Source organism: Leucoraja erinacea, chromosome 4 (genome assembly GCF_028641065.1).
Source record: "Leucoraja erinacea ecotype New England chromosome 4, Leri_hhj_1, whole genome shotgun sequence".
Taxonomy (NCBI): Eukaryota; Metazoa; Chordata; class Chondrichthyes; order Rajiformes; family Rajidae; genus Leucoraja; species Leucoraja erinaceus.
In genome coordinates, this window is record NC_073380.1 from 55,117,076 (window position 1) to 55,260,792 (window position 143,717).

General features: G+C 45.5%; 6 protein-coding genes and 1 non-coding gene across 12 annotated transcripts in view; 4 read left to right on the plus strand and 3 right to left on the minus strand.

Annotated features, from left to right (window-relative positions):
• Nucleotides 1–7,030: 7,030 nt before the first annotated feature.
• laptm4b (lysosomal protein transmembrane 4 beta) lies at nt 7,031–35,994 on the plus strand. The gene is made up of 7 exons (XM_055634317.1): nt 7,031–7,446; nt 15,059–15,170; nt 25,584–25,657; nt 27,742–27,864; nt 29,154–29,252; nt 31,195–31,287; nt 32,447–35,994. The coding sequence occupies exons 1-7, from the start codon at nt 7,351–7,353 to the stop codon at nt 32,519–32,521; spliced, it is 672 nt and encodes a 223-aa protein (XP_055490292.1). The 5' UTR covers nt 7,031–7,350; the 3' UTR covers nt 32,522–35,994.
• A 14,077-nt stretch (nt 35,995–50,071) lies between these two features.
• On the plus strand, nt 50,072–79,716 carry LOC129696436 (matrilin-2-like). Of its 2 annotated transcripts, none has more exons than XM_055634320.1 (10): nt 50,072–50,939; nt 61,294–61,522; nt 61,956–62,525; nt 64,351–64,473; nt 68,220–68,342; nt 72,708–72,830; nt 73,958–74,371; nt 76,694–76,846; nt 78,448–78,540; nt 79,297–79,716. In XM_055634320.1, the coding sequence occupies exons 2-10, from the start codon at nt 61,393–61,395 to the stop codon at nt 79,350–79,352; spliced, it is 1,785 nt and encodes a 594-aa protein (XP_055490295.1). In that variant the 5' UTR covers nt 50,072–50,939; nt 61,294–61,392; the 3' UTR covers nt 79,353–79,716. The 2 variants fall into 2 exon arrangements, with proteins under 2 accessions (XP_055490295.1, XP_055490293.1); XM_055634318.1 differs by having other exon boundaries at nt 50,073–50,939; nt 61,385–61,522.
• A 3,270-nt stretch (nt 79,717–82,986) lies between these two features.
• Nucleotides 82,987–90,093, minus strand: rpl30 (ribosomal protein L30). Its single transcript, XM_055634321.1, has 4 exons — nt 89,928–90,093; nt 85,886–86,031; nt 83,517–83,647; nt 82,987–83,085 (listed from the first exon to the last, which is right to left on the minus strand). The coding sequence occupies exons 1-4, from the start codon at nt 89,946–89,948 to the stop codon at nt 83,036–83,038; spliced, it is 348 nt and encodes a 115-aa protein (XP_055490296.1). The 5' UTR covers nt 89,949–90,093; the 3' UTR covers nt 82,987–83,035.
• Nucleotides 83,239–83,371, minus strand: LOC129696779 (small nucleolar RNA SNORA72). The gene has a single exon (XR_008723405.1). It is a non-coding gene; the product is annotated as a small nucleolar RNA SNORA72 (small nucleolar RNA).
• A 10,778-nt stretch (nt 90,094–100,871) lies between the features above and the next one.
• On the plus strand, nt 100,872–124,818 carry si:dkey-284p5.3 (uncharacterized protein LOC557830 homolog). Its single transcript, XM_055634322.1, has 4 exons — nt 100,872–103,706; nt 112,624–112,908; nt 115,964–116,077; nt 122,415–124,818. Exons 1-4 carry the CDS (start codon nt 103,616–103,618, stop codon nt 122,435–122,437), a joined length of 513 nt encoding a protein of 170 aa, XP_055490297.1. The 5' UTR covers nt 100,872–103,615; the 3' UTR covers nt 122,438–124,818.
• Nucleotides 124,819–124,944: 126 nt separating this feature from the next.
• rida (reactive intermediate imine deaminase A homolog) lies at nt 124,945–136,740 on the minus strand. 2 transcript variants are annotated; one of them, XM_055634324.1, is made up of 7 exons: nt 136,563–136,707; nt 135,087–135,175; nt 132,270–132,375; nt 129,913–129,967; nt 128,353–128,421; nt 127,100–127,155; nt 124,945–125,136 (listed from the first exon to the last, which is right to left on the minus strand). In XM_055634324.1, the coding sequence occupies exons 2-7, from the start codon at nt 135,146–135,148 to the stop codon at nt 125,062–125,064; spliced, it is 423 nt and encodes a 140-aa protein (XP_055490299.1). In that variant the 5' UTR covers nt 135,149–135,175; nt 136,563–136,707; the 3' UTR covers nt 124,945–125,061. The 2 variants fall into 2 exon arrangements, with proteins under 2 accessions (XP_055490299.1, XP_055490298.1); XM_055634323.1 differs by lacking the exon at nt 135,087–135,175 and having other exon boundaries at nt 136,563–136,740.
• Nucleotides 136,741–137,440: 700 nt separating this feature from the next.
• pop1 (POP1 homolog, ribonuclease P/MRP subunit) overlaps nt 137,441–143,717 on the plus strand; it is a 42,588-nt gene continuing 36,311 nt past the window's right edge. For 2 of the 4 annotated variants that reach the window (XM_055634325.1, XM_055634329.1), the window contains exons 1-4: nt 137,441–137,545; nt 139,389–139,463; nt 141,000–141,122; nt 143,634–143,717. The exon at nt 143,634–143,717 is cut by the window's right edge and continues 21 nt beyond it. In XM_055634325.1, coding sequence (XP_055490300.1) covers nt 139,403–139,463; nt 141,000–141,122; nt 143,634–143,717 — 268 coding nt within the window. In that variant the 5' untranslated portion in view covers nt 137,441–137,545; nt 139,389–139,402. Of the gene's footprint in view, nt 137,546–137,571; nt 137,729–139,388; nt 139,464–140,999; nt 141,123–143,633 lie in introns of those variants that run through there. The other 2 variants (XM_055634327.1, XM_055634326.1) reach the window with 2 other exon arrangements.

Below are 143,717 nucleotides of genomic sequence, written 5' to 3' on the forward strand. Positions count from 1 at the left end.
GCAGATGGCAGCAGGCAGTGAAGAAAGCGAATGGTATGTTAGCTTTCATAGCAAAAGGATTTGAGTATAGGAGCAGGGAGGGTCTACTGCAGTTGTACAGGGTCTTGGTGAGACCACACCTGGAGTATTGCGTACAGTTTTGGTCTCCAAATCTGAGGAAGGACATTCTTGCCATAGAGGGAGTGCAGAGACGGTTCACCAGACTGATTCCTGGGATGTCAGGACTGTCTTATGAAGAAAGACTGGATACACTTGGTTTATACTCTCTAGAATTTAGGAGACTGAGAGGGGATCTTATAGAAACTTACAAAATTCTTAAGGGGTTGGACAGGCTAGATGCAGGAAGATTGTTCCCGATGTTGGGGAAGTCCAGGACAAGGGGTCACAGCTTAAGGATAAGGGGGAAATCCTTTAAAAACGAGATGAGAAGAACTTTTTTCACACAGAGAGTGGTGAATCTCTGGAACTCTCTGCCGCAGAGGGTAGTCGAGGCCAGTTCATTGGCTATATTTAAGAGGGAGTTAGATGTGGCCCTTGTGGCTAAGGGGATCAGAGGGTATGGAGAGAAGGCAGGTACGGGATATTGAGTTGGATGATCAGCCATGATCATATTGAATGGCGGTGCAGGCTCGATGGGTCGAATGGCCTACTCCTGCACCTAATTTCTATGTTTCTATGTTGATTTACACCAAAGATAGGCACAAAACGATGGAGTGACTCCGGGTCAGGCAGCATCTCTGGAGCGAAAGAATGGGTGATGAAGAAGGGTCTCGGCCCGAAACATCACCCATTGCTTCCCTCCAGAGATGCTGCCTGACTTGCTGAGTTACTCCAACATTTTGTATCTGTCTTAAAAGCAGAAGTGTGTAGGAAGGAAATGCAGATGCTGGTTTAAGCCGTAGATAGATACAAAAAGCTGAAGTAACTCAGCAGGACAGACAGCATCTCTGGAGAGAAGGAATGGGTGACGTTTCGGGGCGAGTCCCTCCTTCAGGCTGAAAGTCGTGGGAAAGGGAAAGGAGAGATAGAGACAGTGATGTAGAGAGATAAAGAACATAGAAACATAGAAACATAGAAATTAGGTGCAGTAGTAGGCCATTCGGCTCTTCGAGACTGCACCGCCGTTCAACATTATCATGGCTGATCATCCAACTCAGTATCCCGTACCTGCCTTCTCTCCATACCCTCTGATCCCCATAGCCACAAGGGCCACATCTAACTCCCTCTTAAATATAGCCAAGGAACTGGCCTCAACTACCATATAACCATATAACATATAACCATTGTGGAGAGTACAGAGGAGATTTACTAGAATGTTGCCTGGGTTTCAACAACTAAGTTACAGAGATAGGTTGAATTAGTTAGGTCTTTATTCTCTGGAGCGCAGAAGGTTAAGGGGGGACCTGATAGAGGTCTTTAAAATGATGAGAGGGATAGACAGAGTTGATGTGAACAAACTTTTCCCTTTGAGAATAGGGAAGATTCAAACAAGAGGACATGACTTCAGAATTAAGGGACAGAAGTTTAGGGGTAATATGAGGGGGAACTTCTTTACTCAGAGAATGGTAGCGGTGTGGAATGAGCTTCCAGTGGAAGTGGTGGAGGCAGGTTCATTGGTATCATTTAAAAATAAATTGGATAGGCATATGGATGAGAAGGGAATGGAGGGTTATGGTATGAGTGCAGGCAGGTGGGACTAAGGGGAAAAAAAAATTGTTCGGCATGGACTTGTAGGGCCGAGATGGCCTGATTCCGTGCTGTAATTGTTATATGGTTATATGGTTATATAACCATATAACAATTTACAGCACGAAAAAAAGTCCATCTCGACCCTTCTAGTCCGTGCCGAACACGTATTCTCCCCATGTCCCATATACCTACGCTCAGACCATAACCCTCCATTCCCTTCCCATCCATATAACTATCCAATTTATTTTTAAATGATAAAAACGAATCTGCCTCCACCACCTTCACTGGAAGCTCATTCCACACAGCCACCACTCTCTGAGTAAAGAAGTTCCCCCTCATGTTATCCCTAAGCTTCTGTCCCTTAATTCTCGTCATGTCCCCTTGTTTGAATCTTCCCTACTCTCAGTGGGAAAAGCTTATCCACGTCAACTCTGTCTATCCCTCTCATCATTTTAAAGACCTCTATCAAGTCCCCCCTTAACCTTCTGCGCTCCAAAGAATAAAGGCCTAACTTGTTCAACCTTTCTCTGTAACTTAGTTGCTGAAACCCAGGCAACATTCTAGTAAATCTCCTCTGTACTCTCTCTATTTTGTTGACATGCTTCCTATAATTAGGCGACCAAAATTGTACACCATACTCCAGAATTGGCCTCACCAATGCCTTGTACAATTTTAACATTACATCCCAACTTTTATACTCAATGCTCTGATTTATAAAGGCCAGCACACCAAAAGCTTTCTTTACCACCCTATCTACATGAGATTCCACTTTCAGGGAACTGTGCACAGTTATTCCCAGATCCCTCTGTTCACCTACATTCTTCAATTCCCTACCATTTATCATGTACGTCCTATTTTCATTTGTCCTGCCAAGATGTAGCACCTCACACTTATCAGCATTAAACTCCATCTGCCATCTTTCAGCCCACTCTTCCAACTGGCATAAATCTCTCTGTAGACTTTGAAAATCTACTTCATTATCCGCAACCTCACCTATCTTAGTATCATCTGCATACTTACTAATCCAATTTACCACACCATCATCCAGATCATTGATGTACATGACAAACAACAGTGGACCCAACACAGATCCCTGAGGCACCCCACTTGTCACCGGCCTCCAACCTAACAAACAACCATCCACCATTACTCTCTGGCATCTCCCATTCAGCCATTGTTGAATCCATCTTGCTACTCCACCATTAATACCCAACCATTGAACCTTCTTAACCAACCTTCCATGAGGAACCTTGTCAAAGGCCTTACTGAAGTCCATATATACAACATCCACTGCTTTACCCTCATCAATTTCCCGAGTAACCTCTTCAAAAAATTCAAGAAGATTAGTCAAACATGACCTTCCAGGCACAAATCCATGTTGACTGTTCCTAATCAGACCCTGTTTATCCAGATGCTTATATATATTATCTCTAAGTATCCTTTCCATTAATTTGCCCACCACTGACGTCAAACTAACAGGTCTATAATTGCTAGGTTTACTCTTAGACCCCTTTTTAAACAATGGAACAATATGCGCAGTACGCCAATCCTCCGGTACTATTCTCGTTTCTAATGACATTTGAAATATTTCTATCATAGCCCCTGCTATTTCTACACTAACTTCCCTCAATGTCCTAGGGAATATCCTGTCCGGACCTGGAGACTTATCCACTTTTATATTTCTCAAAAGTGTCAGTACTTCATATTCTTTGAATCTCATAGTATCCATAGCTACTCTACTTGTTTCCCTTACCTCACGTAATTCAATATCCTTCTCCTTGGTGAATACCGAAGAAAAGAAATTGTTCAATATCTCCCCCATCTCTTTTGGCTCTGCAGATAGCTGTCCACTCTGACTCTCTAATCGACCAATTTTATCCCTCGTTATCCTTTTGCTATTAATATAGCTGTAGAAACCCTTTGGATTTACTTTCACCTTACTTGCCAAAGCAACCTAATATCTTCTTTTAGCTTTTCTAATTTCTTTCTTAAGATTCTTTTTACATTCTTTATACTCCTCAGGCACTTCATTTACTTCATGCTGCCTATAATTATTGTAGATCTCCCTCTTTTTCCGAACCAAGTGTCCAATTTCCCTTGAAAACCATGGCTCTTTCCAATTTTTACTATTTCCTTTCAACCGAACAGGGACATAAAGATTCTGTCCTCTTAAAATTTCACCTTTAAATGTACTCCATTTCTCTTCCACATCTTTCCCATAAAACAAACTGTCCCAATTTACTCCTTTTAAATCCTTTCGCATCTCCTCAAAGTTAGCCTTTCTCCAATCAAAAATCTCAACCCTAGGTCCAGTTCTGACCCTCTCCATAATTATATTGAAACTAATGGTATTGTGATCACTGGTCCCGAACTGTTCCCCAACGCATACCTCCGCCACCTGACCCGTCTCATTTCCTAACAGGAGGTCCAGCACCACCCCTTCTCTAGTAGGAACTTCTATGTATTGCTGCAAAAAACTATCCTGCACACATTTTACAAACTCCAACCCATCCAGCCCATTTACAGAATGTGTTTCCCAGTCTATGTGTGGAAAATTGAAATCTCCCACAATCACCACCTTGTGCTTACTACTAATATCTGCAATCTCCTTACATATTTGCTCTTCCAATTCTCGCTCCCCATTTGGCGGTCTATAATACACCCCTATAAGTGTTGCTACCCCTTTCCCATTTCTCAGTTCCACCCAAATAGCCTCCCTAGACGAGCCCCCTAATCTATCCTGCCAAAGCACTGCTGTAATATCTTCCCTGATAAGCAATGCAACACCTCTACCTCTTGCCCCTCCAATTCTATCACACCTGAAGCAACGAAATCCTGGAATATTTAGTTTCCAATCACAGCCCTCATGCAACCATGTTTCACTGATCGCCACAACATCATACTTCCAGGTGTCAATCCAGGCTCTAAGTTCATCCACCTTTCTTACAATGCTTACAAAAGTGGGGTTACGTTTGCTACCCGCCAATCCTCAGGAACTACTCCAGAATCTAAAGAGTTTTGAAAGATTATTACTAATGCATCCACTATTTCTGGATCTACTTCCTTAAGTATTCTGGGATGCAGCCTATCTGGTCCTGGGGATTTATCGGCCTTTAATCCATTCAATTTACCCAACACCACTTCCCAACTAACCTGGATTTCACTCAATTCCTCCAACTATATAACCATATAACCATATAACAATTACAGCACGGAAACAGGCCATCTCGACCCTTCTAGTCCGTGCCGAACACATAATCTCCCCTAGTCCCATATACCTGCGCTCAGACCATAACCCTCCATTCCCTTCCCATCCATATAACTATCCAATTTATTTTTAAATGATAAAAACGAACCTGCCTCCACCACCTTCACTGGAAGCTCATTCCACACAGCTACCACTCTCTGAGTAAAGAAGTTCCCCCTCATGTTACCCCTAAACTTCAGTCCCTTAATTCTCAAGTCATGTCCCCTTGTTTGAATCTTCCCTACTCTCAGTGGGAAAAGCTTTTCCACGTCAACTCTGTCTATCCCTCTCATCATTTTTAAAAACCTCTATCAAGTCCCCCCTTAACCTTCTGCGCTCCAAAGAATAAAGCCCTAACTTGTTCAACCTTTCTCTGTAACTTAGTTGCTGAAACCCAGGCAACATTCTAGTAAATCTCCTCTGTACTCTCTCTATTTTGTTGACATCCTTCCTATAATTAGGCGACCAAAATTGTACACCATACTCCAGAATTGGCCTCACCAATGCCTTGTACAATTTTAACATTACATCCCAACTCCTTTGACCCGCGGTCCCCTGCTATTTCCGGCAGATTATTTATGTCTTCCTTAATGAAAACGGAACCAAAGTAGTTATTCAATTGGTCCGCCATATCCTTGTTCCCCATGATCAACTCACCTGTTTCTGACTGCAAGGGACCTACATTTGTTTTAACTAATCTCTTTCTTTTCACATATCTATAAAAACGTTTGCAGTCAGTTTTTATGTTCCCTGCCAGTTTTCTTTCATAATCTATTTTTCCTTTCCTAATTAAGCCCTTTGTCCTCCTCTGCTGGTCTCTGAATTTCTCCCAGTCCTCTGGTATGCTGCTTTTTCTGGCTAATTTGTACGCATCATCCTTCACTTTGATACTATCCCTGATTTCCCTTGTTATCCACGGATGCACTACCTTCCCTAATTTATTCTTTTGCCAAACTGGGATGAACAATTTTTGTAGTTCATCCATTCAGTCTTTAAATGTCTTCCATTGCATATCCACCGTGAACCCTTTTAGAATTAATTGCCAGTCAATCTTGGCCAATTCATGTCTCATACCCTCAAAGTTACCTTTCTTTAAGTTCAGAACCATTGTTTCTGAATTAACAATCTCACTCTCCATCCTAATGAAGAACTCAACCATATTATGGTCACTCTTGCCCAAGGGGGCACGTACAACAAGACTGCTAACTAACCCTTCCTCATTACTCAATACCCAGTCTAAAATAGCCTGCTCTCTCGTTGGTTCCTCTACATGTTGATTTAGATAACTATCCCGCATACATTCCAAGAAATCCTTTTCCTCAGCACCCCTGCCAATTTGATTCACCCAATCTATTTGTAGAATGAAGTCACCCATTATAACTGTTTTGCCTTTGTCGCACGCATTTCTAATTTCCTGTTTGATACCATCTCCAACTTCACTACTACTGTTAGGTGGCCTGCACACCACACCCACCAGCGTTTTCTGCCCCTTAGTGTTTCGCAGCTCTACCCATACCGATTCCACATCCTCCAAACTAATGTCCTTCCTTTCCATTGCGTTAATCTCCTCTCTAACCAGTAACGCTACCCCATCTCCTTTTCCTTTCTCTCTATCCCTCCTGAATATTGAATATCCCTGGATGTTCAGCTCCCAGCCTTGGTCACCCTGGAGCCATGTCTCCGTGATCCCAACTATATCATAATCACTAATGGCTATCTGCACGTTCAACTCATCCACTTTATTACGAATACTCCTTGCCTTCAGGCTTGTCTTTACAACGGTCTTACCCCTTATACAATTATGTTGAAAAGTGGCCCTTTTTGATTTTTGCCCTGGTTTTGTCTGCCTGCCACTTTTACTTTTCACCTTTCTCCTATTGCTTCTACCCTCATTTTACACCCCCCTGCCTCTCTGCTCTTGTACCCATCCCCCTGTCACATTAGTTTAAATCCTCCCCGACAGCACTAGCAAACACCCCCCCAAGGACATTGGTTCCATTCCAGCCCAGGTGCAGACCGTCCTGTTTGTCCTGTTTGTACTGGTTTGTAGAGTGGATGGAGTGCGAGAAGGAAGGGGTAGAGTGACCAATGAATGAAAGATATGTAACAGGCCATTGTTAGCTGTTTGTTGGGTGAAAACGAGAAGCAGGAGTCACAAGGCACCGGTGAGGAGGGGGTTAAAAGCTGCATCTCCTCCCCCGCTCCCCATCAGCCAGCGAGCAACGTGGGCTGCATTGAGTGACGGGGAGAGAGCCAGAGAAGAGGATCAGTGATAGGATAATGGTACAGTGAGAGGGACAGAGAGAGGGGGAGAGAGACGGAGGCATTTCACTCTCTGCTCTCTGCAACAGAGCAGATATTTTTTTTAATTTCCTTTTTTTTCGTGGCTGGCTCAATTTTTGTTTGTTGGGGCCATGAGGACGTTTGCACCCCTGGATCGTTGCTACTCCAGCAGCTGCTGTTGCTGCCATGTCCGCACTGGCACCATCATCTTGGGGGTCTGGTACATGGTGAGTGGGATGCCTGAGCAAGGGGGGAGAGGAGGGGGTGGTGGAGGGACAAAGGGCAGTGGGTGGGGGAGAGGGGAGGGAAGAGGGGGAGGGAGAAGGGGTAGGGGAGAGGCAGGAGGAAGGAAGTGGGGAGGGAGGATGGGGGGGGGAGGGGTGAAGGAGGGGAGAGGAGGGGGAGAGAGGCCAGTGGAAAGAGGGGAGGGAGGAGGAAGGGAAAAGGGTAGGGGAGAGAGAGGGGGGGGAAGTGAGGGAGAGAGAAGGGATGGAGGGCAGGGGAGAGGGACAGGGGAAGGGAGAGGTGGGGGGGAGAGAGGAGGGAGGGAGAGAGGGGACAGGGAGAGGGACCAGGGAGAGGAAAAAGGGAGGGAGCGAGAGGGGGCAGGGGAGAGGATCAAGGGAGGGGAGAATGGGATGGAATGGATCAGGGAAGAAGGGAGTGAGTGTAGGGCAGAGTAATGAGTACGGGGAGAATGGGGGAGGGAGCAGGGGTTTCAAGAACCAATTTAAGTTGAGAATGGAAATATTTAATAGGAACGTAAGGGGCAGCTTTTTCACGCAGAGGGTGATGGGTGTATGGAACAAGCTGCCAGAGGAGGTAGTTAAGGTAGGTACAATAACAACATTTAAAATACATTTGGACAGATACATGGATAGCACAGGTTTAGAGCGATATAGGCCAAACATGGACAGGTGGGGCTAATGTAGATGGCGGGGGCAAGTTGGGACAAAGGGCCTGTTGACAAAGATGGGGAGAGTTGGGGAAGGAAGGAGGAAGTGGGAAGGGAGAAATGGAACAGGATGAGGGTGGAGACTTAGGGAGTGAGAGGCCAATGGGCAATATGGACCAAACACAGGCAGGTGGGACAAGTGTAGGTGGGACATGTTGATCGGCGTGGGCAAGTTGGGCCGAAGGGCCTGTTCCCATGCTGTATGACTAGGAGTGAGGGAGATGAGGGGGGGGAGGGGGGGAAGGGAGAGAGTGTAGGAGGGGGGGGAAGGGGGAGGGCAGAAGGAAGTAGAGTGGATGGAGTGCGAGAAGGAAGGGGTAAAGCAAGGAAGAGAGGAAACATGAGAGGAGAGGGAGCAAGTGAGGGAATGAGACAGGGAGTGAGGAGTAGGACAATGAGGAGATGAGAAGAGGTGACTGAGATGGAGTGAATGTGGAGAGGATGCTTCCACTAGTGGGAGCATCTAGGACCAAAGGGCACAGCCACAGAATAAAAGGATGTACCTTTAGAATGGAGATGAGGAAGAATTTCTTTAGCCAGAGGGTGATGAATCTGAGCAATTCATTGCCACAGATGGCTGAGGAAGCCAAGTCAATTGATAGTTTTAAGGCAGAGATTGACAAACAAAAAGGGTGTCATAGACTTATGGGGAGAATGCAGGACAATGGGGTTGAGAGGGAGAAATAGTTCAAACATGATCGAATGGCAGAGCAGATACGATGGGCCGAATGGCCTCATTCTGCTCCTAAAGGGTGGCACAGTAGCACAGCGGTAGTTGCTGCCTCACATCGCCAGAGACCCAGGTTTGATCATGACCTCAGGTGCTGTCTGTACAGAGTTTGAACGTTCACCCTGTGACCATGTGGGTTTTCTCCAGGTGCTCTGGTTTCCTCCCACACTCAAAAAAACGTACAGGTTTGTAGGTTAATTGACTGGTAAAGATTGTAAATTGTCCCTGGTGTGTGGGATAGTGCTGGTATACGGGGTTATCGCTGGTCGGTGCGGACTCGGTGGGAGGTCTTGTTTCCGCGCTGTATGTCTATAGCGTGAAGTGTTGATAGGCTAAGCCCATGTACTGTACACCTGGCCTTGGGAGGTTATGTCTGAGGCTGTATAACCTTCAGGCAGCTTTGCATTGTGAGCGTAATTAAGTTAATACATTAGGCGGCAGGCTCTTTGTAAGCCGTTTGCTAAGAATATCCTGCAGAGGACTGCAATCATTTGGATTAGCACACCTGAGCACAAAAAGATGCAATCATCAAATTCTTGGGACTAAACCCAGAGAGAGAATAATTTCATCAACTATCTGTGGGCTCAGAGGATCATTGTCTGCATTCCTAAGCAACTCTCCATTGTTTAAACAAGATCGAGGAGACGCATGTTAAAAATAGTGGAGTTTAATTTTCCATGGTGTCTGGGAACTATTTTGAGCCAATCTATTTCCAGCTTTGCTCTATTTTGCTGCAGATTTTTCCTGCTGGTGTATAACCCATTTTGTGATGGAATTATAAATTAGAATCCTGGAATTGTTGTATGGAAAAAAAGGGGGAAACACTTCAGCCCTTTACAACGTAGAACATTGAACAGTACAGTTTAGGTTCAGTGGTAATCAAATCAAACCATCTTATCTTCCTCCACTAACAGTTTAGTTTAGGTTAGAGATACAGCGTGGAAATAGGCCCTTTCCCCTACAGAGTCCGCGCCGGCCGACCAGCGATCAAACATACAGTAGTTCTATCCTACATGCTTAGGGGCAATATACACAAGGCACAAACCTACAAACAGGAGCATATGGTAAAAACCCACGGGGTCACAGGAGAATGTACAAACTCTGTACAGATAGCACCTGTGGTCTGGATCGAACCCGGGTCTCTGGCGTTGTAAGACATTGTGACGCTACTGTGCCAGCCCTGGTCTTCCAGGAAAACAATCCAAGTCTGCCCAACCTCTCCTTATAGCTAGTACCCGCTCATCCAGACAGCATCCTGGTAAACCTCGTCTGCACCCTCTCCAAGGCCTCCACATCCTTTCTGTAATGGGGCCAACGAACTGCATGCAATACTCCAAATGTAGCCTAACCAAAGACTATTCCAAAGCTGCATCAAGTTTACTTTCGTTTATAATTGTCACGTGTACCACGGTGCAGTGAAAAGCTTTTTTATTGCCTTGCTATCCGGTCAGACTATACATGATTACAATCGAGCCATCCACAGTGTACAGGTAAAGGATATAATGTTTAGTGCAAGATCAGTAAAGTCCGATTAACAATAGTTCAAAGGTCTCCAATGAGGTAGATGGTAGTTTAGGACCGCTCTCTAGTTGTTGATGAGACGATTCAGTTTCCCGATAACAGCTGGGAAGAAAGAATCTGGAGGTGTACGTTTTCACACTTCTGTACCTCTTGCTTGATGGGAGAGGGGGGAAGAGGGAGTGTGAGGCTGCTCCTTGATTGTGCTGGTGGCCTTGCCGAGGCAGCGTGAAGTGTAGATGGAGTCAATGGAAGAGAGGTTGGTTTACGTGATGGTCTGCGCTGTGTCCACGACCCTCTGCATCATGAGTTCCTGATTCTTGTACACAATGCCTCAACCGATGAAGGCAAGCATACCATATGCGTTCTTTACCACTCTGTCTCCTTGACTATGCTGGCTACAAGAGGAGCAATCCCATTCTTTTGCTTCTGTCCCCACTGCCCCAGTATGGTTGCCTCTTCAGTGCCGATCCAATTCCTTGTTTGAAAGTTCTAGTAGACTCTGTTTTCACTGTCCCTATGAGTTTGTACCATTTGGAAATTGTCCCTGGACTGTAGGATAGAATTAGTGCACAGGTGATCACTGGTCAGCGTGGACTCGGTGGGCCGAAGGGCCTGTTTCCACCCTGCATCGTTAAAAAAAATCTAAAATTGAAAGATCTGAACCCAACAGCTAAATCGCACCCTACCTTCCTCAGTAAAACAGGTGGTCTTGGCAACTTACTGTCCAAGCACATCCAGCTTCTACAGTCCCTACTGCCCATATAACCATATAACAATTACAGCACGGAAACTGGCCATCTTGTCCCTTCTAGTCCGTGCTGAACACTTATTCTCCCTTAGTCCCATCTACCTGCACTCAGACCATAACCCTCCTTTCCTTTCCCATCCATATGCCTATCCAATTTATTTTTAAATCGAACCTGCCTCCACCACTTCCACTGGAAGCTCATTCCACACCGCCACCACTCTCTGAGTAAAGAAGTTCCCCCTCATGTTACCCCTAAACTTCTGTCCCTTAATTCTCAAATCATGTCCTCTTGTTTGAATCATCCCTACTCTCAATGGAAAAAGCTTATCCACGTCAACTCTGTCTATCCCTCTCATCATTTTAAAGACCTCTATCAAGTCCCCCCTTAACCTTCTGCGCTCCAAAGAATAAAGGCCTAACTTGTTCAACCTTTCTCTGTAACTTAGTTGCTGAAACCCAGGCAACATTCTAGTAAATCTCCTCTGTACTCTCTCTATTTTGTTGATATCTTTCCTATAATTTGGCGACCAAAATTGTACACCATACGCCAGACATGGCCTCACCAATGCCTTGTACAATTTTAACATTACATCCCAACTTCTATACTCAATGCTCTGATTTATAAAGGCCAGCACACCAAAAGCTTTCTTTACCACCCCATAACATCTACTCCAATCAGACCCAACACATCGTCTTTCCATTCCCTCTACAGATGCTGCCTGATCTGCTGAGTTCCTCCTGCACTTTATCTTGAGCTCAGGTTCCAGTAATTGCAGCCTCTTGTGCCTTAAACCATGATACATAGGAGCAGAATTAGGCCACTCGGCGCATCGAGTCTACTCCGCCATTCAATCATGGCTGATCTACCTTTCCTTCTCTACCCCATTCTCCTGCCTTATCCCCCTTAACCTTTGACACACTTTTGCCTCTGTCCCACTTAGGAAACATGAACGGAAACCTCTGGAGACTTTGCGCCCCACCCAAGGTTTCCGTGTGGTTCCCGGAGGTTTTTGTCAGTCTCCCTAATGGTCGAAAGTGGTTTCTGCTTCTTCTATGTTCCGGCGATTATTTCAAAAAACTCAAAACCGGCCGCGACTAAAAATAGGTTGCCGTTTTAAAAATCGGTAATTTTTTAGTTGAAGCCGGTTGCGATGCTAATTGAAGGTGGTTGCTGGAGGTTGCAGGTGGTTGCCGGAGGTTGCAGGTGGTTGCCGGAAGTTGCAGGTAGTGGAAGGTAAGACCTTTTTTTCCACCCAGTTTTATTCCACCAGGGAGGTCTTAGGGGCGACCAGAACTGCACGCAATACACTGAATGCAAACTAACCAAAGTTTTATAAAGCTGCAAAGTGACCTTGATTCTTACATTCGAAGAAAGTAGATTTTATTCCTCGGAGGATATTAGCGAATTAGATGGATTTTTTATGACAATCATCAAACTATTTAGAAGAAAAAAGGTGCATTTATTATCTAATTCCTTGGTGGGATTTGAAGTTGTGACTCGGGACTTTGGAAACCAGGCTGGAAACTTAACAACCACACACTCATACCGAAATTCCTGTAGCTTCATGAGTCTATTACTCAAATAATTTGTTATTGCATGTTTATTTAATTGAAGTGCCACAAATACTGTGCTGGGATTCAGAATCGATTTTAGATTAAAAATGTCCAGGGTATTCTTGAGCAAACGTTGATTTTAAACACTGGTTCTATGTTATCCCACTTTCACACCCGCTCCCTACACATCAGGGGCAATTTTACAGCTGCACCACTGACCCACCCTTTGATTATGTTTGCTGCTTTTCTGAGGCAGCATGGTGTAGATGGAGTCGATGGTGGGGAGTCTGATCTGTGCGATGGACTGGGCTACATCTACAACTCTCTGATCACCTGCAGGCAGAGGAGATTAACTTGACTTCATGCCCGGCACAGACAGTGCGGGCCAAAGGGCCTGTTCCCACGCTGTACAGTTCTATGTTCTATGCACTCTTTCCCCTCTCGTGTGTTACCTGCTTGACTGGCTGCAGATAGCGATACCTAACATTGCCATCATTTTTCACCTCACCTTCCACTTCCCCACGCCAGTTGCTTTATTTTATTTCTCTGGGTCCCCAGTAAATGATGGACAACAGCCCAATGGTTCAATGGTTCTTCAATGTCACAAAAACAAACGCACAGTGAAATTATTTTCATTTCACACAGTCCAGTACAGTATCGCCATACCTGAGCACAAACCCCGATTAGCAAAGTGTACAGAAATAGTCCAAATCTCCAAAGTCCCCAATCGATCATCGCCCGTATGACCTGCCTAAACATCATAGTTGTACTCAACTTTACAGCAGTTTCTGGCTGTTCATTCCACATAGTCACCAATCTCTGTGTGAAAAGGTTGCCCCTTTGTTCGTTTTAAAATCTGACCCCTCTCACCTGACAATGTACCAGTTTGCACTTAGTCTGAATTAAACTGCATCTGCCATCCCCTTGCCCAGTTGACCCGTATAGAGTGGCATAGAGTACAGAAGAATGGAGCACATTCTATCTATCTAGGAACCGTCAAGCCGCCCCCCCCACCCCCCATCTCCCGAAGACCAGAAAGTGGGATGATGGAGTCAGTGAGGAGCGAGGGAACCAGGAGGATGGAGTCGGCGACGACGGACACAACCGGCGAGGAGTAAGGCGGATGGGAAAGGAGTGGGAACCGGGATCTGGCCCATCGCACCCTCGAGGTCAGCTGCGGGAGGCTCCCACGGGACACAAAGATGGACGGGGCACAAACCTCGTCGCTCATCCAAGGCCTTTACACCACGCAGTTCACTCCAGTTTAATTGACGGGTCATTAAACGTCAACTGAGCTGCAACGTGATCCAGGGTTGTATTGGAATGGAGAGGAACGGGAATTTGATCACCTGCTTTCCATTACATAAAACCGTTTCAAGTACCTGTACAAGAGAATTCTTCAGTGATCAAGGTAGTTGTCTAGTACTTTAGCAAAGACAAGTTAATTTTGCCTGAAATGAGTAAGTGGTAATGTATATCATGGCAATGCAAGTCACATGGGATCGTCATCATTGTAACTGAAGCAGTCACATCATTAAATTTTCAATGATCCCTGAAGCTGATACATAATAAACAAAGGGGTAGACTGTTGTATTTTCATTGAATCCAAGTCCTGAATTCGTAAGGGTAGAACCGTCCTTAGAAACACAATTCCACATGGACCTTTAGAAAAGACACAAATTGCTGGAGCTACTCAGCCGGTTAGGCAGCATCTCTGGAGAACATGGATAAGTGACGTTTCGGGTCAGGACCTTACTTCAGACTGATTGTGGGAGTGGGGAAGCTGGAAAAGTGGAGAGGCTGTGACCAGGCAATAGGCCGACACCGGCTTGCAGGCTTGACAGGCAGATAGATGGTTGGAACAAAGGCCAGAGATAATAGGTCTGCAACGGGGCGGGGGGCAGTGTGGGTGTAGAGGGGAGAAATGGGCGAAAAACCAGGATGGGTGGGGTGATGTGAATGAGAAAACATGCGGTGTGGGTTAGGTTAGAGGTGAACTAAAATAGAAGAATTCAATTATTCATACTGTTGGGTTGTAAACCAGCCAAGTGGAATATGAGGTGCTGTTCCTCCAGGTGGGCCCAAAGTGTGTGTAGGATAGTGTGCAGGGATCGCTGGTCAGTGCGAACTTGGCGGGCTAGATTGGAAGGGCCTGTTTCCACGCTGTATCTCTAACGTCTGTCATAGAACACTACAGCACAGGAACAGGCTCTTCAGCCTACAATATCTGAGCCCAACCCAACCGATGCCAAGTCCAACCCTTAAACTAAAAAACAAAACAAATCAGCTTTCAAAGTGAGTGGTTAATGCTTTGACTTTCTCTCCCGTTAGTTAATCAACGGCGTGGTGCTGCTGATTCTACTGTCTGCTCTCGGCGACCCTGACCATTACAAGTTGGCCCACGCTGAGTTTGGCACTGACTGTGACTTCACCGATGATACCAGTAAGTCCGTCAACATAAACATCGCCGGTGAATCACTGCGACAGCAAGCATGCCTTTAAACCAGACAGAACACATTGAAGATTAATGAGGATGTTGCCAGAACTCAAGTGCCTGAGCTATAGGGAGAGGTTGGCCAGGCTGGGACTCTATTCCTTGGAGAGCAGGGGGATGAGGGGGTGATCCAATAGAGTTGTACAAAATCATGAAGGGAATTGATAGGGTGAATAGACGGTCTTTTACCCTGAATAGGGGAATCAAAAACCAGAGGACATAGAAACATAGAAAATAGGTGCAGGAGTAGGCCATTCGGCACTTCGAGCCTGCACCGCCATTCAATATGATCATGGCTGATCATCCAATTCAGTATCCCGTACCTTCCTTCTCTCCATACCCCCTGATCCCTATAGCCACAAGGGCCACATCTAACTCCCTCTTAAATATAGCCAATGAACTGGCCTCAACTACCTTGTGTGGCAGAGAATTCCACCACTGTGTGCAAAATGTGTTTCTCATCTCGGTCCTAAAATAATTCCCCCTTATCCTTAAACTGTGACCCCTTGTTCTGGACTTCCCCAAAATCGGGAACAATCTTCCTGCATCTAGCCTGTCCAACCCGTTAAGAATTTTGTAAGTTTCTATAAGATCCCCCCTCAATCTTCTAAATTCTAGCGAGTACAAGCCGAGTCTATCCAGTCTTTCTTCATATGAAAGTCCTGACATCCCAGGAATCAGTCTGGTGAACCTTCTCTGTACTCCCTCTATGACAAGAATATCATTCCTCAGATTAGGAGACCAAAACTGTACGCAATACTCCAGGTGTGGTCTCACCAAGACCCTGTACAACTGCAGTAGAACCTCCCTGCTCCTATACTCAAATCCTTTTGCTATGAAACCTTTTACATAGGTTTGTGAGGGGGGGAAAGATTTTTAATAGGAACATAAGGGGTAACATTGTATGCAATGAACTGCCAGAGGAGGTAGTTGAGGCAGGTACTATCACAAAGTTTTGACAGGTACATGGATAGTATAGGCTTAGAGGGATATGGGCCAAATGCAGGCAGGTGGGAATAGCAGAGATGGGGCATCTTGGTCAGCATGGATGAATTGGACCAAAGGGCCTGTTTCCGTGCCGTATGATTCTGTGAGGTCCATACGTTCATGACCTTTGATTTTCTTCCTTACCCTCCCTATTTTTCTTTCTTTCCTTTCCTTCCTGCAGTATCATGTGGATAAATGTGAGGTTATCCATTTTGGTGGCAAAAACAGGAAAGCAGACTATTATCTAAATGGTGGCCGACTAGGAAAAGGGGAGATGCAGCGAGACCTGGGTGTCATGGTACACCAGTCATTGAAAGTAGGCATGCAGGTGCAGCAGGCAGTGAAGAAAGCGAATGGTATGTTAGCATTCATAGCAAAAGGATTTGAGTATAGGAGCAGGGAGGTTCTACTGCAGTTGTACAGGGTCTTGGTGAGACCACACCTGGAGTATTGCGTACAGTTTTGGTCTCCAAATCTGAGGAAGGACATTAATTATTGCCATAGAGGGAGCGCAGCAGAGAAGGTTCACCAGACTGATTCCTGGGATGTCAGGACTGTCTTATGAAGAAAGACTGGATAGACTTGGTTTATACTCTCTAGAATTTAGGAGATTGAGAGGGGATCTTATAGAAACTTACAACATTCTTAAGGGGTTGGACAGGCTCGATGCAGGAAGATTGCTCCCGATGTTGGGGAAGTCCAGGACAAGGGGTCACAGCTTAAGGATAAGGGGGAAATCCTTTAAAACCGAGATGAGAAGAACTTTTTTTCACACAGAGAGTGGTGAATCTCTGGAACTCTCTGCCACAGAGGGTAGTCAAGGCCAGTTCATTGGCTATATTTAAGAGGGAGTTAGATGTGGCCCTTGTGGCTAAGGGGATCAGAGGGTATGGAGAGAAGGCAGGTACGGGATACTGAGTTGGATGATCAGCCATGATCATATTGAATGGCGGTGCAGGCTCGAAGGGCCGAATGGCCTACTCCTGCACCTAATTTCTATGTTTCTATCCTTTTGAGTTTTAGAGTTTTGTAGGTGGAGCCTGGAAACAGCGAGCCAGCGCCAAACATCGATCACATGTTCACACCAGTTCTATGTTATCGCACTTTCTCATCCACTCCCTACAAACTAGGAACAATTTACAGAAGCCAATTAACCTACAAATCCGCACGTCTTTGGGATGTGGAAGAAACCGTAGCAAACGGGGGAAACCCTTGCAGACGTTTATATAAGTGTGAGAGTCATAGATAGGGTTGATATTCAGAACCTTTTCCCCAGGGTGGAAATGTCAACATCTATAGCGTGGGAGGTGGGAGCGGGAAAGTTTAAAGGAGGTCTGTGGGGCAAGTTTCTTTACACAGGGGTAGTGGGTGCTTGGAACGCGCTGCCAGGGGTGGTGGTGGAGGCAGATACATTAATGGCATATACAAGGTTTTAGATAGGCACATGGATACTGTACACTGTGGATGGCTCGATTGTAATCATGTATTGTCTTTTTGCTGACTGGTTAGCATGCAACAAAAGCTTTTCACTGTACCTCGGTACCCGTGACAATAAACTAAACTAAACTAAACTCTATGCAGGGAATGGAGAGATATGGATCACTGCAGGCAGAGGAGATTAGTTTATCTTGGCATCATGTTTGGCACGGACATTGTGGACCAAAGGGCCCGTTCCTGTGCGGGCATGTGACAATAAAATAAACTGAACTGGGTCTGAGATGGTGTTGAATACCTACCTGACCTCCCGGTGGCTCAGCACTTCAACTCTCCCTCCCATTCCCAGTCCGACCTCTCTGCCCTGGGTCTCCTCCATTGCCAGAGTGAGCAACACCGGAAATTGGAGGAACAGCACCTCATATTCCGCCTGGGGAGTCTGCATCCTGCGGGCATGAACATTGAATTCTCCCAATTTTGTTAGCCCTTGCTGTCTCCTCCCCTTCCTCAGCCCTCGGGCTCCTCCTCCCCAGCTCTCGGGCTCCTCCTCCTCCTTTTTTCTTCCTTCTCCCCGCCACCCCCTATCAGTCTGAAGAAGGGTTTCGGCCCGAAACGTTACCTATTTCCTTCGCTCCATAGATGCTGCTGCACCCGCTGAGTTTCTCGAGCATTTTTGTGTACCTTGGGTCTGAGACGGGCTGGGGCTCAAGCTGTGCTACACTGCCATCTGGTGACTCCACCTAGATGAGCGAGAATGAGTTTGCTCAAATGTGGCGGCATCAACAGGGATCATTAGGTGACTGAGTCCACATCACACTGAGACAACCAAATACAGCACTGCCAAAGTGTGGAAACATCAAAATTATGCTGTTAAAATTAGATTATCACTTCTGAAAGCCAATAACCATATAACCATATAACAATTACAGCACGGAAACAGGCCATCTCGGCCCTACAAGTCCATGCCGAACAAATTTTTTCCCCTTAGTCCCACCTGCCTGCATTCGTACCATAACCCTCCATTCCCTTCTCATCCATATGCCTATCCAATTTATTTTTAAATGATACTAATGAACCTGCCTCCACCACTTCCACTGGGAGCTCATTCCACACCGCCACCACTCTCTGCGTAAAGAAGTTCCCCCTCATATTACCCCTAAACTTCTGTCCCTTAATTCTGAAGTCATGTCCTCTTGTTTGAATCTTCCCTATTCTCAAAGGGAAAAGCTTGACATTTTTGACATGACAATCATGACATTTTTAGTCCTTATTAAATTCAGTATCCCCATCGTATCTCATCTAACTCAAGAAACAGGAGTTGCGTGGAGTTCAAGAGCCTGATGTTTGATGGGAAGAAGTTTGCCTTGAACCTGGTTTTCACACCCCTGTACCTGCTTCCTGATAGTAGGAATGAACCATTTTTGGTTAAGCCTCGTTTGCAGTATTGCTTGCAATCTGATCACCCCATTACAGGAAGGTTGAGTTAACTTTGGAGAGGGAGCAGAGGAGGTTTACCAGGATGCTGCCTGCATTAGAGGGTATCATAAGGTCATAAAGAATAGTAGAATTAGGTCATTTGGCCCATCAAGTCTACTCCACCATTCAATCATGGCTGATCTATCTCCCTCCTAACCCCATTCTCCTGCCTTCTCCCCATAACCTCTGACACCTGTACTAATCAAGAATCTATCTATCTCTGCCATAAATATCCACTGACTTGGCCTTCACACCCATCTGTTTCAAATAATTCCACAGATTCACCACCCTCTGACTAAAGAAATTTCTCCTCATCTCCTTCCTAAAAGAACGTCCTTTAATTCTGAGACTTTGACTTCTAGTCCTAGACTCTCCCACTAATGGAAACATCCTCTCTACATCCACCCTATCCAAGCCTTTCACTATTGAGCAGAATGAGCACAAAGGAGAGGTTGAACACACTTGGATTGTTTTTCTCAGGAGAGCGTCAGAGTTTGAGGAGAGACCTGCTAGAAGTTTATAAAATTATGTGAGAAATAGGCTGTCAGAACTTTTTCCCAGGATGGAAAATTCCAGGGTGGAAAGTCAAAGACTTTAGGGCATAGCTTTAAGGTCAGAGGGGAAAGTTTAAATAAGATTTACAAGGCAAGTTAATGCTCTATTCATGGATCGGTCCAAATGTTTAGTTTAGTTTGGTTTGGAGATACAGCACGGAAACAGGCCCTTCAGTCCACCGGGTCTGCGCCGACCAGCGTTCCCCACATTAACACTATTCTACACACACTAGGGACAATTTTTACATTTACCAAGCCAATTAACCTACAAACCTGTACGTCTTTGGAATGTGGGAGGAAACCGAAGATCTCGGAGAAAACCTACGCAGGTCACGAGGAGAACGTAGAAACTCCGTACAGACAGCGCCCATATTTGCTGTAAGGCAGCAACTCTACCGCTGCGCCACCGTAACTGCCCTCCCACATTCCAAATGTCTTTTAAACATTGCGATTACACCCTGGAGCATCAGAGTTTGAGGGGAGATTTGATAGAGGTTTATTAAATTCTGAGAGGCATGGATATGCTAGACAGTCAGAAGCTTTTTCCCTGGTGGAGATGTTAAAGACTAGATGACATTTCTTTAAGGTGAGAGGGAAGAGTTTAAAAGAGATGTCGGGGGCAGTTTGTTTTATCTAGAGGGTGGTGGAGGCTTGGAACACACCACCACGGATGGTGGTGGAGTCAGATACGAAAGTGGCATTTAAGAGAATTTTGGATACGTGCATGGATATGCCGGGAATGGAGGGGTATGTCAGAGGAGATTAGTATAACTTGGCATCATGTTTGGCACGGACATTGTGGGCCAAAGGGCCTGTTCCAGTGCAGTACTGTTCTATAACTCCTGAGACAGATCAGCCTTTAGACTATAGAGATACAGCATGGAAACAGGCCCCTTGACCCACCCAGTCCTCACTGACCTGCGATTGCTCCCTACACTAGCACTATCCTACACACTAGGGACAGTTTTCACAATTTTACAGAAGCCAATTAACCTACGAATCTGCACGTCTTTGGGCGTGGGAAGAGGGAAGAAACTGGTGATCCCGGAGAAAACCCATGCAGGTCACTGCGAGAACGTACAAACTCCGTACAGACAGCACCTTTAGTCGGGGTCGAACCCAGGTCTCTGGCGCCGTAAGGCAGCAACTCTACCGCTACACCACCGTGCCATGATCATGTTGAATAGTAGGACAGGCTTGAGGGGCCGAGTGGCCTACTCCTGCTATTTCCTTGTGTTCTTACGTTCCTGAATGGGTGTCAAGTAGATCCAGGATAAGTACAAACCTGCCAGTTAAAGTTAAGCAAAGGTACACAAAAATGCTGGAGAAACTCAGCGGGTGCAGCAGCATCTATGGAGCGAAGGAAATAGGTGACGTTTCGGCCCGAAACGTCACCTATTTCCTTTGCTCTATAGATGCTGCTGCACCCACTGAGTTTCTCCAGCATTTTTGTGTACCTTCGATCTTCCAGCATCTGCAGTTCCTTCTCGAACAGTTAAAGTTAAGCTGTGAGGGACAAACCAGGTCGTACTAAAGATAAAGAAAATAAAACAATCAATGTCTTTTGCAGACAATCCAATTCAGTTTCCTATTGTCTAGCTTCAAAAGAAACTCTTTGTCCCAGCACAAAGGATATGAGATCAAGTTTACTATTCATATAAATATTTCATTGTATTACAGAATCTTATAACGAGTGATGAATTAATGACAATTCTGCCCTTTAGATACCTGATAGGTCTGCTTCCCCCCTTCCCCCACCCTAGTCATCCTAAAATAGACACAAAGTGCTGGAGTAACTCAGCAGGTCAGGCAGCATCTTTGGAGAAAAACAAATTGGTGATGATTCGGGTCGGAACTCTTCTTCAGTTTTCTTTAGCCGCCCTACCAGTTCCACTGTTTGTGTCCTTGTATCCCCACATTGCCACCTCTTCCCCAGCCAACAATGGCCATTATGGTCTCCACCGTTCCTTGCTCACCTGTTGCTGCCCTGATTTCTTCTGGCCTGTTCCTACCTCTAGTCCCCCTTCTCCTCTCGACTTTCAGTCTGAAGTATGATATGATATGATATGCCATTTATTGTCACTATACATGTACAATGAAATTAAAAGCTGCTCGTACTCAGTGCATACATATAATTTAGTACAAAAAACAAGAAACAGAAAACAGAAAACAAAAACAGAAGGGAGAAGGGTGGGGGATAGGTGCACAATTCTGCGGCGCTATATACATAAATACAGATGGAAGTCCGGGTGTTGGGCTGTGTAAGTCAGTGCATGTGTGAATTTGAATTAAGAGTAGTTATAATTTTCGGAAAACAACTATTCCTGAGTCTATTTGTCCTGGATTTGATGCACCTATAGCGCCTTCCAGAGGGCAGCAGGTCGAACAGTCCAAACGCAGGATGGGAGCTGTCTTTGATGGGTCCCGCCCCAAAAATTAACCCACCCTATTTCTCCAGAGATGTTGCCTGACTCACTGAGTTACTCCAGCATTTTGTGTCTATCTTTGTTATAACCCAGCACCTGCAGTTCCTTCCTACACATCTCTCTGTGCTTATTAGAAGACATGTTACTGCAATTAACTGCGACAGGATAAACTTGCAAACGGAGACAAAGTGCTGGAGTAACTCAGTAGGTCAGGCACAATCTCTGGGGAACATGGATAAGTGATGTTCAGATCGGGACCCTTCTTCAGTATATGCCATGGGGGGGAGTACAACAAAGATTAGCCTTAGTTTAGTTTATTATTTATTATTCGTTATTAGTTTAGTTATTTAACACAAGGTGTTTAAGAAGGAACTGCAGATGCTGGAAAATCGAAGGTACACAAAAATGCTGGAGAAATTCAGCGGGTGCAGCAGCATTTATGGAGCGAAGGAAATAGGCAACGTTTCGGGCCAAAACCCTTCTTCAGACTCTGAAGGAAATTGGCAACGTTTCAGGCCGAAATCCTTCTTCAGACCACGAGGTGTTCCGTGCAGTTCTGGTGGCCCCATTACAGGAAGGATGTCGAAGCTTTGGAGAAAATGCGGAAGAGGTTTACTGGTATTCAGGCCCTCTCATAGATGAACTGAGGCCCAGGCCAATTAAAATGTTAGAGGCCCCCAAACCAAGATCAAGCAGAGGCCCCTCAATTTTAGCCCCCCATATCAAGATCCCTTTGAAGCAGACAGGCATGAGGCCCACACCAAATGGCACTTGTTGCCCCACCTCTGATGGGGCCTGCTGGTATTCTATCTGGATTACAGGGTATTACTCTAAGGAGAGGTTGGATAAACATGGATTGTTTTATAGTCATGGAGTCATACAGTGTGGAATCAGGCCCTTGGGTGCAATTGTACTCCTGGAGAGTATGATTTGACTGGATAGCACACAAACAAAAGCTTTGCATTGCATCTTGGTACACATGATAATAATAAACCAATATTGTACCAATAACGGAGATACAAGGGTTGAGTTCCACTGTCGGAATAACTCGTTATTACCTGCCCCACACCCAGCATTGGACCATTGTGGGCTCCACCTTTCCTTGATAATTGTTGCTTTTTGCATATCTTTTATTCATTTGTTCTGCATCTCTCTGTATCACTGTCTATGTCTCTTGTTTCCCTTTTCCCTAACTCTCAGTCTGAAGAAGGGTCTCAACCCAAACCGTCACATGCCTTTTCTGCAGGGACACTGCCTGACCCGTTGATTTACCCCAGCTTTTTGTGCCTATCTTCAGACATAAGGAACTGCAGATGCTGCAATCTTGAGCAAAGCATAAAGTGATGGAGGAACTTAGCGGGTCAGATAGCATCTGTGGAGGGAATAGACAGACGACACTTAGGGACAGGATCTTCGGACTGATCTTCCAATAGCAGTGTGAAAGGTACAAATGACACAGAACTTCTCAATTCCATTCAGGGGGATATTTTTAGGTTGGACAAAGCATGATGGGTTGGGGACATGGGGTGGGTCAGTACTGGGTTTAGTTTTAGGGGATAAAGCTAGTCAAGGAAGATCAATGGGAAGCATATTGGTGGTGGTGGTGGCAAGTATTTAGATTGGACATGGCTGTAAATAAAATCAACCATAAAACAGGACCAAAGGTTCGGAATTGGGACAATTATATATGTCAGGTGGAAAAGATGACGGGTCCTTTTAACACTAGTGATGTGGGACCCCAACTATTTACATTGATCTGTAGGGTAAATCTTGGAAAAAAAGCTGTGAGGAGGATGCTAGGAGACTGCGACTTGGATAGGCTAGGTGAGTGGGCAAATGTTTGGCAGATGCAGTATAATATGGATAAATGTGAGGTTATCCATTTTGGTGGCAAAAACAGGAAAGCAGACTATTATCTAAATGGTGGCCGACAGAAAAGGGGAGAGCAGCTAGACCTGGGTTCAAGGTGAACCAGTGGGGAAAGATTTAATAGGAATCTGAGGAGTAACTTTTTCACACAAAGGGTGGTAGGTGTATGGAATGAGCTGCTGGGGGGGGGGGGGGGGTTGAGGCAGGGCATCGAGGTTCTAGAAACATTTGGACAGGTTTAGTGGGGCATGGGGCCAAACATAGGCAGGTGGGACTAGTATAGATTGGGCATGTTGGCCAGTGTGGGCAAGTTGGGCCGAAGAGCCTATCCCCATGCTGTATGACTATGACTCTATAACAACAATAAAATAGGACCAAAGAGTTAAAATTGGGATCATTTATGTCAGATTTAGCAACAGTAGATGGAAAGTGCTTACTTAGAGATAAATAAATCTTGGAACCAATTTAAAGGATTTAAGTGGGTCCAGGGTAGATATTCCTCTAAAGATGAAGGCGGCACAGTGGTGCAGCCCGTAGCGCTGCTGACTCACAGCACCAGAGACTCGAGTATCATTCTGACATTGGATCGATCTTCTATCTTGGAGTTTATTATTCGGCATGGACGGTGGGCCGAAGGTCCTGTTTCCATGCTGTATCTTTCGATCAATCGAAAAATGCCTCTTAAGTCATTTCACTTCTATAATTTTCTTGCAGTTTGTCAGTGTATAAACTTAACAATTACAACCCTGTTGCAGTTTACAAACTTTAGTTTAGTTTATTATTGTCACAGTGAAACATTTGGGTTTGCACGCTATCCAGTGAAAGAGCATACATGAACACAATCAATGAAGCCATTCACGATGCACAGCTAAAGGATGCAGGTACAACAATCATTGCATGATATCACATTGAAGTCCGATAAAGTCCGATTAAAGATAGTTCAAAGGTCTCCAATGAGATAGATGGTATATGGTAGCACCACCCTCTACCTGGTGAGAGGATGGTTCCGTTGCCTGATGGCAGCTGGGAAGAAACTGTTCCTGAAACTGGAGGTGTGCGTTAACAAACCTCTGTATCTCTTGCCTGATGGAAGAGAAGCTGGTTTGCATGCTGGTCTGGTCATCAAGAAATAAAGGTGTAGATTGGGTAAATAATGCAGGTGTAGATGGGTTCAGATTCAGATTCAGATTCAATTTTAATTGTCATTGTCAGTGTACAGTACAGAGACAACGAAATGCATTAATTGCACTTTGGGGCACTTTGGTTAGCATGGGCAAGCTGGGCTGAAGGGCCTGTTCCTCATGGCGCCAGAGACCCGGGTTTGATTCTGACTACAGGTGCTGCCTGCGTGGTTTACACGTTCTCCCTATGACCACGTAGGTTTTCTCCGGGTGCTCCAGTTCCCTCCCATACTCCAAAGGTTAATTGGCTTCTGTAAATTGTAAATTGTCCCTAGTATGTAGGATAGTGCTAGTGTATGTGATGATCACTGGTCAGCGTGGTCTCAGTGGGGCGAAGGGCCTGTCTCCACACTGTATCTTCAAAGTCTAAAGTCTATGGTTCTATGACTCTAATGTGTGATTTATCCTGCTATGACTCCTGTATCTCTCTTGCAGGTATCTGCATAGCGACTGCAATTTCCCTGCTTATGATTACAATCTGTGGCATGGCTACATATGGTGCATACAAGGTACAGATAAACAACACAGACATCTTGGTGGCTTTTGTTCAGCTGAGGAAATTCTATAATTTCATTTAAGAATTTAGCATTTTGCCATGCTAACTAATATTTCCATAACCCAAATTGCATATGATGCAATCAATAAATTAGGGATTACTATTTCTAGTATGCAGTTCTAATAGATTGCAACACCTTTTTGTTCAGGAACTAGAAAATCATTTCAAGAGTTGGAAATTGCCCAAGCAGAAAAAAGCTGCCGTAGGGAAAAAAAAATGTCCATGTAACCTTCCCGCAGTAATCAGACTCCATTGTCTCTTAAGGACAGAGTCTGTCAGTTTCAGCATGGGTGGCCATTGAAATTGACAAGTTTCCACTAGTGGGAGTATCTAAGATCAGAGCACAGCCTTAAAGCCCTGTTCCATGGTACAAGTTCATTCCAAGAGCTCTCCCGAATTTGCCCCGATTCAAACTCGGAGATTTATGGTAATGGCCACTCGTCGGTACACGGGGCTCTTGTGGACATTTTTCAACATGTTGAAAAATCTTCACAAGTTTTCCCGTGCTTACCTGCCGTTAGCGAGTTTTCCCAAGTACCTGCCATTAGCGTTACGAGCCGTTAAGAGACGTCCCTGAGCTCCGACGTACACAATACGTTCATTTTCCGTGCTCACCACGAGTTTGATTTTTTTTAAACTCGGGAGAGCTCTTGGAATGAACTCGTACCGTGGGACAGGGCTATTAGAATAAAAGAACGTACCAATAGAAAGGAGATGAGGAGGAATTTCTTCAGTCAGTGGGTGGTGAATCTGCAGAATTCATTACCACAGACGTCTGTGGAGGCCAAGTCAAAGGGTATTTTTAAAGTAGAGATTGGCCGATTTTGTGATTAGTTAGGGCATCAAAGGTTATGGGGAGAAGGCAGGAGAATGCGGGTGAGAGTGAAAGATAGACCCGCCATGATTGAACGGCAGAATAGACTTGATTGGCTGAATGGCCTAATTCTAGTCCTATAACTTATGAGCTTGAAGTAATTGCTTCTATTGACACATGTAACATAGAGCCTTTAGCACTTTTAATTAACCTTTAGCCATAAAAAAATGGATAAGCCCCTCTTCCCCATTGACAGAATAGTTTTTATAACACAGTTTGCTAAACCGCGGGTTTCTTAGGAATGTAATGATCTGTGTTTAGTTTGATGAAAGTTTTAAAATGTGGTAGTTTTACAGTTCAAAGTTATTTGATGTTCAGGGAATTGTAAATGGGGCCATTTGTTTCTGTGCACCTGCTCCCTTTAGGACTGTCTGTCTGATTTTGAACTGAATGAATAGTATAGTTTAGAGAGGTAGCGTGGAAACAGCCCCTTCAGCCCACCGAGTCCACACTGACCATCCATCGCTCATACACAAGTTCCATCTCACACAATAAGGACAATTTACAGGGGCCAATTAACCCACAGTCCTGCACGTCTTTATGTGGGATGAAACCAGAGGGAACCGGAGCATCTGGAGAAATATGTGAAAATTCCACACAGATTGCAGCAGATGTCAGGATTGAACCCGGGTCTCCGGCGCTGTGAGGCAGCAACTCTACCAGCTGTGCCACTGTGCCGCAGTTAACTACTCAACTACCTATCTCAGATGTAAAGAGCAGAGAACTTAATGGCTGCTTCAGCTCAAAACTCTTTAGACTAGGTTGCGTTTAGACTTTAAATTTAGTTTTAGTTTTAGAGATACAGCGCGGAAACAGGCCCTTCGGCCCACTGAGTACACGTTGTCACTGGGAGAATGTACTAAATCTGTACAGACAGCACCTATAGTCAGGGTTGAACCCGGGTCTCTGGCGCTGTGAGGCAGCAACTCTACCGCTGTGCCACTGTGCCAACCTTTTATGACCACCTTGGATGTAATGTAATTTAAAACATTGAACCCGTTCTTCCTTGGTGGTTACGTGTTAAATCTTATAAGCCATTGATGGTGTTGGTAGGGAGAAACGCCCTAGTTTCACAATCGTAGAGTTGTACTACTTGAAGCTGGCTCTTTGGCTCTCTGAGCCCACTAGTGGGACTCACATCTTCATTCCTTCTTGATTTGCAGCAACGGAGTGCGTGGATAGTTCCCTTCTTCTGCTACCAGATCTTTGACTTCACCCTCAATGCTCTCGTGGCAATCAGTGTGGTTGTCTACCCAAGCTCCATCCAGGACTACCTACGACAACTGGTACGGAAGGAGTGATAGATACTACTCAACAACTTCCTTAGAACGCAAAGTGCTGGAGTAACTCAGCGGGTCAGGCAGCATTTCTGGAGCACATGGATACCTGACAGTTCGGGGCAGGACTCTTCTTCAGGCTGATTGTGGGAGGAGGAACAAATCTAGAGAAGAGGGTGGTGGTAAGTGGGGGGGGGGGGGGGGGGGGGGGGGGGGGGGGGGGGGGGCTGGTGAGGAGGGGTGAAGAGATTAAGGTGAGAAAAGACCAGGACCACTCAGGGCCAGCCACAAATCAGACCTATTTTCAGTCAGAAACATTGACCTGAAACATTCGCCATCGTTTTTCTCTGGAGATGCTACCTGGCTCGCTGAGTTACTCCAGCACTTTGTGTCTATCTTTGGCATAAACCAGCATCTGCAGTTCTTTGTTTCTAAGCTTTTCACTATACGTTGGTGTACGTGACAATGTATTCTGCATGAATAGCTTACAAGCCAATAGTATAAACATTAAATATTCCAATTTTAGGTTTAGGATTAGAATTATTATTGTCATGTGAAATTAAACATTTTGTTTTGCATAATATCTAAACAGATCAGATAATACCATAATAGGAATGAACTGCAGATACTGGTTTAAACTGAAGGTAGACACAGTCTCGACCCAAAATGTCACCTATTCTTTTTCTCCAAGGACGCTATCTGACCCGCTGAGATAATACCATAGATAAGTACAAACAAATCAAATTCCTGGGATGTCAGGACTTTCATATTAAGAAAGACTGGATAGACTCGGTTTGTACTCGTTAGAATTTAGAAGATTGAGGGGGGAATCTTATAGAAACTTACAAAATTCTTAAGGGGTTGGACAGGCTAGATGCAGGAGGATTGTTCCCGATGTTGGGGAAGTCCAGAACAAGGGGTCACAGTTTAAGGATAAGGGGGAAATCTTTTAGGACCGAGATGAGAAAACACATTTTTCACACAGAGAGTGGTGAATCTCGGGAACTCTCTGCCACAGAAGGTAGTTGAGGCCAGTTCATTGGCTATATTTAAGAGGGAGTTAGATGTGGCCCTTGTGGCTAAAGGTATCAGGGGATATAGAGAGAAGGCAGGTACGGGATACTGAGTTGGATGATCAGCCATGATCATATTGAATGGCGGTGCAGGCTCGAAGGGCCGAATGGCCTACTCCTGCACCTATTTTCTATGTTTCTATGTTTCTAAACTCATGAAACAATAGAGAGAGCAAACGAAAGAAGCTCCAGGTTTAACCTGTCTCCCATGTTCTGCCCCTATAGCCAGACAACATCCCCTACAAAGAGGACATCACCTCAATGAACCCAACTTGCCTGCTGTTCATCGTCATGTTCTTCATCAGTGCTATTCTGGCCTTTAAGGTAAGTGTTGGTCCAATCAAGCTCAGCCTTGCCCAGTGAGTTAGCCCCTCATCCTGTAATCCACCAGCTCTCCTCAACAAGACCTTTCCTTAAAGGAGGCTTTATAAGGTGCTGGTCAGACTACATTTGGAATACCGTGAGCACTTTTGGGCCCCATATAAGTTCATAAGTAATAGGAGCAGAATTAGGCCATTCGGCCCACCAAGTCTACTCTGCCATTCAATCATGGTTGATCTATCTTTCCCTCTCAATCCAATTCTCCTGCCTTCTCCCCATAATCCCTGACACCCTTTACTAATCAAGAATTTGTCAATTCTCCACAGCCATCTGTGGCAATGAATTCCACAGATTCACCACCCACTCACTGAAGAAATTCCTCCTCATCTCCTTTTTAAAGGTATGTTCTTTCAGTCTTAGGCAGTGCCCTCTGGTTCTAGACTCTCCCACTAGTGGAAATGTCCTCTCCATATGTAGTCAATCCAGGCCTTTCACTATTCAGTAAGTTTCAATGAGGAGCCCCCTCATCCTTCTAAAAGGATCTGAGGAAAGATGTGCTGGCATTGGAGAGGGTCCAGAGGAGGTTTACATGAATGATTCCCGAGGTTGACCATTAAGGAGCATTTAACAGCACTGGGCCTGTACTCGCTGAAGATTAGAAGGATGAGGGGTGACCTCATTGAATCTTATCGAGTAGTGAAAGGCCTGAATAGAGTGGATGTGGAGAGGATGTTTCCACTAGTGGGAGTCTACGACCAGAGGGCACAGCCACTGAATAAAAGGACGTACCTTTATAAAGGAGGTGAGGAGGAATTTCTTTAGTCAGAGGGCGGGGAATCTGTGGAATTCATTGACACAGTCGGCTGTGGAAGGCAAGATAATGGATATTTTTACGGTGGAGATGGGTAGATTCTTGATTAGTACGAATGCCAGGAGTCATGGGGAGAAGGCAGGAGAATGGGATAAAGAGGGAAAGATAGATCAGGCATGATTGAATGGCAGAGTAGACTCGATGGGCCGAATGGCCTAATCCCGCTCCTTATGAACTTCTTCACCTTTGTCGCAACTTTCAAGGTACTGGGCACCTCTAGCCCAAGGTCCCTCTGCTCTACGACATCTTCAAGGTCCCACTGAGTAAGTCCTGCCCTGGTTTGACCTACTAAAATGCACTGCCTCACACTTACTTAAGTTAAGTTCCAATGGAAATGGAGCAGGCGTGTGGGTGCGTGAGATCAAACAACACGTTTCTGTGTACTTTATGCTACAACTTCTTCCTCCCGTTAAATAACCTTCAGACTTAAATTGCCCACAGAAAGCAGAAATCCTGTTCGGATATGAAAATATTTCTCTGTATATGTATACGTCAGATGGTGCCAAGGTAAATTTATATCCAAATGGATTAAACAGACATTAAATTAGTGTGAATCGGCACAATTCATGGTGTGGTATTGTTACTGGCAAGGGTTGGATTATCCCTGAACTTGTGTGTTCTCAGCAGGCGAGATCCGATGCAAGAATTCCTCATGCATGGTCTTGAGCCAAAACGTTGACATCCTGAGCTACTATCTACCTCATTGGAAACCTGCGGACTATATTCAATCGGACTTTATAAGTTCTAGGAACGGAAGGAATTAGGCCATTCGGCCCATCAAGTCCACTCCGCCATTCAATCGAGGCTGATTTATCTTTCCCGCTCAACCCTATTCTCCTGCCTTCGCCCCATCACCCCTGACACTCGAACTAATCAAGGGTGACTTTGCTGGACTTTATCTTGCACTAAACGTAATCATGTATAGTCTTTCAGATGACTGGATAGCATGCAGTAAAAAGTTTTTTGCTGTACCTTGGTACACGTTGCAATAAACAAAACAAAACTAAACACAAAGTTATGTGATGTAGTGGGATTGAAATGCAAAAGGAAGCAACAATCTCCTTTGTTTTCCAGGCGTATCTCATTGGTTGTGTCTGGAACTGCTACAGGTACATCAATGCCAGGCATACTGCTGACGTTTTGGTCTATGTGGCTAATGACACCACGGTAAGCGAGGAGTGCGTGCCCTAAATGTCTTTAATGTCCTTGCATCTTGTTCCATCCAATTTGCCTCCTGCATGTGAAGTTTACCCAGAGCGATCCCTACCGAGTTAAGGTGGTGAAAGAATGAAATACAGTTTTCCGGCACGGTGGCGCAGCTGTTAAAGACGCTGCTTCTCAGCGCCCGGTTCGATTCTGTCCTCAGGTGTTGCCTGTGTGTGTGGAGTTTGCACGTTTGCGTGGGTTTCTGTCGGGTACTCCGGTTTTCTCCCACATCCCAAAGATGTGAGAGTTTGTAGGTTGACACAAAGTGCTGAAGTAACCTCAGAACACAGGGTTAATTGCATGGTGGTTGAGTGGTAAATTCTGAAGGAAGTTGATGGAATTGGGGAGAATAAAATAAAATGGGATCAATGCAAGATTAATGCAAACAGGTGATTGATGGTAAGCGTGGACTCAGTGGGCCAATGAGCCTGTTTCCATGCAGTTTCTTTCTAAACCTCTGCTGAATGGTCAGCTCTTTATTGTGATCCTCTGATCTCCTTGTTTGAGAGACTCCATACAATTATAGAATCACACAGCATAGAAACAGACTCTGGTCCATAAACCATGCTGGCTATTAGGTATAAGAAAGGTTTAGAGGGATATGGACCAAACATGGGAAAATGGGACTAGCTTAGACGTGGTACCTTGGTCGGCTTGAACGAGTTGGGCCAAAGGATTTGTTTCCGTGCTGTATGAATCTGTTGAAATATGTGATGGTGAGAAGATAAAGGTTGGAACACACTCCAACACTGTGCATACGTTCAGAGCCCTCGTCCCAGGGTAGAAATATCAGAGACTACAGGGAATAGTTTTAAGATGAGAGGGGCAAAGTTTCAAAGATACGGTGTGCTGAGCAAGTTTTTTACATAAAGGGTGGTGAGTGCCTGGAAACTGCTGCTGGAGGTGGTGGTGGAGGCAGATACAATAGTGGCATTTAAGAGGCTTTTGAATAAGCACATAGATATGCAGGGAATATGGATTATGTGCAGGCAGATAAGATTTGGTTTTGGCATCATGTTCGGCACAGACATTGTGGGCTGAAGGGCCTATTCCTGTGCTAACCTGTTTTGCATTCTATGGTCTTTTCCTCATGTAACAAAATTACTTCTTTCATCTTTAGGTTCTTCTTCCGAACTACGACGAGACTGTTTTAATCCCTGAGAAAGATCCACCCCCTCCATACGTCTCCGCTTAAAGTCACAGGGAAACTGACCTAAGCAGGATTGTATGCATCCCTTGTACGCTTAGTGTCAGACTAAACACTGTAAGAGGGATCTTCATTCCATTGTGCATCATGTCTGCTCGTTCTGGGAATGAAGAACCCCATCATTAAGATTTCTTCTTGTTGCTTTTTTCCTCTGGTTGTTTATATCACTCCCAGTAATGTCTAAAAGGACAACGCATCCTATAAACATGGATTTATTGTATTAATGCCCAGTTAATGCCCAGGGATTATGGGGAATAATTTGAACGAGTCAACGTTCAAATTAATGGAAGTATTTGACAATGAAACCAGATTGTATATTGAGAAGTGTGGGGATTCTTAGCACCTTGATTCCTTGTGGATATTTTGAACTTTATTCCTGTTGGTAACAGTGTGCGTGTGTGTGAGTGCATATGTGCACGTGTGTGTTGGTGCGTGGGTGTGTGTGTTTGCATGTGTGTGCTGGTGCATGTGTGTTTGTGTGTGCTGGTGCATGTGTGTCCGTGCGAGTTGCATGTGTGCACGTGTGTGTGTGCATGCATATGCACTTGTGTGCATGTTTGATTGTGTGTGTGTGTCATAGAGTGATACAGCATGGAAACAGGCCCTTCGGCCCACCTTGCCCACATCGACCAACATGTCCCATCTACACTAGTCCCACCTGCGTGCATTTGGACCATATTCCTCTAAACCCTTCCTATCCAGGTATAGGTCTCCATATTTCTTAAACGTTGCGATAGTACCTGCTATTTTTACATCTTGTGCGATAGTGTGCGCATGCGTGTGTGTTCCTGTGTGTGCGTGTGCGTGCATGTGGTCAACTTTCTTTCATTAGCCATTAGGATAAAATAGCATAGAATCACAGATTGGTGCAATATAGAGATGCTATTCAGTTCATTATGCCTTTGAAGCCATTCCCTCTGCTCTTCCATCACCCTCCCACCAAGCCTTGCCGAATTCCTCCATTGCCCCTTTCAATAGCTCCTGTTGAATCTGCCCTTCCACCCCATGTGCTCCAATTCCCAACTCTCTGAACATTGAGGAGCATTTTTTCACACAAAGGATGGTGGGTATATGGAACAAGCTGCCAGAGGAGGCAATTGAAGCAGCTACTATAAAAACATTTAAAATCCATTGCAACATTTGAGAAACAGTTAGGCAGGTACATGAATACGACAGGTTTAGAGGGATATGGGCCAAACGCAGGCAGGTGGGACTAGTATAGATGGCGCATGTTGGTCGGCGTGGGCAAGTTGGGCCGAAGGGCCTGTTTCCACAATGTTTGATTCCATGACTCTGTGATGTAATGAGTAGTGGAATCAAGAACCAGTCTGTGGAATTCTCTGCCTCAGAGGGCTGTGGAGGCAGGTTACATAGAAACATAGAAAATAGGTGCAGGAGTAGGCCATTCAGCCCTTCGAGCCTGCACCGCCATTCAATATGATCATGGCTGATCATCCAACTCAGTATCCCGTACCTGCCTTCTCTCCATACTCCTTGATCCCTTTAGCCACAAGGGCCACATCGAACTCCCTCTTAAATATAGCCAATGAACTGGCCTCAACTACCTTCGGTGGCAGTGAATTCCACAGATTCACCACTCTCTGTGTGAATTTTTGTCTTCTCATCTCGGTCCTAAAAGATTTCCCCCTTATCCTTAAACTGTGACCCCTTGTTCTGGACTTCTCCAACATCGGGAACAATCTTCCTGCATCTAGCCTGTCCAACCCCTTAAGAATTTTATACGTTTCTATAAGATCCCCTCTCAATCTTCTAAATTCTAGCGAGTACAAGCCGAGTCTATCCAGTCTTTCTTCATATGAAAGTCCTGACATCCCAGGAATCAGTCTGGTGAACCTTCGCTGTACTCCCTCCACTATGGCAAGAATGTCTTTCCTCAGATTAGGAGACCAAAACTGTACACAATACTCCATGTGTGGTCTCACCAAGACCCTGTACAACTGTAGTAGAACCTCCCTGCTCCTATACTCAAATCCTTTTTCTATGAATGCTAACATACCATTGGCCTTCTTCACTGCCTGCTGCACCTGCATGCCTACTTTCAATGACTGGTGTACCATGGCACCCAGGTCTCGTTGCATCTCCCCTTTTCCTATTCGGCCACCATTCAGATAATATTCTACTTTCCTGTCCTTGCCACCAAAGTGGATAACCTCACATTTAGCCCCATTATACTGCATCTGCCATGCATTTGCCCACACACCCAACCTATCCAAGTCACCTTGCAGCCTCCTAGCATCCTCCTCACAGCTAACACTGCCCCCCAGCTTCGTGTCATCTGCAAACTTGGGGATGTTGCATTCAATTCCCTCATCCAAATCATTAATATATATTGTAAATAGCTGAGGTCCCAGCACTGAGCCTTGCGGTACCCCACTAGTCACTGCCTGCCATTCTGAAAAGGATCCGTTTACTCCTACTCTTTGCTTCCTGTCTGGCAGCCAGTTCTCTATCCACATCAATACTGAACCCCCAATACCATGTGCTTTAAGTTTAAATACTAATCTCAGGTTCTCTTGATGAATAGGTTCTCTGGATGCTTTCAAGAGAGAGCTAGATAGGGCTCTTAAAAATAGCAGAGTCACAGGATATGGGCAGAAGGCAGGAACGGGGTACTGATTGGGGATGATCAGCCATGATCACATTGAATGGTGGTGCTGGCTCGAAGGGCCGAAAGGACTACTCCTGCACCTATTGTCTATTGTATATTGTCTAATAACAATCATAACAGCGCGTTCCAGGTACACATTACTCTCTGTGTAAAAAAAACTTGCACTAAAAATCTTTAAACTTGCCACACTCTCCTTTAAGTACGTCCTCAGGAATTTGACATTTCAACTCTGAGGAGAAAGATTCTGTCTACCCTCTCATAGACTTCATATACTTATACTCAGTCTCTGATGCTCTAGAGAAAACAATCCAAACCTGTCCAACCTTATCTTATAGCTAATAATACTCTTTGGCTAATACTCTCAAATCCGGGCAGCATCCTGGTAAATCTCTTCTGCATCCTCTTCAAAGCAAGTATTTCCAGAATTTTCCATAGTCCCTTTGAATTAAGATTTTCTGTTGAAATGATAGTTATTGGCTTTGTTCCCAAATGAAAAGAACTAACCTTACACTGACAAATGTCCTTTATTTTAAGTTTCGCAACTTTAAAATGGGTTGCAGTCCTGAGGTTGGGAACTGCTAACTTGCTATGTTGTGCGTGGAACAGTGGTGCAGCTGGTGGAGCTGCTGCCTCACAGCATCAGAGAGCCAGGTTCGACCCTGACCTTGGGTGCTGTCTGTGAGTGGAGTGGAGCACAGGTTCTCCATGTGATGGCATGGCTTTCCTCCAGGTGCCCTAGTTTCCTCTCACATCCCAAAGGCATGTGGGTTGATGGGTTAAGTTGTCTCTGTAAATTGCCCCTAGTGTGTGAGTGGTAGAATTGGGAGAGAGTTTATGATTTTAAAGTTTCCCCCTCCCCTCCCACCACCCCCCACACACACAAAACGCAAAACACCAACAAAACTAAAAAAACTAACATTAATATATGGGAGAAAGGGATATGCAGGGAGAGATTTAAAATAGTATAAAAGGTTGCAGAGGCCGCTATTATTTTCATGTGTACTGAGATACAGTGAAAAGCGTTTTGCCTGCTATCTAATCAAATCGGATTATACTACACATGAACACAATCAATCTAAACACGAGTACAACAGGTAGAGCAAAGAGAAGGGTACCAGAGTGCAGAATACAGTTTCTCAACACAGGATAATATTAATAATAATAATATATTTTATTGTCATTGCACATAAGCGCAACGAGATTTGGTATGCAGCTTCCATCCGATGTCATAACATAAATAACTAATAACATTTAGATTTAGATGCCCCAATGAGTGTTGGAGACACAAGGAACTCGTTTACAAAAAAAAAGACGCAAAGTGCTGGAGTGACTCAACGGGTCAGGCAGCATCTCTGGCGAACATGGGTCGGCGATGTCTTAGGTTGGAACCCTTATTCAGACATTCCCAGATGCTGCCTGACCCGCTGAGTTTCTCTAGCACTTTGTCTTTTAATAAGTGGTTGACAGTTGGCATGGACTTGATGGGCCAAATGGCCAACTTCTGCGCTGGATGACAGAACCTCCATTCAACTGAATGCTTCCCGTTGGGCTTATGAATTGGGCACTTCAGTATTTATCCTGATTAATTCTGAGTTTGATTTGAAGTTTATGTTGTGTTATACTTCACTGTCGATGATTTTTACTGCTGTGTTCGCTTGCCAAGAGTTGACGGGAATTGGATGCCAGGAACAAGACTCTTTAATCCTGTGACTGAAACAAAAATGTGAATTGTAAGTGTTTGTTGGAATTGAGCAGAAATTTGAATTGCTGCTTCCCATCATGGCTCTGATTGATAATGAATGAAGTCCCAGGATCTTCATTTAAATATTTGTTTAAATTAATTTGTGACTGTATATACAAAAGGTTCAATAAATGCTGGGCATGCCGACCCTGATATTGTTTGTTGTGTCACCTCATGGTTTCAGATCTTTAACATTTCAAAATCATGAGAGGAATAGATCGGGTAGATGCACAAAGTCTCTTGCCTAGAGTAGGCGAATCAAGAACCAGACGACATAGGTTTAAGATGATGGGGGAAAAGATTTAAAAGGAATCTGAGGGGGTAACATATTCACACAAAGGGTGGTTGGTAGGTGTATTAAACCAGCCGCTGGAGGAGGCAGTTGAGGCAGGGACTATCGTAACGTTTAAGAAACATTAAGACAAGTACATGGATAGGACAGGTTTAGTGTGATATGGGCCAAACGCAGGCAGGTGGGACTAGTGTAAATGGGGCATGTTGGTCAGTGTGGGAAAAGGCCCCATTTCTGCGCTGTATGACTCTATGACAGTAAGTCAGAGATCATTCACTCATTATCTCAAAGGAAGGTTACATTGACTTTGACGGAAGTCCTGGATTGGTTTCTTGACTCCAAGAGTTCACTAGATGATTTCCGAATGGTGGAAACTAGAAACTGCAGATGCTGGTTAATACACAAAAGAACACAAAGTTGGAAGAATGGTCTTGACCCATAACGTGACCTATCCATGTTCTCCCATGATGCTAGTCACAAAATGCTGGAGTAACTCAGCGGATCAGGCAGCATCTCTGGAGAAAAGCAATGGGTGACGTTTCAGGTCGCGACCCTTCTTCAGAGGTGCTGCCTGAGAGACTTTAGAGATGCAGCATGGAACAGACCCTTCGACCCAACGTGTCCATGTGGTTCATCCCCCGACACTAGCATTAACCTGCACACTTGGGCCAACTTACAATTTACAGCAGACAATTAACCTACAATCCTGTACGTCTTTGGAATGTGGGAGGAAACCGCAGCCACCGGCGAAAACCCACGCGGTCACAGAGAAAGCGTACAAACTCTGTACAGACAGCACCCTTAGTCAGGATCGAGCTTGGTTCATTGGCGCTGTAAAGCAGCAACTCTACCGCTGCACCACAATCCCGCAGACAGCTTCTGAGGTAAGGATCGAACACGGGTCTCTGGCGCTGTGAGCGCAGTGTGGAAATGTCAAAGACTAGAGGGCATAGCTTTAAGTTCAGAGGGGCAAAGTTTAATGGAGATATGAGGGGTACGTTTTTTACACGGGTGGTGGGTGTCTGGAATGCGCTGCCAGGAGTGGTGGTGGAGGCAGATCTTAAGACACTTTTAAATAGGCAGATGGATATGCAGGGATTGGAGGGATATGGATCATGTGCAGACAGAGGAGATTGATAGACACAACATGCTGGAGTAACTCAGCGGGTCAGGCAGCATCTCAGGAGAAAAGGAGAAGGTGACGTTTCAGAGGAAGGAATCCGACCTGAAACGTCACCTACTCAATAGACACTAGACAATAGGTGCAGGAGTTGGCCATTCGGCCCTTCAAACCAGCACTGCCATTCAATGTGATCATGGCTGATCATCCCTAATCAGTACCCCGTTCCCGTCTTCCCCACATATCCCCTACTCCGCTTTTCTTTAAGAGCCCTATCTAGCTCTCTCTTGAAAGTATCTAGAGAACTGGCCTCCACCGCCCTCTGAGGCAGAGAATTTCCACAGACTCACAACTCTCTGTGTGAAAAAGTGTTTCCTCGTCTCCGTTCTAAATGGCTTATCCCTTATTCTTGAACTATGGCCCCTGGTTCTGGACTCCCCCAACATCGGGAACATGTTTCCTGCCTCTAGCGTGTCCAAACCCTTAATAATCTTATATTTCAATGAGATACCCTCTCATCCTTCTAAACTCCAGAGTATACAAGCCCAGCCGCTCCATTCTCTCAGCATATGGCAGTCCCGCCATCCCGGGAATTAACCTTGTGAACCTACGCTGCACTCCCTCAATAGCCTGCTCATATACTCCTTTTCTTCAGAGATGCTACCTGAGCAGCTGAGTTACTCCAGCATTTTGTGCCTGTCGTCGGTGTTCCTTCCTACACAGTTTAACTTGGTATCGTGTCCAACACACACACTGTGGGCCGAAGGGATGTTCATGCGCTCTGCTGTTCTAGGTTCCATTGATGAAAGGTGATTATAATGTCCAATGGAATGCAAATGTATGCATAGCCAAATTTCTTGTAATAATATTTGGGGACAATCCATTTTAAATTGCTCTTGCAAGTTGCCTGTCATTTATTTGGCATTGCTTGGTTATTCATTGGATTCAAGAAGAGAAACGTTGTGGAGATTCTGGAGCAGAGCCATTTGAATGGGAATGAAATGAAAGGCAGGCAAAGAGGCTGGAGTGGCACAACAGTGCCTGCCGGGACTCAAGGGCCTGAGCGAGAGGGACAGCCAACCATGTCATCTCTTGGTGCCCGCTCTACCACCCACCAAATGGAGATTAAGGCCTGTCAGACATTGACGCAGAGACAACAACATGGCTGCTCAACACCCGGCTTGACATCTAACTATTCCTTTGGTTTATGTTTCATTCACAAGAAGAAGAAGAAGCTATAGGGATAGGTTGATCCAGCTGGGACTTTATTCCATGGCGCGCAGGAGGCTGAGGGGGTGATCTTATAGAGGTGTACAAGATCTTGATAGTGAATGCAGGGAAATGGAATCAAAAGCCAGAGGTCATAGATTTAAGATGAAAAGAGAAAGATTTAATAAGAACCTTAGGGCAACGTTTCCAAACAGAGTGGTGGATATATGGAATGAACGGCTGGAGGAGGTAGTTGAGGCAGGTACAATAACCACATTTAAAAGACACCTGGACAGGTTCATGGATAGGAATTGTTCAGATTGACATGGGCCATACACAGGTAAATGGGACTAGCATAGATGGGCTACTTTGATCGGCATGGAGGAGTTGGGCCGAAGAGCCTGTTTCCGTCGTGTTTGACACCATGACTCTAAGACCAAGGCAATCTCCTCTGACAGCTGGTTCATATACCCACCATCTGTGTGTAAAAGCTGCCCTTCAGGTTCCAGTTAAACCTTTACCCTCTCACCTTAAACCTATGTCTTCTGGTTCTTGATTTCCCTACTCTGGGAAAAAGACTGTGCTCTCACCCTAGGTATTCCCCTCATGATCTTATAAGATCACCGTTCAGCTTCCCGCTCTCCAAAGGATAAAGTGGTAGTCTGCCCAACCTCTCCCCGTAGCTTAAGCGTTCAAGCTATCAAGTCATAGTCATAGCATCATACAGTGTGGAAACAGTCCCCTTGGCCCAACTTGCCCACACCAAACAACATGCTCCATCTACACTAGTCCCACATGCGAGTGCATTTGGCCCATATCCCTCTAAACCTACCCTATCAATGTACTTGTCCAAATGTTTCTTAAACGTTGCGATAGTACCCGCCTCAACTACCTCCACCGGCTGCTCATTCCATGCACTCACCACCCTTTGTGTAAAAAAGATAGCCCTCAGGTTCCTATTAAATCTTTCCCTCCTCACCTTAAACCTGCAGTATCTCAGGTTCTCAATTCCACGGCTCTGGGCATGAGACTCTGTGCCCGCACTCAATCTATTCCAACATCTAGTCCTCATCTAAAACTCTCAAGGAGTTTGGTACCATCCTGGACAAACCAGGGGAAGGCGAGAGGAGAAAGGTTAAATAGTTTATCACCACATCTAATTCCCTAATCATTCGTTCCCTCACTACCAGTACTCCATAGTGTTCCTTCTGCAAACAGCACTGTCATTTCTTGCCTGGTCTACTCCAATAACACCTCCCAAATCCATGGCCTCAACTGCCTAGAAGGATAAGTGGAGAAAGCCCGTGGGCTAAACTGTCAAGGTCTTTTTCCACGATACTGTCAACCACATGCCACATTCGGAAACATAATTTCACTCAATGAGGTGTGATCTGGAATGCGCGCTGCGTGAGTTGGAAGCAGATTCAATGGGACCATTCAATAGATAAATACTTTAAAAGCGATGGCCAAGAATGCACACCAACACCTCTACTTTCTTAGAAGGCTTCGGAAGTTCAGCAAGTCCCCAACAACTCTCACCAACTTCTACAGATGCGCCATAGAAAACATTTTATCAGGATACATCACAGCATGGTTTGGGAACAGCTCCAATCAATCAATCAGTCTTATTCGGCATTTGCACGTAAAGTGCAAGTGAAATGAATTTGCCAGCAGCGGTACAATGAAAAAAAGAACACACAAAAACACAATACAAATTTAACACAAACATCCACCACAGCATTCATCACAGTGGTGGAAGGCACAAAATTTGGCCAGTCCAAGACTGCAAGCAATTGCAGCGAATTGTGGATGCAGTCAAGACCATCACACAAATTAACCTTCATTCCATTTACTCCATCTATGCTTCACGCTGCCTTGGCAAGGCCACTAGCATAATCAAGAAGCAGTCTCACCCCAGTCACTCCCTCTTCTCCCCTCTCCCATCAGGCAAGAGGTACAGAAAACGCATAGCTCCAGATTCAGGAACGGTTTCTCTTTCTCCCACTTTAATCGGATTTTACTGGACTTTATCTTGCTAAGAACTTTATTCCCTAACATCCTGTACTTGTACACTGTGAATGGATCGATTGTAATCATGTATAGACTTTCCGCTGACTGGTTGGCACACAACAAAAAGCTTTTCACTGCATCTCGGTAAACCTGACAATGAACTAAACTAAACTTAAAAGGAAACAATACTGAAGAATATGGAATGTGGGATTAATTGGAAAGTTTTCTCAAAGAGCCAACACAAGCATTCTGTGCTGGATTTTTCTTTCATTCAATGTATCAGTGAGGGTGACTTGGAAAAAGAAAATCGACTTCAAATCACCCCCTCGTTGTGAGAAATTCTCCGTATGATATTGCAAATAATCTAAGACTGTCAAGGTTTAGCAGTGACTCCAGTAACTAGTAGGGCGGCACGATGGCACAGCGGTAGAGTTGCTATCTTACACTGCCAGAGGCCCGGGTTCAATCCTGACCAAGGGTGGTGTCTGTACAGAGTTTGTACGTTCTCTCTGTGACCGTTTGGTTTTTCCCCAGGTGCTCCTGTCAATTGACAGAATCTATCGATCTACGCCTTAAAAACATCCATTGACTTGGCCTCCACAGCCCTCTTAGGGCAATGAATTCCGCAGATTCACCACCCTCTGACTGAAGAAATTCCTCCTCATCTCGTTTCTAATGCTACAATATTGGAGAGACTTGAGTGGAAAGTGGAGAGTATTCCATCATATTCCTGGCTCCTGTCTTGTGAATGTTGGAAAGGCGATGAGGTATTGGGAAGTCAATCACTCACTACAGCTGTTGTATCCACACTATTTATGTGGTTGGTCCAGTTCCGTTTCTGGTCAATGGTGAATCCCAGAGTGACCGCAGAGTAAGGTTAGTGGGCAGATACAGAATGACGTGGACCACTTCTTCATTCCCCGATTCCCACCTGTTCTTTTGGCAAGCATCCCAGTTTCACCAGATTCAGAAACCCATCCTATATTGCATATTATAATAAATAGGAACTGCAGATGCTGGTTCATACCAAAGATAGACACAAAATACTGGAGTAACTTAGCGGGTCAGGAGCATCTCTGGAGAACATGGATAGAGTAGGTGATGTTTCAGGTCGGGAAATTTGACAAACAAGTCAATGCCGTGGTAAAAGCTAGCTTCTTTCAGCTTCGGACGATAGCTAAAACAAAACAATTCCTCCACTTTGATGACCTCGAAAAGATCATCCACACATTTATCTCCTCCCGCCTAGATTACTGCAACTCCCTTTACACTGACATCAGCCAATCATCCCTGTCCCGCCTGCAACTGGTCCAAAACGCCGCAGAGAGACTCCTGACGGGCACCTGAAAAAGGGACATCACCCCGATCCTGGCCTCTCTCCACTGGCTCCCTGTGCGGTTCCGTATACATTTCAAGACCCTCCTCTATGTCTACAAAGCCCTCAATGGGCTTGCCCCCTCCTACAATAAAAGTCTCCTCACCCACCACTCCACCTCCAGGTCCCTCAAATCGGCCGACTTGGGGCTGCTGAATATCCCGCGGTCTTGGCATAAGCTTAGGGGCGACCGTGCCTTTGCGGTTGCAGCTCCTAGACTGTGGAACAGCATCCCCCTTCCCATCAGAACTGTCCCCTCCATCGACTCCTTTAAGTCTAGATTAAAATCTTATCTATACTCCCAAGCCTTTCCTGACGTCCACTGAGCGAGGGCTATATGTATATATGTATGTAGTTTGTTTGTTTATATTATTCTTATAACATATGTAAAGCACTTTGGCCAACGAGAGTTGTTTTTTTTAAATGTGCTATATAAATAAATGTGACTTGACCCTTCTTTAGTCTGAAAAAGGGTCAGTCTGAAGAAAGGTCCCGACGCAAAACATCACTTACTGTATCTATATTCTCCAGAGATGCTGCCTGACCCGCTGAGTTATTCCAGCACTTTGTGCCTATCTTTGCTATATTGTACGAGTTTTGGCTGAGGGATTTTAGGACTTAGGTTAGGCCACAATTGGAATATTGTGTGTTGTTCTGGTCACCCCAATGCAGAAAGGATGTGGAGGCTTTGGAGAGGGTTTCAGGTGTCAAGAGTGTTTTATTGTCATAGATACCAGAACAGAACAAGAAAATTCTTACTTGCAGCAGCCGCACAATAGGTTTGTAAAGACTGTATTCAATAGACAATAAAATAAACAAACAAAAACAAGTTCAATAAATAAAAGTTCAATATGGAGGAAAGACGAAACAAAGCTCAAAGTCCCTCGAGTAACTAAGGCAGCATATAATAATAATTATAATAATAATACATTTTATTTTCGGGCACCTTTCAAATCTCAAGGACACCGTACAAAGATTAACAGAAGAGAAAAAAACATATAGTCGGAGAAACATAAATAATAAGGACATCATCAATATACAAATTAAAGATAGAAATCGCTCCAAAGACACAAAAAATCAAAAAAACACAATGTGAAGAGAGATCAGCAGCAGCTAAAGCGCGCCAGCGTCCACTCTCCCTTCCGACAGCCATCTTGGACACAGACTAACATAGTAACTACACACAGAAAAATCATCCCCCCACAATGGTTACCACTGTGGGGGAAGGCACAAAGTCCAGTCCCCAACCCACAGTTCTCCCAAAAGTCAGGCCTATAGAGGCCACCGCTATTGCCTCTATGGAGGCCCGATGTTCCTGGCCGTTCTGGCTGGGTGCTGTTGCCCCGGCGTCGGGACAGTCCTTTCAGCGGCTGGGCCACCTGGAACGGCCGCTTCCTAGCTGGAGACCGCGGCTTCCGAAGCCGACAAGGCCGCGCCGGTTTGGAGCTCCCAGGCTCCCGATGTTAAAGTCGGCGCCGCCCGCTCCGCTCCGCAGACCCGCAGCCCGGAGGTGTTGATCTCGGCGGTCACAGCTCACCGGAGCTCCAGCGCGTCGATCCAGTGCGGCGACCCAGGCAAGGCATCGCCCGCTCCGCTCTACGATAGCGCTCCAACGCTGTGCCGCCAACGAAGCCGAGGTGCTGGGCGGTCCCCGCCAGGAAACGCCACTCCAAGCCCGCTGGTAGGCCACGAGGACGGGTCGACGGGCAGCCCGGAGAAAAAGCTGCCTCACCGACCAGGTAGGGACCTAGAAGTAAAATTACCTCCTTCCCCCCACATTAAAAAGTCCATTTCTCCTACAAACGAAAAACAAGACTTACTAAAAACTGGAAAAAAAATGGATTAAACGGACGGCTGCTGGTTAGCAGCCGTTCCCCAAGATGGTTCCTCCTCCTCCAAGATATAGTTTGGAGTTTAGTTGGAGTTGGTAGCATTCAGTAGCCTGATGGTTGTGAAGAAGCTCCTGAACCTGGACATTACAACTTTCAGGCTCCTTTACTCAGTCATTTACCTCAACGGAGATGCAATTTTCTCCGTTTCGCATCTTCCCCCCCCCCCCCCCCCCCCCCCCCATCCTCCCCCCTTTGCAGCCTACATGTGGAGTGGTGCGGCCTTTCCTGGAGACCGGCCCGGAGCTTCAACCTGCGGGTGCGGCACGGACTTACCATCATGGAGCCTGGGATCTTTTGCCGAGGATCGCCACTGCTGGAGCTTTGACCGCGTGATCTGTGAACTTTAACACCGTGTCCATCCCAACGAGAGGGCTTGGACATCGGACCGTCAGCAGCGGCCCCGTTCAAAAGCCCAGACTAGGGGTAAACAAAGGAGGAAGGTGACTGAACTTTATTGCCTTCCCTCACAGTGAGGAATGTTGATTCCACTGCGGTAGATGTTTATGTTAAACTTTATTTTATATGCTGTGTGTATTTTTGCTTTTTACTTAGTAATGCTGTATGGTAACTCAAATGTCACTGTACCTTAATTGGTGCATGTGACAATTAAATTGAATCTTGAATCTTGAATACTTTCTTCCCGATGGCGGGAGTGAATGATTCCCAGAATGATGCCTGGATTAGTGGCTAAAGAGAGAGTCACCCGGACTTGGATTGTTTTCTCCGGAAGAGTCTCTTTCCAATATCAATCAATCAATCAATCAATATTTATTACATGTTATTTGAACCTCATTGAGGCTCAAACGAAACTGCGTTTCCACAGCCATACAAACAAAGACAATATCATACAGACATGCACACAATTCAATTTACAAAAACATCCATCACAGTGAACCCACTGTGATGGAAGGCAAAGTCTTTTCTCTACCCTGTTCTCCATTTCTCTCCCGATGTCGAAGCCCCAGGCGGGCGATGGTGAGTCCCACGGCCATTTTATGCCACGCCGGGTGATGTACAGCCCCGCTCCCGGTCTAAATGTCACAAAGTTGGAGCCCCCGGCGGGCGCTGGAATGTCCCACGGCCATGAAGCTGCGCCGGGCGATGTACGGCCCCGCTCCGCGTCGTTCCAACCCCGCAACACGGGCTAGAGAAGTCGCGTTGCGGGAGCTCTGAAAAGCGGTCTCTCTACCCGGACCCGCGAGCTCCCGATGTCCCAGTCCACCGGACCCGCGGCTGCAGCTGGAGCCTCCGAGCTATGTGGTCGGGCCGCAGCAGCGAGTCACCACCACTCCCCACACTCCAATGCCGGCCAGTCCCATGATGGTAAGTCCGCAGCTCCGCAGGCTCCGTGACTGGAGCCTCCAGGCCATTCAGGCTGGAGGCCGCTCCACGGTGCTAGGCCCCAACGACAATGGAGATCCGACAAGGAAAAGGTCGGGTCTCCCGTACAGGGAAGAGATTTTTAAACGTTTCCCCCTTCCCCCCCCCCCCCCCCCCCCCATATACACAGTTAAAAACACTATTAAAAAACACAAACAACTACATTTAACTAGCAAAAAAAAAAAAAGACAGACAGGCTGTAGGGGCCGTTGCAACAGTGAGTCGCGAACCGCCACCACTGACTGGTTGGCACACAACAAAAAGCTTGAAGAGAAACCTGATACAAGTATATAAAATTTTGAGAGGCATAGATAGGGCCAACCTTTTTTCCAGGATGGAAATATCAAATGCTTGAGGGCATAGCTCCAAGGTGAAAGTGGCAAAATTTAAAGGAGAAATGCTGGGTAGGTTTTTTACACAGAGGGTGGGGGGTGCCTGGAACATGCCATCAGGGGTGATGGTGGAAACAGATACAATAGTGGCATTTAAGAGGCCTTTGGATAGACAGACACATGGATATGAAGGGAATGGAGGTGTTTGGATTATGTGCAGGTAGATAAGAGTTGGTCTTGACATCATGTTCGGCACAGACCTTGTTTGCCGAAGGACTTGTTCCTATGTTGTACTGTTCTACAGTATGTTCTATAAGAGATTGTGTTCCAGGAATCCAGCAATCTATTCCCCTCTCGATCTCCTCACAACACTCCCAGACTCAGTGATGTGCCCCAGGATACCCAAATTCAAAAATTTTGAGTGGAAATGAAATATTTGGCAAAGAGTTTTGCTTCCTCTGAATTTGCAAAGACCAAGGAATATTGGCAACGTGAAAGAGTAAACGGAAAATGAAATATCTGACAACTTACTTGGCTTCTTTGGGTGTTGGAAAATTTACTGATGCCTCGACAAGTCAAGTCGTTGAAGGATATTTTGAGAACTTTTTTGCACAATGACTGTAGCGTTATAGTTTTCATAGTTGAGGCAGGAGGTGCCTGTAGTGCAACTCACTCAGATTCAGATTCAGATTCAGATTCAAACTTTATTGTCATTGTTCAGTGTACAGTACAGAGACAACAAAATGCAGTTAGCATCTCCCTAGAAGAGCGACATAGAATATGAGCAATAAATAAATATATTTACGTGCAGTCATAGCAGTGCAATATTTTTTTGGTAAGTATGCTCTCGATGGTGCACACCATCGACCTCGAACTCAGTGACCTCGCTGGTGATGTAATGCCCCTGTCCAACTTAGGAAACCTGAACGGAAACCTCTGGAGGCTTAGCGCCCCACCCAAGGTTTCTGTGCGGTTCCAGGTGGTCCCTACCCGCTTCCACTACCTGCAACCTCCGGCAACCACCTGCAACCTCCGGGAACCGCACGGAAACCTTGGGTGGGGCGCAAAGTCTCCAAAGGTTTCCGTTCAGGTTTCCTAAGTGGGACAGGGGCATTAGTCAGTGTTTTATCTGTTCCGGTGGTTGCTAGCATTTATTTCGAGAGGGCTGGAATATAAAAACAGGGATGTAATGCTGAGGCTTTATAAGACACTGGTCAGACCGCATTTGGAGTATTGTGAGCAGCTTTGGGCCCCATATTTGAGGAAGGATTTGCTGGCGCTGGAGAGGGTCTAGAGGAATTTGACAAGGATGATCCCAGGAATGAGCGGGTTAACATATGATGAGCATTTGATGGAAGTGGGCCTGTACTTGCTGGAGTGTCAAAGGAGGGGCCTCATTGAAACCTACCGAATAGTGAAAGGCCTGGATAGTGTGGATGTGGAGAGGATGTTTCCACTAGTGGGAGAGTCTAGGACCAGAGGGCACTGCCTCAGAATAAAAAGACGTACCTTTAGGAAGGAGATGATGAGGAATTTCTTTAGTCAAGGGTGTGAAATCTCTGGAATTCATCGCCACAGACGACTGTGGAAGCCACGTCACCAGGTATCTTTAAAGCTGAGATTGACAGATTTTTGATTAGTACGGATGTCAAAGGTTACGGGGAGAATGGGATTGAGAGGGAAAGATAGATCAGCCATGATTGAATGGCCTAATTCCACTCCTATGTCTTATGATTTTATGATCTCCATAGATGCTGTCTGACAAAACAGTTTTTGTCCAGCATCTGCAATTCCTTGTTTTCCCATCTTCCCACTTTTGTCTGTTAGTGTCAGACGCTGTCTGCAATTGAATCAGCGTACACACACAAGGGGCAATTTACAATTTTACTAACCTGGCTTTAGCTTACAAACCTGTACATCTTTAGAGTGTGGGAGGAAACTGGAACGCCCGGAGAAAACCCACACAGGTCACAGGGTAAATGTACCAACTCCATACAAACAGCGCCCATAGTCAGAATCAAACCCGGGTCTCTGGTGCTGTAAGGCTGCAACTCAACCATTGTGCCACTTTGCATCCCTCTGAGGTAGTGTGTTTAGTTTTGTTTAGTTTAGTTTAGATTAAAGATACAGCATGGAAACAGGCCCTTTGGCCCACCGAGTCCGCTCTGACCAGCGATCCCCTTAACACTAGTTATATGTAATCCCACATTTGCATTCACTTCCTACACTCTAGGGACAATTTACAAAGGGCAATTAACCTACAAACCCGCACATCTTTGGGATGTGGGAGGAAACCAAACACCCAAAGGAAGCCCACACGGTCACAAGGAGGCCCGTGCAAACTCCACACAGTCAATATCTGAGGTCAGGATTGAACCACTGACCTGCTCAGTTTTCAGTAAAAGGAACTGAAAGGAATTTTGAGTATAGAAGCTGGGATGTAATGTTAAAATTGTACAAGGCATTGGTGAGACCAAATCTGGAGTATGGTGTACAATTTTGGTTGCCCAATTATAGGAAGGATGTCAACAAAATAGAGAGAGTACAGAGGAGATTTACTAGAATGTTGCCTGGGTTTCAACAACTAAGTTACAGAGATAGTTGAATAAGTTAGGTCTTTATTCTCTGGAGTGCAGAAGGTTAAGGGGGGACCTGATAGAGCTCTTTAAAATGATGAGAGGGATAGACAGAGTTGATGTGGACAAGCTTTTCCCTTTGAGAATAGGGAAGATTCAAACAAGAGGACATGACTTCAGAATTAAGGGACAGAAGTTTAGGGGTAATATGAGGGGGAACTTCTTTACGCAGAGAGTGGTGGCGGTGTGGAATGAGCTCCCAGTGGAAGTGGTGGAGGCAGGTTCATTGGTACATTTAAAAATAAATTGGATAGGCATATGGATGAGAAGGGAATGGAGGGTTATGGTATGAGTGCATGCAGGTGGGACTAAGGGGAAAAAACATTTGTTCGGCATGGACTTGTAGGGCCGAGATGGCCTGTTTCCGTGCTGTAATTGTTATATGGTTATATGGTTATATGGAACTGTGAATGCTGGTTTACAAAAAAAGACACAAAGTGCTGGTGTCAGCTGGTCAGTCAGCATCTGTGGAGAACATGGATAAGTGACGTTTTGGGACGGGACCCTTCTTAAAAGCATTTTGACTTCCTTCCACGCCAGTGCAGGCAACTGAACCATCCTATCACAACTGGAGTACAGTCTTGAACTATCATCTACCTCATTGGAGACCCTTTAACTATCTTAGATCTGACTTTACTAACCTTATCTTTAACTAAGCATTAATCACGTTATTCCCTTTATCATGTATTTGTACACTGTAAATGGATGAATTGTAATAGAATCATAGAAACAAAGAAAATAGGTGCAGGAGTAGGCCATTCGGCCCTTCGAGCCTACACCTCCATTCAACATGATCATGGCTGATCATCCAACTCAGTATCCTGTACCTGCCTTCTCTCCATACCCCCTGATCCCTTTAGCCACAAGGGTCACATCTAACTCCCTCTTAAATATAGTAAATGAACTGGCCTCAACTACCTTCTGTGGCAGAGAATTCCAGAGATTCATCACTCTCTGTGTGAAAAATGTTTTCCTCATCTCGGTCCTAAAAGATTTCCCCCTTATCCTTAAACTGAGACCCCTTGTTCTGGACTCCCAACATCGGGAACAATCTTCCTGCATCTAGCCTGTCCAACCCCTTAAGAATTTTGTAAGTTTCTATAAGATCCCCCCTCAATCTTCTAAATTCTAGCGAGTACAAGCCGAGTCTATCCAGTCTTTCGTCATATGAAAGTCCTGACATCCCAGGAATCAGTCTGGTGAACCTTCTCTGTACTCCCTCTATGGCAAGAATGTCTTTCCTCAGATTAGGAGACCAGATCATGTATTGTCTTTCCACTGACTGGTTAGCACGCAACTAAAGGTTTTCACGGTACCTCAGTACACGTGACAATAAACTAAACTAAACTAAACTAAACTAAACTAAACTAAACTGTTTTCTGCCTGAGCGTATTACTCTTGTTTCATTAATTCCAATCACATAGTTAGGTTTAATTTCCAAACCTTTTCTCTCTGCCGATTGGAAGGAATCTTTCCAGTTTTAATGGAAATGATAATATTGCTCTGATTTTTACTGGCAATGCGCTAATAATCTATTAACAGCATCCTCGGAAAGAAAAATGATTTGAGGTTTGCAGCAATGAGGCAGACGGCTCCACAAATAAAACTCGGGTGTTTACTTTGAATATAATTTTTGAATTGATTTGGTTTTTGGCAACAGTTCTGTGCCTCCTTCAACTCACTGCAGCACCTGACTCGGCTCCACTGCCTAAAGAGAGTTTGAATCTGCTAGTTCGTGGTTCCAGAGAGAAGGAAGAGAATAAGATCTGGGTGGCTTCACCAAGCACCAGGTAATAAATTCTATGTACTGGGGTTTGTAAAGCAAAATGTTAATATTGTCGGCCGGGCCATGTGGGAATATAATGATCAGTCAAAGACTTCATTCAAATGAAAAGGTGGCACGGTGGTACAGCGGTAGAGTTGTTGTCTTACAGCGCCAGAGACCCGGGTTCGATCCTAACTACAGGTGCTGTCTGTACAGTTTGTACATTCTCCCTGTAACCCATGGGTTTTCTCCATGTGCTCCGGTTTTCCCCCACACTCCATAGACGTGCAAGATTGTAGGCTATTCGGTTCGGTAAAATTGTAAAAATTTCCCTCATGTGTGTAGGATGGTGTTAATGTGCGGGGATCGGTGGTCGGCGCGGACTTAGTGGGCCAAAGTGCCTTTCCTCACTGTATCTCTAAACTAAACTAAAAAGGTCTTTCATGCAGGTCAACTATCAGGAGTTTTAAAATCTATCTCAGTTTTAGGAACAGTTTCCGTGGGATTAATAGAAGGTTTAGGTTTAGGTTTAATATTATCATGTGCACCAAGGGACAGTGAAAGGCTTTATTTAGTTTAGTTCAATTTACTGTCACGTGTACCGAGGTAGAGTGAAAAGCTTTTTTGTTGTGTGCTATCCAGTCAGCGAAAAGATGATACATGTGTTACTATTACGCCGTCCACAGTGTACCGGGACATGGATAGTGGTCCCTGCACTCTGTATCTCTAGTCCCCTTTGCTCTACCTATTGTACTTGAATTTGACCTTATTGTATTCATGTATAGCATTATCTGATCTGATTGAATAGCTTGCAAAACAAAGCTTTTCCCATACTTTAAACATTGTGGACACCAGAAACGAGATGGCATAAACAATAAAAGGAATAATGTTTAGTGCAAGATATAGTCCTGTAACGTTTGATTAATGATTGTCTGAGGATCTCCAATGAGGTAGATAGTAGCTCAGGACTGCTCCCTAGGTGTTGATAGGATGGTTCAGTTGCCTGATAGCAGCTGAGAAGAAAGTGTCCCTGAATCCATGTCCGTGCAAGTTTTGCATGGACATGAGGAACTGTAAGTACTGGAACCCTTGTACAAAACACAAAGTGCTGGAGGAACTGTTCTCCAGAGATGCAGCTTGACCTGCTGACTCCAGCACTCCGTGTCCTTTTGAGCATCTGTGGAGGAACGGACCGGATGACATTTCATGTCGAAACCCTTGATTTTGAAAATTGTCGTACTTGATGACAAGAACAATCAACGCTTGAAGATTCCTGATGGTAGCTTCAGATGATCGTAAAACGCATTTGGTGTTGGTATTGGTTTATTATTGTTAAGGTTGAGGTTTAGGTATATCATTGTCACGTGCACAGAGGTGATGATGATGATAATAGTTTATTGTCACCTCTCCCTCTGTTCCTAGGCACAGTGATAATCTTTGCTTTGCATACATTGCAGTAAAATCATACTGTAGATAAGGACAATCATAGATTAGGACAAAAATACAATGTTTGTCGTATAAAAGTAGACTTCACCGAGACAGTACACAAAGACTCACCACGTTTCTGGTGTCCACAATGTTTCAAGTATGGGAAAAGCTTTGTTTTGCAAGCTATTCAATCAGATCAGATAATGCTATACATGAGTACAATCAGGTCAAACTCAAGTACAATAGGTAGAGCAAAGGGGGAGATACAGAAAGCAGAATATAGTTCTCGGCATTGTAGTGCATCAGTTCAAGATGTCTGAAATTTGGTAGAGGTTAATTGGACAATACCTTAGCTGATTGAAGGAGCATTCAGAAGCCTGATAACAGAGGGGAATAAGCTGTTCCTGAGTCTGGTGGTATGCGCTTTCAAGCTTCTGTACCTTTTGCCAGACGGAAGAAGAAGGAATGACCGGGGTGGGACAAGTCTTTGATTACACATTAATTACATTGGGGACATGTTAGATCGCATTGAGCATCCTTGATAATCCCAATGGATTGTACTCCAACGCTTTCATTGCAAAAGGATTTGAGTATAGGAGCAGGGAGGTTCTACTGCAGTTGTACAGGGTCTTGGTGAGACCACACCTGGAGTATTGCGTACAGTTTTGGTCTCCAAATCTGAGGAAGGACATTATTGCCATAGAGGGAGTGCAGAGACGGTTCACCAGACTGATTCCTGGGATGGCAGGACTGTCTTATGAAGAAAGACTGGATAGACTTGGTTTATACTCTCTAGAATTTAGGAGATTGAGAGGGGATCTTATAGAAACTTACAAAATTCTTAAGGGGTTGGACAGGCTAGATGCAGGAAGATTGTTCCCGATGTTAGGGAAGTCCAGGACAAGGGGTCACAGCTTAAGGATAAGGGGGAAATCCTTTAAAACCGAGATGAGAAGAACTTTTTTCACACAGAGAGTGGTGAATCTCTGGAACTCTCTGCCACAGAGGGTAGTCGAGGCCAGTTCATTGGCTATATTTAAGAGGGAGTTAGATGTGGCCCTTGTGGCTAAGGGAATCAGGGGGTATGGAGAGAAGGCAGGTACGGGATACTGAGTTGGATGATCAGCCATGATCATATTGAATGGCGGTGCAGGCTCGAAGGGCCGAATGGCCTACTCCTGCACCTAATTTCTATGTTTCTATGTTTCTATGCTTCCTTCCTGGTGAATTAAGACAGTGCTTAGAAAAGTTGCTATACCACAGCTCCAACTACACGGGTTCGATCCTGATATCGGATGCTGTCAGTGTGGAGTTTGCACGTTCTCCATGGGACTGAATGGGCTTCATCCAGTGCTCCGGTTTCCTCCACAATGTTTACAATTCCAGCCACTGAATCTATCCCAAAGACTTGCAGGGTGGTTGGGTGCAATGTACAAGGGACTGCAGATTCTGGAATCTTGAGCAAAGCACACATTTCTGGAGTAATTCAGTGGGTCAGGCAAATGGACAGATGACGTTTTGGGTCGGAACCATAATTGGGAATTGGCCACTAAATGTTGGCCAATTAGTAGGTGGATGGCAAGAGAATAAGAGGGAAGTTAGCAGACTTGTGAAAGAGTATAAACTAGCAGAAAGTAACGAGGGGATTGGATTGCTCTAAGAGCCAGCATACACTTAATGGGCCAAATGGCCTCCTTCTTTGCTTCAAGGGTAAACTAGAAAAATAAATAGGATGAGTGGAACAGTAATGTTAGCAAAGAGTTAACTGAGTTCTAACACTAAAATAAGATTGGCAAGCTAAAGATTGGCAGTAGTAAGTATACTGTCGGGTTGAATCGCAGCTTGGTTTGGAAACAGCTCTGCCCAAAACTGCAATACATTGTAGAGAGTTGTAGATGTAGCCCAGTCCATCACACAGACCAGACTCCCCACCATTGATTCCATCTACACCTCATGTGGCCTCGGGAAACCAGCCAACGTAATCAAAGACTTGTCCCACTCCGGCTATTCCTCTTTCTCACCGCTCCCATCTGGCAGAAGGGTCAGAAGCTTGAACACGCGTACCACCAGACTCAGGAACAGCTTTTCCCCTCTGTTATCCGGCATCTGAATGGTACTTCCATAAGCTAGGGTACTGTCCGATTCACCTCTACCCCATTGCGGACATTGGACCTTGTCTCTTGAACTGATGCACTACAATGCTGAGAACTATATTCTGCTCTCTGTATCTTCCCCTTTGGTCTATCTATTGTATTTGAGTCTGGCTTCATTGATGGTGGTGTGTGCTTTTAAGTTTCTGTACCTTCTGCTGAATGGGTGCAGGGAGATGAAAGAATGACCGGGGTGGGACAAGTCATTGAGTCATACAGAGTGCAAACAGTCCTTTTGTCCCAACTTGCTCGTACAACTCAACACGTCCAATCCACACTAGTCCCACCTGCCTGCTTTTGGCCGTTATCCCTCTGAACCTATCCTATCCATGTACCTGTCTTAATGTTTCTTAAATGTTGTGATAGTACCTGCCTCAACCACCTCCTCCATTCCATACACCCACCACCGTTTGTGTAAAAAAGGTACCCCTCGGGTTCCGATTAAATCTTCCCCCCATAATCTTTGATTATATTTGTTGCTTTTGAAGAGCTACAATGAAAAGCTCTGTTTACATGCTAAATAATTAAATCAGATCAGATACGTACGAAGCTTTTCAAAAAGGGGAGTGGCATGACAGGATTACAAAAAATTTAATGTGAAATAGTGTGCCGTGCTGCGCACATCACGAGTGCGAAGCGTGACGTCCCTCGATGCCACGGTCCAGGGCGCTTAAGGGCCCTGGAAGCTCAGCAATTTTAGATGCTTTCTGATGCATTCTGAGCCTTATTTTTGGAGCATTTTTGCACCAAATTTATGACCAATATTTCAGAAATTAATAGGAATCTGAGAGGTAGCTTTTTCACACCAAGGGTGCTGGGTGTATGTAACGAGCTGCCAGAGGAGGTAGTTAAGGCTGGGACTATCCTAATGTTTAAGAGACATTTCGACACGTACATGGATAGGACAGATTTAGATGGATATGGGCCAAACGCGTGTGAGTGGGACTTGTGTAGCTGGGACATGTCGGTCGGTGTGGGCAAGTTGGGCTGAAGGGCCTGTTTCCACACTGCATCATTCTATGACTAAAAAGTTAAGAAGAAAAATGCATGTAGATAAGTAGAGCAGATTTGAAAGAGGAATGAAATGTAAAGGCAGAGAGAGGTTTATGGGTGGAAAGGAACATAGGAAAGGCGGGGGGAGAGTGGGCTTGGGCAGATGGGTGAAGGGAAAATAGTCGCAAAGTGCTGGAGTAATTCAGTAACTCAGTGGGTCAGGCAGCATCTCTGGAGAAAAGGTATAGATTATATTTCGGGTCAAGACCGTTCTTCAGTAATATTCATGATGTGCCATGCATCGTCATTCCTGAATGTTACCCAAACCATCGTGAGCTACTTTGTTACGGTGCTTGCCCTCTCCTATAACATCTCCGCTGCCTTGGGTGATGCAGGACAGGACACAAGCTTTGGGACATGGTGTGAAGCTGTTGCCGTCTGTCCCAGCCTGGTAAAAACCTGGATGGAGTGGATGTGGAGAGGCTGTTTCCACTAGTGGGAGAGTCTAGAACCAGTGGCCTCAGAATTAAAAGACAGTCCTTTAGGAAGGAGATGGGCAGGAATTTCTTAAGTCAGAGGGTGGTGAACTGTGGAATTCATTGACACAGACAGCTGTGGAGGTCAAGTCAATGGACATTTTTCAGGAGGAGATTGATAGATTCTTGATTGATACGGGTGTCAGAGGTAATGGGGAGAAGGCAGGAGAATGGGTTTGAGAGGGAAAGATAGAGTCATAGGGTGATACAGTGTGGAAACAGGCCCTTCGGCCCAGCATGTCCCATCTGCACTAGTCCCACCTGCCCACGTTTGATCCATATCCCTCCGAACCTGTCCTATCCATGTACCTGTCTAACTGTTTCTTAAATGTTGCGATAGTCCCCGCCTCAACTACCTCCTCTGGCAGCTTGTTCCATACAACTACCACACTTTGTGTGAAAAACATACCCCACAGATTCCTATTAAATCTTTTGCCCTTCACCTTAAACTTATGTCCTCTGCTTCTCGATTCACCTACTCTAGGCAAAAGACTCAACCATATCTATTCAAATCATGATTTTATACACCTCTAGTAGATCATCCCTCATCCTCCTGTGCTACATGAAATAGAATCCCATCCCTCATCCTCCTGTGCTACATGAAATAGAATCCCAGCCTACTCAACCTCTCCCTATAGCTCTGGCCCTCTAGTCCTGGCAACATCCTCGTAAATCTTCACTGTACCCTTTCCAGTTTGATGACATATTTCCTATAACATGGTGCCCAGAACTGAATACAATACTCTGAATGCGGCCTCACCTCCTTCTTGTGCAACTGCGACATGACCTCCCAACTTCTATACTCAGCCTGACCCGCTGAGTTACTCCAGCACTCTGAAACGTCATAGAACAGGGCAAGATTAGCAAGTTTGCTGATGATACAGAAGTGAGTGGTTTTGCAGATAGTGAAGATGGTTGTGAAAGATTGCAGCCAGATCTGGATCAATTAGCCAGGTGGGCAGAGGAATGGTTGATGGTTGCATGGTTCCTTGAAGATCGTGACGCAGGTATATCAGGTGGTCAAAAAGTATTTTGGCACTTTGGCCTTCATCAGTCAGAGAAGTTGGGAGATCTTTCCCTCTCAAACCCATTCTCCTGCCTTCTCCGACACCCGTATCAATCAAGAATCTATCAATCTCCTCCCAGTGGGGGTCAGCAGGGGTGGCGTGGGCCCAGAGGGGGTCAGCAGGGGGGCATGGGCCCAGCGGGGGTGACCTGGGCCCATCGGGGGTCAGCAGGGGTTGCGTGGGTCCAGCGGGGGTGGCGTGGGGGTCAGCGAGGATGGCGTGAGCAGGAGATAGCTTGGGCCCCGGCGGTGGGGGGAGGCGAGGGGAGCGTGCCCTGCCGCAGCGGCGTCAGGTGTTGGGGTCACAGCCGCTGGGTTCAGATTCAGCCACTTTCGCCTGGCGACGGTAGAACGGAGAACTGGCCATTTCCAAAGTGGAAACACCGATTTTTTTTTTCCCGATTTAAAAAAAATTAAATTTTATTTTTTTTGTGATTTTTTTCTTACTCTGAGGGGAAAAGGGGGGGTGAAATCGCACCCAAACGCACCCCCCCCCCCCCCCCACATTCGGACGGCCATAAGGTAATAGTATATACATGAATACAATCAAGCCTAACACAGTACAACAGGTAGAACAAAGAGAAAAATATCAGAGTGCAGAATATAGTTTTTCAGCATTACAGTTCTAGAGAACAATTCCAAAGTCCATAATGAGGTAGGTTGGAAGATCAGCGGTAAGGTTGCTGCCTCATAGCACCAGAGACCCGCGTTCAATCCTAACTATGGGCGCTGTTTGTACGGAGTTTGTATGTTCTCCCCGTGGCCATGTGGATTTTCCCCAAGTGCTCTAATTTCCTCCCACATTCCAAAGACGTACAGATTTCTTGATTAATTGGCTTTGTTAAAAATTATAAAATTGTCCGTAGTGTGTAGGATAGTGTTAGTGTATGAGGATCGGTGGCCAGCGCGGAGTCAGTGCGTCGAAGGGCCTACTTCCATGGTGTATCTCCAAAGTAAATTAAACTAAACTGAAGGGCAAGAAGCCGTTACTGAGTATGGTGGTGCATGCTTTCAAGCTTCTGTATCGTCTGCTCAATGGGAAAGAATGACTGGGCTGTGAAAAGTCCCTGATTTCGTTGACTGCTTTTCCGAGGCAGCGGGAAGTGTAGATGGAGTCGATGGTGGGGAGTCTGGTCTGTGTGATGGACTGGGCTACATCCACAAAGCTCTGCAATATCTTGCGGTCTTGGGCAGAGCTATTCCCAAACCACGCTGTGATGCAACCCGACAGCATGCTTTCTATGGAGCATCTGTAGAAGTTGGCAAGAATCATTGTAGACATGTCAAACTGCCTCAGTCTCCTGAGGAAATAATACATGCCTGCAGTTCCTGGCATCTGCACAAACCTTCGCAATGTGCCAACATTTGTAAACAAAGTATAGAGATATCCAAACCTTCTCAGGTTCTTTATTTCTCCAGCCCTGCCCCTGAGTGTATGTAATGTAACATGATCCACTGTAGTGTACAAGGCAGAAAAGACAGATATTGTTTTTAACAAAAGGTTGATCAGCTTTGATGTTTAAAGGGGCTTGATCATTTTTGTACAGTCATAAAGTCATACAGCACGGAAACAGGCCCTTCAGCCCAACATGCCCATGTGACCAAGCTGCCCCATCTACACTAGTCCCACCTGCCTGAGTTTATCCCATCTATCTATCTATCTATTTTAGAGGGATAGACCCAACGGGTCTGCACTTGGCCTAGTATCCCTCTAAAACTGTCCTATCCATGTACCTATCCAAATGTCTTTAAATGTTGCTATAGTACCTGCCTCTGGTAGTTTGTTCCATACACCCAACCTATATGAACAATGTTCCCCCCAGGTTCCTATTAAATTTCCCCTCTCACCTTAAACCTGTCCTCTGATTCCCCGACACTGGGCAAGAGACCGTGCTATTCCTGTCATGATTTTATACACCTCTATAAGATCACCCCTCATCCTCCTGCGCTCCAAGGAATAGAGACCCAGCCTGCTCAACCTCACCCTAGAGCTCAGACCTTCCATCACAGTTAAGGGCCTGTCCCACTTGTCCATCATTTGCGGCCATTTACCCGACCTCGTCGTCGCCTTGAGATGCACGGGTAGCGTGTGGGCCGCGCGGAACGGGTGCATGGAGAAGCGCGGTGTGGTATGGAGTTGCGCGCTGTATCGCGCAGCGCTCCATGATTTAATAGGGCACAAAATCTTTGCGCTCCTCCGGCGTGACGTATCGCGACACCCACGGGTGTATTGCGGTCGCATGCAAGCGTCCTGACCTCATATGTGTAGCGCGTGGTGACGCATGATTACATCACCGTGCGTAACGATGCGCCGCCGCGCGCTGCCCATACGCAGTCGACCCGCCTTTTACGCAACATGGATATAAGCCCGCGCGATTTAAAAATGTGCACAGTTTTGTAGAGAAAACTACGTGATAATCGCCAAAATACACTAAACCGGAAAGTGCAAAAGTGAATTAATGCTTCACTTGCAATGACTGCTTGGGTCCCTGGTTTGTGGGTAAGGAAGGGGTTAAAAAGACAAATGTTGTATCTCCTACAGCTAGATGAACGAATGACATGAGAAGGGGTGCAGTTGGTAGAAATGGAAGAGCAATAAGCGATACAAAATGTTCAAGAAGGAACTGCAGATGCTGGAAAATCAAAGGCACACAAAAATGCTGGAATGCTGGAGAAACTCCGCACATTCCATTCTCTAGGCCCCCACCCCCTCATCTTCATCTGAAATGTCCTCATTATTCAGGGAACGGGGGTTTCCCTCCTCCACCATAGATGAGGCTCGCACCAGGGTCTCTTCCATACCCCGCAATATTGCTCTCTCTCCCCATCCCCGCACTCGCAACAAGGGCAGAGTCTCCCTAGTCCTCACCTTTCACCCCACTAGCCGTCACATACAACAAATAATCCTCCGTCAGTTTCGCCACCTCCAACGTGACCCCACCACTCGTCAAATCTTCCCATCTCCCCCCATGTCTGCCTTCCGCAAAGAACGCTCCCTCCACAACTCCCTTGTCAATTCTTCCCTTCCCTCCCGTACCACCCCCTCCCCGGGCACTTTCTTTCCAACCGCAAGAAATGCAACACATGTCCCTTTACCTCCCCCCTCGACTCCATTCAAGGACCCAAGCAATCGTTCCAGGTGCGACAGAGGTTCACCTGTATCTCCTCCAACCTCATCTACTGCATCCGCTGCTCTAGATGTCAGCTGATCTACATTGGTGAGACTAAGCAGAGGTTGGGCGATCGTTTCGCCGAACACCTCCGCTCGGTCTGCAAGAACCTACCTGACCTCCCGTAGGCTCAGCACTTCAACTCCCCCTCCCATTCCCCATCCGACCTCTCCGTCCTGGGTCTCCTCCATGGCCAGAGTGAGCAACACCGGAAATTGGAGGAACAGCACCTCATATCCTGCATCCTGCGGGCATGAACATTGAATTCTCCCAATTTTGTTAGCCCTTGTTGTCTCCTCCCATCCCCCAGCCCTCGGGCTCCTCCTCCTCCTTTTTCCTTCCTTCTCCCCACCACCCCCTATCAGTCTGAAGAAGGGTTTCGGCCCGAAACATTGCTTATTTCCTTCGCTCCATAGATGCTGCTGCACCCACTGAGTTTCTCCAGCATTTTTGTGTACAAGCGATACAAAATGCTGGAGTAACTCAGCGGGACCGGCAGCATATCTGGAGAGAAGCAAAGTGTGACGTTTCAGGTCGAGACCCTTCTTCAGACTGAAGAAGAGTCACGACCCGAAACATCATCCATTCCTTCTCTCCAGAGATGCTGCCTGTCCCGCCTGCATTTTGTGTCTATCTTCAATGTAAACCAGCACCTGCAGTTCCTTCCTACAAATTTATTTGGTCTGTAGCTTGCTACTTTTCATTCACCTCTTTTTTTGAATAGGGGCATCACATCTGCAGTTTTCCAATTGCTAGCACCACTCAAGAAACTGGAACATTTTAGAAAACCACCATAAATATCATAAATGGGTAAATATCATAAACTGGGTATTCAAATGACGTCACGCGCCCCAGACGGCTGTGCTGACGCATGAAAACGCATGATGAAGCGCGCGACAGTTCCGCGTCAGTCACGACCGGCCTGTTGCATAAGTGACGGCCAAGTGGGACATTGAGGAATGTTGATTCCACTGTGGTGGACGTTTATGTTAAATTTTATTTTATGTGCTGTGTGTATTTTTGTTTTTTCATTTAGTATGGCTGTACGGTAACTGAAATATCACTGTACCTTAATTGGTGCATGAGACATTAAACGCGAACTTGAACTTGAACCTCCGTCTCCTCAGATTTGAAGATGACACGTGGAAGGGTCGTTCTTCTACTTCTCCTGGAGTTTGTACTGGTGGAGAGCGTCGTGGTGACCAGACAAACCGAACAGTCGCGAGTGTGGGAGGGAGACCGAGCGGTAGATCAGCAACGTATCGGTAAGTCTGTTCATCACACATTGACCCAGCCAACCGATCCACAATGAAATCATCACAAGGTCATAGCTTTACAGTTGCAGGGGGAAAGATTAAAGGAGATGTGTGAGGCAGGGATTTTACACCATGGGTGATGGGTGCCTGAAATGCACTGCCAAGAGGTGGTGGTGTTTAAGAAGATTTTAGATAGGTACATGGATGTATGGGTTTTCTCCGGGTGCTCCAGTTTCCTCCCACATTCCAAAGACGTAAAGGTTTGTAGGCTAATTGGCTTGGTAAAATTGTAAATTGTCTCTAGTGTGGGTGGGATAGTGTTAGTCTGTGGGGATCGCTGGTCGGCGCGGACTCGGTGGGCTGAAGGGCATGTTTCCGCACTGCATCTCTAAACTAAACTAAACAAATTCCTCAATTAAGAAGGTCTTGTGTTCCCTTGCAGAGAAAGAATGCGTGGGCAAGGCCTTGGACCTGGTCTTCATCATCGACAGTTCACGTAGTATACTGCCCCGCGACTTCGAGAGGGTGAAGGACTTCATCGTCAATATCCTCCGCTTCCTGGATGTTGGTCTGGAGAAGACCAGGGTGGGCCTGGTCCTCTACGGCAGCACGGTGGAGAAGATCTTCTCGCTGGGCACCCACGGGAAGGTGGAGGACATGGAGCGGGCGGTCAGGAGGATGGAGCACCTGGCCACGGGCACCATGACAGGCATGGCCATCAAGTACACAGCCGACGTGGCCTTCTCCGGCCAGGAGGGGGCGAGGCCGCTGGGCCTGAGCATCCCGCGGGTGGCCGTCATCGTGACGGACGGGAGGCCCCAGGACCCCGTGGCGGAGCCAGCAGCACGAGCCAGGGACGCGGGCATCCTCATCTTTGCCGTGGGCGTGGGCCGGGTGGACATGACCACCCTGCGGCTCATCGGCAGCGAGCCGCACGAGAAGCACGTCTTCTTCGTGCAGAACTTCAGCATGATCCAGACCCTCCTCTCAGAGTTCCACACCAAGATCTGTGGTAGGTCGGGCAGACTTAGCCCATTGAGACAGACAGGAATAGATCGGGTAAACGCACAGGGTCCCATGCCCACAGTAGGGGAATTGAGCACCAGAGGACATAGGTTTAAGGTGAGGGGGGAAAGATTTAATAGGAACCTTAGGGGTAACGTTTTCACACAATGGTTGGTGGGTGTATGGAACGAGCTGCTGGAGGAGGAAGTTGACAAATGGAATCCATCAGAAGTACTTAAGGAGGCCATTTTGCTCAAGGACACTGAAGACATGTTCTTTGTTCGGTTAGTTTAGTTTAGTTTAGAGATACAGTGCAAAAACAGTACACACTAGGGACAATTTACAACCAATTAACCTACAAACCCGTACATCTTTGGAGTATGAGAGGAGACCGTAGCGCCCGGGAAAAACCCACGCGATCACAGGGAGAACGTACAAACTCTGTACAGACAAGCACCCGTGGTCAGAATCGAACTGTATCTCTGGCGCTGTAAGGCAGCAACTCTACCATAGAGCCAGACAGGAATAGATCGGGCAGAGCAGGCTGGGACTCTATTCCTTGGAACGCAGGAGTATCAGGCGTAATCTTATAGAGTTGTACAAAAATCATGAGAGGAATAGATCGAATAAATGCACAGTCTCTTGCCCGGAGTAGGGGAATCGAAAACCACAGGACATAGGTTTAAGGTGAGAGGGGGAGAAATATTTAATAGGAACCCGAGGGGTAACCTTTTCACTCAATGGGTGGTGGTATGTGGAATGAGCTGCCAGAGGAGGTAGTTAAGGCAGGTACTATCAACGTTTAAGAAACATTTAGATAGGTACATGGATAGGACAGGTTTAGAGGGATATGGTCAAACGCAGGCAAGTGGGACTAGTGCGGATGGGGCATGTTGGTCAGCATGGCCAAGTTGGGCCAAAGGGCCTGTTTACACACTGTAATGGGTGGACAGTCAGAACCTTTGTCCCTGGCGTGGAAATGTCAAAGATTAGTGGGTATAGCTTTAAGGTGAGACGGGCAAAGTTTAAAGGAGATGTGAATGTGTGAAACAAACTTCCAGGTGCATTAACTACCTACTAGGGGCAACCTACAGGGCCAATTAACCTACAAACATGCACGTCCTTGAGATATGGGAGGTACCTGAAGGAAATTTAAATATTTTTTAAAAATCTTTAAAATCACAATAACAATAAAAATGTTTTGAGCGCAGGAGGATGAGGGCTGATCTTACAGAGATGCATAAGGGAGTTAGATGTGGCCCTTGTGGCTAAAGGTATCAGGGGGTTTGGAGAGAAGGCAGGTACAGGATACTGAGTTGGATGATCAGCCATGATCATATTGAATGGCGGTGCCGGCTCGAAGGGCCGAATGGCCTACTGCTGCACCTATTTTCTATGTTTTTATGTTTCTATAAGATCATGAGAAGAGTAGGTAAGGTAAATGGGCAGGATCTTTTACCCAGAGAAGGGATATTGAAAACCAAAGGACAAAGGTTTAAAGTAAGAGCAGAAAGATTTAATATGAACCTGAGGGGTGACTTTTTACACAAAGGGTGGGTTTATGGAATGAACTGACAGAGGGAGGTTCTATCACAACATTTAAGAAACATTCAGACAGGTACATGGATAGGATAGGTTTAGGGGAATATGGGCCAAACGCAGGCAGGTGGGGCTGGTGTAGATGGGACATCTTGGTCACCGTGGGCAAGTCAGGTTAAAGGGCCTGTCTCCACGCTGTATGGCTCTGTTCCTCTCTCCTTGGAACCCCATGTCACTTGTGTTTCGGTTGACTATAATTTGGCAGTAAACCTTTATTTTTCTATCGGCTACAGACACAGATCTTTGCGGGGTAGTGGGCCATGGATGCGAGCAGATCTGTATAAATGCGCCAGGATCATTCATCTGCAAATGTAAAGCAGGATTCATCCTGAACAGCGATCAGAAAACGTGCAGAAGTAAGTAGATTCAATCTTTTAATGCAACCTTTACGGGGTGTTAAAGATCATGGGAGAAGGCAGGAGAATGGGGTGGAGAGGTATAGACAGATCAGCCATGACTGAATGGCAGAGTGGATTTGATGGGCCGAATGGTCTAAATCTGCTCCTATAACTTATGAACATGTTTCTTTGGTGCATTGAACGATGGACATCTAGTGATGTCATGCTATGTCCTCTGCTCTGTTCTGCAGAATGTTAACGAGAGATCTGCAATTATGTCAGCTTACTGTGCCCAACACCTGCACGAAGCCAACACTGATATTGTCTGACTACATATAAATCAGCTGAACTTACAGGATACGGAGCGACAGACCATGGAGGCGTATAGCACGGAAACAGGCCCTTCAGCCCATCTTGTCCATACTCACAAAGCGGGTAATCTGGGTTTGTCCAATTTGCCTATATTTAGCCCAAATCTAAACCCTTCCTATCCGCATTCCCGTCCAAATGTCCTTTGAAATCACTAATTGGATCTATTTCGTTAGCTTCGTCTGGCAGCTTGTTTCAGATAAGGACAACCCTCTCAGTGAAATTGTTCTCTCCATGGTCCCTCTTAAGTCTCTCTCCTCTCACGTTAAGCCTACGGACCTCTGTAGATTTTAGACTTTAGAGATACAGCTTGGAAAAGGCACTTTGGCCCACTATGTCTGCGCTGACCGACCAGTGATCCCCGTACACTAACACTAACCTACACACTGGGGACAATTTACAATTTTACCAAAGCATTTAACCTACAAACCTGTTATGTCTTTGGAGTGAGGGAGGAAACCGGAGCACCAAGAGAAATCCCACGCGGTCACAGGGTGAACATGCAAACTCCACACAGGTCAGGATTTAACGGGTCTCTGGCGCAGTGAGGCTGCAGCTCTCCTCCTGCACCACTGCACCACCTCTAGTTTGATAGCAGAGTGGCAAGAACTATACACAGTACTCCAAATGTGGCCTTACCTGTGTCTTGTACACCTGGTCCACAGCACCTGTAACATGACCTCCCAACTCCCGCTCTCAATGTCCTTATCATTGAAAAAGCTGTTTTTAAGCAGCTGAACAATTTCATGTTAATGAACAGCTGTTTTGATGTCTTCCAGTCAGGATTTAGACCACACCACAGCACCGAGATGGATCTTGTTAAGGTCTTCAATGACATTCACTTAAACACAGACAATGGCAAAATTTCAGTCTTAGTATTACTAGATCTCAGTGCTGCATTCGACACAGTCGATCAGAACATATTACTGGACCGTCTGGAAAACTGGGTGGGACTTTCGGGCAGCATTAAAATGGTTTGAATCCTATTTGAAGGACAGGGACTACTTTATGTCTATAGGTAATTACACATCTGAGCGTGCAAAAATTACATGTGGAGTTCCCCAGGGCTCCATTCTGGGGCCTCTTCTGTTTAACATCTACATGCTTCCACTGGCTCAGATCATGAAAAACATCAAAATATGTTACCATAGTTACGCAGACGACACACAAATCTACATAACAATATCACCAGGAGACTATAGTCCAATACAAGCACTGAGTAGATGCATTGAGCAAATCAACGATTGGATGAACCAGAATTTTCTCCAATTATACAAAGAAAAAACTGAAATAATTGTTTTTGGAGCCAAGGAAGAACGATTAAAAGTTAGCACCCAGCTTCAAATGGTAATGCTAAAAACAACAAACCAAGCCAGAAACTTAGGAGTAGTCATGGACTCAGACCTGAACATCAACAGCCACATAAAAACAGTCACAAAGTCAGCCTACTATCACCTAAAGAATATATCAAGGATTAAAGGACTTATGTCTCAGCAGGATTTGGAAAAACTTGTCCATGCATTTATCTTCAGCAGGCTCGACTACTGTAACAGTGTCTTTACAGGTCTCCCTAAAAAGTCGATCAGACAGCTGCAGTTAATTCAGAACGCTGCTGCTCGAGTCCTCACTAAGACCAAAAAAGTAGATCACATTACTCCAGTTCTGAGGTCTTTACACTGGCTTCCTGTCTGTCAAAGAATTGATTTCAAAATACTACTGTTGGTTTACAAAGCACTGAATGGTTTAGGGCCAAAATACATTTCTGATCTTCTGCTTAGCTACGAACCACCCAGACCTCTCAGATCGTCTGGGACAGGTCTGCTCTGTGTCCCCAGAGTCAGAACTAAACATGGAGAGGCAGCATTTAGTTTTTATGCACCACATATCTGGAACAAACTCCCAGAAAACTGCAGGTCTGCTGCAACTCTCAGCTCTTTTAAATCTAGACTGAAGACTTTTCTGTTTGCCGCTGCCTTTCAGTAAACAATACAATTTATTAATTACCTATACTGCACTGTAACTTCTATTCCTGGTTTTATTCTATTTTAAATATTTTATTTGATTGCTTTTAATTTTTCCAATGCTTTTAATGTTTTATGTAAAGCACTTTGAATTACCTTGTTGTTGAAAAGTGCTATACAAATAAACTTGCCTTACGTTGCCTTGCCTTATATTTTCTCACACATGCCCATCGATTCATTCAAGTCTTAAAACACTTAAAACAACCTGATGTGAATCACTAGCAAATCGACTTGCCTACCCTCTCTCATCAGGCAGATGGTACAGAAGTATGAAAATGCACACCTCCAGATTCAGGGACAGTTTCTTCCCAGCTTTTATCAGGCAACTGAACCATCCTCTCACCAACTAGAGAGCAGTCCTGATCTCCTAGCTACCTCTTTGGACACCTGTGGACTATCTTTAACCGGACTTTACCTTGCAGTAAACGTTATTCCCTTTATCCTGTATCTGTACATAGTGGACGGCTCAATTGTAATCAAAGATCTTATAGCATAAGATCTTTGATTGTAATCATGTATAGTCTCTCTACTGACTGTATAGAACGCAACAAAGAAGCTTTCTTACAGTACACATGACACTAAACGAAAGTAAACTAAATTAAACTATACTAAACTATAGTATACTAAACCAAACTAAAATAAACCACCAGATGGCGCCAGCAATGGCTGCCTCGCCAACAGTCTGTCTGTCCCTTCCATCTTTGTGTTTAAATAGTATGTGTTAAATGTATGGTTTTAGTGTTCTTTAGCTTGTTTAATGTGGGGTAGATGGGGGGGGGGGGGTTGGTGGAAACGTTTTCTAATCTCTTACCTTGATGGAGATGCAACTTCTTTTCCGAATCATATCTCCGTCCGCACTGCGGCCTAACATCGAGGAGTTGGCGGCCTTTGCTGGAGACCGACTTTTGAGAGCTCCACCGCGGGGAGCCTACGGGACTTTAACATCGCGGAGCTCGTGGTCTCTGGTCAGAGACCGACTTCGGGAACTCCAAGCCGCGGGAGCTTCGACCGCCCTGACGATGTAGCTTCGACCGCCCCAACGCGGGGGCTTCAACCGCCAGCTGCAGGAGCTTCGATCGCCCCGATGGATGGTTCGATGGCCCCGATCGCGGGAGAATAAAGAGGAAGAAGATCGGACTATTTTTGCCTTCCGTCACTGTGTGGAATGTGGGGAATTTGCTGTGGTGGGTATTTATGTTAACTTTTATGTAGTTGTGTGTCTTGTTACTTTTTTTTGAATGGCTGTATGGTAATTCTCATATCACTGTACCTTAATTGATACATGTGACAATAAAAGACTTTTGAAATCATTCCTTGGAACTTTCTATCTACTGCTGCTGCCTACATGCCTATTATTGTTAATGTTGTTGACAGGGATCGACCAGTGCCAGGTTGGGGAACATGGGTGTGAGCACGAATGTGTCAGCACAGCGACTTCATATAGTTGCCGATGTCGCACAGGATTCACACTCAATCCAGATGGGAGGACGTGTCGGCGTAAGTATCCAAGACTTGACTGTTTCATCTATATATTTCCCCCGGGTTTCTGGGATTCCCTTGTTACGAACTGCTTCAGTTTTCAATACTGTCTCTCATTTGTAGTTACAGCTTTTAAACTGGTTTCAGTGGCAACTTGCAAGCAGCACCATCTGATTTTCATCTACATAGAACATGGATCAGTACAGCACAGAACAGGCCCTTCGGTCCACAATGTCCGTGATGAACATGATGCCAAGTTAAACTAATCTCCTCTACCTGCAAGTGATCCATGACCATTGGGGACTGTAATGAATATTTTGTAACCTTGTCTGCACCTGATACGTAGCGACCCTTTGCATACCTTGTGTATGGTATAAGGTCATAAGTAATAGGAGCAGAATTAGGCCATTCGACCCATCATGTCTACTCTGCCATTCAATCACGGCTGATCCAGCTCTTCCTCGTAACCCCATTCTCCTGCCTTCTCCCCATAACCACTGACACCAGCACTAATCAAGAATCTATCTGTCTCTGCCTTAAAAATATCCATTGACTTGGCCTCATCAACCTTCTGTGACAAAGAACTCCACTGATTCACCACCATCGGATTAAGGAAATTCCTCATCTCCTTCCTAAAGGAGCATCCTTTAATTCTGAGGCTATGACCTCTAGTCCTAGACTCTCCCACTAGTGGAAACATCCTCTCCACATCCACTCTATCGAAGCCTTTCACTGTTCTGTATGTTTCAATGAGGTCCAACCTATTTTTCTAAACTCCAGCGAGTACAGGCCCAGTGCGCACAAACATTCATCATATGTTAACCCAGTCATCCCTGGAATCATTCCCGTAAACCTCCTCTGCTAAACAAAGAATTGTCACGTGTGATAATGAATTATCAAGCAATCAACAGTTCTATAGTACTTTGTTGTCACATATACCTGGATTCAGTGACATTTGTATTTCCTGCATACAGTAAAACAATAAGCTCATTCACTCCATATCCCTCCATCCTTGTGCCTATCTCAATGCCTCTTAAATGCCACTATCATACCTGCTTCCATCACCACTACCCCTGGCAGTGCCTTATTTGCCCCGCACATCTCTTTAAACTTTGTCCCTCTCACCTCAGAGCTACGTATACCTTCTGGTCTTCGACATCTCCACCCTGGGTTAAAAGTTCTTCCCACCCTATCTCTGCCCTCTGCCTCTAATAATGTTAAAAATCTGGAACTGATTCATCAATGCCATAGCTTTCTCGGGGTTAGGATGTAAAAATCAAACACTAGAGGGCATAGCTTTAAGATGAGAGGCAATGTGTAAAGGCGATGTGCAGGACACATTCTTTACAGAGAGTGGTGAGTATCTGGAACTTGTTGTGGAGGCAGATACAATAGTGGCATTTAGGAGGATTTTGGATAGGAATATGGACGTGCAGGAAGTGGAGGGATGTGGGTTATGTACAGGTAGATTGCATTATGTTCGGCATTGATACCGTGGGCCAAAGAGCCTTTAATAGACACAAAAAGCTGGAGTAACTCAGTGGGACAGGCAGCATCTCTGGAGAGAAGATATGGGTGACATTACAGGTCCAGACCTTTCTTCAAACTGTTCTTTTAGTTTCGGTTCGTTTAGAGGTACAGTGCGGAAACAGGCCCTCTGGCCAACTGAGTCCACGCCCACCAGTGATCACCTCCGACACTAACACTATCCTACACACTCGGGACAATTTACAATTTTACTGAAGCCAATAAACCTACAAACCTGTGCATCTCCGTTGTGGAGAGGAAACCATAGCACCCGGAGAAAACCCACCAAAGTCCACAAGGAGAAACATAGAAAATAGGTGCAGGAGTAGGCCATTCGGCCCTTTGAGCGTGCACTGCCATTCAATATGATCATGGCTGATCATCCGACTCAGTATCCTGTACCTGCCTTTTCTCCATACCCCCGATCCCTTTAGCCATAAGGGCCACATCTAACTCTCTCGTAAATATAGCCAATGAATTGGCCTCAACTACCTTCTGTGGCAGAGAGTTCCAGAGATTCGCCACTCTCTGTGTGAAAAAGGGATTTTCCCCTTTATCCTTAAACTGTGACCCCTTGTCCTGGACTTCCCTAACATCGGGAACAATCTTCCTGCATCTAGCCTGTCCAACCCCTTAAGAATTTTGTAAGTTTCTATAAGATCCCCCCTCAATCTTCTAAATTCTAGCGAGTATAAGCCGAGTCTATCCAGTCTTTCTTCATATGAAAGTCCTGATATCCCAGGAATCAGTCTGGTGAACCTTCTCTGCACTCCCTCTATGGCAACAATGTCCTTCCTCAGATTTGGAGACCAAAACTGTACGCAATACTCCAGGTGTGGTCTCACCAAGACCCTGTACAACTGCAGTAGAATCTCCCTGCTCCTATACTCAAATCCTTTTGCTATGAATGCCAACATACCATTCGATTTCTTCACTGCCTGCTGCACCTGCATGCCTACTTTCAATGACTGGTGTACCATGACACCCAGGTCTCGTTGCACCTCCCCTTTTCCTAATCGGCCACCATTTAGATAATAGTCTACTTTCCTGTTTTTCCACAAAAGTGGTAACCTCACATTTATCCACATTATACTGCATCTGCCACGCATTTGTCCACTCACCCAACCTATCCAAGTCACCTTGCAACCGCCTGGCATCCTCCTCACAGCTAACACTGCCCCCCCAGAGAACATACAAACTCCGTACAGAGACCACCCATATTCAGGATCGAACCCGGGTCTCTGACGCTGTGAGGCAGCAACTCTACCGCTGCACCACCATACCGCCCTGTGCTGTACTGTTCTATGTTAAAGCATTTAGGGATATGGTATAAAGGCGAGCTTGAGAAACAGATCTGTCATGAAGTGATGAGGGTTGAATGAATTCCCTTTTTCTCAGGGTATGTGGAATCAAAGTTGTCGGGGAGATATTTCTCCCAAAGCCTGGGGGAGTTTCAGCTTGGCCCAAGGTGCTCAGCAATGACGGTAATGCTCAGATTCCTAGCCTTGGTAAGGAGAAGTCCAAGTAAACAAGCACAGGTTGTAGCAAAAGACCTTTGGAAAGTCAGTGAAGATGTCCAAGGAATGAGTGACGTTAACAACACTTTTCAGTGCTCGTTTGACATAGACTCATACAGCATGGAAACAGGCCCTTCGGCTCAAATTGCCCACGTCGACCATATTATCACATATGACATGTCACAGTGAGATTCTTTGCATCTACACTCGTCCTACCTACCTGCGTTTGACCCATATCTCTCGAAACCTTTTCTATCTATGTACCTGTCCAGATGTCCTTGTCAGCCTCGTCACAAGGGCAGAGGAAGCCTATTCAGTGTGATCTATTTGGGATGGTGCATGGGTTAGGGTTGGGAGTGAACTACATAGGTGACGTCAAGGCCCTGGCCATGCTCTCACTTCACTCCTGCCATTGGGAGAACAAACAGGAGTCAGAAAAACTCTAGATGTGTGCGGTAGAGAGCATATTGACTGGTTGCATCACAGTCAGGTTCGGCAACTCGAACGTCCAGGGACACAGAAGTTTACGAAAGTGATGATCGCCGCCTGGTCCATCACAGATACTGACCTCCCCACCATTGACAAGGCAGTCAATATCATCAAAGACCCACACCACCCTGGCCACATCCTCATTTCATTCCTGCCATCGGGAAGAGGTTTAGAGAGATATGGGCCAACCGGCAGTAGGTGGGACAAGGGTAGATGGAGCATCTTGAGCCGAAGGGCCTGTTTCCACGCTGTACGACTCTATGAAAACCATGATCACCATGTTCAGGAACCAGCTTCTTCCCATCAACCATCAGGCTCCTGAACACTACAAACACCAACTAAACTATGAATGAATTAATCTTGAATGACACATTATTATCACATATGACATCACAGTGAGATTCTTTGTTTTGCATATACAATTGCGCAAAGTCGCCACATATAGGGTGCAGACAAAGTTTCAAAATATTCCATTTAGTCCTTCTTGAACTATGAATTACCTTGTTGCACTAGGTCTAGGGACTCTGGGGGTTTTGGCACTTGTATTGGGGTTTTTAATTTATTGATTTATGCTATCTATAGTACTGTATTTACAGACCTGTCATGCTGCTGCAAGTAAGAATTTAATTGTTCCATTTATCGGTACGTGACAATTAAAGACTGTCGATTCTGAGATTTAGGAACAAAATGTCATTGTTCAACTATCCTTAAATGCTTCATCAATGAACTTCCTTCCATCATAAGGTCTGAAGTGGAACTGAGATTGGACTTGGCGCTGGGAGGGCTTGCCAGTGGCTGATTTTATACCAACGCCATCTCCACATCACAACATCTTCTGTCCCTGTTACAGGCACCAACGTCTGCCTCTCAGCCAAGAACACATGTGAGCATGAATGTGTCAGCACCGCAGACAGTTACCTCTGCAGATGTTGGAAAGGATACATACTTAATCCAGATGGGAAGTCCTGCCGACGTACGTCATCCCTCTTACAACTTATCACATCCACCTTCAAGAGAGAGTTAGATTTAGCTCTTAGGGCTAATGGAATCAAGGGATATGGGGAGAAAGCAGGAACGGGTTACTGATTTAGGATGATCAGCCATGATCATATTGAATGATGATGCTGGCTTGAGGGACCGAATGGCCTACTCCTGCACCTATTGTCTATGTTTCTATGTTTCCTCTTAAATTCTATTCCACTAGGATCTGAGATGATGGCATGTAGCCCAACAATCCCTTCACTCTATCATAATGCCTCACAACACCGGAGACCCAGGTTCGATCCTGATCTCGGAATTTACACCTTCTCCCCGTGACATGTGGGTTTCCCCTGGGTGCTCCAGTTTCCTCCCACATCCGAAGACAGGCAGGTTTGTTAATTGGCCCCTATAAAATTGCCCCTAGTGTTCAGGGAATGGATGAGAAAGTGGAATAGAACTAGTGACCATGGATAATCGATGGTCGGCACAGACTCAGTGGGCCGAAGGGCCGGTGTCCATGCTAAATCTCTAAGCAAAACTAAACTAATCTGAAGAAGGGTTTCGGCCCGAAACGTTGCCTTTTTCCTTCGCTCCATAGATGCTACTGCACCCACTGAGTTTCGCCAGCTTTTTTGTGTACCTAAACTAATTTAGTTATTGTCAAGTGTATCGAGGCACAGTGAAACGCTTTTTTTCTTGCATGTTAACTAGTCAGTGAAAAAAAACTATACATAATTACAACCGAGCTGTGCAGTGTACAGATAGGGGTCAAAGGGAATAACTTTTAGTGCAAGATAAAGTGCAGTAAAGTCCAATTATAGATAGTCCAAGAGATAGATGGTAGGTCAGGACCACTCTTTAGTTGGTGAAAAGATGATGCCTCATAACAGCTGGGAAGAATTTGTCCCTGAATCTAGAGATGTGCATTCTCACACTTCTGTAACTCTTGCCTGATGGGAGAGGGGAGAAATGGGAGTGACCGGGGTTGAGACACATCCTTGATTATGCTGGTGGCCATGCCGAGGCAGTGTGAAGTCAATGGAAGGGAGGTTGCTTTGTGCGATGGTCTGGGCTACAGCCACAATTAGGTACTGTAACTCAATGTGTGTTATTTTGTAGAGTGTAGCAGTGGAGCAATGGATCTTGTCTTCATTATTGACGGATCAAAAAGACTTGGAGCCCGGAATTTCCAGTTGGTGAAACAGTTTGTCAACAACATCGTGGACGGATTGGAAGTGGCGCCGAATGCGACTCGGGTGGGTCTGGCGCAGTACTCCGCCGGAGTCCGGACGGAATTCCCTCTCAGACGCTACAGCACGGCCAAGGAAGTCAAGGCAGCCGTGAGCCGGACAAAATACGCGGGTCAAGGATTGGGATGGGGAGTGGCCGTAAGGCAGCTCTTCAAGCAGAGTTTCAGGGTGGTGGAAGGAGCCCGGCCCCTTTCCCGCAACATCCCCAGAGTGGCCATCATGTTCACTGATGGCCGGGAGCAAGGCAACATGGCGGAATGGGCAACCAAAGCAAAGCAGAACGGTAACATGTCCTATCACAATGACCAATAATGAATAATCCTCCTGATGTACACAGGGGACCATTCTACCCATCTTCCCAGCATTGGTATTTGGAAACATCACGTCATAAGTCATAGGAACAGAATTAAATAAATTTGGCCCATTGAGTCTACTCCGCCATCCAATCATGGATGATCTATCTTTCCCTCTCAACCTCATTCCCCTGCCTTCTTCCCATAACCGTTGACGCCCTACTAATCAAGAACCTGTTAATCTCTGCTTTAAAAATATCCAATGACTTGACCTTCTCAGCCATCTAGTGGCAATGAATTCCAGATTCACCAACCTCTGGCTAAAGAAATTACTCATTCCCTCTCTAAAGGAAACACCTCCACAATTAGTCCCCCCTGCACCCTTTGCATTATCTTCATCCAAGTCCCTGTGGAAAGTAACATTTGGATCTGTTCCCCAGTCTTTGCAGCCACATTTTGTAAAGTTGGCTCAATGACCAAGAGAGTCAAAACTTTTCATGGTGGCGCAGCGGTAGAGCTGTTACCTCACAGCGACAAAGACCCGTGTTCAATCCTGACTGCGGGTGCTGTCTGTACAGAGTTTTTACGTCCACGCTCAGGTTTCCTCCCACATTCTCAAGACGTGCAAGTTTGTAGGTTAATTGACTTTGGTAAATTGCCCCTAGTGTGTAGGATGAGAAAGTGGGATAACACAGCACTAGTGCAAATAACCATATAACAATTACAGCACGGAAACAGGCCATCTCAGCCCTACAAGTCCGTGCCGAACAACTTTTTTTCCCTTGTTCCCACCTGCCTGCACTCATACCATAACCCTCCATTCCCTTCTCATCCATATGCCTATCCAATTTATGGGCTGGTTGGCGCGGGCTCGGGGGGCTAATCTAAACTAAATTAATGCATTTATTAGTAGAAACAATGCCATCATCTCCCAGATTGTTGCTGATCGTATCTTCCTCTCGGACTTCCCATGTCGGTCTTCTACCCTCTCTGGACCTGTTTATTTCCAACTGCAGGCGAGATATCAACCGTCTTGACTTCTTCACTCCCCTTGCCCCCTCCAGTCTCACCCCCGCTGAGCGAACAGCCCTCCACTCACTCAGCAACATTGCCATAAAACATAGGAGCAGAATTTGGCCATTCAGCCCATCAAATCTATTCCACCATTTCATCACACCCGATCTATTTTTCCCTTTCAACTCCATTCTCCAGCCTTCTCTCTGTAACCAATGACACCTCTTACTGATCAAGAACCGATCAATCTCTGCTTCAAAATTTTCACCTCATACACAGCCCCTGACCATGACCCTACAGATGACCCCCCAAGCCATCATCTCCCAAACTGTTTCTGATCTCATCTTCTAAGCATTCCTACCTATATTACTAAAAGTCTGATCTTGACCGCTTTTGGCCCACTGTGCTGCGATTTCCGAGAGAACGCCACCACCTACGGCCGTCATTTTTGGCCACCTTGATCAGAGCCCACGTCTGCCTTCCTGGACCAGAGTATTTTTCCCATCGATGAAAAATCAGAGAGAAATTAATGTTTTAAAAAAGTTCACCATTCTCTCTGCTGCCCCTGCTGGAGGGAGGGGAAGGGACTATAAAATCAGGAAGTGGTGTGCCTCAATCAGTCTCTGCAAGATGGAGGTCACTCTGAGCTCTGAATGACACTGAACAAATGTCTACACAACTGTGAGTACCCTTAATGTGGTTTGAAAATGAAAATATGGTTAGTTTGAAGTAAAAAAACACTGCCTGCAAATGGTTGTTTGGGTTGAAGTAAAAAGGCACTCTCTCTCTCTCTCTTCCCCCTCCACTCTCTCCCCACCTCTCTCTCCCTCTCCCTCTCTCTCTCTCTCTCTCTCCCCCATCTCTCTCCCTTTCTCACTCCCCACCCCTCTCTCCTCCACCGTCCAGTGCGGGTCGACTCCATCTCTCCACCTCTCTCTCTCTCTCCCCCCTGAATGACGCCGCCACGCAGCCTGCGGGGCAACGGGCGGGGGCGGGCTCTGTGCGCGACGGCATTTCCGGGCTGATGCCCCTCTCCCCCCCCCCCCCCCCCTAGATGTGACTGCAAGTTGGGGGCTATGTGTCAGTAAATAGGGTGGTTATGGGGTAAAAGGAGCAAATTAATAATATTAATATAATATCAAGGGGGGTAATTAGCGTGAGGGCAGGGGGGGGATAGTTAGTTTGTGTGACGCTGCATGCCACCTCCCCCCCTCCCCTCCCACACAACCGCACGTTGGGGGAACAGACCCAACGGGTCTGCACTTGGTCTAGTAACATTTATTAATCTGTCTCGACAGGCATCAATATATATGCTGTTGGGGTTGGGGAGACAATTGAAGAACGACTGCAGCAAATTGCTTCATTTCCTCAAGATGAACACTTGTATTACGCAAGAAACTCCAGGTCCATGGGTGAAATTGCTGAAAAAGTGAAGGCACAGATTTGCAAAGGTACCTCAGATTACGTACTGCAATATATCTATTTATTTGCCTGTGGATTGGCAAAACCCATACCAGAGGCAAAGTATGTATAACTCTGAACGGGCTCAGGCTTAAATACACAAAGAGTAGTGGGCTGTATGGCCCTTCATGCTCATTCCGCCACTTATCAAGATCATGGCTGTCCTCATAGAACACAGTACAGCACAGGAACAGGCCTTTCAGCCCAGTGTCCGCACCTAACATGGTACCGTTAAACTAATCACCTCTGCCTGCACACGATACATATACCCCCACTCCCTACATATCCACGTGCCCTTTCCACCTCTACCTCCAATATTCCATAAAGGAATGCTTCCATTCCCAAAGGGCAAGTTTCCATACTCTACTGCTAAGCTGGTTATGAAGACAGACACAAGGAACTGCAGATGTTGGTACACAAACAAAGACAAAGTGCTGGAGTAACTCAGTAAGTAACCTAACCTGCTGAGTTACTCTAGCCCCTTTGTGTCAAGTTGTGGAGTCTGACCTAGATGTACCAATGACATATTTCTGTACTTCAGATGACAATTTATTTCACTAATGTATAAGCAGGCCATTGAGATCATCTTGATCCAAAATGCCAACCATCCCTTTGTCTCCAACCATGTTGCTGGATCCACCGAGTTCCTCCTTCAGTTCGTTATATTGCTATAGACTGCAGCATCTGCTGTCTCTTGTGCCACTATTGTGAAAAGGGACAAGTTTTATGGGGAATAATTTTCTCCCTCTTTAAGGGCCTGTCCCGCGAGCATGCGGCAAGCGCGACCAAACCGGAAGCGGGGGCCGCGCGGAGGTCAAGTGATCTCCGTACAGGGCCTGTCCCACCAGCCAGCATGCGACCAAACCGGAAGCAAGGGCCGCGCGGAGGTCGAGTGATCCCCGTACAGGGCCCGTCCCACTAGCATGCGACGAGCGCGACCAAACCAGAAGCGGGGGCCGCGCGGAGGTCGAGTGATCCCGTATGAGTTGACGTGAAGTTCGAGCGAACCTGTAAAAGGCTACCCTGCACACCTGCTTTAAACTTTGCTCATCTCACCATAAAGCTATGCCCTCTAGTATTTGAAAGTAATGAAAATACTGTGCCTTGAATTTATCTCAAAGAGGCATTAATAATTATAACCAAAGTAACCCGCAAATGATGTGTTCATAAGTTCCTAATTTATTCGAGCAGAATTAGGCCTACTCCACCAATCATGGCTGATCTCTTTCCCTCCATACACCTGCCTCCCCCCCCCCCCCCCTACCCCACCCATAACCTCCAATCATACTGATCAAGAATCTGTCAATCTCTTCCGTTAAAATATCCATTGACTTCCACTGCCTACTGTGGCAATGAATTCCACAGATTCATCATCGTCTGAGTAAAGAAATTCTTCCTCATCACCCTCCTAAAAGTACATCCATTTATTCTGAGACTATGCCCTCTGGACCTAGACTTCCCTACTAGTGGAAACATCCTCTCCACATCCACTATTCAGATTTTTCACTATTCCCAGTTGATATGCCCTGTAGATACTACGTCTCCATCTTTACACAAGAGTTGGTTCATACATATTTTTAATTCTTTGCAGGAAATCCATCAGCTGGTGATCGATGCAAATGCCAAGCAGTTATGGCTTTCCAGATACAAGCTAATGAAGAAATACAAAGATTAACCCAGAGATATATCCTTTACTGTACAAAATTTAGATTTGTATTTCACTGCGGCAAACCACCTACATTATCATGCATGCATTTTAAGATTATAGCAGTTATAAGCATTTTGGAATGCATAGTTGTGGCATCGCAGATGTCAGTGAGGCAAGAGAGGAGAGCCACTGGTAACTGCAGGATTGAGGACAGCTCTTAATGTATAAACTCTGAGTTAAGAGTTATTCATTGTTCAGTTTGGTTCAGTTCCAAGTTCAGTTTGGTCAGGTTATCGGAAAGATGATGTCAAGCTGGAAAGGGAGCAGAGATTTACAAAGATGTTGCCGCGACTCGAGGGCCTGAGCTATATGAGGTGGATCCTCTAGGACTTTGTTCCTTGGAGCGCAGGAAGATGATCCTAGAGAAGTGTGCAAAATCATGAGGAATAGATTGGGTAAACACCCAGAGTAAGGGAATCAAGAACTATAGGTTTAGGATGAGGTGAAATGTTTTTATGGGAATCTTAGAGGTAACTTTTTGTTACACAAAGGGTGTTGAGTGTATGGAACGAGCTGTAAGGTAGATTGAGGCAGGTACTATCACAACATTTAAGAATAATTTGGACAGGTACTTGGATAGGATCAGTTTAGAGGGCAGTGGGCCAAACATGGGCAGGTGGGACATGTGTAGCTGGTCGATCTGGGCATGTTGGGCTGAAGGGCCTATTTCCATGCTGAATGATTATGACTAAGACCCCAAAAAATAATTCCAGTTCCTTAACTACAACCCACTAGATGAAGTACTGAAAAGACTGAAGACTGTTGAAAATTATGTCACAACCAAGTAGGAACAAAAAACACTGTCCGTTGCCCTCACTGTAAATCGGGGAGCTGCAGCATGGTGCACTGGGTAGCTTTACAATCAAATAACACTGTCAATGTACACATTTAATGGAATCCAATTGACAAAAGAGAATTATTGTTTCTACTGTACATCACTGACAGTGTGGCATTTTATATTTGTATGCCAGCTAGTACACTATCAACTTCTAACGCCTGGAATGAAAATATGCAAACTCAACCATTTGAGGTTTTTTTTTAATTTCAAAAGCTATTGCAAGTCATTGAAATATACCTACTGCCTATTATGCATAGTTTTCTAACCAATTGTGAAATGTTTATGATGCAAATAAAGATGGCAGAATGCAATTACTCGTTCAACTTCATAGCCTTTCTCCTCATCAAGCAGATCTATATGAACACTCAATTCCACATGAGGGGAATTGATAGGGTGAATGCAGTCCTTCACCCAGAGTGGGGGGAACCAAGAACCAGAGGGCATAAGTTCAAGGTGAGAGGAGAAACTAAGAACCTGAGGGGCAACTTTTTCACTCAGAGGATAATGGGTGCATGGAATGAGCCGCCAGAGGAAGTTGAGGCAAAGTGGATAGCTTCACGTTTATCCACATTAAACTGCATCTTCCCACTCACCCAACTTGTCCAATTCACCCCACATCCTCAATAGCATCCTCCTCACAGTTCACACTGCCACCCAGCTTTGCTTTCATCTGCAAATGTGCTAATGTTACTTTTGATCCCTTCATCTAAATCATGAATGTATATTATAAACAGCTGCGGTCTCGGCATCGGGCCTTACGGTACCCCACTAGTCACTGCCTGCCATTCTGAAAGGGAACCCGTTAATCCCTATTCCTTGTTCCCCGTCTGCCAAACCAATTTTCTGTCCATGGCAGTACCCTACCCGCAATACCATGTGCTCTAATTTTGCCCACTAATTTCCTATGTGGGACCTTATCAAAGGCTTTCTTAAAGTCTAGGTACACGACATCCACTGGTTCACCCTTGTCTAATTTCCTAGTCACATCATTAAAAAAAATGCCAGTAGATCAGTCAAGCATGATTTCCCCTTTGTAAACATGCTGACTCGGACTGATCCTGTTACTGCTTTCCAAATGTGCTGTATTTCACCTTTTATAATTGACTTCAGCATATTCCCCACCACTGATGTCAGGCTAACTGGTCTATAATTCAGTTTTCTCTCTCCCTCCTTTCGTAAAAAAGGGGGATATCATTAGCTACCCTGCAATCCACAGGAACTGATCCTGAATCTATAGAACATTGGAAAATGATCACCAATGCGTCCATGATTTCTCGAGCCACTCCCTTAAGTACCCTGGGATGCAGACCATCAGCCCCATGGGATTTATCAGCCTTCAGCCTTCCCAACACCATTTCCTGCCGTTCCTCCGTCACCATAGGTCCTCTGGCCACTAGTACATCTGGGAGATTGTTTAGGTCTTCCATAGTAGAGACAGATTCAAAGTACCTGTTCAACTCACCTGCCATTTCCTTGTTCCCATAATAAATTCATCTGTTTCTGTCTTTAAGGGACCCACATTTGTCTCAACTAATTTTTCCTCTTCACATACCTAAAGAAGCTTTTACTATCCTCCTTTATCTTCTTGGCTAGCTTAACTTCATACCTCATCTTTTCTCCCCATATTGCCTACGTTACCCAATCCTCAGACTTCCCGCTCATCGTTGCTGTTATATTTTTTATTTTTATACTGTCCTTGACTTCCCTTGTCAGCCATGGTCCCCTTAGAATCATTCTTCTTCTTTAGAATGATTTGATCCTGCACTTTCTGTATTATTCCCAAAATACCTGCCATTGTTGTTCCACTGTCATCCCTGCTAGGGTATCTTTCCAGTCAACTTTGGCCAGCTCCTCCCTCATGCCTCCATAGTCCCCTTTGCTCAACTGTAATACTGACACTTCCGATTTTCCCTTCTCCCTCTCAAATTGTAAATTAAAATTTATCATATCATGGTCACTACCTCCCATGCAGCGGTCGGCAACTTGAAATGTTCGCGACCTGGGAACTGTAGCCAGCCCCAGGGACATGAGCTGATCTGCAGCAAGTCCTGGGGCTCGCAGGCGATCTCGGCTCTACAGCCAGTCCCGAGGCAGGTGAGCCGACCTGGGAACTGCAGAAAACCCAATTGAAAAACACATGAAAACTAATGAGAAAAACAACACCAAGTGTCAATGGCGATAGATGTGGCCCGCCATCCCCTCACAGACATGGGTTCTGGCCCCTTTGCAGAACAAGGTTGCCAACCCCTGTCCTAATGGCTCAATTACCTCGAGTTCCCTTATCAAATCCAGTTCATTACACAACACTAAATCCAGAATTGCCTTCTCCCTGGTAGGCTCCAGTACAAGCTGTTATAAGAATCCATCTCGGAGGCCCTCCACAAACCCCCTTTCTTGGGGTATAGTACCAACCTGATCTTCCCAATCTATCTGCATGTTGAAATCTTCCATAACCACCATAGCATTACCTTTGCGACATGCCAATCTTAACTTGTTTCAACTTGCACCCTAGGTCCAGGCTACTGTTTCGGGGCCTGTAGATAACTCCCATTAGGGTCTTTTTACCCTTACAATTCCTCAGTTCAATCCATACTGACTCCTGATTCTTTGTCACGCCTTGCAAGGGACTGAATTTAATTCCTTACCAACAGAGCTACCCCATCCCCTCTGCCCACCTGTTTGTCTTTTCGATAGGACGTATACCCCTGAATATTCAGGTCCCAGCCCATGTCCTCTTGCAGCCATGTCTCTGTAATTCCCACATCATACTTGCCAATTTCTAACTGAGCCTTAAGCTCATCCACTTTATTTCTTAAGAGTTTGCGCATTCATATACAACACTAACTTTGGTGTTCACCTCCTCTCACACCCGTCACTATTGGCCATGACCTTACTCTCTTATTCATTCTCAAACTTTCCTTCCCATTAATTCGGGAGTCTTTTGTAACTTTTCCTGTACTCACTTCCCCTTTAACTCCATCTTTATACTCCCAATTTGTCAACTCCTCACAACCACTATTAAGTTTAACCCCACACATGTAGCAAACCTGCCTGCCAGAATGTTGGTCCCCCTCCAGTTAAGGTGTAACCCGTCCCTTTTCTACAGGTCACCTCTACCCCAGAAGAGATCCCAGTGGTCTATAAATCTAAATTCCTGCTCCCTGCACCAGCCCCCCATTCAGATCCCCAATCTCCCCGTTCCTGCCCTCATTAGCACGAGGCACAGGAAGCAATCCAGAGATAACCACCCTAGAAGTCCTGCTTGTCAGTCTTCTTCATAACTCTCTAAATTCACGTTGTAGAACCTCCTTCCTCTTCTTCCCGATGTCGTTTGTGCCCACGTGCACAACTACCTTCAGCTGCTCACCTTCCCTCTCGAGGATGTTCTGAAGTCAGTCCGTCAGCACCAGAGAGGCACCAGACCATTCTTGAGTCTCACCTGCCGTCACAGAATCTCCTGCCCGTACCTCAGACAATGGAGTCACCCACCACTATGGCTCTGTCCGACGTCGGTCTCGCCAGTCTTCTGTAAATCTCCCATGGGCAAACTTGGAGCGCGTTATTAGAAATGAATACATCTCGTCTTTTTATGGAATAGCTTTATTTGTAAAATATTTCAGAGTCATAGTCAATTTATTTCTCACTGATCTGCTCCGGCATACTTCTGATGATGTCAGAGTCACCTGAAATACATTAAATGCAAAATTAATTTCCTGTTAAGTATAAATGATACAGAAAATATTCATATCAACAACATTCGGTCCATCTCTTCTGGAACCAAGGCCTTTTCACCTATAGATGGGACAAATGTTTTATTGCATAGTACAATAAACCCAAGTTGTTGCTGGCAAATATTACAACAGAACTTCGTAAAACTAGTCCCGTTGACAATAAGCACAGCGTTAATCTAGCGAATTACTAGCCTGACTTGACTAGAAATTAAAATCAAGCCAGCGAGAATATTCGCATTAACACAAGTAATCAAAACTAGGTACGGAAGAGCCTTTAGCACATTAACACATTATTAATGTACTGTGTAAAACAGCAACAGCTACACCGCAGGATCAGATAGTAACATGTATCTGAATGCAGTCCAAGGCATTGTATAAATTACCTGGATCAATGATGGCCAGTGTGCACACTCTGTAGTATTTACCACAGGCAGTACCTAGCTCGATATTGTTGCCACTATAATGATGGACACCAGTCTTGGCTAACATGGCATAGTATTCAATTTCTGATTTCCTGAAACAAACACAACAAAACAGTATCAAAGTACACTGAACTTTTAACAAGGCTGCCCAATTGAAAGCAAAATGCTCCAAATGCATGGAACTGATATTAGAGAAGAGAGAAGATCCGTTTGAGATATATCTCAAAGTGATCTTTTCTATTTGAACTAATTTAAAGGTAATTTTACATAATGGAAGCATCGAATTAGCATGAGATTGGTATGGGTTCTGCGGCAAAGGTAGGCGAATGGGGTTGAGAGGGATAGATCAGCCATGATTGAATGGTGGTGTAGACTTGATGGGCCGAATGGCCTAATTCTGCTCCTCGAACTTATGAACTAAGAATGTTGTTCAGGCATCAATGTGCCATGTCAATATAAATCATGTACCAGCCATATACAGGGAGGTGAATTAGTTTGGCACCCAGTGACAGCCTACCAATTGTAATTTATGCAATGAGTACAAAAAATAAAATAAAAAAGGCTAACACAAAATAACTAATTTTCAGTCATAATCCACACCACAGCTTTACATAGTTATCAAATTGTACATTTTCATTGGTAACTTTTATCGACTATTTGCAATCTATACCAATGATTTGGTTGAAGCGAGTGTATTGTAGCCAAATTTGCTGATAATACAAAGGTAGCTCATCAAATTGCGAGGTAGATACAAAGACATTGGAAAGGGGTTTAGCTGGGGTAAGTGAGCGGGCAAGAAATTGGCAGATGGAAGACACATGGGAAAATGTAGTTACCTACTTTAGAAAGAGCAATCGCAAGAATGGAATGGCTTGATAGTAATCATGTATAGTCTTTCTGCTGACTGGTTAGCACGCAACAAAAGCTCTTCACTGTACTAAACTAAAACGAAATTAATGTAAAAGCTGGATAACAAACTGTAGTTAGTACGACAGATTTATCATTACACTCTTCAGATTTCATTCCTTTCTATATCTTTCATAGTCTATTTGTTATTGGAATTCCATTACCAACATCTTTCATTAAAATGACAGGGAATTTGAAAGCCCAGAATAACCATCGGACTGACAAGCATATGCATTTCACCAATGGAGAGATCATAGTATGAATACTAAATCACGTCCAATGTCATATGTTCAACTATGGTGATGTTCAACTGCAAAGAAAATCTTGCTTGCGGAAACAAAGGCACATAGACACAACACACAAATTCATACACAACTTGCACTCAAATTCTCCAAACACTAAAAGAACGCATAGAAAACAAGATATTAGTACATTATTACATTGCCAAATGCAACATATAAAAGTTAGGAAGTGGCACAGACAAATCATTGTTTTATCTGGAAGGTACAGTTGGGTCATGGAAGGCAGGAAGGAGCTTAAATGACATACCCCGTATCTCCTGCAGTTAAATGACTTAGTTTAAATACTGCGTTGGGTAAACAAAATTGTTTCATTAATGGCAAACTGCTTTGCATAACATTCCTGTTCAGTTCAAAAGCTGGACCCTGAGCTTCCAGTTACTTTGTTACTAATTGTCCATTTCATTCCCACTGTGCCCAGCAATGCTGTTCTGAATCTTAAGATTGCAGTTGCCTTCTGATTTACAAATTACAACCACTTGATTTAACAAGTTCAACAATTCCTTTTGCATCTCATATCTCTGCTATTTTTGCCCCATTTCTGCTGGTTGAAGGATATGCTCCTTCTTGCATACCCCTTTCAGAGATGTAATTTGTTGTTCACTATCCTGCAACACCATTTCAGCCAGCCATTCCACTAGTTTTCAGGTCATCCCCCATTCAGACACATTATTTTGCTCCATCCGCTAATCACCCCCCCACCTGTATCCACCTATCACTTGCCAGGCATTGTCCCACCCCATCTCCATTTTTCAGTCCCCCTCACACCACAATTAGTCTGAAGGGCCCCAACACAAAATATCGCCCATCCACGTTCTCCAGAGATGCTGGCTGACCCGCTGAGTTACTCCAGCATTTTGCCTCTTTTCAGTAAGTCAACATCTGCAATTCCTTGCATCTACCTTTCATTTTGTTCTACTTCACCTCCCTTCCTCCAATTATACGCTTGCTTTATTTTGACCGTTTAAAAGTTCCGAAAGGTATTCAACCTGAAGTATTTCACTGTCCAAATGCTCACTTAGTGAGGACTTTACATTTCTATATTGCAACACATTGTCAGAAGGAAGAAATCCAAAATAATGGAGAATTTCAGTGATATTGTGTTATTCAAATGCTGCAACTCACCTCAAGGCTGGACAGTTGTTCGCAAGAATGACCAGCTTGGCTTTGCCCTGACGAATCATTTTCAAAGTCTGTTTGTAGCCTAGCACATATTTACCACTTTTCATCACCAGTTGGAGCCTAGAATTGATGGATTCCAAAGACTTTTTCTGCATTTAGAACAAAAGTCATTATGAAAAAATCTACAAGCACAATCAAAAATTACAAATTAAAAACAGGATGCGCAACCAACTCCAATATAGTTTGATGGCTAATATCTCTCAAAATACAGACGTCAAACTAATAAATTCGATAAATTCATGTCGATTCATTGTCATCATTTCAATAGGGCTTTCGAACAGGAAAAGTAAGAGTCAAAGGGGAGGGTAAATATAAATAATTGTTTTACTATTTAATATTTAATTTTAAAGATAATATACTTGCATTTTATTCGATTTAAAAGGGTCCAAATAGGAAATGTTATAATCATCATGGTCGGCAAAACCTCAGCTTTGTCGCCCTTCAAAGGTTATATAGGGCATTTGAGATACGGTTAAAGGGCCAGCAAAATAGGCTTTTGTTCGTTGTCAATAAACTATGGGCAGTGGCTCATTAGCATGTTAAGCATGCTAATGGCCACAGCCAGCATGTTCAAAGTTCCAGAAAATGACGATTTCAATGGACAATATGTGCAGGAGTGTGCATTTGGCCCTTCGAGGCAGCACTGCCATTCACTGTGATCATGGCTGATCATCCACAATTAGTGCCCCATTCCTGCCAAATGGGACCCGAATCCCTCGGCATCATAACAGAGCGAACTCAGCTGTCCGTTCTTTCACTCACCACGTTTGCATTGACATTGAATGAGCAGCGGCGGGCCATAGCCAGCGCGGAGAAGCTATGCCTCGCCGAGCCAACAGACAGCCCCGGACCGACAGGGTAGCGGAACTCTCCCGCAGACACCCACCCAAATAAAAGCCCCTCTCCCCTACGCCAATCCTAGCCTCCTGCCATCTATCCCTTTGACTGCCGCTCCTTTGTGGGAACCGCTGTTCAACGATTCCAATCGCTGCACCGACTGAGGCCAGAGATCCGGGTCTGGGGAGAATCACATCTGCCCACCCCCACCACTGTAGGGGCCAACAGGCAGCTATTGGAAAACGCAGCCAAGAGGCTCGCCGAGGTCGCTCTGTGACCTGTGTCGATGCTGAGGGATTCGGATCCCACTCACTGTGGTGGAGGGCAGGTGCGATTTTCCCCCAGACCCGGAGCCCCGGCCTCAGTCGGTGCAGCGACGGGAATCGATGAGCAGCGGTTCTCGCAAAGGAGAAGGGCTTTTATTGGGCGGGTGTCTGCAGGAGAGTTCCACTGTCCTGTCAGTCCGGGGCTGTCGGTTGACCCGGCACTTTTTCTCCACGCTGGCTGTGGGCCGCTGCTGCTCCAGTCTCTCGCCGACTCCCACTCGCATCTGCCCCCGCTCTCCCGCTACCTGGCATCCCTGCTCCTCAGATTAAATATATTTCTACACATAAATCATGAATAAAGATAAGAATTTACATACAGTTTACGCAGCCAGCGCTACGTTCGCTTTTTCTTTATAGCGAGTGACCTTTGATAAATCCCATGATTCCTTGTATTTTTCGGAATACCAAACTCGCTTATTGCCCTCCACTGCCTTCTGAGGCAGAGAATTCCAGATTCACAACTCTCTGGGTGAAAACGTTTTTCCTCATCTCTGTTCTAAATGGCCTATATCTTATTCTTAAACTGTGGCCGCTGGTTCTGGACTCCCCCAACATTGGAAACACGGTTTCCTGCCTCTAGCGTGTCTAATCCCCTAATTATCTTATATGTTTCAATAAGATCCCCTCCCATCCTTCTAAATTTCATTGTATACAAGCCCAGCCGCTCCATTCTATCAACATATGATAGTCCCGCCATTCCGGGAATTAACCCCATGAACCTACGCTGCACTCCCTCAATAGCATGAATGTCCTTCCTCAAATTTGGAGACCAAAACTGCACACAATACTCCAGGTGTGGTCTCACTAGGGCCCTGCACAACTGCAGACGGACCTCTTTGCTCCCATACTCAACTCCTCCTCGTTATGAAGGCCAACATGGCATTAGCTTCCTTCACTGCCTGCTGTATCTGCATGCTTACTTTCAGTGACTGATGAACAAAGACCCCCAGATCTCGTTGTACTTCCCCTTTCGTCATTGTCCTTTGTGTCTGGAAAGAAATCTCTCTGAGCAATGATTGCACTGAGAGACCACTGTCCCCTCACTCTATTTCATGCCATTTCTGCAGTTATCCATCTTTCAATCATCACCTTTGCATTGACATTGAATGATCCAACTCCATTAGAATGGTTAATGCTGGGTACTTGAGCGCATTGATATAGAAGGATGTCGAGGTCCACATCTATAGCTTGTTTAACTTGTCATGATCAGCAGAGGCATCCTGGGCAAAGTGTCTGGCCTGTCCCTGTGCTGTACTGTTCTATGTTCTCAGCCAATGGAGAGAGAATGGTAAAGTGGCGATGAGGTCAAGATTGGATCATCCATGGCCTTAATGTGCCGAAGCAGCTTGAAGAACAGACGGCTGCTCCTGTTAAGGTTGTCATTAAAATCATTACCTACTCATACAACTGGCTTGTAACTTGGTCCCACCAATTTCAGAGACACGGCAGACTACTGGGACTGAACATTCAACATCAATCATGCCTGATTTGCTTCCTCAAAGTCTGCACTATTCACCATAATTCCAGACTATAGAGAAAAAGATTATTTGGAAAATCTTTGCATGAGGTTGAGAATTTATTAATGCCACTGTTTTAGCTAGACTAGATTCGTCTTTCTCTACCAGGCACCTTGTTCATCATCTACCTTGAGTTTGTTGATCTACATTGATCCACAGTCAAGCAATAGATTAATTAAAAGTTTATACTCTTGATTTTAAAAAGTAACAAGCTGGGCTCAAAATTGGCTCAGGAATCAAATGCAACGGCCAATGGACATTGGGTATTTTGATCACTGGGTACTGTGGATTGTAGGTGTGCCATGTTCTGCAATTTTGGCTATGCACCAAAAGCATGAGCTCCATGAATGTGGGTGGAAGAAAGCTAAATCAGATTGAAGATTTCTATCATTAGAAAGATTGCAGGCTTGTCACCATGGGGTGACAAGTAGTAGTACCCAGACAAACATCAGAGGTTGTTTGAGAGAAACAGATAGGCTCCTGGGCAGGTGAAGAGTGATCTCCATTTGTAGTTCAGAGAACTTGACATTGAACCTCAAAGGTGTGTTGCATCTGTCAGACTCTGAAAATTATGTATGGCAGGGAAAACACAGCAAGTCATTATATCCATGGACTATCCCAGAGAGAAACATCCTTCCTGACACCAGGTGTGCTCCAACCTAGTCACTCTTTTGCAACCAGTGCCCATGCGAGCGTAACCTCCATGAGATAGCCCAGCTGTTGGCGGTTGTGCAGTAAACAAGCAGAATTCCTCGTGATCAGTTTAATTTGGCATCTCGTCCGGCATGGATACTGCGAGCCGAAGCCCCTGTTCCGGTGTACTGTGCTTAGAGATACAGCATGGAAACAGGCCATTCAGTCACATGAGACTACCCCAGCCATTCTCGCTAGTTCTATGTTATCCCACTTTCTCATCTCCAATTTGGGGACAATTTAAAGGCCAAGTACCCTACAAACTGTGCGCTGTCACCCAATCCAGATCTCCGCCACTGACCGCTGTGGAGAACAAGCCCGGTCCCTGCTGCTTCTCTGGGCGTTTATCATCCTCCAGAGGGCACCGGAGGACGTGGCGCCTTCCCCGCCCAAGAGCCCTGGGAGGAGGGGGAGGCGGCCCACGCTGAGGATGCAGGAGGGACGGCCTCTGGTATCTCGCCCCCACCAGCCAGCCTGGGGCCTCGGGCCTGGGGCCTGTGCCGTTAGACCAGGACCTCTGACCGGGCTTCAACCGTCAGACCAGACCGGGGCCTCTCCACGTGGATCAGCCCCGGATACCCCTTGCACACCCTGCCGCTCCCGACCACTCACCGTCTTCTTTGCCGCCACCATTTTGCCCGCTGTGTTTGTTGCCGGGGTAGAGTGTGTGAGGGGTTCGCGGCAGCGGCTCCGGGGGCTGAGACGGGGCGAGCGGTAGCGCCGGCGAGGCCACCTCAAGATGGCCGGGCAGAGAAAGGAAGGAGCTCCCACAATGCATCGCCTGCTGCAGCCGCGGGCGGCGGGATGACGTCAGCGCGCAAGGCGGCCGAGGGGTCGGGATGACGTCAGCCGCGGGATCTTTGGGCGTCAAGACGCAAGGGGAGGGGCACGTGATCCGCCCCGGCACCATGGCAACCTCGCCCATGGCCAAAGTTTGTAGGCGTAACATTAGATTCAAATGCTTCATAAATTATAGGAGCAGAATTAGGCCATTGGGCCTATCGAGCCTACTCCGTTATTCAACCATGGCTAGTTGGCTATCTTCGGGTTAAATCAGCATCTGCAGTTCCTTCCTACACATTCAACCTCTGCCTTCTCCCCATAACCCTTGACACCCGTTCTAATCAAGAATGTGTCTATCTCTATCCAAAGTATTCAATGCTTCTTTATTGCCACATGCACTTACAAGATGGCGCGGCCGGGTCCAGTCGCCGTTGTGGTAGCTCCGCGGAGATTGTGCGTTTTTTTAAACTATTATGTTTATTTTTAATATCTTTCTTACTGCTAACACATCTACAGTCGTAAAACACTTTAAAACTTAAACTTTAAGTAACCCAAGGTCTTTTAGACACTTTACTCACCGATCCAGCGTGGCCAGCAGAGATCACAAGAGCAAGCCGCGGCAACAACAATGGGAGCTCGGCTTCGGGAAAAAGTCGGAAAAAATGGACTGGTGCCGGATCAAATAATATGCCCAATCCAGTCTGTTTTTCACGCAGACAGAACGGAAGAATCCGGGAATTCAAAAGGTGGAAGAGTTTTCTTCATGACCAACAACAACTGGTGCAACCCGAAAAAATATTAAGACGCCTTCTCGGACCTGCTCGCTGGACCTGGAGCATCTGACGATCTCATGCCGTCCATTCCACCTTCCCTGGGAGTTCAGCTCAGTCATCGTAACAGCCGTCTACATACCACCGCATGTGGACACCGACGAGGCACTATCGGTTCTACACGATGTGTTATGTCAGCATCAGAACAAGAATTCTGATGCGGCTATGGTGGTGGCTGGGGATTTTAATAAGGCAAACCTCAAAAAAGTTAAGCCTAACTTCTCCCAACACATCTCGTATGTCACCAGGGGGAAAATAACTTTGGACCAGTGTTACACGCTGTTCAGGAAAGGATACAAGGCCGTTTCTCTCCCTCCTTTTGGAAAATCTGACCAAGCTGCCATTTTCCTGCTGCTGGAGTATAAACAACGGATAGTACGGGAAGCGGCAGTGACGTGGGATGTAAAGCGATGGTCTGACCATTCAGAGGCCATGCTGCAGGATGCACTGAGTAATGTCAACTGGGATATGTTCCAATCAAGTTACAGATAATTCAGTGAGTTTGCGGAAGCTGTCACAGACTTCATTGCAACAATAGCCGACAACATCGTCCCCACGGTAAGGATTAACGTCTTTCCTAACCAAAAACCCTGGGTGGACAGGTCAATTCGCATTGCTTTGAATGCTCGCACTGCTGCTTGATCAAGTCAAGTCAAGAGTCATGTGTCCCAGATAGGACAATGAAATTCTTGCTTGCTGCAGCACAACAGAATATTGTAGGCATAAATAAAACAACTCCGGCCTGGCATCCGGCAATATGGATGACTGCAAGGCAGAATCCTAGAGACTGCGAAGGGCGGTGAAGGACGCAAAAAGGAGGTACAGGGACAGGATGGAGTCGCAGATGGAGCAGCGGGACACCAGACGCCTTTGGCAGGGGCTACGGACTATAACTAACTACCGGAGCGTCCCCCCCCCCCCCCTCAACTGGGAGTGCCGGCACCTCCTTAGCTGATGACCTGAACTCTTTTTACGCACAATTTGAGGCGGCTAACAACATCGTCAGCGCGCTGGACAGCAAGACTGGAGGGAGTTCCACCACTGGGAATGTGCACACATTCTCAGTGTCCGAGTACGATGTGGCTCTGACGTGTGTGAACACGAGAAAGCTGTAGGCCCAGATGGTATATCTGGGTGAGTACTAAAGTCTTGTGCTAATCAGCTAGCTCCAGTGTTCACCACAATATTCAACCTCTCCCTGGCCAAGTCCATGGTCCCTGCCTGCTTCAAGAGATCCACCATTGTACCAGGGCCTAAGAATGCCTCTTCAGCCTGCTTGAATAACTACCAACCGGTGGCCCTCACCTATGAAATGCTTCGAGAAGCTGATCAAGAACTACATCTGCGCCTTCCTCCCTCCCACGATGGATCCGCTGCAGTTCGGATACCGTCCAAACAGAGCCATGGATGATGCAGTCTCCCAGATTTTGCACACCACTCTCTCTCACCTTGACAGCCAGTAGGGGGGCTATGTGAGGATGCTGTTCATTGATATCAGTTCAGCTTTCAACACCATAGTCCTCACCAGACTTGCTGAGAAGCTGCTGGAACTGGGACTGAACATTCCCCTGTGTGCCTGGGTCCCAGACTTTCTCACTGCCAGGTCCCAGGTGGTTAGGATGGGGAGACATACCTCCAACTCACTCACCCTGAACACAGGATCCCCCCAGGGTTGCATCCTCAGCCCCCTACTCCCTGTACACACATGACTGTTTGGCCAGTCCATCATGATGATGGAACATCAACTCCATCATCAGGTTTGCTGATGATGCTGTGGTGGTGGGCCTGATCTCCGATAACATTGAGGAGGCCTACCTGGAGGAGGTGGCTGACCTGGCATTCTGGTGTCAGAACAACAGCCTCCTCTTGAATGTCACTAAAACTAAGGAGCTGATTGTGGACTTTAGAAGGACACAACAACCGAGAACGTACACGCCACTGGGGATAAATTGGACTACTGTGGATAGGGTGAGCAGCTTTAAATACCCGAGAGTCCACATCACAGGATCTGACATGGACAAAACAAGAAAGACAAGGCAGCGCCTTTACCACCTCAGTGCTGTAGAAAGCATCCTGTCCAGAAACATCTCTATCTGGCTTGGCAACAGCTCTGCCCAGGACAGGAAGGCTCTGCAGAGAGTAGTGCGTTCAGCTAAATGCACCATGGGAACCGCACTCCCCCCCCCCCTTTGCAGGACCTACACACCAGGAGGTGCAGATCCACAGCCAGCAAGATCATGAAGGACCCCTACCACCCCAGCAACGGACTGTTCCAGCTGCTACGGTCAGGCAAGCACCACCGCTGTCACGCTGCGAAAACAGAGAAGATGAGACGGAGTTTCTTCCCACAGGCCATCAGGACTGTAAACTCTGATCTCACCAGGGAGTAATTACCATTGTGTCTTTTAAAAATATATAAATATTGGTTCTGTTCTGTTGTTTTGCACAATCCCACAGGCATTGCCACTTTCATTTCACTGTACATCTTGGATGTGTATGTGACAAATAAAGTTGACGTATAGTGAAATTCATTTTTTTGCATATGATTCAGTAAAATCTTATTGTATAGGCACAATTATGCATGTGCAAGAATATAGGAATAGTAGAGATGCAAAGGAATTGCAGATGAATTTTAGTTTACCTGAGTTTATTATCACGTGTACCAAGGTACAGCGAAAAACTTTTTGTTACGTGCTATCCAGTCAGCAAAATGACTGTACACATCTATGGTTTACAGATACAGGATAAAGGGAATAACATATAGTGTGTGGCGCCATCTGGTGGTTGAGCCACTTATCGATCGAACCCTCGTCAGCAAAGATCCTATAGCAGAGCAAGATGGGTTACTCTCTCGCAAACGTGTAGTACGCTCATGGGCGGATTTATGGGTGATTTTATGACTCATTTTAGCAATCAGCCCCCGCCATCTTGTTCTGCCATCTTGCTCAGCCATCTCGCATCCGGCCAAAGATTGGATCCGCTGCGGGGAGAGGGAGTGCGCGGCCCGGGGCAGCGGGAGAGGGAGTGCGCGGCCCGGGGCAGCGGGGAGAGGGAGTGCTCGGCCCGGGGGAGCGGGAGAGGGAGTGCGCGGCCTGGGGCAGCGGGAGAGGGAGTGCGCGGCCCGGGGCAGCGGGAGAGGGAGTGCAGGGTCCGGGGCAGCGGGAGAGGGAGTGCGCGGCCCGGGGGAGCGGGAGAGGGAGTGCGGGGAGAGGGGGAGACATTGTAGTGTAGGGGCAGGCGAGGGAGTGCCGGGGGGGGGGGGGGGGGGGGGGGGGATAAGGCCTAGTGTGTGTGAAGTTGCGGGGAGGTTTACAATGTTTCTTATTTACAATGTTTCTTATTTAATGTCCTTTGTCTAGTCTGAAATAAAGTTCATTATTGGATCAGAAGAAATATAATTGTGTGTGTTATATGATTATATAGATTTATATAATTTTCATGTATGTGTGTTTATAAACATTTTATTCTTTAACAAGAATTAACAGAATTATGAATTAACAGAATTATGAATCTAACCCTATATCACACACAAAAAGATCCACCGTAGTGTCAATTACCCTGCAAGTCGGGTCAGTTCCGGTTACTACAAAATCAACTCAAACACTGCTTGTGAGCCATTTAAAAATAAATGATTTAAAAAACATTAAAAAAGACAATTACCAGAGTCAAATTTTATTCTTGACAAGAAGTTTGAACTGATAGATTTATGAATCTAACCCACACAAACTGTTGCCCCGCAACATTGATTACACTGCGAGTCGGGTCAGGTAGGCTCAGGTTGCTAAAATGGGCGGGGAAAAATGCCCAGGATCCCCTCCATAGCGTACTACACGTCAGCCCATTGCATTTAGCAGGAGTAGCCTATCTTGCTCTGCTATAGGATCTTTGCTCGTCAGTAGAGTTGGGACTGTCATGTGACTGAGTTTGGCGGGATTTGGGGGTGAAGAACATCATCACTCAGTCAACGAGTGTGGACTGACAGCAGCACTGGGTTGGTGTGGCAAGGATCAGCCTGGTCTGGCGATGTGTTAATGTCCACCGCTGCTCACCGTTCTGAGCCGCTACACACCGCATCCAATCTACGTGCTCGTCCAACGGTGGCCCCACAAATCCACACCCCCCCCACCCCCCCCCCCCCCCCCCCCCCCCCCCCCACCAGCTTCTGTTGAAACCATCACCAGTGAGCGCACCTCCCCTCACCTCCTGCGGCCACCGCTCAGCCTCCGTGTCACAGGGAACCTCCCATAGACGTCTTTCGTACACCCAGAGTGTCTTCAAGAGGGCGGAAGGTGAGACCCCAGCCCGCTCACCGACATGGTACTGATTTAAATGTTTAATGTATTTTTTCCCCATTTACTTTGCTACTTCTTGGATTTGCATTTTTGGATATTGACACTGGTGCAGCTGCAAGAAGGACTGAAAGAGATTATTTACTTTACTTTAGATTTAAGCTTCTGGGAAGAAGTTATGTTTGGTAATGTTCATCATCTATCCTTATACCAAGCACCCTTGCCACTCATGTGGCCCCCTGCTGCATATTATATGTAGAGTGGTGTCTCTAAAAAACAAATTCCCCTCTTATCCTATCACAGTGCGATCAACGCACCTTCACATGCATTTGCAGGAGACATGATTGTATAGAGGGATGCGGGCCAGGTATAGGTAAATAGGACTAGCTTAAATAGGGCATCTTGATTGGCGTTGACGAGTTGGGCTGAAGAGCTTATTTCCTTGTTGTATCACTCTATGACATTACTGTCCTATAGTCAATCTGAAAAAGAGTCCTGAACAGAAATACTGTCAGTCCATTTCTCACACAGGTGTTGTCTGACCTGCTGAGTTTACCCAGCAGTTTGTTTTTTTACTCAAGATTACAGCATCTGCAGTCTCTTGCATCTTTATTTAACCACCCTCTTACCTCCTTCTACCATCCAGGGAACAAACAACCCAGCCACAAGGTCCATTAAGCACCACGTATGGAAGAGTCAGAGGATACTATACAAGGATCTCCAATCAATTTCGAGCCCATGAAACCACAGTAGAAGCAGGTCATCCTTGACCTGACGGTTAAGAAGAAATTAGAACATGGAACAATGTATCACAGGAACAGGCCATTCGGCCCACTATGCCTGTGCCGAACACAATGTAAACCAACCTCATCCACCTACACATGATCTATACCCCCTCCAGTCCCAGCATATTCACTCAAGAAGATGCATTTTAAAGCAAAACAAACATTCTGTGCCACAATAAATAAAAGCTGAGAGTTTAGGGTGACACAGTGGCGCAGCAGCAGATTTGCTGCCTTACAGTACAGAGATCTGGGTTCAATCTTGACTACGGGTGCTGTCTGTATGGAGTTTGTAAGTTCCCCCTGTGACCTGCATGGGTTTCTCCAGGTGCTCTGGTGTCCTCCCACGCTCCAAAGACGTACATGTTTGTAGGTTAATAGGCTTCAGCAAAATTGTAAATTGGCCCTAGTGTGTAGGAGAGTGTTAGTCTACGGGGTGATCACTGGTTGGTGGGCCGAAAGGCCACACTGTATCTCTAAAACCTAAAGTATATTTGTAAAGCAGACTATTATCTAAATGGTGGCCGACTAGGAAAAGGGGAGATGCAGCGAGACCTGGGTGTCATGGTACACCAGTCATTGAAAGTAGGCATGCAGGTGCAGCAGGCAGTGAAGAAAGCGAATGGTATGTTAGCTTTCATAGCAAAAGGATTTGAGTATAGGAGCAGGGAGGTTCTACTGCAGTTGTACAGGGTCTTGGTGAGACCACACCTGGAGTATTGCGTACAGTTTTGGTCGCCAAATCTGAGGAAGGACATTATTGCCATAGAGGGAGCGCAGAGAAGGTTCACCAGACTGATTCCTGGGATGTCTGTCTTATGAAGAAAGACTGGATAGACTTGGTTTATACTCTCTAGAATTTAGGAGATTGAGAGGGGATCTTATAGAAACTTACAAAATTCTTAAGGGGTTGGACAGGCTAGATGCAGGAAGATTGCTCCCGGTGTTGGGGAAGTCCAGGACATGGGGTCACAGCTTAAGGATAAGGGGGAAATCCTTTAAAACCGAGATGAGAAGAATATTTTTCACACAGAGAGTGGTGAATCTCTGGAACTCTCTGCCACAGAGGGTAGTCGAGGCCAGTTCATTGGCTATATTTAAGAGGGAGTTAGATGTGGCCCTTGTGGCTAAGAGGATCAGAGGGTATGGAGAGAAGGCAGGTACGGGATACTGAGTTGGATGATCAGCCATGATCATATTGAATGGCGGTGCAGGCTCGAAGGGCCAAATGGCCTACTCCTGCACCCAATTTCTATGTTTCAAGTTGCCGAACCAGGCCACGATGCAACCAGTCAGAATGCTCTCTACCGTGCACCTGCAGAAGTTTAGCAGAATACTCTTCGACATGCCGAATCTCCGTAATCTTCTCAAGAAGTAGAGTCACTAATTGCCTTCTTTACAATTGCATCGGTGTGCTGGGTCCAAGAAAGATCTTCTGATCAATGCACGCCCAGGGATTTGAAGTTATTGACCCTCTCCACCATTGTCCCGTTGATATAAACAGTATTGTGGGTCCTCATCCTTCCCCTACTAAAGTCCACAATCAGTTCCTTGGTCTTACTGATGTTGAGAGCCAGGTTGTCGTGCTGGCACCATTTGGTCAGTCGGTCGATCTCATTTCTATACTCTGACTCATCACCATCTGTGATTCGTCCAACCACAGTGGTGTCATCGGTGAACTTGATGATAGAGTTTGCACTATGACCGGCTTCGCAGACATGGGTTTAGAGTGAGTAAAGCAGGGGGCTGAGCACGCAGCCTTGAGGTGCTCCCATACTAATTGTTACTGAGGATGAAGTGGTTCCTCCAATTCGAACAGACTGTGGTCTGTGGATGAGGAAGTCGAGGATCCAATTGCAGAGGGATGCACAGAGACCCAATTCCGTGAGCTTGGTAGCCAGCTTTTCTTTCTTTTTTTTTTTTTGTAATCAAAAATATTTATTCAATTATTAAAATAGTATTTACAAAACAATAAAACAAAACACCACCATAATACAAGACAAAACAAAATATGCTAAGCAACTGCTACACAACTATATTGCAATCCTTGTCCAGGATACATTCAACCCCCCTCGGTGCCCAGCGGTCGCGGAACTCCCTCAGGGTGCCCATAGACAGGGCGTATTCCCTTTCCATCCGCACCCAGGCACGGACGTATCCCCAGAAAAGGGGCAGGCAGCCGGCTCAGGTAGAGCCCTCCACCATATGGCGCCTTGACTCGCGGATGGCCAGCTTGGCCAGGCCCAGGAGCATGGTAGCCAGCTTGGAAGGGATGATGCTATTAAACGCCGAGCTGTCGTCTATAAACAACAGCCTGACGTGGGTGTTTTTATTGTCCAAGTGGTCCAGTGCGGAGTGGAGAGCCAGTGAAATTGCATCTACCGTTGACCTGTTATGGCGGTATGCAAACTGTAATTGGCGGATGTCCTTGTCGAGGTAGGAGTTGATGTGCACCATAACCAACCTCTCAAAGCACTTCATCACCGCAGACGTTTAGTGCCACTGGTCGTTAGTCATTGAAGCACGTCACCTTATTCTTCTTGGGCTCCAGTGCTATTGATGCCCCCTTAAAGCAGGTGGGAACGGCAGACCACAGAAGTGAGAGGTTGAAAATGTCTGCAAAAACTCCCGCCAGTTGATCTGCGGCACAGTGAAAATCTTTTGTTGCATGCAATCCAGTCAAATAGTTACATGGTTACAATCAAGCCGTCTGCAGTGTACAGATACAGGATAAAGCAAAAAAACACTTTGTGCAAGATAACGTCCAATAAAGTCCGATTATAGTTCGGAAGGTCTCCAATGAGGTAGATGGGAGGTCAGGACCGCACTCTAGTTGGTGACATGATGATTCAGTTGCCTGATAACGGCTGGGAAGAAACTGTCCCTGATTCTGGAAGGTATGTGTTTTCTGTACCTCTTTCCTGATGGGAGAGGGGAGTGGAGGGAGTGATCGGTGAGACTGGTCCTTGATTATAGAAACATAGAAAATAGGTGCAGGAGTAGACCATTCGATCCATGAGCCAGCACCGCCATTCAATATGGTCATGGCTGATCATCCAAAATCAGTACCCCATTCCGCTTTCTTCCTATATCCCTTGATTTTGTAAGCCCTAAGAGCCATCTATATTACTAAATCTCTGATCTTGACCGCTTTGGCCTACTGTGCTGCGATTTCCGACAGAACGCCGCCACCTACGGCCGTCATTTTTGGCCACCTCGCTCAGAGCCCCCCTCCGCCTTACGGGTGCGGAGGATTTTTCCCATCGATGACAAATCAGAGAGATATTCATGTTTTTTTTTAATTCACCATTCTCTCTGCTGCCCCTGCTGGAAGGAGGGGGAGGGACTATAAAACCAGGAAGTGGTGTGCCTCAATCAGTCTCTCCAAGATGGAGTTCATGTCTCTGTGAGCTCTGAATAACACTGAACAAATGTCTACACAACTGTAAGTACCCTTAATACCCTTAATGTGGCTTGAAAATGAAAATATGGTTGGCTTGAAGTAAAAAGGCACCACCTGCAAATGGTTGTTTGGGGGGTTTGGGTTGAAGTAAAAAGGCACTCTCTCTCTCCCCTCCTATCTCTCCCCTCCTCTCTCTCCCCCTCCTCTCTCTCTCCTCCTCTCTCTCTCTCTCTCCCTCTCTCTCTCCCCCCTCTCTCTCTCTCCCTCTCTCTCTCCCTCTCTCTCTCTCTCTCTCTCTCTCTCTCTCTCTCTCTCTCTCTCTCTCTCTCTCTCTCCCTCTCCTCTCTCTCTCTCCTCTCTCTCTCTCTCTCCCCCCCCCTCTCTCTCTCCCCCCTCCTCCCTCCCCCCCTCTCCCCCCCCCCCCTCCTTGTCCTCCCCATCTCTCTCCCCACCTCTCTCCCCCTCTCTCCCCCCCTCTCTCTCCCCCTCCTCCCCCCTCTCCCCCCCCCCTCCTCTCCCCAACTCTCCCTCTCCCCCTCTCTCTCCCCCCTCCCTATGGGGTAAAAGGAGCAAATTAATAATATTAATATAATATCAAGGGGGGGGTAATTAGCATGTGTGCGGGGGGGGGGGGGGGGGTAGTTAGTGTGTGTGTGATGTTGCATGCCCCCCCCCCCCACTCAACCTCACATTGGGGGAACAGACCCAACGGGTCTGCACTTGGTCTAGTACCTAACTATATCTAACTCTCTCTTGAAAGTTGTAATCATAATCATCATTATGCTGATGGCCTTGCTGAGGCAGCGTGAATGTAGATGGAGTCAATGGAAGGGAGAACGGTTTAATGACATTCAAAGCCACATTATGACTCAGCAAACAATTTGCCCATATAATGTCATTAATTTAATGCAATTCCCATGGTAAACTAATTTATAATAGTCAAAAATCAAGTCAAAAGTGATGAATGATTATGACTTCATGTTCACAATCATAGGAGCAGATTTAGATCATTTGGTCCATTAAGTCTACTCCGCCAACAATCGTGACATCTATCTTTCTCTCTCAACTCTATTCTCCTGCCTTCTCCCTATAACCTCTGACACCCGTACTAATCAAGAATCTGTCAATCTCCGCTTTATATATTAATTGCCTTGGGTTCCACAGCCGTCTGCTTCTTCTTGCGTATGGCGTGCACTGACTAATGTTGTAGGTCAACTTGTTCTATTTGATCTTGTTTGTGTACATCGGGTTGATTGCATTAGTCGAAACAGGGTGGACCAGGTGAAGGTTGCAATCTCCCACCCTTCCACAGCCGTATGGCAATGAATTCCATTGATTCACCACCCTCTGACTACAGAAATTCCTCCTCATCTCCTTTCTAAAGGTCCGTCCTTTTTTCTGAGATTTATTCTATTTAATTGTAATATGTACCAAAAACAGAACAATGAGATTCTTACTGCCAACAGCATAATGGTACTGTAAAATACAGTACTCGTAGGCAATACAATGAGCAAAATAGTTTAATGGTAAACCAACAATAGCAATGCAAACCAAAAACGCTAAGTCCTTAATGCAACCAAAACAGTTTGTTGTTCGTAGTTTAGTTGGTGTTTGTAGTGTTCAAGAGCCTGATGGTTGTTAGGAAGAAATGTAAGAAATATAATATAAGAGAGAGAGACAAGAGACAGCAGATACTGGATTCATGTGTAGAACATAAAGTGCTGGAGTAACTCATGCAACATCTGTGGAGGACATGGAGGGATGACGTTTCAGGTCAGGACCCTTATTTCAGTACTTTGTGTTCTTTCATAATATAAGGTTTTGTATGATTCTTGATACTGGGATTTCAGCTCCTGAAAGGCTGAACGCTGAGATATTACTTGTTTTCGGATGTACAAAGACCATGTACACTAGGTACAGGATACTGAGTTGGATGATCAGCCATGATCATATTGAATGGCGGTGCAGGCTCGAAGGGCCGAATGGCCTACTCCTGCACCTATTTTCTATGTTTCTATGAAAGGTGGTAGATTTAGAATTTAGAGATACGGTGCGGAAATAGGCCCTTTTGCCCACTGAATCCACGCTGACCAACGATCAACCATACAGTAGTTCTATGTTAGCCCACTTTTCGCACACTTCGCACTTGGGGTAATTTACAGAAGCCAATTAACTTACAAACCCGCTCGTCTTTGGGATGTGGGAGAAAACTGGAGCACCCGGAAAAAACCCACGCGGTCAAAGGGAAAACATGCAAGCTCCCTGCAGACAGCACCCGTAGCCAGGATCGCTCCCGGGTCTCCTCGCTGTCAGGCAGCAACCCTACCGCCATGTCACTGTGCCGGAATTCGGAATTGTTTATCATTTCCATATCTCTGCTGACAAAGTACAGGAGAAGCAGTTAGCTTTGTCATTCATCCATGTTAATTCACTTATAATAGATATGTACCTCCAATGTCATAGCGTTTCAATCATAATGTGTTATGTCTGGACTCAGCTTATTTGTTCCGACAAGCCAATGTGAAAACAGGGCGTCTGCTATGTTCAACGCATCTCGCCTGTGATATTAGAAATGACAACCTTTGTTGGTAGGCAGTGAAAATGCTCAAAAGTTAATGCGATCAAATCACTTATCCTGTCAGTATTTTTAAAGGGTTTGAAAAACAAAAGCAATGGAATGTGTTTGCTACAAGAAAATCTCAGTGGATTTCTCCTGTTTCCCACATCGTTTGGATAATCCCAATCTGCACTAGTGGGTTTAAAGGATTCGTAGAGTGTTAGTTTAGTTTAGTGTAGAGAAACATTAGCGGAACCAGGCCCCGGCCCATCGGTCCATTGAGTCCGCACCGACCAGCGATCCTCGCACACTAACATCATCCTACATACTAGGGACAATTTACAATTTTACCAAGCCAATTAACCTCCAGTTTAAATTCAATTTGGAATATTTTGGAGGACCAGGAAACCAAGAAACCAAGAAACCTACAAACCCGTACGTCTTTGGAGTGTGGGAGAAAACCGCAGATCCGGAAAAAACCCACTCAGGTCACGGCGAGAATGTTCAAACTCTGTATAGAAAGCACCCATACTTAGGATCGAACCCTGGTCTCTGGCGCTATAAGGCAGCAACTCTACCACTGCGCTACCGTGCCAAGTCATACAGTACAGAAACAAGTCCTTCATCCTAACTTGCCCATGATGACTAAGATTCCCCATCTATGCTTGTCCCACCTGCCATGTTTGGCGCATATCCCTTCAAACCTTTCCTATCTATGTACCTTTCCAAATGTTCAAATAATTTTTCAAAGAATAATACAAGAGTTTTCAAAGAATAACACAAAATTGGTCTCAGCCATCAAAACTAAAATTCAAGACTGAAGCAGTATCTCTGGAGAAAAGGAATAGGTGACATTTTGGGTCCAGACCCTTCTTCAGGTGTCATTACTGGGCTTTATCTTGCACTAAACATTATTCCCTTTATCCTGTATCGATACACTGTGGATGATATGATTGTAATCACGTATAGTCTTTTTGCTAACTGGATAAAATGCAACTGTGTGCGACTTGATTGGTACGGGAGTCAGGGGTTATGGGGAGAAGGCAGGAGAATGGGGTTGACAGAGAAAGATAGGTCAGCCATGATTTAATGGTGGAGTAGAAGTGATGGGCTGAATGGCCTAATTCTGCGCCCAGAACATATGAACTTACGAACCAAAAAAATGTTTTCACCGTACCTTGCTGTACATGACAATAATAATAAGCTAAACCAAATAATAAGTGGTAAGGTACAGTGCTGCCATTCCTAGCCTGCGCTTCATTGATAACAGTTCATTAACAGTCAGGACAATGTAAGTGAATCCATCTTTAGTCAGGCAGATTATATCCTGCTCATATGGCAACCGATCACAACACAGTGCACATCATTGTGCCTCTGCTGAAGCGGAGACGAGGTTAATGGGGGATAAAGTTGTCCGGGTGTTGAGAAAACAGCTTGGCTATTTGATCAACTTGCCCCAGGCAGCTGGAGAATCCCCATTTACCGCCTCTGCGCCAATGTACAGTAAAGACAGGGAGCGAGGCATTGTCCTGTGAAGTCTTGTTGATTTTTAAAATATATTATTGCCAACCAAACTCTTTGGACCCATTCTTTATCTCCTGCCAGCGAATCTTTTTTTTTAAAGCGCTGTTGCAGACTGTTCTTGAAGCAGATTCAATGGGTTGTTCAAGCAGCACACAGACCCAACCTCAGGACAGTAACAGACCAAACTCCAAACAGGAGGAGAAGAATGGAGCCAGCAAATGCGGTAAGTGCTTCTCTTCGACTCATCCCCCCGAGCTCACAGCGATACAATCACCTGCATTTTAGTATACAAAGGTTCGGCCGATTTGGGACTGTTGTCGAAACTCTTGGCTTTTATTTGTAATCTTTCAAAAGTGTCATCTTAAAATTTCTTTCCTGGTGTACTTTGATGTTAACTGTAATAAACTTTCATATGTAGGAAGGAACTGCAGATGCTGGTTTACACTGAAGATAGACACAAAATGCTGGAGTAACAGTAAAAAGCTGCCTGACCCGCTGAGTTACTCCAGAATTTTGTGTCTTTAAACTTGGGTTTTTTGGGTTTTTGGGTTTTTTTTTGCACCAGTATGAGTTTAGGTTTAACTTTATTAGGATTAGGTTTATTGTGGTTATTCATCTATTGAGTTGTTTTGTTTATTATGCATTATCTGTGTGTATTGTTTTGTGATGCAAGTAACAATTTAATGTTCCCGTTATTGCTACAGATGACAATTGCACATTCTTGATACTTTATACTCTTTAAATTGTTGTTCATTGTTGCTTTGCCAGTATATATGACAATTAAACTTGACTCAACACTAAATAAATTCTCAGGCACGTAAGGATGAGTTTGGGAGAGATTGTAGAGGAAAGTTACAAGGATGTCAACAATACTCTGATGTTTCAGTTGCGAAGAGAGATTGGATCAGTTGGGGGTGTTTATTTTGGAGGAGAGGGTAGATGTTGGTGCATAATATTACGAGGGGCCATGCCAGAGTGAATATGAAGGACATATTTTCTCTAGCAGAGCGATCAAAACTAGGGGACACAGATTTAGAAGGATTAGAGAGGAGATGAGAAATGTTATTTATTCCTGGGATCACAGTGATCTGGAATTCAATAGATGAAAGTGCAGGAAATATATTTAACGTCATCATGGTTAAATAATCAGCATAAAGGGCGGCAAGGTGGCACAGCGATAGAGTTGCTGCCTTACAGCGCCAGAGACCCAGGTTCGATCCTGACTACGGGTGCTGTCTGTGAGGAGTTTGCACGTTCTCCCCATGACCAGCGTGGGTTTTCTCCGGGTGCTTAGTTTCTCCCACACTCCAAAAACGTACAGGCTTGTAGGTTAATTGACTTGGTAAAACTAAATTATCCCAAGCATGTGTGTACGATTGTGTTAGTGTGCGGGGATTGCTGATCGTCGCTGACTTAGTGGGCCAAGGGGCCTGTTTCTGCACTGTATTTCTAAACTAAACTAAATTTAAACATTCTCTGTATTTAAATGGTCAATGCATTTAAACAGCCATCACAATTAAACAGTCATCGCATTTAAACACTACTTGCAGAAGGGTGCAGAATAGGTTTACCAGGGTGCTGCCTGGATTAGACATTATTCGCCAGGTTCGATAAACTTGGATTGTTTTCTCTGGAATATTAAAGGTTGAGGGAAATCCTGATAGAAGTATATACAATTATGAGAGGCATAGATACGGTAGACAGTCAGAACCTTTGTCAGGTGTGGCAATGTCAAAGATTAGAAGGCACGGTTTTAAGGTGAGAGGGGCAATGTTTAAAAGAGACGGGCAAGGCACGATTTTTACATAGAGAGTGGTGGGCGCATGTAACCTTTCCACGCTGTATCTCTAAATTAAACTAAATAAAATTGGTTTGAGGGGATAATATTTGCAGCTGAATCCAAAAAAAAAACAGCCATTGACCAGTATGAAAGAAATGACAGACCATTGCATAAAAAACATCAGTGAGCGCAGTGATTCTTCTTCTTCAAAACAGTTGATGATTTATTTTATCTATTCAAAATTTGCAGCATAGTAGAGTACAGCAGAGAGCCATGTATCCCACCTAGTCAAAACGGGCTGACGAGGTAGTGGAATCTCGGGTGCCATTTCCTTGACCAACCTGACACATGACGGTGCTTTGAGGAAGATTTTCTTGACATTGGAAACAAAGTGATCGACATTTGGAAACAAGCTACGTCTGTGCTTGGCAATTCTATGAAGTCCTTGAGCTAAGCATGTCAAATGCAACGTTTTGGGGAACTTTAAGAGCATGAGCAGCTTTTTTCATGTACGGAGCTGCATCAGTCACATACAGAAGAACATTCTCGTGTTTTATACCTTCTGGCCAAAGTACAGCAAGTGAAGATGTAAATAACTGAGCAATAGTTGAGCTGTTTGACTTTTCCAATACTTCCGATGTCAACAAATACCCCTTTGATAGTTGACCTGCCTCCAGTGTACCGATGACCACATTGGCAACATGTCTCCCCACAGCATCGGTTGTCTCATCTATTGAGATCCATATTCTGTTACATGCAACTTCATCTCGAATTTTCTGCACCACAATGTTGAAGTTGCTGTCAACATAATTTTTCCATAATGAGGACTCGCTTGGTATATGTTCCTCTGTGTATTTCTCTAAAAAAAACTCAGAGAGATTTGTTTTCCAATTTCCACAGTGGAATTCCAGCATCAATGGAAGTGCACAGATCACTTGAAAACTCAGATATGCGACTGGAGCCAGCAGTAAATGTAGTGAGGAGACAAGCTTGGGTATTTCGCTTGGGTAGTCTACACCCCAGCGGTCTCAACATTGACTTCTCTAATTATAGATAGCCCTTCTCTTCTCCCTCCTCATCCTCCCCCTTCCCAGCTCTCCTTCTAGTCCTACTGTCTCTGCCACTTCCTTTCTTTTTCTCGCCCCCCCCAACCCCCCACACATCAGTCTGAAAAAGGGTCTCGACCCGAAATGTAGCCTATTCATTCTCTCCATTGATGCTGCCTCACCCGCTGAGTTTTGTCCAGCATTTTTTGTCTACCTTTGATTTTTCCAGCATCTGCAGTTCTTTCTTAAATAGATCTTGGAGGAAACGGAACCAGAGGGCAGCGGCACGAACGAATGAATGACTGACGGTGGTGCCCCCGGTTTCACCCCGGTGGTTAAATTTTCTTTTAAGTTATACTATGTTGGGGTTGGACAGGCTAGATGCAAGAAGATTGTTCCCGATGTTGGGGAAGTCCAGAACAAGGGGTCACAGTTTAGGGATAAGGGAGAAGTCTTTTAGGACCGAGATGAGAAAAAAATATTTCACACAGAGAATGGTGAATCTGTGGAATTCTCTGCCACAGAAGGTAGTTGAGGCCAGTTCATTGGCTATATTTAAGAGGGAGTTAGATGTGGCCCTTGTGGCTAAAGGGATCAAGGGGGTATGGAGAGAAGGCTGGTACAGGACACTTAGTTGGATGATCAGCCGTGATCATATTGAGACCACACCTGGAGTATTGTGTACAGATTTGGTCCTCTAATTTGAGGAAGGACATTCTTGCTATTGAGGGAGTGCAGCATAGGTTTACAAGTTTAATTCCCGGGATGGTAGGACTGTCATATGCTGAGAGAATGGAGCAGTGGGCTTGTACATTCTGGAGTTTAGAAGGATGAGAGGTAATCTCGTTGAAACATATAAGATTATTAAGGGCTTGGACACGCTAGAGGCAGGAAACATGTCCCCGATGTTGGAGGTGTCCAGAACCAGGGACCACAGTTTAAGAATAAGGAGTAAGCCATTTAGAACGTAGTCGAGGAAACACTTTTTCTCACAGAGAGTGGTGAGTTTGTGGAATTCTCTGCCGCAGAGGGTGGTGGAGGCAAGTTCTCTGGATGCTTTCAATAGAGAGCTAGATAGGGCTCTCAAAAATAGCGGAGTCAGGAGATATGGGGAGAAGGCAGGAACATGGTACTGATTGGGGATGATCAGCCATGATCACATTGAATGGCGGTGCTGGCTCGAAGGGCCGAATGGCCTACTCCTGCACCTATTGTCTATTGTCTAAGCTTCTGCTGGATGAAAGCATTGAGAAGAAGGAATAACCAGGGTGGGACAAGTTTTTAATTGTGTTTGCTGCTTTTCCAAGGCAGCGTGAAATGAAAGGCTGCTTTCCTTCATGCCTGGTCGCATGGTGGCCAGGAATACCTCTTCTTCCTCAATTTCACAGCAGAGGTGCCAAAGGTATGAGCTGGTGCTGGCTCAGTAACGCGATACCTGGAACCCAAACAAAGAGATTGATGAAGGAAGGGCAGTGGATGTCGTCCACAAGGAATTTAGTTATAGGTGAATTCACAGAGTGATTAATTGGCAGGTTAATTGGCCTCTGTAAATTGTCCCAAATGTGTAGGGAGTGGATACAAATGTGGGATAACAGAACTAGTGTGAATGGGTGATCAATGTGGACTCGCTAGACTGAAGGGCCTGTTTCCACACTGTATCTGTACATTATAGTAAAATCTTGTTTGTAGTAGAATCACAGGCACACAGACTCAGACTAACACACACAAAATATATGTTATAGATAAATTACATGTCAAAATTCTAAATGAAAGGACTGTGTAAAAGAAACCCAATGCATTAGTGAAAAATGCAATTGGATAAAAAAAACAATTCCATGGTAGTGCAAGAGGTAGACCGTAGTTTTCTGTGACTGAGGTAGGATTGAGGTTCTGAAGATCTTCAGTGTAAACCAGCATCTGCAATTCCTTCCTACACGTTGAGGTTGTGCAGATTGGTTCAAGAACCTGATAGTGTTCGGAAAGTTCCTTCAACATTAAACTCTGTACCCCTTTTCTGATGGTAGCAACAAGAGGTGGACATGGCGTGGATGATAAATCCTGCCTTCTTGAAGCAGTGCCTCATGCTTTCGACGGAGGAGAGGGATGTGTCCATGATGGACTGGGCTGAGTTCACCAGTCTCTGCAGCCTCTTGCGTTGCTATGCATTGGAATTGCTGTACCAGGCCAGGATGAAACCAGTCTGGATACTTCATGCAGTAAATAGAGTCATACAGCGTGGATCCAGGCTCTTCGGCCCAACTTGCCCACACCGACCAACTTGTCCCATCTACACTTGTCCAACCTGCCTGCAATCTTTAAAGGTTTGTTAGAGTATTCGGTTACAATGGAATTGCCATACAGGCCATGATGAAACCAGTCAGGATACTTTCTGCAGTATATCTGTAAAAGTTTGTTAGAGTATCGGATATACGCTAAATCTCTTTAAACTTCAAAGAAAATAGAAGCGTTTGTCTCTACAACAATGATGCACCTGAAAATTCATAATATTAACAGTCTTTTCGTGGAAGTTTAAATATCAGCTACAAGGCCACCAGAGAATTCCCCATAATGTCATCTGTCCATTCTCTCCAGAGATGCTGCCCAACCCGCTAAGTTCCTCCAACCCCTTGCTTTGTCCTCAGAATTTCAGCATCTGCAGTATCTTATGCCAACATTTAAAAGTCATTTGGACAGGTACATGGATAGGAAAAGTTTAGAGAGATATGGACCAAACCTGGGAAAATGGGATGAGCATAGATGGGGCATCATGGTTGCATTTACAAGTTCAGCCAAAAGGCTTGTTCTGTGCTGTTGGACTCTGTGACTCCATTGATTTGATTAAATGGATTTTCATCCTTCTAATACCAGTATGGTAGTTCAGGAGGTGGTCTGTAATAATGTTCCATTGCCGAGTTAGGATTAGGGTTGCGTTAGTCACTTGAAGAATCTGATAGTTGTAGCAAAGTTGGAAAGATAGACATCTTGGTCAGTAAGGACAAGTTTGGCCAAAGGGTCTGTATCCATAAGATAGACATAATATTTAAGGAAGGAACTGCAGATGCTGATTTACATTGAAGATGGACATAAATTGCTGGAGTAACTCGGCATGTCAGGCAGCATCTCTGGAGCAAAAAGATGGGTGACCTTTTGGGTTAGGACCCGTCTTCAGAACCGGCCTGCATCCATGTTATATGACTCTATAGTTATGACAAAAATAGTACCATGGGGATATATTACCACTCTCAGCAGAGCTACAGCCTGACCTGTCCTGCATTTCCTGTTATTATTTCAACATCCGTGTCTTTTTCTGGCTTTTATAACAGAGATGGAAAACCAGGGCTCTTGACTCTTGGTTAGTGTCAAGAGTGTTAAATTGTCGTTTATACTGACAATGGAACAGCAGCAGTACAACAGGCCTGTAAACACAATACTCACAGGTAACATATAATCAACAAAAAAAATTAATAACCCCAATATTAGTGCAAAATAAGCCCAATGTCTTTAGTGCCACCAAAGACAGTCCATACTTCAGTTTCAAAGTTTAGACAGGAGAAATCTAAAGACCTTATTTGGGCAGCAAAGCCAAACATTGGCAGCCAGAAGTTTATGTATCGAGTGCGGATGGAAAGTCACACATGGAACATTAGCCGTTCTCTTTCCAATAACCTGGTGTACATTTCATGGCCTTAAAAAAAGCCTCCACTACGTTCTAATTCAATCTGTTGTGTCTGGCAGCAGAATTGATTAATTTGGTCAGCTGGTATTTTTGCTAATTTCAGAGACGTTTCATATTGTATTTTGTAAAGTCTTGCATTTTAAAATGCACATTTGAGCATTGCTTGTTGACTGTGACCTTTATCCTGTTTGTTACAATTCTTGTTTGTCACATGGAGGATCTGATTCCACAAAGGAGGTCTCCCATTAGATCAGTTTACACTATGAATTATTCAGTTTCACACCAAGTTGAGTCGAGTTTATTGACATAGGCACAAGTACGGTGAGGTACAGACTTTAGACGTTAGAGATACAGCGCGGAAACAGGCCCTTCAGCCCACCAGGTCTGTGCCGATCAGCGATCACCCCGCACACTAGCACTATCCTACACTCACTAGGGACAATTTACAATTTACAGAAGCTGATTACTTACAAACCTATATGTCTTTGAAGTGTGAAATGAAACTGGAGCACCCAGAGAATACTCACGTGGTCAGGGAGAATGTGCAAACTCCGTATAGACAGCACCCATCGTCAGGATCAACCACGGGTCTCTGCCGCTGTAAGGCAGCGAGTCTACCACTGAGCCACAGTGCCCCCCTTAACTGCATCATCACAGACACATAGACTCAGCCAACTCACAAAGACATAAATTATACACACATTACACATAAATTCTACAAGCCAGTGAAAAGAAAAGAGAAAAAATACCAGAGTGTGTAGGATGGAACTGCAGTTGCTGGTTTAAATACAAAAATCTACAGTAACTCAGAGGGACAGGCAGCAATACTGGAGAGAAGGAATGGGTGATGTTTTGGGTCGAGACCCTTCTTCAGACAGGTCTCCACCTGAAACGTCACCCATTCCTTCTCTCCAGAGATGCTGCCAGTCCCGCAGAGTTACTCCAGCATTTTGTGTCTATCTTCAATGCTTGTTGGGTGAAAACGAGAAGCTGGTGCAACTTGGGTGGGGGGGATGGAGAGATAGGGAATGCCGGATTTTCTAGAAGTTAGAGAAATCAATATTCATACCACTGGGTTATAAACTGCCCAAGCAAAATATGAGATGTTGTTCCTCCAATTTGCATTTAGCCTCACTCTGACAATGGAGAGGACCTAGGACAAAAAGCTCAGTGTGGGAATGGGAAGGAGAATTAAAGTGTTTAGCAACTGGGAGATCAGGTAGATCCAGATGAACTGAGCAAAGGTGTTCAGCAAAACGATCCCCCAGTCTACGTTTGGTCTCGCTGATGTACAATAGTCCACATCTTGAACAATGGATACAGTAGATGAGGTTGGAGGAGGTGCAAGTGAGCCTCTGCCTAACCTGAAATGACTGTCAGGGTCCCTGGACAGTCGAGGCAAGAGGTATAGGGACAGGTGTTGCATCTCATGCGGTTGCAGGGGAAGGTACCTGGGGAGGGGGTGGTTTGGGTGGGAAGGGATGAGTTAATGAGGGAGTTGCAGAGGGAACGGTCTCGACGGAAGGCGGAAAGGGGTGGAGATGGGAAGATGTGGGTAGTGGTGGGATCCCATAGGACGTGGTGAAAATGTCGGAGGATTATGTGTTGTATGCGATGGCTGATGGGGTGAAATGTAAGGACTCCGGGGAGGGAGAGCAAGGGTGGAACTGTGGGGTACTGAGAAGACACGTGTGAGGGGCTCATCTATGATGGGAGAGGGAAACCCCTATTCCCTGAAGGATGAGGACATCTCGGATGTCCTGGTATGGAACACCTCATAGTGTTACTTCATTTTAGTGTTAGTTACGGAGAAAAGTTCTAAGTGCCGCAGTAAGGTAGGTTGGAAGGTCGGGACTACACCCTAGCTTTTGCGAGGACTGTTTAGTAGTTTGATAACAAAGGGGAAGAACCTGTTCCTGAATCTCATAGTACATGCTTTCAAGCTTTTGCATCTTTTACCCGATGGGAGAGGGGAGAAGAAGGATTGACCCAGGTGGGAAAAGGTCCTTAATTATGTTGGTGGGGAGTCTGGTTTGTGTGATGGACTGGGCTATATTCACAACTCTCTGCAATGTCTTGTGGTCTTCTGCAGACAGTGCAGAACTGTTCCCCAAACCAGGCTATGATGCATTTCAAGGTGCATAAGTAGAAGTAGGTAAGATTTATTGGAGACATGCCAAAATTCCTCAGTCTTCTGATGAAATGGAGGTGTTGAGGCAGGTCCTATTGCAATGTTTAAGAAAAATTTGGGCAGGTACATGGATGGGGCAGGTTTAGAGGGATTTGGGCCAAACGCAGGCAGGTGTGACTAGTGTAGATGGGGCATGTTGGTCGGCATGAACAAGTTGCGCCAAAGGGCTTGTTTCTAATCTGTTTCTAATCTGACTATGACTTTCCAGATTTTGGAATATTGAGAAATTGCAAGATGCCTGGCGTGACTATTTGAGAAGACATTTGCAAACTCCAACACTGACTACAGAGTCTGGTGTAATATTTCAGTTCACAGCTAATATGCTGATGGTGTGTAAGTGCAAGCTATTAAATTTAATATAAGATCAAAGGAAACATGTTTACTTATCAAAAACTATTTGCTCTCTTTCCTTTGATGGGAATGCTGACTCATGGCAAAACCCAATAGCTTCAGACGTGAATGGCCCTATAACCAACGAGGGAGAGACTATTCCAGATCACTCCCAGCTGCTGGAGCCAAAAGCGGCCGACACCGCTCCTCATGAGGTAGTCACCAATGAACCAAGCCCTTCTGAAGGTGGGGTGCATTTGGCTTCGGCATCTGAAGACAGTACAGATCTCGTGGGTTTGACCACTGAGGAGCCAGAGAGTTCCGCAGCTCCAGTGGAAGAGAATACGTTCACAGAAGCCGACGATATTGAAGAGATCCAATCTTCAGAGGACCAGATTGAAGGTAACATGTCGGCTGTGATCTGAGATATAAATGACTTAGACGTAAATGTGCAAGATGGGTTGCACTAGTAACCTTTCAGATGATACCAAGATTGCTGGGGTTGTGGACTGTGGTGCAGCGGTAGAATTGGTGCCTGAGAGCGCCAGAGTCCCGGGTTCGATCCTGACTGCGGGTGCTGTCTGTATGGACTTTGCATGTTCTCCCTGTGACTGCTTCAGTTTCCTCCGGGTCCTCCAATTTCCTCCCACACTCCAAAGACGTATAGGTTTGAAGGTTAATTGGCTTTGGCAAAAATTGCAAGTTGTTGCTAGCGTGCCTAGTGTACGGGGTGATTGCTAGTTGGCGCTGACATGGTGGGCTGAAGGGCCTGTTTCCATGCTTTATTGTAAAGTCTAAAGTCCAAAGAAAGGCCATCAAAGTGTACAGTGGGATATAAATCGACTACAAAAATAGGTGGAGAAATGGCTGATGGAGTTTAATCAGAACAAACCTGAGGTATTGCAGTTTGGGAGGTTGAATGTAATATACAATTACTGGCACGATCCTTAACAGCATTGATGTACAGAGGGATTTGGGGTCAAAGTCCATAACCTTGAAAGTGTCAACACAAATTGATAGAGTGCTAAATGAGGCGTATGGTATGCTTGCCTTCATTGGTCATGGCATTGAGTAATAGAAGTCAGGAAAGCATGATGCTACTTTATACGACTTTGGTTAGGCTGCGTTTGAAGTATTGCCTGCAGTTCTGGTCGCCCCATTGCAGGAAGGATGTGGAGGCATTGGAGAGAGTGCAGAGGAGGTTTGCCAGAATGATAGTTTGTAGGTTTGTAAGTTAATTCTGTAAATTTCCCCCAGTGTGTAGGATGCAAAAGTGAAGCAGCACAGTGGTGCAGCAGTAGTGCCGCTGCATTACAGCACCAGATACATGGCTTCAATCTTGACTGCGGGTGCTGTCCATACAGAGTTTCTACGTTCTTCCTGTGATCGCGTGGTTTTACTCCGGGTACTTCGGTTTCCTCCTACATTCCAAAAACGTACTGGTTGTAGGTTAATTGGCTTTTGTAAAGTGTCCCTCGTCTGTAGGATAGAATTAGTGTGCGGTTGATCGCTGGAAGGTGCGGTCTCGGTGGTTTGAAGGGCCTGTTTCCATGCTGTATTTCTAAACTAAACTAAACTAAACTACATCTTTTACACAGGAAGGAAAAATCAAATACGAGAGGGTTTTAAGGTGAGAGCGGAAATGTTGAAAATAGATGTGCAGGGCAAGTATTGCACCGAGGCTTGTGTTCCTGGAATGCATTGCCAGTGGGGTGATGTAATCGTGGCATTTAAGAGGCTTTTGGAAAGCTTATGGGTCGGTTCTTGTGCTGAACTATTCTATTTTCTAGATTCCAAAACGCACTGGTTATTCACCTGATCTATCTAACAAAACCCCCAATACTTAAATATAAACAGAAAATACTTGAAATGTTCAGCAAGTCTGGCAGCATCTGTGGAGGGAGAAAAAGAGTTAACATTTCAGATTGAAGACCCTTCATCAGAACTGGGAATGTGAGAAAACAAAGTGTAGATTGTAGATTCTGGAATCCAGAGCAGTAAAAGTCGGTAACATTGTGGCGGAACTCAGTGGGTCAGGCAGTGGCTGACCATTTCCACTGAATGTGTAGGAAGCAACTGCAGATGCTGGTTTACACTGAAGATAGACACAAAAAGCTGGAGTAACTCAGAGGGTCAGGCAGCATCTATGGAGAAAAGGAATAGATGACTCGCACCCTGTACATTCCCTCTTCTCCCCTGCCATCAGGCAATAGATACAGGTGTGAAAACACACCTCCAGATGCAGGGTCAGTTTCTTCCCAGCTTTTATCAGGCAACTGAACCATCCTACCACAACTAGAGAGCAGTCATGAAGTACTATCAATCTCTTTGGAGACGCTCGGACTAGCTTTGATCGGACTTTACTGGCTTTATCTTGCTCTAAACATTATTCCCTTTATCATGTAGCTGTACACTGTGAATACAATACAATACAATACAATTTATTTGTCACTTGAACCTCATAGAGGCTCAAGTGAAATGTTGTTTCTGCAGTCATACATACAAGAAAAAAAAGACCCAAGACACAACACAATTTACACAGACATCCATCACAGCGCATCTCCACCTCGCTGTGATGGAAGGCAAAAAAAACGTATCTCTCCCCTGCACTTCCCTCTCCCCCCGATGTCAGAGTCAAAGTCAGAGCCCCCGGCGGGCGATAACAATTGTCCCGCGGCCATTAACGCCGCGCCGGGTGATGCAAGGCCGCGCTCCGGGTCTTGTTGTTGGAGCCCCGGGCGGGCGCTGGCAAAGTCCCGCAGCCGTTGAAGCCACGCCGGGCGATGATGTAAGGCCCCGCTCCAGGTCATCCTTGACCCCGCTACTCGGGCGGGAGAAGTCGCCGTTGCGGAAGCCCCGAAAAGCGGTCTCCCAGCAGGGACCCGCGGGCTCCCGGTGTCACTGTCCACCAGACCTGCGGTTAGAGCCTCCGAATCTCCGAGGGTCGGGTCGCAGCAGCGCGCCACCACCGCTCCTCCCGCTCCGGACTCGGCCAGCTCCATGATGGTGAGTAGGTCCGCAGCTCCGTGACTGGAGCCCCAGGACGTTCCTGCTGGAGGCCGCTCCACGGTGCAGCCCCAACGACAACAGAGACCCAACAGGGAAAGGTCGGGTACTCCGTACAGGGGAAAATTTTTTAAAGTTTCCCCCCCCACCCCACCCACACACACACACACCCCATCAAAAAAATAAAAACGACATTAAAACGGGACAAAAAATAACAAAAAGACAGACGGACTGCAGAAGCCGCTGCGACGCGAGTCACGCCGCCCACCGGAATAGCTTGATTGTAATCATGTATTGCCTTTCCGCTGACTGGTTAGCACGCAACAAGTTGGAACCAGCTTCCAATGAACTAAACTAAACTAAACAGTTTGTGCTTGAGTAAGCCAGTTGCGATGTAAGAATATGTTTAAGTAACGTTGGTGTAATTTGACCTGCATTTCCTGGTTTCCAGGTGAGACTGGGGAGAAGGTAGAGTGTGAGACAGCCATCGAAGCCAAGGACGAAGAGGAGGAAAGTGAAGTGGAGATATCAGAAGAGATACTGGCCTCTGGCATGACAGTGTTAAGTATGTTGGAAGTAAAGTTGTGTATTAAAACGTCCGATGAACGCCTAAGAAAATGTGTAGGAAGGAACTGCAGATGCTGATTTATAACAAAATAAAATGCTGGAGTAACTCAGCGGGTCAGGCAGCATCTCTGGAGAAAAGGGATAGGTGATGTCTTCAAAGTAGGCATGTCTTGAGGAGCTTTCGCAGTGGAGCAGACTAAATGTGTAGGAAGGAACTGATGTTCCCGGTGCTGGATACCATCAAGGAATAGGGTTTAATAGCTCTAACAGGGCTCTGGTCATCTGGTGATCAGCTTGGATCTGTAGCTCAAGTTAAGGCAAATCAACTTATGGCCTCACCATACTAAGGCTGATAGAGGCGTAAGCAACTGCAGATGCTGGAATCATCATCTACCTGTGTCCACACTAGTACTGGAATGGACGCTGCAAGCAGTATCTTCAACCTTACACTTCTATATGGAGCAGAACATCACAAAAGCAGGCCATCCAGCCCATAATGTTTGTGCTGAACATGATGCCAAGACCTTGTAGCAGCACCAAACGTGGTGAATAAAAAGTTGCTTTATTGAGTAAGAAAATAGGTTCGAAATAGTTTGGTCCTCTAACATAATAATATCATTGCTGCTGCAGCTGAGAGAGGGTGTTGTCTCGAGCGCAGCTACCTGTTGACCAAAGATCTTAGATAGGAGCACGATAGACCACTCCTGCAAAATCCAATGGACTGACGTGTAGTATGCAACGGAGCGTAACTTCCGCCATTTCAGTAAATTTCCGACCCTATCTTTGACCCGACCTGACTTCAGTTATGCGTTCAGTTAAAAAGGTCAATCTAAACTTTCCCAATATATATCCCCCCAGGTTAAAAAGGTGCATACCTTGTATAGGGAGGAACTGCAGATGCTGGTTTAAACCGAAGACAGACACAAAAGGCTGGAGTAAAGCAGTGGATCAGGCAGCATCTCTGGAGAAAAGGAATAAGTGATATTTCGGGTCGACTTTTTCGATAGCTGCCATGACCCGTTTGATGTCATCCTTCGCCCTGCTCCTGGTCTCGGCCCGCACCGATCTGCCGGGACATGCTGTGTGTGTGCGTGTGTGCGTGCGTGTGTGTGTGTGTGTGTGTGTGTGTGTGTGTGTTTGGCGGAGTCTGAGGGGAGAAGCGCGGCACCAAGAGCGAACGAACGCGCGGACAGACGGACGAAAGCAACGATCATAGAGTGGCATAGTTGACATTTTGGGTCAATAGACAATAGGTGCAGGAGTAGGCCATTCGAGCCAGCACCGCCATTCAATGTGATCATGGCTGATCATCCCCAATCAACACCCCTTTCCTGACCTCTCCATATTCCCTGACTCTGCTATTTTTAAGAGCCCTATCTAGCTTTCTCTTGAAAGCATCCAGAGAACCTGCCTCCACCGCCCTCGAGGCAGAGAATGATGACATCAAACGGGCAGGGCGAAGGATTACATCAAATGGGTCATGGCAACTATCGAAAAAGTATGGAAATGGTAGGGGGGAAATTAAATAAAAACACCCGAAGGAAATAGATGTTTAACAAAGAAAAGTGGGCAGGCGATCGCTCCGTGTCCGTGTTCCGTGTCCGTGTTGGAGGGGGGGCGGGGGGGGGGGGGGGGGGGGGGGGGGAGGATGGCTTGAGTGGGTGCTGGATTTTCTGGAGCTCCTTCCTAATGGCAATATTTTGTATGTTCAAAGTTAATAAGGAAGACAAGGCAGGAATATCAAAGTGATCACCTGCAGCTGAGAAAAAAAAAGGTGATTTGTGTGGTATTTGGTAAAATAAAAGCAATATGAAGACACCATGACCAAAGCAAAGATACTCGAGCGGAGACGGAAGCCGGTTACGGAAATGGCGTTAAAGATTACCCATGACCTATTACGGCTTTTTCATCGAGTGGACTATCTTGCTCCGCTCTAAGATCTTTGCTGTTGACTCCTTAATCTCAAGGTGAGATATGCTTATGTAGCAGGCCAGTCCCCTTAACCCCATGACGTCATGTGATGGCCCTCGTAACCACTGACGAGGGTTCGACCGCAAGTGGTCTGACTATCAGCTGGCGCCACAGGACCCCCCCCCCAGAACCGGAGGAAGGAATAGAACGCGCTAAACTTCTACAAGAAGGTGTGCAGGCATGGTCGAGGGCGGCACCTGCTGTGGGTCAGATGCACTCCGGCCGTGGGTCGGGACGGTGGGGCCTGGAGGCGCAGTTGATGCTCCGGCTGTGGGCCATCCCGGCCGTATGCCGAGGGGTGCGAAGAGACCAATGCAAAAGCTGCCAGATGGACGAGACACAGTCGCATCTCCTCAATCAGCAGGGGATCGTGTCCTGAGAAATATGGCACCCAGCAATGGCTGGGAGACGTCGGCAACAATGCAAAGAATAAAAAATTAATAAACTGATTGCTAAACCCAGCGAGGTCATTACTGTGTAAACAAAGTGAAAAGAAACAAAACAAACTACAGTGAGCAGTCAAGTGCAAAGTGGTAGGAAAGTTCAAATTGTCCAGTGTCCCTGGTGCAGGATGGGAAGCTGTGTTGGAAAACAGCAGTGACAGCATCCGACCTGAAGTGGCACTGTTGACGGCGATCGGACTGCAGTGACGACATCCAGTCGGAAAGTGGCACTGTTGATGGCGGTCCGATCAGATCGAGCGTTGCTTCCGGCCGGCCGCGGCGGCCATTTTTGCAGTTGGGGCGGTGGCCATGTGGCAGTAGGCCGCGGCAGCCATTTTAGCGGCCGGCTGAGGCGGCCTTTAAAGGCAATTCAAGATTTGTGCGGGGCGGCCGGCATCAACGGGCCTCGCCCCACTGTTGCCTGTAGTAGCAATGTTACAAAATTTTGAGATTTAAAAAATCAAGTCTGCAATCCCATCAGATAAAGCATAACAATGTTTAATTTGACACCAAATTCACTTTCATATCTCAAGTATTAAAAAAGTTATGACCATTTTCATACTCGGAAATTAGCATCTTGTTCCCTATTGATTTTCAATGGACATTACAAAAAAGCTGTGATCTTGGATAGTCAAACGCCCATTTCTTAAGGAAAGATTAACATTTTTAAATAGCCCAAGTGTCCAAAGATTATTCACAAATAATTCACAATATAACATGATTTTTATATCTAATTTACATTAATTTATAGGCCAAATGGAAGGAATTTAGTGTTCAATTGCTGTAAATAAATGCCCATTTAAATCGGCTTTCTAGTGGGTTCATGTGGAACGCGCTGGTTTAGAACGTTGACATAGCGCTGGATTAGTGCCCTCAAATGCCGAGAAAAATACTGCGGGATATAAAAAGCCCAAAATGAACTATTCGTTATAGATAACTTGATATTCAGGGTTATATATATGCCCCATTTAATGTAAAAATAAGGTACATACCTTTAATTGTTTGCTTTATAAAACCCTGGGGCTGCGAGAGGTTGCGAAATCAGAGAGTAATTTTAAAACTATTATAACTATATTATCGAGGCCTATAAAACTAATAATACCTTTTGCGACCGGGTCTTGCAGCGATTTTTCGTTAATGATTTACTAGGCTGAACATGTGCGATTAGTACAGCCTAGTAAAAATCGCGTTTTAAACCCGCCCCCTCCAAACAGCGCCAAAATCGCCGACATGGCTGAGGGCAGATTCCCAATGACGATTCAGGTAGGTTTTGTAACATACCTACCTGTAGGAACTCTACCTACCGTGGCCGGTGTCGTCGGTGACCGGCTGCGCTGCCGCACCCCCGGCGGAGGCTGGAAGCTGCCAGGGAATCCGTCGCGGGACCGCCGACTCGTGACCGGCCGAGGATCCACCCTGCTGCTGGGCTGGACGGGCAACCAACGCCCAGGGATCTTCGAGGTCTTCACCGGTGAGGACTTCTTCGGGCAGCCGCCCCAGGTAGGCCCGCCCTATCGGGAGGCTAGACTTTGGGCACCCAGGGCCGTCAGGCGGGCGTCGGTGATGCTGGGGGCGGGGGGGCTGCTACACTCACAGCTCCTGTAACAGCTGGTGGGGGAGCAGCAGCTATCTGTTGACTCGATCTCAAGGTGAGATAGGCTTAAGTAGCAGGACACTCCCCTTAACCCCATGACATTACGTATTATGTGACAGCGCTCGTAACCACTGACGAGGGTTCGACCGCAAGTGGTCTGACCAAAGATCCTATAGCTATATAGCTTTGCTATAGGATCTTTGGGTCTGACTATCAGCTGACGCCACAGCCTTCACTTATCTACTGTAACTGCACATAACCCATACCCCTCCATTTGTATTGTATTGTATTGTATTCAATTTATTGTCATTGTCTCAATTTGAGACAACGAAATGAATTTTCCTTACAGGCAGTATCATTAAAAAAAAAATCACAAAGAAATTATAAAAATAAATAATAAATAAATAATAAAACATATTAAAAATAAAATTGAAATTGAATTAAAATTAAAAAAAAAGCACAAATACAGAAGTCCACGACACAACATAACATAAATGGCACCAAGGTGAGGAAGGCACCATAGTCCAGCCAGCCTCCCCTCCGTGTTCATCCGTGGTCTGGGCCTTCTGAGCACCCGCAGTCGCCGCCCCGGGTGGCCCGATGTTCAGGCCCTCACGCCGGGCTGGTGGAACGCCGACGCCGAACCCCGACGGTGAGCAGCCTCCTCCTCAGCGGCCCGGACCTCCTGATCAGCCGCCTCCCGCTGCCGGAGTCTGCAGCTCCCGAGTCCGCAGGTCGAGCCGGGCAGAGTCACATGACCCCGCGTTGATTAGTCAGCGCCGCCCGCGTTGGGAGCTCTGCAAACCGCAGCTCCGTGATGTTGGTGCAGCAGGTCCAGCACTCCGGGCTCCAGACGGCGACCCCCGGTAAGGCATCGCCAGCCCCGCGATGTTCCAGCGCTGTCCCGCCGCTGCTGGAGCTCCGGTCGATCCCGGCAGGAAAGGCCGCGCCATTCCCTGCATATCCATGTGCCGATCAAAAAGTCTTTTAAATGGCACAAATGTATCTGCTTCAATCACCACCCCTGGCAGCGTGTTCCAGGAACTCGCCACTCTCTGTTTAAAAAAACACGCCCTGCACATTTCCTTTAAACTTTGCCCCTCTCACCTTAAAGTTATGCCCACTAGTTTTTGATTTTTCCATCCTGGGAAAGAGATTCTGACTGTCTACCCTATCTATGCCTCTCATAGTATTATATACCTTTGTCCGGTCTCCTTACAACCTCTGGTATTCCTGAGAAAATAATCCAATCCAATCCAACTTTATTTGTTAAGCACTTTAAAACAGCCAATGTTGACCAAAGTGCTGTGCAGAAGAATAAACAAGACATCATAAACAGACACCATAACAGCTCACATGAGGCGCAAAAATTACATATGAAATACAACAATAAATTAAAAGACATAAAACATGAGTAAAAATAATAGCCACGAAATAAAAGCAATCAAAAAAATAAGAAATTAAATCAAGTAAATAAATAAAGTCGACATCTTACTGGGTATCAAAGGCCATGGAGAAGAGATGGGTTTTAAGAAGTGATTTAAAAACAGAGAAGAGGCCTGTTTAATGTGGAGAGGCAGATCGTTCCATAAATTGGGTGCCGACACAGCAAAGGCACGGTCCCCTCTGAGCTTCAGCTTAGTTTTAGGCCCACTCAGGAGCAGCTGATTATCTGGCCTGAGAGAGCGGGCGGGTGTATAAGGATGTAGAAGCTCAAATAGGTAGGGCGGGGCAAGACCATTTAGGGATTTAAAAGCAAATAAAATAATTTAAAAATGGATCCTAAACTGAATAGGCAACCAGTGGAGTGAGGCTAAAATGTGCGAAATGTGCTCATGTTTACGTGTGCCAGTTAAAAGACGTACAGCTAAATAATAATTGCAAATCTGTCCAATTTCTCCTTGTAGCTAATACCCCCTAATTAATGACTTTCATGATACAGCACCACCGAGTCCATGCCGATCAGCGATCCCTGCACATTAACACTAGGGACAATTTACAATTTTTACTGGTCAATTAAGCTACAAAACTGTAGGTCATTGAAATCTGGGAGGAAACCGGAGGACCTGGAGAAAACCCATGCAGTCATAGCGAGAACGTACAAACTCCTTACAGACAGTACCCGAGGTTCCCGACCCAAAATGTCACCTATTTTCTCCAGAGATGCTATCTGACCTGCTGAGTAACTCCAGCTTTTTGTGTCTATCTTTGGTTTCAACCAGCATCTGCAGTTCCTTCTGACACATCTGATGTTTGATATTTTGCTGTTGTCTACACTGGGTAGATGTCCAAGCTGATGCATACATTTAACATTTTCTTCCTTTCAGTGTCAGAAAGTAAGAAAGATTAAACCTCTGCTACTTCAGTTCTGGAAAGCTCTGCCGACAATACTCTCTCCTCGACAAGAATATGTACAGCTGCCTCATATCTTACAACCACTCTCCGACAGAGGGATTCTCAGTCAGTTTCGGCCACCCGCAGACTAAAAGAGGAATCTGCTGTTGCTCGACTTTCAACCTGGTGTTTCTACGCACACTTGCCAAGCCACAGCCAACCAGTACACTCAACTGGACAACTCAGTGTGTTACTGATATCCTTCGACGGTCCAGTCACGTAACTGTACAGATGAGAGGCAGTGACACTTTTCTCTGCTACAGCGAGTGTTTCTCACTCTACATTCACCATCCTTCTAAGTCAAGCCAGTGCCGATCTCTCTAACGTGGGACTGGAACTTCGCAGGTGGAAAAAACAAATCAATTTCAAATTCATAATTCAGCTGAAAAACTAGCAACACTGAGCCAAAAAAGACGTTGCACAATCATCTTGTAACGGTAGAGGGCATGTAACAATGTGGCGGTACCTTATAAACCTTACAATGCTACAGTACAGAGTATCATTTTATAAATGCATTCCATGTTTTGTGACACCGCAAGCTAACGGTGTTACACAGGGCTTCATAGTGTGAATTATTGTTGTCGAAGCATGAACTTAGTAGGACCTCCAAGTTGCTTGCAGTACTAGGTACTGCTGCTTGGCTGATACAGTTTTATACGCGTTCCACCAAAATGGTGCATGTAATGTTCAATGCTGCATGAAATAGATTAACAATATATATATATATGAATAAATAGATTTTAATGATTGGTCACATATTGAAAATGGTTATCTGTGAAATTTATTCTTACCAAATATAACGTTTGAAAAAGACTGACTTTGTTTAGCAAAGGGCTATGGACCCAGACAGGTAGATGGATTTATGATCTAGAAGAGCCCGGGTAGAGATGCTGCCTTACAGAGCCAGAGACCTGGGTTCAATCCTGACTACAAGTCATACAAGCCTGGATGCAGTATGTATGTTTTCCCTGTGACCACGTGGGTTTCCTCCCACATCCCTAAGACATGTAGATTTGTAGGTTAATTGGCTGCTGTAAATTATCCCCAGTGTGTAGGATAGTGTCATTGTGCAGGGATTGCTGGTTGGCATGGACGCAGTGGGCCAAAGAGCCTGCGTCCACGGTGTATCTCTAAACTAAACTAATGCTGTGGGTTTGGCTACCAAATGTATCAGTGATCACTCGTTGTAGTAATAGTGGAAATAATCAGCAGTTTAGAAGCCCACATCACCAGGTTCAGGAACAGCAACTTTCCTATAACCATCAGGTTCTCTATCCCAACCACAATCCCTAATCCTACCTACATGGTGCAACAGTTCCTTTATTACCACGTTAACCAAGGAACAGTGAAATTCTCAGCAACTGGACACTAGTTTCACCTCTTGCACTACTATGGGACTTTTTTAAATTTTAATTATGTTTTTACATAATGTCTTGTTCTTTTTGCAGTCTTCGTTCTTCCAGAAATATTATGTATAGTTTATGTGTGTTTGTCTGAGTCTATGTGCCTGTGTTGCTGCTTCAAGCAAGATTTCCATTGTACCTGAACCTCACCGTACTTGTGCATATGACAATAGATTCGCCATGACTTGAATGTTCCCAAGAACAGCATAGCCAATAAAGCATTAATCAAGTTATTTGCACGTTAATATGAAATATGTTAGCGTGTGTCTCTGTGTGTAACGAACTAAGGAACACTGGAATACCCAGGCCATCTCTTCACAAGCTGCACAGAGAACCCACTGCTCTACCCAAAGTGGGACCTTGATTAGCATCTATTCAAGAATCCTACAGTCCCCTCCTTCAGAACCAAGCTGACACGTCAGCCAGTACAAACACATTGACATCCAAAATAATGATATAAAAGCATGGAATAACACGCTAAAGAAGTCCCGACCTGAAACATCACTTGTTCTCCAGAGATGCTGCCTGACCTACTGAGTTACTCCAGCACTTTGTCCTTTTGTGTAAACCAGCATCCGTAGTTCCTTGTTTCTACATTGACAGCAAGGCCACCAGCACAATCAAGGACGAGTCTCACCTCCGTCACTCCCTCTTCTCCCCTTCAGGCAAGAGGTACAGCCCATATCTCCAGATTCAGGAACAGTTTCTTCCCTACTAGAGAGCGGTCCTGACCTCCCATCTACCTCATTGGTGACCTTTGAACTATCTTTAATTGGACTTTATTGGACTTCTTGCACTAAATGTTGTACCCTTTATCTGTGCACTGTGGATGGCTTGATTGTATTCATGTTTAGTCTTTTCTTTGACTGGTATTGAAGAATTCACTCATCAGATATATTGGATAGCATGCAAACAAAACCTTTTCACTGTACCTCAGTACTCGTGACAATAATAAACTAAACATCCATGCAGCACCAACTCAAATCAGGTACACCTCAACCACAGGTTAGAGTGGATAATTTAGCATGTGAAAATAAAGTAATGCATGAAATGCCATTAATACCAGAAAAAATATTTTATTGCATTATTCATCGATGCAGTGAATGCATGGCAGCAATAATGTCTCAAGTAGTGCCTTCTTGTGTGTGTATTGGATTCCCAAAGTATTGATCCTGGTTTATAATTTTTGTTCTAAGGTTGCGTTCACGATGGGTCCCAAAATCGCCACAGCTTCAATCTCAACGCGACCCCCCTGCAGGGAAGATAAAGCCAAGTCACACATATGCACCTCTGCAAGATCACTGCTCAGCCTCCTGCTCTCCAAGGAATAAAGTCTTAGACTGCTCAACCTCTTCCTATGGTTCAGGCCCTCGAGTCCTGGCAACATCCTTATGACCCAAGATGGCACTCAAGTCGGGCGACTCTCAGGCATGCTGGTCCAAGAAGCAGATCTGCAATCATTCATTACAATCGCTCCACTCTTTTAAACCTCTACTCCTACAGCAGCATTTTTTATGTAGAAAAGAACTGCAGATTCTGGTTTATACCAAAGATAGACACTCAGCGGGTCAACCCTGTGGTATAAATATTGATTTATCTAATTTCTAGTAACACTTACATCCCCTCTCTCTCCCACCATAGTCATCCTACTACTTTTACTGTCATCCTGCTTAGTTTCACTGTTTATATCACTTGTTATCACCTCCGCAGCCAACAATAGACCCTTATGGGCTCTAACTTTCCTTGATCATCAGTGCTGACTTTGATTGGTCCTTTTGCATACCCTTCATTCATTTCTTTCTCTGTACCATTTCATATCTCTCCTTTCCTCTCCCCCGACTCTCAATCTGAAGAAATACAATCACGTCAGAAGAAGATTCTCGACCCGAAACATCACCTATACCTTTTCTCCAGAGATGCTGCCTGACCCGTTGAGTTACTTTGGGTCTATCAGCAGCATTTCTTACTCTCACTATGCCACCTGTACACTGGACGGCTACACTGCAATCATGAATGAATTAATTATACTTTATTGTCACATGTACCTGGGTGTAGTGAAATGCTTTGCTTTGCATACAACCTAGGCAGTACACAAAGTCGCAACGTGTTGGCGCCGGCAAAGTTACAAAAGCACCGAACAGTCTTATCCATTGCCTGCCACCGCACGTGGGGGCAGCCCCCCACCCCCAAGACCTCCTTCATTCTCGGTGGCCCTCCGCCGGATCCCCCTTCGTTCTCCATGTATAGTCTTTCCGCTGACTGGATAGCACGCAACAAAAAAGCTTTTCTCTGTATCTTAGTACACATGACCATAAACTAAACCAAAGTAAACTAAACTAAAAAACTTCTCTGCACTTTTTCCAGCTTAATGGCATCTTTCCTATAGCAGCCTGACCAAAACTGAGCACAACACAAAAGATTCTTGAATCATGAACAGAAGACCCAGCCCAGACCCTGCAGCATATGATAGGTCACAGGTCTTCAATCTGAAACACAACCCTCCGCTACCTCCCTCTAACTCCATGGCAATTTCATTTACAATTGGCTTACCCACTTGTAGTAAGGTTGGGAAGGCTGGGTAAGAGATGGGGGGCAGGACACAGCTTGGTGGGTGATAGGGGGGGGGGGGGGGGGGGGGGGGGGGGGTTGGTATGATTGGCAGATGGGCAACCGGGAAAGGGGGGCGGTTAGGGTAGGAAGGTATGAAGGAACTAAGATGTTGCGGAGGTAGTAGTCTCTGCAGGAAGTGAGGAGCGGAGATGGCACTGCGGGAAGGGGTGGGCAAAGCAGAAAGTGTCCTCCCCAGGTACCTTCCTCTGCAACCGCAGGATATGTAATACCTGACCCTACACCTCCTCGCTTGCCTCCATCCAGCACTGTGTTTTGCAAGTGAACATTGGTGCTGAGGGAGTTCAAATTTGTACAATAGTAATATGCCAAGGGTGGAATTAGAGAAAAATAGTAAAACGTATGATTGTAACATTTTGTACACACCAACAGACGCACGCCCTCACAGACACATGGCCCCAAGATAGAGATAGACATCAACACAGAGACAGATACCCACACAGACAGAGACAGATGCCCACACAGACAGAGACAGATGCCCACACAGACAGAGACAGACACCCACACACAGACAGACATCCACACAGACAGAGACAGATGCCCACACAGAGACAGACACCCACACACAGCCAGCCACATCAACTCACCCGTGGCAATGCAGCAACCTGATAGGCTGCTCTGGCCGGGAAGTTGCTTTTAAAATCTGAGAAGAAAACACAAATTTAATCAGATGGAGATTACAGAAAACAAAAGTTGTGATAATCCTCCCAAATCTAGTGCAATTCCCAGGACTCCAACAAATCAACATCTGCTGGAGCAACAACCCAACTATTGTGTCTCTTAGTATCCTCTTGAATCATCCATAGTATCCAACTCAACCACTGCTTGATCTTCTTTGAATAAGTAAATTGCTTTCGAGTTCCATGTCCATTCGTTAATATCCATAGCTCCAAGTTCTGTCCTCCATGCTGTGTCTCGAATCTAAACTAAATCTCTAATTACATTTGGCATTACAAGGAAGATCCACAAATACTTCTCCTCAGATCTCCTGCAAAATTGAATTTCTAAATATTACACTTCATTGTGAATGCTTATTTGGAGTAATTTACCAGCTCCATTCCCCACTCCCGCATGATCCATGTAAAGGGCCTGTCCCACTTGTGCGACCTAATCCGCGAGTTCTGGCGAGTTTGCCCTCAGCTCATACTCGCAGCATGGTCGGCACGAGGTCGTAGGAGGTCTTCGTAACTCTCCTTCATGTTCGAGAGTGGTCTCCACGTACCGGAGGCCTCATCAGCTAGGTTGCGGCGTTTTTTTTCAATATGTTAAAAAATGCCCGCGAGTAAAAAAAGGTCGCCATGGAAAAAAATCAACACTTTTTTTACTTGTAGGTTGTAGTAGGTCATATTAGGTCGGCATGTTAGTCGTAGGTAATCGAGGGTAGTCAAAGGTAGTCGTAGATAATCTTCATCATAGTCGACGGGAGGTCGAAGGAGGTCATCTTCTCTCTCCACTATTCGGTGTCCAATTTTCCCGAAGTTAGTCGTAGCTAGTCGAAGCTAGCCTTCAACATAATCGAAGGAGGTCGAAGGAGGTCTTCAACATAGTGGAAGGAGGTCTTCAACATGACATTTTTTCAAACTCTTCTAAACTCGCCATTAGGTCGCCCAAGTGGGACAGCCCCTTAATATTTCTACTTACAAAAGAAACAAAGTGCTGAAGTAACTCTGGGTCAGGTAGTATCCCTGGAGAACATGGATAGATGGCGATTTGCACCAAGACCCATCTTCAAGTTGTTTTTTCAGAGATTGTGCCTGATCTGTTAAGTTACTCCAGCACTAATGTCTTTTTTTTTTAAACTGCAGTTCATTGTTTCTACTTCTCTAACATCTTTACTTACATTGCTTGTAAACTTCATTAACACAGTTGAAGTCATTGATGTCTGCCAGCAGAACAGTTGTTTTTATAACTAGGAGATAAATCAAGGAAACTCTCATTAACGGTACAAAACGACTGGCAATGAAAGGGTTAGCATATGAACAATTTATAAATCAACAAGATGCATTTTGTTTTTAAATGTCTATTATAACAAAGTTCTCTGGAAGTAGTCCATGCAACTCGATACATCAATTCATCCTTATAATTATAATGTTGCCAGGAAGGACTAGTGTAGACGGGGCATCTTGGTCAGCATGGGCAAGTTGGGCTAAAGGGCCTGTTTCCATGCTGTATGACCAAATTAAATATAGTCAAGGCCAACCATTAAGTCACGTTCTCGGCTTGTACTCGCTAGAATTTAGAAGATTGAGGGGGGATCTTATAGAAACTTACAAAATGCTTAAGGGGTTGGACAGGCTAGATGCAGGAAGATTATTCCCGATGTTGGGGAAGTCCAGAACAAGGGATCACAGTTTAAGGATAAGATGGAAGTCATTTAGGACCGAGATGAGAAAATCATTTTTCACACAGAGAGTGGTGAATCTGTGGAATTCCCTGCCACAGAAGGTAGTTGAGGCCAGTTCATTGGCTGGATTTAAGAGGGAGGTAGATGTGGCCCTTGTGGCTAAAGAGATCAGGGGGTATAGAGAGAAGGCAGGTATGGGATATTGATTTGTATGATCAGCCATGATCATATTGAATGGCGGTGCAGGCTCGAAGGGCCGAATGGCCTACTCCTGCACCTATTTTCTATGTTCTCTCCAAAGACTCACTTCCGATCTTGTTTGCCTTCATTTATGATTAAAAGCTCAGCTGTCTTTGGCTATAGCTACAAGACCACAGCCACCAGACTCAGGAACAGCTTCTTCCGCTCCATCAGGCTTCTGAACGTCCTGCCATAGGCTTATGGTACTGTCACCCCAACCCCATCGTGGACATTGGGCTTTCCTGTGGAAGATGCACTAGAATGTTGCTATATTCTGCACTCTGCATCTTTCCTTTGATCTACCAATTGTACATATGTTTAACATGTTCTCCAGAGATGCTGCCTTTCTCACTGTACCACTCCAGAACTATTTTGTAAACCTGCATCTGCAGTTCATTGTGTCTCTATAGTATTATCCGATCTGGTTGGATAGTATATAGACAAAGCTTTTCACTGTTTCGGTAGACGTGACAATAATAAACCTAAACCTACAGATAAACGCAATAGACACAAAATGCTGGAGTAGCTCAGCTGGTCAGGCAGCATCTCTGGAGAAAAGGAATGGGTGACGTTTCGAGTCAAGACTTTTCTTGAGACGTGATTGTATTTATGAATAACATTATCTGAAAAATAGACAAAGTGCTGGAGTAACTCAGTGCTGGAGGTCTGAAGAAAGGTCTCAATACCAAACACCGCCTATTCCTTTGACCTGCTGAGTTATTCCAGCACATTGTGTCTATCCTCAGTGTAAACCAGCATCTGCAGTCCCTTCCCACACAAATAAAATAACCTCAATGGTACATTTACACCTCATACCATGGTTATAGTCACAGTTTGCAGCCTTCAGGATTTCTCCCATGTTGATGAGAGCCTGTCAAAAACAAAATCCATCAATTAGTTTGTGCATTCCTAATAACAAGGTGCAACCCAGTCCCTTCACACCCCACCGCTCTGCTTCCATCTATCCCCCTTCCACTTTGAAAACTAGAATGCAACCAAAATGTGTAACCCCAATACAGTGGATGCATGAATATACAATTCTGCTCCTCTGTTATGGACAAACCAGGCATTGCAGGCCAACAAGCATTACATTAGTGGTAGGGAAATTATTGAAGATTATGGGTAGGATCTACTCCCTCTTCTCCCCTCTTCCATCAGGCAGGAGTAACAGAAGTATGAAAATGCACACCAGATTCAGGGACTGTTTCTTCCCAGCTGTTATCAGGCAACTGAACCATCCTATCACCAACTAGAGAGCAAACCTAACTACCTCAATGGAGACCCTCAAACTATCCTTAATCTGACTTTACTGGACTTTATTTTGCACTAAAAGTCATTCCCTTGATCCTGCATCTGTACACTGTGGATGGCATGATTGTAATCATGTATAGTCTTCCCTCCGACTGGATAGCACACAACAAAAAAGCTTTTCACTGTACCTTGGTGCATGTGACAATAAACTAATCTAAACTAATCGAATCTGGTGAAAGCCTAGACATTCGGGAACGTCAGTGGGGGAGAGGTCATGCCTTACAAAATTGATTAATCTTTCTTTTGAGGCAATGATGTAGATGCTTGATGAGGGTAGGCTGGTGGATGCTGTAAAGCATGGACCAGTTAAGCTTGTGACAAAAGGACACAAAGTGCTGGAGTAAGCAGGTCAGGCAGCATCTCTAGAGAACATGGATAGGTGCTGTTTCAGGTCGAGACCCTTCTTTAGACTGAGCTACTCTAGAGAACATGTGGAAAGTCACCTATCCATGTTTTCCAGAGATGCTGCCCGACCCGCTGAGTTACTCCAGCACTTTGTGTCCTTTTGTGTATTAACCAATATTTGGAGTTCTTTGCCAATTTCTGGTTGTACATTTTCTATCTTTTCTATGTATTTTCCGCAAGTCATCGATATGTAATGCTTAGTTGCTCTACACCCACACATAAAATACAAATACAATAGAAAATAGAACAGTACAGGAAGAGGCATTTCTGTCCACAATGTCCATGCTAAACGTGATGCCCAGATAAACCCATCTCATCTGCCTGCAAGTAATCCAGAGTCACTTCAGCTTGAAGACGAAGTTGAGAGAATCACTTCAGCTTCATAGAGGATCTTCACACAAGATACATGAGGGTTATCACCCACTGGCACCAATAAATCAGGCCAAATAAGAGTGGCATGGTGACACAGCAGTACAGTTGCTGCCTTACAGTGCCAGAGACCCGGGCTCAATCCTGACTGTGGGTGCTTGTATGTACAGAATTTGTACGTTCTCTCCGTGACCGGCAAGGGTTTTCTCCGGGTGTTCCGGCTTCCTCGCACACTCAAGAGGCGAGGAGGTTAATCGGCTTGACATAATTGTAAATTGTCCCTAGTGTGTGTTAGTGTGCAGGGATCGCTGGCCAAGCATGGACTGGGTAGGCCTGGGTAGAACCCTGTTTCTCTAAACTAAAAACTAAATCACAAGGCAAGGATGCCTTCAATTATTGTTCCACCAAATGGGAAAGGTCAAGATCATGCCAATGGACATTAGGCCAGTCAATTGTAACAAACAAATAGATAGAGGGAATAAAGAGTATTTTGCCCAGGGTGGGGGAATAAAGAACAATGGAGATTAGATCAGTTAACTACTATTACACAAGGATACCATTGAGGACGGCATAGTGGCACAACTGGTAGAGTTGCTGCCTCACAGCATCAGAGACCCGGGACAGATGGTGACCTCAGGTGCTATCTGTGTAGAGTTTGTACGTTCTCCCTGTGACCATGTGGGTTTCCTCTGGGTGCTCCGGTTTTCTTGCCCAAAGACGTGTGGTTTTGTACGCTGATTGGTCTCTGTAAATCATCCTTGGTGTGTCGGGAATGAATGAGAAAGTGGGATAACACAGAATTAGTGTTCAAGGGGATCGATGGTCGGTGTGGACTCAGTGGGTCGAAGGGCCTATTTCCATGCTGTATTTCTAAATTAAATTGTCTAAATGAACTGGAATTCAATGACTGGGAGAACAGGATGAAAAGATGAGGGTCATAGAGAAACGCACAATGCAACTTATTAAGATAAAGATATGGGTAGAGTCAAGAGGTAAAGCACAATTAATTTCTGAAAGAGAATTGGGAAGTGAGAATTCTTAACATTTGTATAGTCAATGCACTTGTTCAAGATGGTAGTAGGTGTTACCTGCTTGGCTTCCTGTGATGTTCCTCCAGTTACAAGCTGCCCAGTTGCAGGATCTAGCCCCAATTGCCCAGAAATGTACATAGTTCGATCCACCACCACAGCTTGGCTACAGAATACAATCACATAGCATACACTTATCACAGTCCAATAGGACACCATCCAACAGTGGAGGCTCGCAGCTTTGCAATTTCTCTTTCTATAAGATAGAGTTTATGTTTTATTATCTGCTTGGATTAGAGGGTTTCAGCTATAGAGAGAGGTTGGATAAGCTAGGATTGTTTTCTCTGGAATGGCAGAGGTTGAGGGGAGACCTGATAGAAGTATATAAAATTATGAGAGGGATAGACAGTCCAAACCTTTTCACCAGGTTGGAGATGTTCAACACTAGAGGGTGTCGCTATACGATATGGATAAGAGGGGGAACGTTTAATGGGGTTGTGCAGGGTAAGATCTTTGTTATTACACAGAGTGGTGAGGGCCTGGAACACACTACCAAGGTAGTAGTGGAGACAGAAATGATAGTGGAATTTAAGAAGCTTTTGGATAGGCACATGGAAGTGCAGGGAATAGAGGGATATGGATCATGTATCTTGTATGTACAGGCAGATGAGATCAGTTTAACTTGGTATCATGTACGACACAAGCACTGTGGGCCGAAGAGCCCGTTCCAGTGCTGTACTGTTTTATAGGAACAAAATGCTGGAGTTAGCGGGTCAGGCAGCATCTCTGGTGCAAGGGATAGGTCAATAGTCAATTTAATAGTCAATTTAATTGTCATTTGGACCCCTGCCGTTTCTGCAGCCATACATTACAAACAAATAAGACACCAGACACAACATAATTTACATTTTACATAAACATCCATCACATTGCTGTGATGGAAGGCCAAAAAAAACTTATTTCTCTTTGGGTTGAGACCCTTCTTCAGACTGGACTTCTATGTTGCACGAAACATTCTATTCCTTTTCTCCAGAGATGCTGCCTGACCCGCTGAGTTACTCCAGCAATTTTGTGTTTATCTTCATTGTAAGCCAGCATCAGCAGTTCCTTCCTACAATGTACTGTTTTGTTCTATGTTCTCTCTAATCCCTTAATAATAAAGTCGATTTCAATTAGGTCATCCCTCGGCCCTCTATTCCACAGAAAACAAACCCAGCCTATCCAGTCCCTCCTTATGACCACATGCTCCAATCCCTAACAGTGAAGGAAGTGAATGAGCAACAAAACACAGTGAGGAGTAATTCAGCGGGTCAGGCAGCACTTCTAGAGAAACGCAGTCTCTCTGGGATGTGAACACGTTTGCTACATTTTTACTTCACATTTGATGGCAAAGGCAAGGACAAGCAGAGATCCGCTGCACTCTCTCTAGAGCATTTCATGCTTCCACTATGGAATGTTTGGCCAGACCATACTGTGGATTTGTGAATCTGGTAGATTGAAGAGCTTCACTGTTCATTATCGTACATACACGCAGCAGGGATTCCCCGTAACAGGTATGTACTGCATCAAGTACTGCCCGAGAAGAAATTTCTGCTCTGAAGCCTAAAACCAAACCCAAACATAAACTAAATCTCAGTGGATGTGGCAGCTACCTTGGAGAACGACATGAAGGGTTCAGACCGGAAACATCACCTATCCATGTTCTCCAGAGGTGCTGCCTGACCTGCTGAGTTACTCCCCACTTTGTGTTTTTTGCTCATTCACTTAATTGTCCACAAACATTAGGCCAAAATGACAATTTTCATAAAACAACACTGAAAATGATCTCAGGAGGACTTGCATTGATGTCAACCCATTCATAATCTCAGTAGAGGAGAGAGAGAAAATCAGAATAGTTTATCTTCACTCTTTAGTTATTCATTAAGTATAGATGCCATCTGAAATCTGTACTCCTGGACTTTGTTAATAATCTGTCAGTGTCTCTGATACATGAGCAGGTTTGTTACACTTTTACTGAATATTTAATGGAAAATCAATGACATGCTAAGTAATATTTCACTTTGGCAGCCTCACAGCACCAGAAACCCGGGTTCCATCCTGACCAAGGGTGCTGTCCGTACGGAGTTTGCATGTTCTCCCTGTGAGTGTGCGGGTTTTTTCCGGGTGCTCCGGTTTCCTCCCACCTTTTTAGTTTGTAGGTTAATTGCCCTCTGTAAATTGTCCCTAGTGTGTGTAGGGATTGGATGAGAAAGTGGAATGATGTAGAAGTAGGGTGAATGGGTGATCGATGGGCAGCAGTGACTTGGTGGGGTGTAGGGCCTGTTTCCACGCCTCCTCCACCACAATCAGGCATGAAAAAGGGTCCAGACTTAAAACATTGCCTATCTAAGTTCCCCAGAGATGCTGCCTGACCCGTTGAGTTACTTCAGCACACCGATTTATTCGAAGGCCTTGATTTATTTTGGTCTCCAGTTTATTCCCCATAATTCCACCTCTACTTTCAGTCTGAAGAAGAGTTCTAACCCAAAATGTCACCTAATCTTTCTCTCCAGAGATGCTGGAGAGCTGGCATAGGTGACGTTTCGGGTCAAGACACTTGTTCAGACTGAGTCAGGGGAGGGGGAAACGAGAGGTATGAAAAGGTACAGAACAAATCAGTGAGCATTGATGACCAAGGAAAGGTGGAGCCCACAATTATCCATTGTTGGGGCTCCAATTTCATGGACTACTGAGCCCAGCAGGGAGAAAGCAGAGCAGCAGACAAAATTACCAAGCTTTAACAGATCGTAAAATCTGCTTCCTCACCTTTAAAAAGCAAATAAACCAATATAGCAACATAACCCCCCAGCAGGTTAGGGAAACGCATATCTGTAATACCTGTAAATTCCAAGTCTAACCGGGGCTTTAGGAGAATAAATGAAAGCTCGAGTCACAGCCATGGTTGAAATCGCTTCTGCTTACGGTTCCTGCGGACAAGTTAATAGTGAAGCAACAAAATGATCTTTGGAGCTCACGTGTTGCAAGAACAATGACGCTGGGTACCAAAGTTCGACAAACATGGGCGGCACAGCTATAGTGTTGCTGCCTTACTCCACGGACCTGGGTTCAATCCTGACTATGGGTGCTGTCTGTACGGATTTTGTACGTTCTCCCCGTGACCATGTGGGGTTTCTCTGGGTGCTCCGGATTCCTCCCACATCCCAAAGACATGCATGTTTGTAGGTTAATTGGCTTCTGTAAATTGTTCCTTGTGTGTAGGATAGAACTAGTGTACGGGATAATTGACGTTCGGTATGGACATGCTGCATCTCAAAACTAAAATGTACCAAGGCACTTCCATCAGCTGTAAGATTATTTTACAGAAAATTGAAGTGACTTTACATCTTATTTAACGAATCTTGACAATTTCTCTCTTCTTGTATCATGCAGAACAACTGCTGGGTAAGTGGGCTGCAAAATGTACCTTACTGTGAAGTGTTGCAAGCCAGGCCAGGACTTTCACAGTGAACAGTAAGGTCCTGGGGAGTGTTGTAGAGCAGTGGGTCCTAGGATCTCTCCCTTCCAACCCTATTCCATTACCTTCTCCCCATAACCTCTGACACCTAAGGGAGCCATGCTTGAATGGCGGAGTAGACTTGATAGGCCAAATGGCCTAATTCTGTTCCTATCACTTATGATCTCAGTACACATGACAATAAAATAAGCTAAACCATTTGCCTGCATTTTACCCATATCCCCCTAAACGTTTCGTATCCATAAACCTGTCCAAATGTCTCTTAAAATCCAAAATAAAGACAGAAAAGATTGGAACTGTTCAGTAGGCTATGATCAGCCATGATCATATTGAATGGCGGTGCAGGCTCGAAGGGCCGAATGGCCTACTCCTGCACCTAATTTCTATGTTTCTAAATAAAATCTATGAAGTGAGAGAGAGAGATTTACTATTATCTAACCTCCACGCTGTGTTGATTTGGGAAGGCAATATTGGTTTGATATTGGCTTTTGATGCAACCAACAACTTGTATTTGCACCATGCCTTTTACAGTGTGGCGACATCCTAATGTGTTCTGATGGTTAAATTAGTGTTAAAGTATACTTCTCTGTCACAATACAGAAGTGTTGGTTAAAAGGGATGCTGCCTGACCCACTGAGTTACTCAAACAAGAGTCAAGAGTGTTTTATTGTCATATGTCCCAGATAGGACAATGAAATGCTTACTTGCTGCAGCAAAACAGAATATGTAAACATAGTACATAATGTAAACATAGTACATTTGTGTCAATGGATTACGAAAGTTTTAAGTTCGTGCATCTGCCTCGTCTCACTCCGCAAATCAGTGTAAGTTGGCTTTACCTGTAAGGGCCGATAGCTCCTGGTGCTTTGGCGGTGCTGATGATCCGCCTGATGAGCGCTGACATTGTCTCCGGGAAAAGGTCCACAACCAAAGATGTTGCTCTCGTGCCCTATCTTTGTCCACAACTGCGGGCAGGGCAGAGTCCGCCAAGAGGGACAGTGCGCATGCGCCAACTTCCCGGAATCCTGCCGTGGTGCACGGCGGGAACTGTAGTCCCATAATCACTTCTCATCGCTGCAACTCGTCGGCGGTCGCGGTGCATCAAGGCAGTTGCAACTCGTCGGCGGTCGCGGTGCATCAAGGCAGTTGCAGTCTCTTCATTCTTCACCATCATCAGAGCTCACTTGCAGTCGCGGTGCCCCAAGGGAGTTGTAGTCCCGGGTCCATTTCAATCGGCGCAGCGTGCAGGCAGCCGCGATGCGCCGTGGGAACTGTAGTCCTCGTGTCCTTCCCCCGCGGCACATGGTGTCGGCATTCGCGGGGCAACGTGCGAGTTGTAGTCCGACTGCAACCGCACCGCGTCAACGCCAAGGCAGCCGTGGTGCCCTGCGGGATCCGTAATCCCCATCCCTTCCAACCACAGATGATAAAGCGCTCTATCATCTTTGCTTCCGACGGCTCATGGGAGTTGTAGTCTCCGTTCCTACCATGGCGGGGGGGGGCGGTTGCGAGGGGTGACCTAGGCTTCATCGTCGGTGACATCAAAGATCCTAGCGCTATAGGGTCTTTGCTTTGGGTGACATCAGCATTGAATCGGCGTGTGGAAGGCGCATGCGCAATCGCGGCACTCGGCCAGACGCGCACGCGCAGTAGCGGCGGTCGCCGGATACGCACGCGCCGTCACGGCGGTCCGGCACCCGCACGGCGGTCCGGCATGCGCCGTTGCAGACTGCGGGCTGCTCCGTCACGTGGTGTGGCTTCGCCCCCGCCGGTCCGCAGCTCCCGGCCACTGGCGACCAAACGCGGCTGCGACCCACACGCGGTAAGACTTGCCCTGCGGTGGCACTCGGCACTTTGCTGTATAACTGCTGGTGTTCCTGCCGCTATTTGACCCTAGTGTCTTACAGCCGATGACTGAGTGTGGGTTGGCTGTTCCTCTGGGCAAGGCATCACTTGGTGCGCCTTAAAGAGTTTAGTTTTAGTTTATTGTCGCCGAGGTACCGAGGTAAGACAATACATGATTGCAACCGAGCTGTCCACAGTGTGCAGATATACATGATAAAGGGAATAACATGAATGACGCTTAGTGCAACATAAAGCCAGTAAAGTCCGATCAAAGAGGTAGATAGTAGTTCAGAACTGCTCTCTAGTTGGCGATTCGACGGTTCAGTTGCCTGATAACAGCTGGGAAGAAACTGTTCCTGAATCTGGAGGTGTGCTTTTCACCTGTACCCCTTGCCTGATGGGAGCGAGGAGAAGAGGGAGTGTCGGTGGTGATACTGGCCCTTGATTATGCTGGTGGCTTTGCTGAAGCAGTGCGAGGTACAAATTGAGTCAACGGAGGTTGGTTTGTCTGATGGTCGGGGCTGTGTCCACAATTCTCTGTAATGTCTTGCGGTCATGAATGTTCCCAAACCATATGCATCCTGATAAAATGCTTTCTACTGTGCACCCGTAACATGCTCATCCTGCTCCATCTATAGCCAAGCGTGGAGTGAGGAAGAAAATAAAACTTCAAGGAGTCTCCTTGAAATATTGACTATCAGAGAAGTAAAAATGGAAAATGCTGGAAACACTCTGCAGGTTGAACAGATTCTGTGGAGAGAGTCATAAAGTGTGAAAACGGGTCCTTTGGGCCAACATGCCCACATCAACCAGCATACCCCATCTACAGTAGTCCCACCTGCCTGCATTTGGCCCATATCCCACTAAACCTGTCCTATCCATTTACCCGTCTAAATGTTTCTTAAACATTGCAGTATTACCTGCTTCAACTACCTCCTCCAGTAGCTCGATTCATATACTCACCACCATTTGTGTAAACCGATTGCCCCTCAGTTTCCAATTAATAATTTCCCCCCTCACTTCAAACCTATACAGAAATAGGTTAGTTTAGAAACTGGCCCTTCAGCCCACTGAGTCTGTGCCAACCAGTGATCACCTGTACATTAGTTCAATCCTACACACATAGGGACAATTTTTCAGAAGACAAATAACCTACCAACCTGCACACCTTTGGGATGTGGGCGGAAATGGTGCACTCGGAGGAAGCCGGCGGGATCACAGGCGAACAAACATTCTCCATACAGACAGCACCCAAAGTCAGGATCGAACCCGGTTCTCTGGCACTGTAAGGCAGCAACACTACCACTGTGCCACCCCTTAATATAGCAATCAGTCTGAAGATATGGCCTGACCCAAAATATTGCCTATTTATGTCTTCCAGAGATAGGTTGAATGTGGAGAGTAGTGGGAGAGCCTAGGACCAGAGGGTACAGCCTCAGAGTAAAAGAATGAACCTTTAAAAAGGAGATGGGAAGGAATTTCTTTAGGCAGAGGGCGGTGAGTCGGTGGAGTTCATTGCCACAGACGGCTATGAAGGCCGTGATTGGGTATTTACAGCAGAGATTGACAGATTCTTGATTAGTACGGCAGTCAGGATTTTGAGGAGAAGGCAGGAAAATGGTGGAGAGGGAAAGATAGTTCAACCATGATTGAATGGCGGAGTAGGGTCGAATGGCCTAATTCTGCTCCTATGATTTATGAACATATCAACTTATGACATTTAAAAATCAACAGAAGCATCATGTGACTTATCAATAATACCAAATTAATTTTGATGACAGGTCATCGGCCTGAAATATTAAGTCTTTCTCTTCCCTCAGGCAGTCTGACGTGGATGTACCACAATTTCTCTCTTGATTTCGCGATAAAATCTGGGGGCACAAAATTAACACCAGGTAAGTATGATAAGTTTCCCTTTCCTGAAGCAACACCTTTTAGGCGGTGTAATAATCCTTAACAATTATGTTGTCAGAGGATATATGTGTAGCAAAAAATATATTTTCCTGTAACGGCCTTCTTGACCTAATTTAGCCTTAGCTGTATGTGGGTGGAGTTCAAGGGTTGAGTTGGGTTTAGTTTATTGTCACTTTTGTTGCGTGCTAACCAGTCAGCGGAAAGACAGTGCATGATTACAATCGAGCCATTCACAGTGTACAGATACATGAAAAAGGAAATGTGAATAACGTTTAGTGCAAGATAAAGTCAAGCCCAATCAAAGCTAGTCCAACGGTCTCCACTGAGGTAGATAGTAGTTCAGGACTGCTCTCTTGTGGTAGGATGGTTCAGTTGCCTGATAACAGCTGGGAAGAAACTGTCCCTATACCTGGAGGTGTGCGTTTTCACACATCTGTACCTTTTGCCCGGTGGGAGAGGGGAGAAGAGGGAATGGCCAGGGCGAGGCTCATCCTTGATTATGCTGCTGGCCGTGCTAAGGCAGCATGTGGAATAAATGGAAGGGAGTTTGGATTGTGTGATGGCCTGGGCTACGGGTCTTGTGATCTTGGATGAAGCTGTTCCCAAACCATGCTGTGATGCACCCGATAAAATGCTTTCTTCGGCGCATCTGTAGAAGTTGATGAGAGTTGTTGGGGACATGCGGAACTTCATGAACCTTCTAAGGAAGTTGAGGCATCGGTGTGCTTCCTTGGCCATTGCTTCAATATGATGGTCCAGGAGAAGCTGTTGGTAATATTTACTCCCAGGAATTTGAAAATTTCAACCATCTCTGCTTCGGCCCTGTCATTGCACACCAATTGGGGTATGCGTACCGCTTCACTTCCTGAAGTTGATCACTATCTCCTTTGTCTTGCTAACATTGAGAGAAAGGTTGTTGTATCGACACCAGGACACGAGGTTCTCAATGTCCTTCCTGTGCTCTGGCTCATCGTTATTTCATATTTGGCCAGCAATGGTGGTGTCGTCTGCGAGTGGGAAAGTCATGCTACAACTGCACGGGGATTTAGAAAGACTACATCAGGAGTACTGTGTACTTTTGTGCCTCATTTAAAAATGGATATAGTTTTTAGGTTTATTATTGTACAGGTACTGAGGTACAATGAAAACTTAGTTTTGCATGCAAGTCAGTTAGTACAATACATAGATACAATTAAGCCAAATCAAAGACAATAGATAGACCAAAGAGGAAGATAGAGAGTGCAAAACTAGCAGGTGGGGCAAGTGTAGATGGGGCTTTGGCCAGTGTGGGCAAGTTGGGCCGAAGGGCCTGTTTCCAGGCCGTATGACTGTAAAAGCTTCAGAGAGTAACAAAAGTGGAGCCAAGGCCAAGATCAGACTAGTTGTGATCTGTTGAAAGGTGGAACACATTTGTGGGATTGTTTGGCTTATTGCTTGTTTTGCAACAGTCGAGTTTTCAGTGCATTTGGTTCATTTGTGTGAATATTGGTATTGAGATATGTTTTTCTTTTACAAAGACATGTCTGGAATCAATCGAAAAGACAAGAAATACGCCAAGAAGATGAGAAACCAGCCTAGCAACGTCACCTTTACATCATCCGATCCAGGGGCTGGTCGATCAGGAATAGAATCTCAGTCAGGTAATCCACAAGATGGGATGGCTACTTTACAGAGCTTTGTGACGCTGTACAGTGTTTGACTCCGCTGAAGTTTCAAGCAACATTTACTAGAACAATGGGCAATAAATAAAATATTTGCTCTATTGTTGGAAAAGTTTACATTGCTCAAAGTTCTGTTGGCTTTGCTACATTCTTATCATAGGTCATATTTAGGGTCCTTTCTAGCTAGAAATGTTGGGTGTACAAAATCATGAGAGGAATAGATCTGGTAGACGCACAGAGTCTCTTTCTCAGAGCAGGGGAATTGAGAGCCAGAGGACATGTGATTAAGATGAGGGGGGGAAGGATTTAGTAAGAGCTTGAGGGGTGACTTTTTCTCTCCGAGGTTGGTGGGTGTATGGAATGAGCTGCCGGAGGAGGTAATTGAGGTATTGCAACGTTAAGAAACATTTGGGCAGGTGCGTGGATAGGACAGGTTAGGAGGGATGTAGGCCAAATGCAGGCAGGTGGGACTAGCGTAGATGGGACATGTTGGTCGGTGTGGGCAAGCTGGGCTGTTTCGCACACTCTATGATTATAACAGGGAGTTTCATCTCTGATCCTGGATAGAGTGGATGTGGAGAGATATTTCCACTAGTGGGAAGAGTTTAAGACCAGAGGGCAACACCTCAGAGTAAAAAAGATGTACATTTAGAAAGGTGATGTGGAGGAATTGTCAGAGGGTGGTGAATCTGTGGAATTCATTGCCACAGACGGATGTGATGGGCAAGTCATTGGGTGTTTTTACAGCAAAGATTAACAGATTCTTGATTTTTAAGGGTGTCAAATGTTATGGGGAGAAGACGGGAGAATGGGGTTGTGAGGAAAAGATTGATGTGCCATGATAGGCTCGATAGGCTGAATGGTCTACTTCTGCTCCTATAACTTATGGACATCCAATGTTTTCAACAGGGATGATCCTACATTGTACAATAATGACCAAGTATGATCTCCGTATGGCTAAAATCAGAGATGCCAAGAAAGAATTTCAGAACAAACTAGAGGTTCAATTAAATTGCGACACAGTGGCGCATTGGTTGAGTTGCTGCCTTACAGTGCCAGAAAATGGGGTTTGATCCTGACTACTGGTCCTTGCCTGCACGGAGTTTGTAAGTTCTCCCCTTTCCCAGGGATCTCCGGTTTCCTCCCACACTCGAAAGACGTACAAGTTTGAAGGTTAATTGTAAGTTGTCCCTAGTGTGTGTAGGTTTGCAAGGATCGCTGGTCGGCGCGGACTCAGTGGGCCAAAGGGCCATTTTCCACACTGTATCTCTAAACTAAACTAAAATTGAGCCGAAACCAAGTGTGTGAGGTAGAGCCTGAATTCCATCAAGGGCACGAGAGGAAAATGGCCCTTGGTGAATGAAGACCCTGGAAGATGAAAAAAGTACTAATTTGTGTTTGTGCTTTTGTTAAATTTTTAATTCAATTTCAATTTTATTTTTTAATATGTTTTATTATTTATTTATTATTTATTTTTATTATTTTTCTTGTGATTTTTTTTTAACGATACTGCTGTACGGGAAATTCATTTCGTTGTCTCAAAGTGAGGCAACGACAATAAAATTTGAATACAATACAAGAATACAAGGATGGATTCTGAAACCATGTGCCGATCAAATGGTCATAGTCTTTGTTGACATCTTCAACCAGTCACTTCAACAGTCTACCATCCACATCTCCATCATTCCAATCCCCAAGAATAGTTAAGTGATCTGCTTCAATAACTGCTGCTAAGTACCTCTAACATCGAAGTGCTTTGAAAGATTGATAACAGTCCATATCAGCGCCAATCTCCCGGACATTGTGGACACCCGTGCAATTTGGTAAAAAGAAAATGGATCTACGGTGGTGTGAAGTGTCCATGATGTAATAATAAAAGAACATTTTACTCTGAGGATGGTGGGTATATGGAACGAGCTGCCAGAGGAGGTAGTTGAGGCAGGTACAATAACAACATTTAAAAGACACTTGGACAGGTTCGTGGATAGGAAACGTTTAGAGGGATATGGGATGAGCTTAGATGGGCCAATTTGGTCAGTATGGAAAGAGTTGGGCCAAAGGGCCTGTTTCTGTGCTGAATGACTCTGGCTCTATGACTCTAATAAATTGGTTTATAACAGGTAATCAATGGGCTTAAAGAGAATGTCGATGGAGATATGTCACGGCAAAGCATATTTTGGGGTTTGAGGTCTTTAAATTATTTTTTTTTCCATACAAGTGCACAAAAGAGTCGCCATGTTTCTGGCACCGATAAAGATGGAAAAAGTACTAATTAGAGTCATGTTGGTCCCTCTATGTTCTCGGTGATTATCCCTCCCCCCACCTCTTAGTGCCTCTTAGTTTCAGAAAGAGCCATCCGGCGGGTGGGGGGAGGGAGGGGATAATCAGAGAGAACGAACAGGGACCAACATGACTCTAATTAGTACATTTAGTTTTTCTGTGTTGAGATATTTTGTTCTATCAATCACTAGTTTTTACTTTGGAATTCAGATGTCAATTCCCGAGATCAGCAGAGAGGTTTGCATGGAGGATATTGCCATAGAAGCCAAGGAAGTGATCAAAAACATTTTCAAA

Coding starts and splice junctions, on each gene's coding strand:
- laptm4b (XM_055634317.1), top strand. CDS start 7,351: ATGAGGACGTTTGCACCCCTGGATCGTTGCTACTCCAGCAGCTGCTGT. Junction 29,253..31,194: donor GTGCTATTCTGGCCTTTAAG/GTAAGTGTTGGT, acceptor TTTGTTTTCCAG/GCGTATCTCATTGGTTGTGT. Junction 31,288..32,446: donor ATGTGGCTAATGACACCACG/GTAAGCGAGGAG, acceptor TTTCATCTTTAG/GTTCTTCTTCCGAACTACGA.
- LOC129696436 (XM_055634320.1), top strand. CDS start 61,393: ATGACACGTGGAAGGGTCGTTCTTCTACTTCTCCTGGAGTTTGTACTG. Junction 62,526..64,350: donor GTTCCACACCAAGATCTGTG/GTAGGTCGGGCA, acceptor TATCGGCTACAG/ACACAGATCTTTGCGGGGTA. Junction 76,847..78,447: donor GAAGGCACAGATTTGCAAAG/GTACCTCAGATT, acceptor AATTCTTTGCAG/GAAATCCATCAGCTGGTGAT.
- rpl30 (XM_055634321.1), bottom strand. CDS start 89,948: ATGGTGGCGGCAAAGAAGACG. Junction 86,032..89,927: donor TGGTGGCGGCAAAGAAGACG/GTGAGTGGTCGG, acceptor TTCTAAATGCAG/AAAAAGTCTTTGGAATCCAT. Junction 83,086..83,516: donor ACTGGCCATCATTGATCCAG/GTAATTTATACA, acceptor AATGTATTTCAG/GTGACTCTGACATCATCAGA.
- si:dkey-284p5.3 (XM_055634322.1), top strand. CDS start 103,616: ATGGGTTGTTCAAGCAGCACACAGACCCAACCTCAGGACAGTAACAGA. Junction 103,707..112,623: donor GAATGGAGCCAGCAAATGCG/GTAAGTGCTTCT, acceptor AAAACCCAATAG/CTTCAGACGTGAATGGCCCT. Junction 112,909..115,963: donor TTCAGAGGACCAGATTGAAG/GTAACATGTCGG, acceptor CCTGGTTTCCAG/GTGAGACTGGGGAGAAGGTA.
- rida (XM_055634323.1), bottom strand. CDS start 136,627: ATGTCAGCGCTCATCAGGCGGATCATCAGCACCGCCAAAGCACCAGGA. Junction 132,376..136,562: donor GGAGCTATCGGCCCTTACAG/GTAAAGCCAACT, acceptor TGTATTCTGTAG/CCAAGCTGTGGTGGTGGATC. Junction 128,422..129,912: donor AAACTGTGACTATAACCATG/GTATGAGGTGTA, acceptor TTTATCTCCTAG/TTATAAAAACAACTGTTCTG.